The 110113-nt window shown below is 37.7% G+C and overlaps 1 protein-coding gene and 2 pseudogenes across 1 annotated transcript; 1 reads left to right on the top strand and 2 right to left on the bottom strand.

Moving 5' to 3' along the window:
• Nucleotides 1-43869: 43869 nt before the first annotated feature.
• LOC107519473 lies at nucleotides 43870-85797 on the bottom strand (annotated as a pseudogene).
• LOC118610436 lies at nucleotides 49233-49351 on the bottom strand (annotated as a pseudogene).
• Nucleotides 85637-101910, top strand: EIF2S2 (eukaryotic translation initiation factor 2 subunit beta). Its single transcript, XM_016162224.2, has 9 exons — nucleotides 85637-85810; nucleotides 90850-91027; nucleotides 92501-92604; nucleotides 94129-94264; nucleotides 94968-95068; nucleotides 95690-95838; nucleotides 97743-97799; nucleotides 99595-99680; nucleotides 100313-101910. Exons 1-9 carry the CDS (start codon nucleotides 85796-85798, stop codon nucleotides 100486-100488), a joined length of 1002 nt encoding a protein of 333 aa, XP_016017710.1. The 5' UTR covers nucleotides 85637-85795; the 3' UTR covers nucleotides 100489-101910.
• The last annotated feature ends 8203 nt before the right edge of the window (nucleotides 101911-110113 follow it).

A 110113-nucleotide genomic window follows, 5' to 3' on the forward strand; every position in this document is an offset into this window, starting at 1 on the left:
AAAAGGCACACTACATACAAAGATAATAATAAACATCAGATTTTTTGTTGGATATAACAAAAATAAGAAGACAGTGGGAAAACATTTTTTAAATACTGAAAGAATAAAAAACCCTGACAACTTAGAATTTTATACCCAGGAAAAATATCTTTCAAAAAAATGAAGGTGAAATAAAGACTTTTCAGATTTAAAAAAAAAAAAAAAAAGTTGAAAGAATTCATCACCAGCAGAGCTATACCACAAGAAATCTTAAAGAAAGTTCTTCAGGTAGAAGAAAAACAATATCAAATGTAAATCCTATATATACACAAAGTAAAAAGAGAACTTCAAATGGCAACTACATGGATAAATAGAAAAGATTATTTTCTTATTATTTAATTTTTTTAAAAGATAGTTTAACTTTCCCCCTATTTCTGTTGTTGTAAAATGGACATAACATTTTAACTTTTTAAAGCAAAAATAATAATGCTTTCTGTGCTTTAGAACATTTGTTGAAGTAAAATGTATGACTCAATAGCACGAAGGCCAGAAAGGAGAAAGGGATGTATATTGTTTTAAGGTTCATATACTATATGTGAAATGGTATGATTTGACAACTATAATAAACCAATAAAGAAGATAAAATAATAAAAATATTCAATTAGTCTGAAAGAAAGCAGAAAAGGGGAACAAAGAACACATTGGGTAAAAAGAAAATAAAACATATGAAGATATTAAGATATATTTATATGTATGCAGGAATCAATGTTTCCTAATCAAATTTTTCTCTCAAAGAAATTTTAATTAAATAAGACATTTTAACTTAAGAAAAAAACAAAGAACAAAATGGTAGATTTTAATTCAGTAATATCAATAATCACATTAAATGTAAATGGTCTAAAAGGTAGAAATTATCAGATTGTATAGAAAAGCAAGACCCAACTACAAACTTCCTCCAAGAAATCACTTTAAAAATGAAAACACAAATAAGTTAAAGGTTAAAGAATGGGAAAAGATATACTAGCACTGATAAAAGAAAGCTAGAGTGGCTCTATTAACATCAAATAAAGTAGATTACAAGGCAAAGATGACAACTAGAAATAGTAATGAAAAGGTCAGTTCATCATGAGGACATAACAATCCTTAACATTTATAAAATTAACAAAAGAGCTTCAAAATACATGAAATAAAATCTGATAGATCTTCAAGGAGAAAGAAACAAATCCACAATTATAGTAAGAAATTTCAACATTCCTATCTTAATAATCAATAGAACAAGTAGAAAAAAAAAATCAGCAAGGAGACGGAAGACTTAGAGAACACCATCAACTGGAATTTGACCTAATCGGTATTTATAGACTAATCCACCCAACAATAATAGAACGCTTACTTTTTTTAAGATTTAAAAAAATTTAACAGACTTTATTTTTTAAAGCAGTTTTAGGTTTACAAAAAATTGAACAGAAAGTACAGAGAATTCCCATGGACATGTGTGTGTGTGTGTGTGTGTGTGTGTGTGTGTGTGTGTGTGTGTGTGTGTGTTATCTGAGACTGATGCTCAAGCATCATACACAAGAAAATGTCTTTTGGATCTTTGGCTAATGCTTTAAGCAGTGAATATTACATAGGATATTATTAACTAGGTGAAAGAATGTGAAACTGCATGTACTGGAGTTTTAATTAATTATAATGATATAAAGAATGGGATTTATCTGATGTAGTTTGGAGTTTATTCTTCTTTACATGGACATTCAAATATTTTTACTTTTAGCACAATCAAAAGGTAGACAGCCAAAGTGCATTGCTCACCAGACCACACCAAACCAGTGTTCTTATCCTGAGAGGCTTTACTTTTAGTGATGGCCAAGACCTTGAAAAACAATTTTCTAGAATGTGAGTCAGAGAGAGCATTACCCAAAGGGTAGCTTGTTGGAACAAGCTATTAATCTTCAGTAACTGTGTACTCTTGTCTTTAATACTGTGGAAATACTTTATTTGGGGCTTACACAAGATTGAAAGTCCCACAAGTAGTTCTAATTCATGATTTCTTTGTCTTCTGCATCCTGCTTTTACCAAAGAATGACAGCCTTTGAAGATTAATTCCTTATTAAATCTGTTTTTCAGCCTTGGCCATAAAGCTGCTCATTTTCTGAAACTCACTGTCTCAGTTTTGCAATCTCCTATACTTATTTTACAAGAATCAAAGATTACACATTCTTTTAAAGTACACAGAGAATATTTTCCATGATTGACAATATTCTGGGTCATTAAGTAAGTCTCAATAAATTTTAAAAGATTTAAATCACAAAATATGTTTTTTGATCACAGGGTAATTAAATTAGAAGCCAATAACAGAAAGATCTCTAAAAAACACCCAAATATTTGAAAACCAAATAATATACTTGTAAATAACCCATGAGTCAAAGAAGAAATCAAATAAGTTATAAAATATTTTGAAAAATTTATGAAATGCCAATAAAGCAGTACTTAGAAACTTCTAGTGCTAAATTTCTAGGTTGGAAAAGGAGAAAGTTCTCAAATAACTTTAAAGAACCAGACAAAAAAAAAGAGCAAATGAAACACAAAGTAAGCAGATAAAAGAAAATAATGCAACTGAGGAAAAGAGAAAATAAAGATCAAAACAGAAATTAATGAAACAGAAAATAGAGAAAATAAATTAAAATAAAATCCGATTCCTCAAAAAGATTAAAAAAAAAAAAAAAAAGGACAAACCTCTAGCCAGGCTAATTGGGAAAAAAAAAAGAGGGAAAACATAGATTACCAAGGTAGGAATTAGAGAAAGGATGTCACAAGAGATCCTTCAGATATTAAAAAAAATAAGAACAACTTTATGCCAATAAATCAGCAAATTGGATGAAATAGACAAATTCCTTAGAAATCAAAAATTACCAAAGTTCACTTAAGAAAAAAAAGTCATATAACAATATTTCTAAATCTATTAAATAAATAGAGTTTGTGATTAAAACCCTTACCGCAAAGAAAATTGGGAAAAAAAGGGACTATATGCCAACTCATTCTGCGACTCTAGGATTACTCTCATATCAAAATCAGAGACATTACCAAAAAAGAAAGTTACATACTGATATACATCATGAATATAGGTGCAAAATTATTCACAATATTTTAGCCATTCAAATTCAACAATGACTTTAAAAGGATAATATATTATGACTAAGTGGGATTTATCTCAGAAATGTGAGGTTGCTTTAACATTCAAAACTCTAGCAATGTAATTTACCATTTTAACAGACTAAAAAACAAAAAGATGTAGAGGCATTAAAAGCATTTGACAAATCCAACATCCATTTCTGATTTTTTAAAAATTTTACAAACTGGAATAGAAAAGAACTTCTTCAACCTGATAGAGCATCTATAGCTAATGTCATACTTAATTAAAGACTGAATGTTTTCCCTGTATAATATGGAACAAGGCAAAGAAAGCTGTTCTCACACCTGTTCAACATTGTTCTGAAGGTTCTAGCCAAAGCAGTAAGGCAACAAAAAGAAATAAAATCCATCAAGTTTGGAAATGATACATTAAGACTGTATTTATTTGCAGAAGACATGATTGTTTATGTAGAAATTCCAAAGAAAGCCTTGAAAAGTCTACTAGACTAGTAAGTTTAGCTAGGTTGACGCATTCAAGATCAATATACAAAAATCATTTATATTTTTATATAGTAGAAAAGACAATAGAAATTGAAATGTAAAAATATACCAGTTATAATAGCATCAAAAATATTACTTTGTAATAAGTCTATATAAGACTTATATACTGAAACTATAAGACATTGCTGAGAGAAATTAAAGAAGCCCTAAATAAGTAGAGGTAACATGTTTGTGGATCAGAAGACCCAATATTGTTAAGATGTCGTTCTCTCCATTTCAATCCATAGATTCAAAAAAAAACCTAAATGAAAATCCTAGCAGGCTGTTGAAAAAGTTGACAAGCTTATTCTAAAATGTATACGGAAATACAAAGGACCTAAAATAGCCAACACAACTTTGAAAAAGAGTAACAAAGTCTGAAGACTTACTCTCCCTGACTCAAGACTTGGAAAGTAATAAACAAAGTGTGGCATTGGAATAAAGACAGGCAAATAAGTCAATGGTTCAAAATGGAAAGTCCAGGAATAGATTCACACACATATAGTCACTGGATTTCCAACAAAGTTACAAAGGATAGTTTCGGTAAATGGTTCTGATGCTGGAACAATTAGCCATATGCAATAAAATGAACTTCAACCTATAACCTCACACCATATACAAAAATTAATTCTAAATGGACTGTAGATATAAATATAAAATCTTGCTATATGGTGAGATAAACAACAACATGCTTAAAACAAAACATAGGAGAAAGTTTTGGTGACCTTAGGTTAAGTAAAGATTTCCTACATGTGAAATGAAAAGCATAATTTATAAAAGAAAATAGTAATAAATTGGACTTCATCAAAATTAAGGACTTCTACTCTTCAAAAGACACTGTTAAAGAAAATGAAAATCCAAGCCTCTGACTAGGAGAAATTAACAGTCATGTGCTGCTTAATGTTGGGATACGTTCTGAGAAATGTGTTGTTAGGCAATTTTGTCATCATGTGATCATAGAGTTCACTTACACAAACCTAGGTGATATAGTCAACTACATGCCTAGGCTATATGGTATAGCAGCCTATCGCTCTGTAGGGGAGGAAAAGTAATTTTCCCTCTATGCTTCTGGGGTCTTGGCAGAAACATCTCTGTAAAGAAGACAGATTAACAGGAGAAAAACAAAAGTTTAATAACATGTAATCATCCTCTATATATAGGAGAGACCCAGGAAAACTGAGTAACTAGCCAGAATGACCGAAGCCATCACCTTAAATATAAGTCTTCAGCTGAAGACAAAAGAAAATGTTGGAGGTAGGGGTAGTCGTTTCTGAGAGGTTACCAGGAAAAACACAGTAAACAAGGGTAAGGTTGTTATGCAGACTTAAGTCCTTGCCTTCTACATTGATAGGAATTTCTAGAAATAAGGTCATCCCCCTCTTCTAGTACGATAAGGGAAACACCCCTCTGTAGGGAGAGTCCCTTACAAAAGTAAATGTCTTTTACAAGGTTTTCAGAGCTTCTCATGTGTCTGTTGTTTCTTAAAATTAAACAGCCCCAAATAATTCTTATGCCAAAGAGACATTTTGGGGTGACTAATTTTGTTTTCCTACAGCCCCTAGGCTATAAACCTTTAGAGTATATTATTTGTACTGAATTCTGTAGGTAATTCTAACAATGTTGAGTATTTGTGTAATGTGTTGCACTGTGGATGTTACAATGGCTACAGCATCACTAGGTGATAGGAATATTTTAGCTCTGTTATAATCTTATGGGCTATGTAGTCTGTTGTTGACCAAAATTTCATTATTTGCCACATGACTGCATGTACAAATAACTATCAAAGGACTTATATCCAGAGTATAATAAGAAATATAGGAACACAAACAACCCAATTGTTTAAATGAGCAAAATATTTGAACACTCTACCACAGGAAATATACAGATGGAAATAAACTCACGAGGGGAATACAAATTAAAACCACAGTGATATACCCCTATACATACCTATTAGAATTTCTAAAATTAAAAAGACTGACCATATCAAATGTTGGTGAGGACATGGAGCAAATGTAACACTCATACATGTTTTTGTTATTTAGGAGCTTTACACCAGGAAGGGCTGGAGAGGAGGTGAGGGGAGAGAGCAGAAACCGACATATATGTATTTCTATTGTCTCACAGAAGTTAATAAGTTAGCATGTTACTGTTTTACAGATGTTGGCAAAAGACACAAGACCCTCAGGGTCAAAAACAAAGTACTTTATTGCTTACTGCACAACAAGCAATATGGGGCCTGTTCACACTGGTTTTCCTTGCCGCATGTGGGGGTCACATAGATGCCTATGCTTGGGGTGGCTTGCATTTCAGGAGAGGAATCCTGAGCTTAAGGAACCTTCCATTTTACAGCAAGTAGTAAGTAAGCAAGCCTGTTTTTCATCCCAGAGGGTGATATTACATCATCCCTCGAGATTGTTCACTGTAAGTATAATCCTGGGTTAATGGCCTGGGTAAAGGCAGCCAGGGCCTTGTACTCTTGGCATACCCAGCAAAAAAAAAAAAAAATACAGGAGTTCCAGAGAGCTGTGGAGGAGTGTCTTTCAACTAATACACTACTGGAGAGAACGTAAAATGGTGCAACCACTTTGGTGGTTTCCTAAAAAGATAAATATATACGTAGTGTATGGCCCAGACATTCTACTTCTATGTATTTACACAAGAGAAATGAAAGCATGTATCCACATAAAGACTGGTACATGAATGTTCATAGCAGCTTAATAGCCAAAAACTGTAAACAACCCAAATGTCCATCAACAGGTGAATAGATGGACAACTGTGGTATATTCATATAAGGGATTACTATTCAGCAGTAAAAAAAAAAAAAAAAAAAAAAAAGGAATGAACTATGCAATAATGTAGATGTATCTTAAAATAATTTTGGTTTATGAAAGAGGCCATAAAATAAAAGTATATATTATATAGTTCCATTTATATAAAATTCTAGAAATCTATAGTGACAGAAATCAGATCAGTAGTAACCTGAAGACAAGGTTGAGTAGGGGAAAGTAGGGAAAGGCAAAGAGAGGTATTAAAAGAGGCAGGAGAAAATTTTTCCTGGTGCTGGATATGTTCATTATCTTGACTGTAGCTATGGTTTCACCAGTACTTACAAATATAAAATGTATCAAATTATAAACTTCAAATATATGTAATTTATTGGGCATCAATTACACTTTCATAAAGCTATTAAAACAGAGTGAACAACGCTGTTCATCATAGTATTTTTGTAGTAATAAAAAAACTAGAAACGAATTTTTTTTAATAGAGAATATATACAGCAATTGAAATTGTGGTTGTATGTATCTACATTTACAGACATGAAAAGATGTTCGCCACATGTTAAGTGAAAAAGCAGGCTATACAGCTTGCATGTGATCATTAAAGCTACCATCTGTTGAGCATTAACTCTGCGCCAGGCACAATACTAAGCACTTAACAGGCATTATTTATGTCCATAACTACTCTGTGAAGTAGGTGCTACTACTATCTGCGTTTTACAGATAAGGGCTCTGAGGCACACAAATCTCATAAATCGAGATCATAACTGAATGTGCCTGATTCCGGAGCTTAAATTTAGAACAGCTCATTATACTACACTATTTCCTCTATTTGTAGTATGATCCTCCTCCTTTTTTTTTTAAGGGCATGTGTGGTATACATGAGTAGAAAGAATTGGAAGGAAATCTGTGCAAATAATTATGTGGCTAGTTATGGCTACTAGATTTCTAGTGATTCTCACTTTCTTCTCTAGACTCTTATGTATTATCTGATTTTTTATAATGAGGATTTATAAACATCAACTTTTCTAAGCAGAAAAAATAATAAAGCAAATTTCATTCAGGATAGTAGAAATGATAGCATGGAGTTTCTCTTTTTGTGGTGCACTGGTTAAGAGAAAAGTCTCTGGAGTAAGACTGCCTGAGTTTGAATCTCAGCTCTATCAATTTTATAGCTGGATAACTCTGGATGAGTTTCTTAATCCCTCTAAACCCCAGTTTCCTCATACCTAGAGTAGCCCTGAGGATTAAATGAGATAAAGCACATAGAGTGCTTAGCATGAAACCTGGCACAGAGTAAACTGACAATTGATTTTGGTTATTATGTTGTTATCTTGAGTTCAACAATCAAGTTGCCTGACATCCAAATTTTTAGTAAATCCCAAAGCACCATCTTAAACACAGGATCTTCTTATATCTTAGAGAAAAAATTATATTTATAGGAGAAGTACTTTTGGTGAATCAAAAGAGAAAGAAAAGTTTTTCAGAAAATAATTAAGAAAAAATAAGGTCACATTCTAAGGTTCCAGATGGATATAAATTTGAGAGGAACACTGTTCACCCTACTACATCCATAATTGCTGGTTGATGTCTTCATTTTAAAATCTTTAATTAGCCATAAGTACAATAAGGTAGAGAAAAATAGAATTAAGAGGCCCAATTTGAGTCTTGACTCTGCCATACAACAAATAATATGTGACAATGAGCAAACCTCTTTATGTCTCTGGAACTGTTTTCTATTCTATAAACTAAAGGGGTTGACTAAATAGACTCTGTAAGTCCCACTCAGTTCTGAAACTATGTGATTCTCAGATTATGTATTCATTTATTTCTCTCTGGACATTAATTGAACATTTTGGAGGCCAGGCCCTACACTAGAAAACTGAGGATACAGTGGCAAACGAGGCATTTAATTGCCTTCCCTCAGGGAGCTTACATTATAGAAGTGAAATACAGGCATTGAACACATCTCACAAATAATTATAATTATACTCACTCTAAGAAACAGTTTGGTGAGAAAATGTATAACAGGGAGGCCTAACTTGGTCTAGGGGGTCAAAAAATATATTCAGAAGGTAAGAAAAAAGAAAGCAACAACTAGGCAAAACTTCTTGAAGCTAATTGTGTCTCAATGTTCAGTTATAAGAATTCAACTAGTAAACAGTAGCGCTGAACCACAGTTCCCTCTGGCACCTCTGTGGTGGCTGAAAAATGACTGCTAGAAATTTATTGCTTGCAGGAAATTACTGCTTGGTTATAGCCCATGGGGACATGGCTAGCACCATGGGAACATAGGCTATCACCCATAGGAACATAACATTCTAACAATAAGCTTTCTGCTTCTGTACCCTTCCTTGCTTGCACACCTGACCTGTGGGTTGATAGGTAATGAATAGAAGAAAAATAGACCTTTGTGTTTAGACAGAATGAAGAATGGGATTTGGGGTTTAAAAACCCTGTACCTCTACATTTCGGGGCTGCTCAATTTGGGGTCGGTGTACCCCTGGCAGACCCAGCTGGCTGAATAAAGAGTGTGTTCCCTATAACTCACTGAGTTCTGGTGGTCCATGTGTCTTTTGGGGGCTGGCGGCTACAACATTTGGAGGCCCCAGAGAAATCTCAGGGAGTGGCCCTGAGATCTAAGACCAGATCAGCCTCCGAAGCAGTTGCTGTCTTTGTTACGGCTTCAAAAGGGTGGCCAACCTGAGACGTTCCAGGGCCCTTGAATACCATGATGGGGTTAATGCAATTGTCAAGAATGCAACTTTCAGGACATGCTCTTGTTTTCTGGTCCCGATGGGAATCTGGAATCTCCGAGGCCTCAGAGTCTGAATAAAAGGTACCTTCCTGGTTCTGTTGACTGGTCATTGGGGGTCTGTGGAGAGACTGGACGCAGTCACATCTCCCAGACTGTGGCCAGGCCACAGGACGCCACCTCCTGTGTCCTGTTGTCGGGTTCTCTTTATTGTCTCTGGTCCTGTCTAGGTTGTAGGTGGTGGACTTCTCTGGGTCCGCCTACACCTTAGTAATTGTCCTCGTCTGGGTGTCTGTTTTGTGTTTTCTATTTTGTGTTTTCTGTGCAAGTGATGGGGGGAAGCCCAAGTTCACAGAAGACACCTTTGGGGTGTCTCCTGTGACTTTTCGAAGAAGGGTTTATAGAAGGAACTCACTGTAGAAGTGAAAAATTCTCCAGTAAGCTAGTCACAAGGACAAGACGGGGAGTGATATCTTCAGGCACCAGCTCCCAAGAAAAGACAACATTTCCGCCAGAGTGCAGATAACAAAACTGTCTGCCAGGCCCTGTTTGCTACAAGATTTAGGAGTCCCCCAGAAACAATGTATCTTTGGACTAGACGCTAACTGCCAACTTCTGCTTTTGTAATCTGCTTGCTTGCTTGATCAAAGCCCACCAGGACGTAGTGTCAGGCTTTATAAGCTGCCGCCTCTGGAAGCTTGGAGCTGATTCTCAGCCTGCGTGGTAGAGAGAGTAGTCACCAGCTGGCTAATAAAGGCTCATAATTAATCTCAATTGACTCCATGGGTCTTGGATTTGGACGTGGCACAACACTCACTATGGCATTAAGTTTTCTCCAGGCAGACTAAGAACATTGTGTAAAGTTGAGGGGCTGTCTTTTGATGTAAACTGACCTCTAGAGGGTTCTTTTAACAGGGGATTAATGAGGAATGTTTGGAAGATTGTCACAGGGGACCCAGGACATCCCGATTAGTTTCCCTACATCGATCAGTGGTTAAACTTTGTTCGGAACCCCCCTCCTTGGCTCTGCTGGTGTTCCCTTTCTCTGGGGGTGCAAGTTTTAGTTGTGGGCACCCCGTGACATGCAGCAACTGAATCTCCAAGACAGCCCAGTCCCTCAGTCCTCCAATCTCCACTGGAGGACAATGACATTCCCCCACCCTATAATTCAGGACAACAGAGGCCAAGTAGCACCGCCTCACCTCCTTGGACAACCAGCAAGCAACCCCTATGGGCCTCCTGCTCCTGCTCCTGCTCCAGGCAGGGCACCAGCCAATACCACCACCCTGGCCATCCTCCCTTTGCGAGAAGCACCACCCCAGGGGCATCACACAGGTTCTTTATGGTTTATGTGCCTTCTTGACTAGTGACCTGTACAACTGGAAGGCACAGAATCCACCTTTCTCTGAGAAAACCCAGGCATTAATGAGACTCTTAGAGAGTGTCTTTCAGACTCACTGCCCCACCTAGGACGATTGCCAACAGCTTTTAATTACCCCCTTGAACCTCAGAAGAACGTGGACACATTGGGACTGAAACACAAAAGATAGCTGCGTGAGGAAGGAGAGTTGAGAAAGCAGAGGAACAGATGGAGGAGGAATTTCCCTCCACCCACCCAGACTGGGGACACAATTCTCAGGCAGGGAGAACAGCATTAGATTGGTACCACCAGATTCTAATTGGGATAATTAGGATGGCTGCTTGTCAGCCAACTAACCTTTCTAAGGTAACTGAAGTTATACACAGAGGGACCTCAGGAATCCCCTGGAGCATTTCTTGAATGAGACGTACCGGGTATACACCCCCATTGATCCTGAGGCCCCTGAGAACCAGCAGGCAATTAATATAGCCTTTGCTACTCAGGCAGCCCCTGATATCTGGCATAAATTGCAAAAATTAGAAGGTTTTGCAGGGATAAACCTGTCCCAACTTATTAAGGTAGCCCAGAAGGTGTTCAACAACAGGGAGGCCCTGGATGACCCCAAACATATGGCTAAAATACAAAGCTACTGTCATCAACCCAGCCAATCTGTTGCCAGACCCAGACCCCGAGACCCCTGTTCATGACTGCATAGATTTCACTGATGCTGTGTGTTCCTCGTGGCCAGACCTCAAAGACTCCCCTCTGCCTAAGGCTGATGATGTTCTGTTCATGGACAGGAGCAGCTTCATGCAGGAAGGAAGTATGCTGGGGCAGTGGTTGTAACTCTAACTGGCACCATCTGGCCACAAGCTCTTCCCCACAGGACTTCTACTCAAAAGGCAGAACTCATCGCCCTCACTGAGATGGGGAAAGGATGAGGCAGTCACAATATACACTGACCGTTGATACGCCTTTGCCACGGCACATGTACACAGAGCCGTCTACAAGGAAAGAGGGCTTCTGACTTCAGCTGGAAAGGACATTAATAACAAGGAGGAGATCTTAGCCTTACTTGAAGCCATGTAGATGCCTAAGTCTCTTGCTATTGTTCTTTGTAAAGGGCATCAAAAAGGAAATAGTCCTGAGGCTGAGGAAAACTGATGAGTCAAAGCAGACGCAAGAGCAACGGCCACAAGTCCAGAGGGGCCCCCACCACCTCTACTGACTGGTGTCCCTTACACAGAACTGCTTCCGTCTCTGACCTATATGGTGGAAGAGAACATATCTTTTCAAGATAAGGGGGCCACTAAGAACCAACAGGAGTGGTGGATGATTCCAGATGGAAAAAGCGGGCTCTCATGGGCCCTTGGAAGGACTGTCCTCCACCAACTACATCCTAGCACACACCTAGGGCAAACTAAGATGCTCCAGAAGGGAGAAAAACCGCAGAGGAGATTGCCTCATGATGCCCGGCTTATGCCCAAGTTACTCCAAAGAAGGGGAAGATAAAAGAACCTAGGCATAGGGAAAGAGGAATTTATCCAGGGGACCACTGAGAAGTCGATTTCACTGAGGAAACCCCGATCATGGGGGGCTACAAATATTTACTCGTTTTTATAGACACTTTTTCAGGATGGGTAGAGGACTTCCTCACCAGGAAAGAAACTGCCTTAGTAGTTACTAAGAAACTACTACAAGAAACCCTCCCTCGATTTGGTCTCCCTGGAACTTTAGGGTCGGATAATGGGCCAGCCTTCGTAGCAAAGGTATCACAGCAATTGGCTAGCTACCTAAATTTGTGATGGAAACTCCACTGTGCCTACCAGCCCCAGAGTTCAGGCCAAATAGAGCGAATGAATCGGGCCCTAAGAGAGACTTTAGTCAAGTTAAGATTAGAAACAGGTGGAACCTAGGTAAAACTCCCCTTTGCTCTTCTCTGAACCAGGTGTACTCTATATATTAATGGATTCACCCCATTTGAAATTTTCTTTGGAAGACCCTCACCTTTAGTACCTAAAATAGAAGATGAGAAAAAGGAAGAACTGCCTAATGTCTTATTTAAGTCTTTACAGGCCCTTCAAAGTGTACAGAAGGAGATTTGGTCCCAGGTTCATGCTGTCCACTTGGCTCCGGGAGACGGACTTCCCTACCTGTTTCAGACTGGGGACTCTGTGTGGATCCAGAAGTTCACCTCCAAAGGACTAGAACCCAAGTGGAAAGGACCCTTCACTGTCTACTTGACGATGCCCACTGCAGTTAAAGTAGACGGCATCCCATCATGGATTCATCACTCCCACGTGAAGGCAGCATGAGAGTGGACAGCTCAGGAAGACGAGCCCTTAAGACTAAGACTCAAGTGTACATAAGTAGAACCCTCTGTTTCTTCCTTTTTTCTTCTTTAGCCCAGGCATTGGACCAGCCACAACCAGAACCAGAAGGAGCATTAAAACTTTGCTAATGACAATACACAAGGTCTTAACTTAAATAAGACCGCCCCAGACATAGGAGAAGATTACTAGTTGTGCCTAAACCTTTTTATCTGCTGTAGCTAGACCTTCAATCATCCTCCTCCTCTTGTTAACTTTTGGCCCATGTTTCCTTAATTTCTTGTTTACATATATAAGGAAGAGAATTAATTCTATTAAACTTTTAGTATTACAGAATAGAGGCTATGAGCAAATTCCACATGAAAAATCAAAGATCTGATTGTCTGCTGAGGCCAGTGGGGAATGTGGTGGCTGAAAAATGACTGCTAGAAATTTATTGCTTGCAGGAAATTACTGCTTGGCTATAGCCCATGGGGACCTGGCTATCGCCATGGGAACATAAGCTATCACCCATAGGAAAATAACATTCTAGCAATAAGCTTTCTGCTTCTGTACCCTTGCTTGCACACCCAACCTGTGAGTCGACAGGTAATGAATAGAAAAAAATAGACCTTTGTGTTTAGATAGAATAAAGAATGGGATTTGGGGCTTAAAAACCCTGTACCTCTACATTTCGGGGCTGCTTAATTTTGGGTCTGCATACCCCTGGCAGACCCAGCTGGCTGAATAAAGAGTGTATTTCCTATAACTCACTGAGTTCTGGTGGTCCATGTGTCTTTTGGGGGCTGGCAGCTACAACATCTCCATTCGGTTTGCGAGTTTAGAATATCCATGAAAACCAGTAGCAATATTGTTCCTATTAGTCATTATACAGCACTGAATCTTTCAACAATTTATGAGCCAGTTCTGTAAAAACAAGGAAATGGCTGTGGTGGAACAATCTGTCGGATGGTCAGTGCCTTAAATTGATGGTCCCTCATTCCACTTGTCTTTGAGATGTCATAAAAACTGTCCCCAAAGATTTTGTTTCATAACTGGAAATGGAATTTTTCTCTTGCTCTCAGATTCAACCCAAACTCTCCAAAACCCCAGATTGCCGAGGTTCCAAGGCAAATCTCCTAAACTCTCTCTCATTGTTTTGTGGATAACATCAGACTGGGGTCTCTGTGGAGCCTCTGGATTTCATAGAATGACAAAGAGGGATTGCGTAGAAGTGAAGAGATGGGAACTTGGGGGCAAAAGTGGGGTCCCCTGAAAGGGAGAGAGAACACTGCCACCGAGAGGGTTGAATATCAGCCCTGATTTTGGCCCCAACCTGTAATATGTCCCCAGGGTCACACTGAACCCCTCGGTTCATATTTCTTCATTGTAGTACTTTCTTGATTCATCTTAGGGAGATGGGAGATGAGCCCCCTGAAATTAAGAACAAAATCTTCTAAAATCTGTAGTCTTCTATATTCTTATTTTCCCTATTGGATGAGTCCGGGGCTATACCCCTAGACAGGATTCAACAACTATGTTTCCTTCTACGTGGTGTAAGAGAAATTTGAGAGGCGATATAGTTCAACACATGTCATTTAACCACTCTGTGTCTCTGTTTTCTCAGCCGTTAAATGAGGATAATTCCTAGTTTGTAATGTCATTGCGAGAGTAAAGGGAGATAAGATATGTAAAGTACTCAGCATAGTAATGGGCACATGATAAGAAATCACTATTGGGTAGCCGTTATTATTATTACTGCTAGGCTAGGTCATATCCAGATCTTTCTAGAAGGTAAAAAAGCTAGTAATTAAAGATTATGAGATGATAACCCAAATCTTGGACTGCTGTTCATATCACTGAGGCTATTAATTCACTTGCCCTTCACTTTGAGCAATGTAAGAAAAGACTTTACAGAGTAGTAAAGGATTAAGCAGAAATTGCCAGAAAGATTCAACAATCACCTCAGAGCATAAGGGGCATATATTCAGAATCTTAAATCAGAGTCTAGAGGTAAAAGTTTTTCTAGGGAAGGAATTCAGGAGCTTCTAAGCAAGAGTTTTCAAAACAAGTCAAATACTGTAATGTAGGCTCCTCCCTCTATAAGCTCCAGGAGGGTAGGATTTTTGTCTGAATTTACTATTATATCTCCACTGCCCATGATGCTCAACGAATATTTGAATTTGTTAAAATTACATGAATTAAAATACTAGAACTCATTGAGAACATGGATGTTTGCTTTGTGTGGATTTGCACCTTCAGGAAAGTCTACTTGGTCCAAAAATTGCTTTAGTTTATTGCCTGTCCTAGTGTCAGAAATGCCCTTACTCAAGATTTGTCCTTTTGGGTTAAGACTTTGTATCATCATGAAGCTGTTAATATGAAGAAGCTTCTTTACAGAGAACCTACAAACTCATTCATATTGCTAAGCAGAACGGAAAGAAAGAGAAGAGGGAAGGACTTAAACAGTGCTGGGGATTTCTCCATTGTTCTACTCAGTGATCTTATTATGAGTACGAAACAGGAGATAGGAATTTGCTATTTTCTCAGGCTATGTCAATTCTTGTCTGATGAGCTTCTCATCTAGCTAACTGTGAATCTAGTGATTAAAGAATGTCTTTACAATATGGCCCCTAAACACAAACCAGCTCTTTAATCTTGCGCTTAACTGAAGTAACAGCAATCCATTTCAAAATTGGAGGAAAAACATGCTGTGTGAAATATATTAAGACAACATGGCGTCTTCTCAAGGGATTTCAAGGGCAATTTTGAGTATGCAATTTTCACAATATATGCTGACTTTAGAATATAGTCCCAAGTTATGATATGCCTTGACTATATTTATTTCATTTGCTGCTCTCCATTAGTCTTGTGTGTGTGTGACATACTTGTCCATTCTAAGACTAAAGATGGAATGATAGTTAGTTTATATTCTCAGTAAAAAGAACAGTTAATTGATTTGAGAATTATATTTATGTCTAAATTTATATTCTCATTATTAAATATTTAAATGAGATATTCATTTTTAGTAAATGAACTTCAGTTTTGACACTATTTTGTTTTAGTGTTTCCATTCAACAAATATTTATTGAGCACCTACTAATATCAGGTGTTAGTTACCCCTCCATGTTATTTCCTTTAGTAACAATAGCCACAGAAGTTTTGGTGAAAATCTGCTTCCTTCGAAGTCATTGAGGAGTGATTAAAAAACAAAACAAAACAAAACAAAACAGAAACAGACCATGGGTGGGGCAAGGTAGAGTTTGAAACCTGCAAAAGTTGAAAGGGAAACTGTGAATATGTGCCAAGCCAGAAAATGTGAAGTCTGAGTGATAATGTATTGACTCCATAACATGTCTGGCAAAAGGATGCTTGGTGCTTCCAGGAGAATGTGGCCATCCTTGTGAAATATTCTTGCTAGGGTTAAGTGCCTAAAACTCCCTGGAATCAGAAAAAACAAGCTCTTCAACTGCTGTGAACTTTAAGTAGTCTCTGAGCTGCTGGAGATTAAGGGGACACTCTTTGGGATTGAGAAAGAATGAGCACTGTACCTAATGATTATAGAAAACACATTTTAAAAAGTATCCTTGAAACATTTATGAAAACCAAACAAATTCTAGGCCATAAGTTAAGGCTAAACAAAATTTTAAAGGATAAGTATCATATGGACTACATGCTGGGGCCACAGTGCAACTAAGTTAGAAACCAATAATAAAGAAAATTTGAAAAACCTCATATATTTGGGAATTTTAAGAGATACTTCTTAACTACTCAGGTTAAAAGAGAAATTATAATGGAAATTAGAATACTTATAACTGAACAGTAGTAAAAATACTAAGTATCTAAACTTGTAGATGTAACCAAGCACTGTTTAAAGGGAAAGTTATAGCCTTAAAGGGAAAAAAGTAGGAAAGTCTTAAAATTAAAGAATCAAGCATCCAAAATATGAAGTTAAGGAAAAAAGCAGAATAAACTCAAAGAAAGCAAAAGAAAAATAATAAGAATGAAGCAGTAATAAAAAGGCGAACATGCAACATAGAAGATCAACAAGGCCAAATTTTAATGTTTTGAAAATACTTCTGGTAAAATTAATTAAGTAAACAAGGGAGAATGCAAAAATAAACAATATTATAAGTAATAAATGGTGATATGATCTTATCACTTCTTAACTACTCACTATATTAACCAGATTAAAGGAGAAAAACCATGTGATTTTACCAATTGATAAGATAAATCCAATATCTGTTCCTGATTTAAAAAAGAAAAAAGTGCTCACTTTGGCAGCACATATACTAAAAAGGAAAAAAAAGGAACCTCCCTAATCTAATAAAGAGCATTGATAATACCACATGTAATTGTGAAATGTTGAAATTACCCCCTTTGTTGAGAGATTAGCAAGAATGCTTCATCTTATTTGACATTATACTGAAGACTCTAGCCAGAACAATAGATAATAATAGAAACAAAAGATACAAAGATTGGAAAGAAAGAGAGAAAATAGCGTGAAATAGCGTGGAGTTCTGTTTTGTTTTGTTTTGTTTTTTTGGTGAATATATGTTCACCTATGCAGAAAATCTAAAAGAGTCTATAGATGAATTATTAGAATTAAGAGAATTTAAGAAGATTTATGGGTATAAATCAGTTTATAAAAGTCTATTGCATGTATATATGCCAGCAACACTTAGTAAATTTTACATATCATTTACAATAGCACAAAAGTAAAAAATATTTAGGACTAAATCTAACAAAAGTTGTGTAAGCCCTATGGAGATAAATTTTAAACTGTATTGAAAGATGTCGAAGAACACCTAAATAAATGAAAAAATATGTTCACATAAAAAGATGACATTTCTCCTCAGATTGATTTATAGATTTAATACGATTTTGATAAAAATCCTAAGAACCTTTTTTTGTGGAATTTGACAAGCTGTTTCTATAATTTTTATATGGAAGAGCAAAGGACAGGAATGGCCAAAACAGTCTTGAAGAACAAAGTCAAGGCCTTGCCCTACCAGATATCAAAATTTATAAAGCTATAGTAATTAAGACAATATTTTAAGACAAATAGACCAGTGAAACAGAATAGAAATCCCAGAAACAAACCCAAGCGTATGTGGAAACTTGACTAATGACAGAAGCAGCATTTCAGAAAGGAAGGAAAAAGATGGACTGTTCAATAAATTGTGCTGGGATAATTGTTATGACATGGGAAAACATTATATTAGATTTTTACTTTATACTATATACAAAAATCAATTCTAGACTATAAAGAGAATGCCAAAACTCAACAAAAACAACAATGAAACCAATCCAAAAATGGGCAAGGGATTTGAATACTTCATTTCCCCAAAGAAGATCCCCAAATTTTCCACAAACGCATGAAAAAATGCCTAACATCACTAATCATTAGGGAAATGCAAGCCGAAACTATAGTGAGATAGTTCACACCCATTGGGATGGCTACAATTAAAAAATAGAAAATAACAACTGTTGACAAGGATGTGGAGAGATTGGAACCCCTGTGCACTATTGGTAGGAATATAAAATAGTAGAGCCACTGTGTATAACAGTATGGCAGTTCCTCAAAAAATTAAAAATAGAATTACCATGTGATCCAGCAATTCTACTTCTGGGCATACATCCAAAAGAATTGAAGGTAGAGTCTCAAAGAGGTATTTGTACACCTATGTTCATAGCAGTATTGTTCACAATAGCTAAAATGTAGAAGCAATGCAAGTGTCCATCAACAGATTAATGGATAAGCAAAATGTGGTATATACATATAATGGAATATTCTTTGGCCTTAAAAAAATAAAAAAGGAAATTCTGACTTATGTTATACATGAATAAAATTTGAGGACATTTTGCTAAGTAAAATAACACAGTCACAAAAGGCAAATACTACATGTTTCCACTTACACGAGGTACTGAGAGTAGTTAAAATCGCAGAGACAGAAGTAAAATGATATTTGCCAGGGGTTTGGGTGAAAGTGGAATGTGGAGTTACTGTTTAATGGGTACAGAATTTCAGTTATACAAGATAAAAGTATTTATTAAGATGGATGTTGGTAATGGTTGCACAACATGATGACTATATTTAATACCACCGAACGGTACACTTAGAAATGATTAAGATGGTAAATCTTATGTTTATTTTACTGTAATACAAAACAATGAGAAAAAAAAAAAGCAGAGCAGTGGTTCCCTAGGGCTGGAAGGAAGAGAAGTAAGATCAACTACAGAAGGGCTTTAGGAAACTTTTTGGATGATGGAAATGTTGTAAATTTAGATAATCGCAATGATGGCATAATTCTATAAATTTAGTGAATATCATTGAGCACACCGAGGCTAGGCTCCAAGCAGCGAATGCTTTCTCTGCGTCCCTAATTTATAGTGATGCCAAGGATGGAGATGGCCTCCTAATTTATTTCACAGTTCAACTGACAAAGCAGATATCCAGTCAGTTGTCACCGTGTATACTTCCCTGGAAACAAGCCTCAAAGGGTGCAACTATAGAACACAAAGAGGCAATTTTAAGGAATTACTTCTCCCCCTTCTAAAAGCCCAATGACTGACTATTGAACAAAGCCTACTGGCACTTGAGAGCAGACTAAACCAAGGAAAGAGTGAAACACATAACGCCTGGGACCCTGTCTTCAATGACTTTCTAAACAAGTGAGTAGAATCACACTTCTTATCCTTTCATCTTTTAAATAGAATTCAAATTGTGGTTTAAAACGTTTTGAATTTAGTGTTTTTGTTCCAAGCTGAGTCTTCTTAAAAACATTTGAAGAAAGAATAAATCTGTAAGCATGGGTTTGGGGAACAGATGGAGACAGAACTGGTGGATGCCTAGCAGGCAATTTATGGCTGGATCTTATCTTTTGAGGAGCCATCAAAGGGAGTTATGAAATTCTCACCCCTCTGTAATACCCCCATTTCTCTGCTTTTTCCTCAAGACAGTTGCCCTATGAGCAAATGCAGATCTCTAAGGGCTCTAGTTACTATTTTGGCCCTCAAACCCAGCTACACAGGTATTTAAATTGGATACAGACTCTACAGTTCTTTCCAATATCCTCCTCAAAATCTGAATAATCTTTGCTACTCAAGTCAGTTTTCTCCCAACTTACAATCTATTTCTTTGTGTATATTTTCCCTGAATTGTATTTTTTCTTATCTCAAAGATGACACCCTGCCCTACCCCCACCCCAACATCTAAATTTTTGTGGTTTCTATTTTCTATTTCTTTTCTGCAAAAACACTTTTCTCTTTTTGACTAGTGCCCTGGCTCTGGCTCCTTACCTCTTTTGCCCAACTCAGAACACCTGGCTCCTTTGCTTCCCTGTAAAGGAAAGCATCTGATTGTAAAGCATCTTTGCTATAATGCTTACCATGTGCAAAAGTGCTTGGAAGAGAGAAATATTCATGGTGTAACCAAGAGATAGCCAGTTGTATATTACAACAGTCCCTCTTCATCTGCGTTTTTGCTTTCCATGGTTTCAGTTTCCCATGATCAATTGAGGTCCAAAAATATTAAGTGGAAAAATTCTAGAAATAAACAATTCATAAATTTGAAATTGCACACTATTTTGTGTAGCATGATGAAAGCTCTTGCCTATTCACTCCGTCCTGCACGGGACATAAATCATCCCTTTGCCCAGCCTATCCACCCTCCATTAATTACTTAGTAGTCCTCTCAGTTCTCAGATTGACTGTCACAGTATAACAGTGCTTGTGTTCAAGTCACCCTTACTTTACTTAAAAAAGGCCCCAAAGCAAAGAGTAGTGATACTGGCAATTCGGATACATCAAAGAGAAGCCATACAGAGCTTCCTTTAGGTGAAAAGGTAAAATTTCTCAACTTAATATGCATTTTACCGTTTCACATCATCACAAGAAGGGTGAATACAGTACAATAAGATATTCTGAGAGAGAGCACATTCACATAACTTTTATTACAGTATAGTGTTTTAAATGTTCTGTTTTATTAGTAGTATTATTGTTTAGCTCTTACTGTGCCTAAGTGATAAACTCTATTGTAGGTATACATGTATAGGAAAAAACACAGTATATACAGAACTCAGTACTATCCTCAGTTTCTGGCATCCACTGCAGATCTTGGAACATATTCTCCACAGATAAAGGGGGACTACTAAATTTTAACTTTTGATACTCCTCTAGACTGTCTTGAAGAACCAGAAATAGCCCTTTTCCCAGATTGCATTCCAACTCAGAGTCATTTACACAAGATGGGGGTTACTACCCTCAACAGTTATACAACCGATGAAGAGTAACTGTCTCAGTTTGGGTTATACATTTCCTTATATTTTTGAATTCGCAGAACTCTAAAGTAATCCAATCTGGTATTTGGTTTCCTAGACTCACAGTTCTGCTTTTAAAAGCCGCAACCTGAGAGAGACTGAAACCAAATACTTCAACCTACAGTTTACTTCTTTTGAAGTAAAGGTTGGTTTCCTTTTTACATCTGTCCGACAGGATGTTTGAGTGATCAAATCAAAAGGCTGTAATGCCTCCCACCCCCATTCCTGGTAATTACCTCTGCACTGGGCCATCCTGCTGATGGTTGTGCCCAAAGCGAAGCCATCAATGTTAGTGCCCCAATCCTTAATGAGATCCATACTGTTTTAGCAAGGAGACACAGATACACTTCCTACCTTCAATGCGAGTCAGTTTTTTCTTTCATTTTCAGAGCAGTTTGACCTAAGGAATGATTTCATCCTCAGGGCTCAGCTCGGCTGGGAGATTTGTAACTTCATGCTTCCAGGATATGGTTCCATTATTCCCTGAACTTGCTCTTCAAATCATCCATGTTGTCAGTTCACTGCAACAGCTCATTGCAACATGGCTGCCCCCTCCATAAAGGTTCTTCTTCCCTACATATATCTTAACAGAGTTCGGCATTCCGGTATGGGGAAGAGTACAGACCCCGCAGCCTTCTCTTCTCCAATACCATCTCAGTTACCTGTCTACCGGCATGGGCAGTGGCCAGTTACTTTTACAATAATCCAGGAGCTTAAATATTTAGGAAAATTCTGTACTCAAATAAGAAACTAATTCTGAAACTCTAATTAGCAGACCGTACCAGGCAAAAATCATCTAGGCACTGAGAGCTTGGGGAAATTTTTACTTAAAAGAAGCAAACAAACAAAAAATAGAAGATGAGGAGGAAGGAGGAGGAAGAAGAACGAGGAAGGAGATGAAGGAAAAATTGAGCCCACAGATATTGTACTAAGTATAAATATCAACTCCCGCTGAGAAAGAGAAAGATTTCTTCTTCCCACACTGGGGCTCACCTCTCACTATACAGAGCCCTCTCCCAGGAACTGTAGCAGCTCTCTGTGGTCAATAACAGATAATTCCAGATCAAAAGAAGAATTCTGAAATCAGGATGTTGGGTCTGCAAAGATTCTTCCAATCGTTCTGTGGGCTGGGTCAAAATGCAAGGCACAGAAGTATGTTGGGTGATTTTTTTCCTCTTTGAAACATATTTTCCACTGCGGATTTCAATCAAAGCTTAAAGCGCCAAAGCAAGCATGTTTAAGAGGAGCTACAAAAAATAATCACAGAGATTCAGCAAAAACACCACAACGGTGTTTTTTGTTTCTTTTTTTGTTTGCTGGTTTGTTTATTTAATCTAGTAAATAGATGTGAATAAAACAGACTCTTTTGTTTTGCTCAAGCAGTTTAAAGACTAAAAATCTTGAGACTCATCAGGCCAGATGAAAATCCAAAACTTGCAAAGTACATCTTTTTGAGAAGAGGAAAGTCAGGTCCTTTCTCACCCTGAGTTTCCCATTTCCCAGTGTCATTACTTACTTGGTCCTCTCTCTGCACTGTTTTCTAGCTCAGTGCCCACGGCTCTGAAGTCAGAAGCAGCTATTGACAAGAAGTTTTCTCTTCTGCTATGGCTGTCTTAACTCAGGTTTCTCTTCCAGGGAGCAGGAGTTCAGGTACAGAGTAAAGGAGATGTCAATTGCAGCTGCAGTTTAGGAAGACCTGGTTTTCTTCATCCTAGCTCCACAGCAAGAGTTAACCCTAGAAAGTCCTGTGCTGATAGAGACAAGTTTTATGAGTTATCCGATGACCTGATTGGTAGCCCTATAGCACAACAAAAGTGCCAGGCCATCTAGGTTGCTCAGATGATGTGAGATAAAATGTACTTATGGCTAGATTTGCCTTTCCCTCTCTACTGAAGTGACGTGCACATTCAGCTATTTGTTGGACCAATTTGCAGAGCCACAGTTTCCTGGAAGGATTTCAAAACAGATGGGCTGAATACACTGCAGGTAAACAGTGTGGAAGCTGAAAATTAGAAGGAACTTGGAGGCCTCTAATTGGATTTTGCTGATGTACTTGCAACACCATTTTCCTATCTGGATAATTCTGTCATGTGTGCAAAGTGCTCTCTGATGATTCAGATACCTCCCTGAATTGCCTAGATGCTGTTAGCCCTCTTGATCGTTTGGTACAGCTCCACCCAGAATAAAGGAAGCAAAGTTCTTCCCACTTTGTTTGATCGATAAGATGAAAATAACTTGTTCACTCTTTGAGTGTGATTGAAAAAAAGAAAAAAAAACCAATCCCCACATCTGTATGGAATTATTACCTACCTCTCTGAGACTCTCTATGTCTTGAATGTTTCTGCCAATGATTTCCTTATTCAAAGTCTGCAGAGGCTCAATGACAGCCTGTCAGGGAATGCTGCTTAGCTACCAGTTACTGCAAGTTGGTTTAAATAGGTGGTCAAGATGCTGTAGCTGTGATCGAACCTCTGGCAGGGGAAGATGGGGCAGCACATGTCACATAAGCATGCTCACGTGTTTCTGTGAGGATACTCAATGGGAAGGTTATTTGTCCTTTTGGAGAAACTGAAGGTTTTTTACTGTATTGCATGGAATCCTAGCCCTAGAATCTGCTTCATGTTGGTAAAATCCATGAAACTGCTCATGTCTTTAGGAGATCTATGTTTGATTCCTATTATGGCTAATGTTTCTGGATTCCTAGGGTATAGCAGAAAGAGGACTAGAGTATCAGAAGAACTTTGTTCAGCCCCAATTGCTACTTACAAGCTCTGGGATTTTAAGCTAATTTTTCTGCCTTCTTTGGGCTCCAGTTTCTTTATCAGTAATGTGGATAAATAATACTGAGGAATGAATAGAGATAATGGTATGTGAAGTACCTGGTGGGGCTCCATGCACATGAACTGTATATGAATCTGGGGGAGCAATGTGACAAAGGAGGACTCTGCCTTGAAAGAGGAACACCCTACAATTATAATGGGAGCCCAGGAAAGGGGTCCAATTATTGTAAAGTAGACCTGTCTTACTGAAACTTTTTGTAGGATATTTGATCTTAAGGCGGAAGGACAGGAAAGGTACTGAACTAGAAGGAAGAAAATCAGTATCCTAGTCCTGATTCTGGTAACAACAGAGCTAGCTAAGTTTAGGCAAGTCATTTAATTGCTTTGAGTCCATTTCCTCACCTTTATAATAGTAATACTCATACTTTCCTTTTCTAAAGCATAGTATTTTTATAAAGCTTAAATAAGATGGGATCTATTCAAAAAATATTTAAAACATATAAAAATATAACTTATTTTGGTCAAAAACATCAAAGCAATCCTGCCAACCTAGCAGTGTCTAAAACACTCTGACAAATTTGTCTAAAACAATTTAACCCTGTTTCTGTGGCTGACAAGAATGAACTATAACTGGCGATGCCTCCATTGAACTTACCCAAATAGCCATTCCGGAACTTGGATTCTGTGGGTAGTCTTTGAAGAACAATGAAAAATAACATCTGGAGGTGAGCCAAGATTTAGTTACAGCTTTTTAAAATCTCCAGTGAGGACACGGTGAAGTTTCTAGAACCAGGGCCATGTCTCTGATGACTAGAATTGAGCAATCTGTTTGGAACCAAAGGGCTTCAGGAGCTTGCTTCCTCTTCTAACTTTAGCATATAGAGGAGGAAGTTATGGGATCTGGGAGGCAGGGATGGGGTCATCCTTGCAACTTTGGGAAGCTTAACACAAAGTCCCACCCTCAAATCACTGATCACCCACAACCTTTTAAACGCTCACTTTTAATAGTAACTCAGGAGAACCATCCTTTTTTTAAAAAAAGAAATATGTATTTTAATTAGTTTTAAGTGTATCGTACATTGGTTAGACATCTATATAGTTCATAAAACAATCCCCCCAATTGCTCCCTCCCTCCCCTGATCCTCCACATAGCCAATGTATTAATGCTAACTGCATGCCCTATGCTGTGCTCCCCATCCCTGTGACCATCCATTAGCTACTAATTTGTACTTCTCTAACCCTTCAACCCATTCTCCTGGCCCCCCAAGTCCCCTTCCCCTCTCTCCATTACCAAATTGTCCACTATATTTGTGAGTTTGTTTTTGATTTGTTTGTTCTTTTTACTCCTTCGATTCCGTATATAAGTGAAATCATATAGTGTTTACCTTTATCTGTCTGACTTAGATACCTTCTAGGTCATCCATCAAAGCAATATCTTTTTCTATCCCCTTCCTTTTCATATGTAGGGGTCTTGTTTTCTTATCCTTGCAGCCACTCTATCTTTTTGGTTGGAGCACTTAATTCTTTTCCATTTAAGATTCAGCAAGCAATCCACAGACACTGTGTTTATAGTTGCCTCAAAAGGCCACACCAGAAACTGAGGCCAGCTGCCTCCAGTGAGTCTAGGTGCTGCTCAGCAAGGAGCATCTTACTGTCCGAGGATACACCTGGATGTGGCTTGGGTAGAGCTGTGAGTTGAGGGAGGAAGGGTTTCAGGGAATCCTCTGGGCAGAGTGACTTCTGTTATCCAGTTTGATGATGTCACACCTATGGCGGCACTGCGTCTGCTCACCGGGAGGAGGGAGGGCTCTACAGGGAACATGGATTCCACTTCTGTACCAAGCCAATCTTGCCTTGGCTCTCACTCTGACAATGTCTCCCTGTAAGCCCCTGGTGCCCTTGAGCGTAACTAAATCAGCATTGGTGCTCAGAGTGAGCAGATTCATCACTGTGAAAATCTGCTTGCGGATGTGGCCCCTTTAAGAGGCGGCTGCCGCTGCTGAGGCCTCTGTCTCACTCAGCCGCTTGTGACTGGGCAGCCCTGCATCTCGCCCCGTCCTACCTTCTGCCATTGCGGGGCGATTTCTTGGATTTCTCCCATTTGTATGGCTTGTTCATCAAGATCCCAGGCAATTTTTCCTTGCTGCTGCTCCTTGTTTCCATCACAATTCTGATTTGGTCACCAGAGGGATGAACAGAGCCTCTATCATCTACGCCATTTTCTTTCCTCTCCAAGAACCATCCTCTCTATCAGACTTTTTGTGTCCCTTCCCATGCAAAAAAATACCTGTAGAAGAAAGTTAGGAAAACCTACGTTTATTTGTTTTGTTTTATTTTTTGCTTTTTTCTTGTTCTACCATGACTCAGCATATTTTAGACCTGCCTTGGGTGTACAGTTCAGGGGAGAGGTTTATGGAGCAGGCCCTCAACTCTGAGGCATTGAGGCTCTACCCACTTCTCATAGCAAAGGACTATGTAGACTGTTTCTCCTGTTTATGGGTCGGCCTGGTCCCTAAAACAAAAGCATCTGCTCCAAACTCTTCTGCATGGACATGGGGACATACGAGCATAGATCTTTTCCCACAAATGCTGTCTTTTGCATGGAGCCACCGAAGTGCTAGGTTGGGGTAAGGGAAGGGTCAGGGAGGCAGTAGATAGTAAGAATTAGGAGTCAACCTTTCCTCAGGTGCCTTGGCCTTGGTCTGCAGAGCAGAAGACATGCTGGGTACCCCCATTGCAGGCATGCAGCACCTCCTCCCCAATCTGTCCATAAACAATGCCTGCTCATGTATTAGTAAGGACAGGAACCCACTAGAACTAACACAGCCCTAGCATTTAAAGTCCCCAAGCAGATTCAACTCCAAGTTTGCCACATTGGGTCCATGCAGTCTATCCTTTTAGAGGGGGTCATTAGTATGAATTTCTTTTTAATGCTTTGGGGGATTCTAGCTCAGGAGCAATTTGAAAAAATCAAAAATCCCTTCTGAGAGAACTTGGATCTACTTAGAGCCACAGTAAACAAACAGATCAAGGGCTGCTTGCTTAATATTTCTAGGGTTTGGGGTATGTCAGTTCATTAAAGAAAAGAGTAAATAGGGACAATTTTCATTTTGGGGGCATTTGAGCAGGAGGCCCTTAAAGGGACCCTGACATTCCAGGGAGTAGGTGGTTTCGTTCTTCCAGCCTTTATTGTTCGAACTTTTACCAGCCTGAGCCAGATGAGAGTCCAAGAGGGTCAAGAGTCCAAGGACAGAAGACCCTTAAGGCAGGAGGGCTGTACTTATGAGTATTGTTCTGACAGGACCGGAGTAGGTCCATCCCCCACACCCTAAAAATCTTGTCTCCTCGTTGGCCCTCCTTCCTCTAATTTTTCAGGCCCTGTGATCTTTACTACAAAGCAAACCATATGATTTCGATTCTGGCTCCTGGCTTACTGAGAGTGTTTCAAGTCTCCAGTGACAGGAAGCCCTCCAGCCTCTTTAAGTGGCTGCTCTGGCATCTAAGAGAGGAAGCCAGCTCTTTTGGATTCTCTCACCATCTGGGCATGGCAGCCCAGTGTAGGGCAATGCTCAGTTGGGGGAAGGTAACAATGACTGTAGGGTGGGAAAACATTCCTGGGATTCACATAGATAGACTCTAGGCTTAGGCTTTTCCCCTTCTATTCTATCCCTAGATTTCTATCTGAGTCTTCCTGTGAGATGACCCTTCCCTGAAAATGGGAGGCCAGGACCTAGTCCTTCTGGAAGAGATAGAGGAAGGAAGTATTATCTGACATAAGTGACCACACAAGCCTTCTAATACCATAGATTGCTGCTTCAGTCACCAAGATGATGTTGTCAGATAAATTTCAGATGAGTGTCAGTGATTCACTGAAAGAAAACTCAGTGATTTGAATAGTAGGTAAGGAGGAGGCTAGAGGAAGTCAGTCACTTCTCAGAAATCTTATATGAAAAGGGGTGAAGGAATGGTGACAAATTAAGAAAGACCTAAAGTAATCATTTTGTCTATTTATATAATGCTTTATAAATTTCAGTCATTTGTTCTTGTCTCTGGACTTGTGCACTTGCTGACCTTTCCACTTGAAATGTTTTTTTGTTTTTGTTTTCTTTCCCGGCAGATCCCCATATGGCTATTGCCTCCTTGCCCTCCAGATTACAAATGTCTCCTCCTTGGAAAGGGCTTACCTGACAAAACTCAGGTGATTCCCACTTCATTTCCTGTCACATCGCTTTATTCTCTTTCTAGATTCATCATTGTTTGAAATTATCTTGTTTGTTTACTTGTTTTGGTCTAATTATCCAACTGTAATATAATTTTTATGATTACATTTATCTTGTTCACTGCTATATCCTCAATGCCTAGAATAGAACCTGCAAAATGGCAGGTGTTCAATAAATATATGCTCAATGAGGGAATAAATGAATAGAGTGTTAGGGTCAGGAGAGCTAGCTAAAGATAGCCAAGTAAAATTGGAATAGGATACATATGGCCAGAAAGAACAGAAATAATCGGGAAAGGAAACTGAGACCAGTAACCAAAATCTTCTGAAAAGTGGAAATGAAAAGTGAAGATAAAAGAACCACATTTTGTCTGATTCCTTCCAGCTCATTATATTTGACAAACCTTTGCTAAGTACTTATTATTTGCCCTGCATTATGTTAAGAGCTGAGGAGACAAAGATGAATGAAGTCATAGGTTGAAGAGGATGGTGAGAGGAAGTAAAGTCAGGAGTTGCTCTCTCTTGAGTTCTCAAGCCATTCACTGAGTTCACTATCTGGAGACATAAAAACAGCTATGTAAACAGCTAGGTAATATCAGGAGTGTTAGTGAATTTCAATAGGGGAACATGTCAGGGGAAACTACACAGGAGATGACATTTTATTTGGGCCTTGAAGATATGTAAAGAGCTCATCAGGCAGAGAGGAAGAAAAGAATATACCAGTCAAGGAAACAGCATGAGCAAAGGCAGAGAGGCATGAAAGTACTTTGTATACTTGGAAAATAGCAAGCAGACCGAATTGTTCCTTGTGAAACAAATAGAGTGTGCATGGGCGAGTGGCTAGACAGGAGGCTAGAAACATGGGTAGATGAAGTAGTGAAAGGCTGGCCTTAAGGAACATGCTAAAGATTGTGCACTTAGCTAACTCAGAACAACCTAGATATTGGAGTGAAATTTTTGGATCCTCATATGAATCCTGATAGTGGTATGTTAGCAAATTCTCTCTGTCTATGACAAATATCAATCAAGACTCTTGGCTTGATACCCAGAAGTTTCAAGGTACCTCACAGATGTGGCCTCAACACTGTCCAGCTGAAGGTTTGGGAGAGGTGCTAGCCCAGGATGCTAGGCCCCCAACTCTCACCCAAGGTCAGGCTGAGAGGCTTGCATCCTACCAATGGTCTCACACAGTTAGGCTCAGGCCTCTTACCACATCCTGCAAACCACAAGAACTCCAGGTAGCTAAGGCAAGGGCAGCTGCCCAGGGATTAGGATGAGACAAGATAGATATTAATCTAAAGTGCAAAATTTAATATCCCACACATGAATAAAGTCATGTGGTTCTCAACTTTTTCTGACTTATTTTGCTTAGCATGATAATCTCAAGGTTCATCCATGTTGTCACAAATGGCAGTATTTTACCTTTTCTTATGACAGGGTAATATTCCATTGTGTATATGTACCACATCTTCTTTATATAGTCATCTATCGAAGGGCATTTTGGTTGTTTCCATGTCTGGGCCACCACGAATAATGCTGCAATGAACATCGGGGTGCACATATCTTTACAAATAGTGTTTTCAATTTTGGGAGGGTCGATACCCAGAAGAGAGACTGCTAGGTCATATGGTAATTCTATTCTTAATTTTTTTGAGGAACCTCCATGTTTTCCATAGTGGCTGTACCAATTTACATTCCCACCATTTTCCCCACAACCTCTCCAACACTTGTTACTACTTGTCTGTTGATGATAGCCATTCTTACAGATGAGAGGTGGTATCTCGTTGTGGTTTTGATTTGATTGTGAAGTTGAGCACCTTCTCATGTCAGTTGGCCATTTGTGTGTCTTCTTGGAAGAAGTGTCTGTTTAGATCCTCTGTCCAGCTTTTTAAGAGAAATATTTTATTTTTTAAATATTTATATTAGTTTCAGGTATACAGTACAATGGTTAGACATTTATATAATTTATAAAGTGAGCCCTCAATTACTCTAGCACCTTTCTGGCACCACACGTAGCCATTATGATAATATCGACTATATTTCCTATGCTGTAATCTATACATCCCCGTGGCTGTGTTGTAGCTACTAATTTGTAGTTCACCTTTTTCACTCAGTCCCCCAACCCCTACCCTCTGGCAATGACCAATTTGTTCTCTGTATCTGCGAGTCTATTTCCATTTAGTTCATTCATTTCTTTTGTTCCTTAGATCCCATGCATAAGAGAGATCATATGATATTTTTCTTTCTCTGACTTATTTCACCCAGCATAATACTTTCTAGGTCCATCCATGTTATTGCAAATAGTAACATTTCATTTTTTTATGGCGGAATAACATTCCACTGTGTATTTGTACCACAACTTCTTTATCCAATCATCTATTAATGGACACTTAGGTTACTTCCATATCTTGGCTATTGTGAATAGCGCTGCTAAGAACATAGGGGTGCATAGATCTTTATGAACTAGTATTTTTTTTTTTTTTTTTTGGATAAATACCCAGAAGTGCAATTGCCGGGTCAAAAGATAGTTCTATTTTTAATTTTTTGAGGAACCTCCAAACTTTTTTCCATAGAGGCTGTACTAATTTGAAATCTCATCAATAATGTACTATGGCTCCCTTTTCTCCAACTCTTCGCCAACACTTGTTTTTTGAATTATTGATGATAATCAATCTGACAGGTGTGAAGCGATATTGCATTGTGGTTTTAATTTGCATTTCTCTGATGAATTTTGACCTCAAGCATCTTTTCATATGTCTGTTGGCCATCTGTATGTCTTCTTTGGAGAAATGTCTATTTGGTTCCTCTGCCCATTTTTAAATTGGATTTTTTGTTGTTGAATTGTACGAGTTCTTTGTGTATTTTAGACATTAACCCCTCATCAGAGGTATTGTTCGCAGATATCTTCTTCTATTCAGTTGATTACCTCTTTGTATTGTTGATGATTTCTTTTGCTGTGCAGAAGCATTTGGGTTGATATAGTCTCATTCTTTATTTTTGCTTTTATTTCCCTTGCCTTTGAGGTCAATTTCATAAAGTCCTCTGTAAGGTCAAGGTCCATGTCGAGTTTATACCTATGTTTTTTCTCTTCTATGCAACTTATTGTTTCAGATCTTATATTTATGCCTATGATCCATTTTGAGTTAATTTTGGTGTGTGGTGATAAATAGCAGTCTAGCTTTATTCTTTTGCGTGTGGCTTTCTAATTTTCCCAGCACCAATTATTGAAGAGGCTCTCCATTGTATATTTTTGGCTCCTTTGTTGAAAATTACTTGCCCACATATTTGTGGATTTATTTCTGAGTTCTCAATTCTGTTCCATTTGTCTGTGTGTCTGTTTTTTTGCCAATTCCATGCTGTTTTGATTATTGTTACTTTGTAGTATAATTTGAAGTCAGATAACCTGAGACTCATAGATACATAGTTTAATGGTTACCAAAGGGAAAGGGAGAGAGGAAGGAGATAAGGGTAATGGGAGTTAAATATAGGGTAATGAAAGGAAATTTAACTTTTGGTGGTGAACACAGAATGTATTATATACATGACATATTACTGAATTATACACTTGAAACAAATAATTTCATTGACCAATGTTTCCCCAATAAGTTTAATTAAAAAAAAAAGAGTCAGAAAAACAAACAAAAAAAATGTAATGGAAGGGTGCTAAAATAATGATATTCTAATGAAATTTAAAAAAATAAAAGTTTATATAAACAAAATCAAAGATCAAGGGAGCTCTCTTCTATTATTCCATTATCCAGCTCATTATTCAAAGGTTATATGTGGTCTTGGGGTAATTTTCTCATGGGTTCTTCAAACGTCTCCCTGAGATCAGGAAGTGGGCAGCTTAAATAGGCCAGCTCTCAGGAACTAGAACCCTGGAGTTCCAGCTCCATCTACCCCAGTTAATCTAGGACCTACACAGAATAGGGAGCCTAAATTTACTGTTTACTTCCAACCTGAAGCACTCCCCAGTGTGAAATGGATTATTATTATTATTATTGTTGATTATTATTATTTATGCCTGCAGCACATGGTCTTCCTAGGTGGTCTCCCATCCAAGTACTAAGCAGGCCTGGCCTGGCTTAGCTTCCAAGATCAGATATCGGGCTTGTTCAGGGCAGCATGGCCATAGACGAAACTGAGTATTATTAATGTGGATCTTTATCCACAGCTTGGCTTACTGCCTCTTCCTGGAGAGGCTCCATACCCTGGGAACAAGGTATGAGATAATCATTGCTTCCGTGTTCAAGGCTAACTTGCTTGAGGAATCAACTGTCTTGTTTCTGTAGTACCAGCCATTTCAGTTTTTGGTAAAAGAATGAACCATTCCTATCTTCCTCCACACTCCAAGAATAGCAACCAGTACCTTTTGTTCTAGAGATCAGGCTTTCTCTCACTTCAGAAAAAAAAAACATTAAAGAAATCAACAGGCTTTTGTTTTTAAAAGTAGTCCAGGGTCTCAGAGGTGATAAAGTTGTCCTGTCTGAGAGAAAAAAAAAAAAGGGCTTTTAGGATTAGAGGAGGGCAGAGAGAGAATTTCCTGAGCCTGGCTCTGAAGGGGATGGTGCTAAAGAGCACTGCAGTTTCCTTGTGTGATCGGATCCTGCTCCTGCCCCTGCTCTCCCACAGACCCCTGGGGCAGTAGGACTCTGAATACAGATAACTGTGTGCTCAGGGAGGTGAGCAAAGACACTGCTGTTTGGAAGCCTCGACCATGGTCTCTATGCCTCACTGGGCCTAGAGAAAAGGCCCTAGAATAGAGACCACTGTCACTGCCAAAGAGCACCGATGGTGGCAGGCTCTGACTAAACGACGTCGCCCAAATACCTAAAATCTCCTGGAAAAAGACCAGGGTTGGATTTTCCACCCATTGGTGGATGGGAGCCAAGGACATTTAATTAAGAAAACTAAAGAAATGTGACATTTAGATGATGTGTATGTTATGGAGCAAAGTTATACCTGTTAACAACGTTTAACACAAGCCTTCACACTTGCCTTTAAAGTATATAGGTTTTTAACTTAAAGAAACTTCCAGCTTAATTTGTTTAACTTGCTCCTCAGGCATTAGGAAGTATTCCAGGATTTGTGTATATGGGTGTGCATGCTGCTCTGTGAGCATGCCCCTATCTGAGCACCACTCCAGTTCCTCTCTTATCAATTCAATGGAAACCTGAGTCAAAGAAGACTTGGCCAAGGACATGCCCTGGAAGTGGGAGGAAAGGGAGCTGGGCAAGAGTGACACCCAGACTGAGATTGCGCAGGACTGGGGTTTACCAGACCTTCCTGTGAAACCCATGCACGAGTCTGCACTGCCCCCAGTTGGCCATTGCAGAGCATTGTCCCATGCTTTGGAGAGACCCATGTGTATGTCTCTTCCAGCTAGAGCACTTTGGAGACCCAGTTGCAGGGAAACAAGAAGAGAAGCTAGGATGTACAATCACTAGAGTGGCCACTGGAATGTTTAAGGAATATGTTTTTGCAATGTCACTATGTAATTTTGGCATAAACTTAAAATACATTCAGAGAAATTGATTCAGTTTGCTAGCTAAAATGCTCAGGTATTTGGGCAAGAGAATGCTAGGTAATTATTTACCTAAAATAATTTTTCAGTTCTTATCACTAAAGACATTTTAAAAGCTAATATGATAATATAAAAACATTGTCTCTGCCTGCATAGTTTATAGTCTAGGAGAAGAGATGTGTAAGTATGATGTAATTATAATAAATGAGTTATGTGCGTTGATAGAGGTATATATAAAATACGCAAGTACCTAATGAATCAGGGGATGGGGCTACTCAAGGAAGGCAGAAGCGATGTTTGAGCTGAATCTTAAATGATGAATAGGATTAACTATGTAGGAGCAAGGGGTTGACAACAGAAAGAGACCACGTTTCAGACAGAAAAGCCAGCAATAACAAAGACATGGAGGGAAATAAGGGTGGAGGCAGGAGGGACCCAAAGGGTCAGATGCAGCTAACAGGAAGGGCCTTACACATAACAGATTAGAGAGTGTGGACCATCCTGTGGCATCACTGAAGAGTTTTAAGCAGGGGAGACACATGGTCAGATTCAATTTTACAAATATGCTAGCACAGGTGTGGAGGGTAGATTGATGTGACACATCTGGAGACAATGAGACCAGAGAAAACAATCTAGGTTAAAGCAGAATAATACAGAGGAAAGACAAATGAACACCTGAATGAGCGAGTTTGGGAAAGAAGCAACAGATCTAAGGGCCTTGGATGCAAGGGGCACGAGGGCACAGGAAAAACGAAGCTCCCACTATCTAGCTCAGGTGACTGTGTGGCTGATGGTATCACCAATTAGATGCCGAAATCCACAGGAAGAGCGGGGCTTAGTGAGGAAGGGGGTAAATTTTGTTTAATGTATCTGTGGGGTACACTGAAATAGAAATACCTAGTAATGTTAGAAATAAAAACTAAAGTTTCAGGGAGAGATCTCAGCCAGACATCAGATTTGGGTGTTACTGGCATATAGATCATAATTAAAACCAGGGGAACAGATGAGATCACCCAGGGAGAATGGAAATAGAGAAAAGGACAGAGATCCAAGAACTAAACTCTGGAATGGCTAGCAAAGTTCCGGTAGTATCATCTTGTACATTATTCTGGGGCTGTGGAGTTTATCAATTGCTTTCATATCTACTATCTTACTCAGTTCTCATCTGAGGGGTTCTGTAAACTAACTGGTCAAATCAGGTGTAACTGTGATGATGCCAAGGCTGCAATAAATATGATCCATTGGATGGGCAGGGGTGGAACCCAGCACTCCCTCCCTACTTCATGTCACAGAGGATATTCCCAGTTGTTGACTGAAGCCCCAGGTTAACAGGACAACTATGATCCCTAAAAGACTTGAGACTCTCGCCTAGACTCCTGGTTAAGAGCACAGCTGGCTTGTGACCCTGGATTACAATGGACAGTGGCAGAGTGGACAGGAGCTCTGCAGGGGGCTCATCTCCAAAAGCAGACGCAGCCTGCCTGCCTCTGCATGTCCTGAAGGCAGCAGTCTACCAATCCCAGCTGAGGAAGTGTTACAGGCTGGGAGGAAAGGCTTCCTTTCCAGAGACAGGACTAAGGCCATAAGAGCACCTGCTCCTTCCTGAGTGCTTAGAAGCAGCAGAAGGCATTAAGGCTGGCCTGGCCCTACAAGGAGGTCTGTGAGCCATGTAGCAGAAGGCAGGGCAAAAATGAATGCAATGAGGTAATTCCACACGCCTCTGGTAGAGCCCTCACTTCCTCCAAGTAGTCTCACCCACTCTGACATATTTCCACAGCATCTCTCAGTTTCATTGTGTTACATTACTGAACACTTGCTCAGACTTTCCATCCATGCAGGATTTGCCTTATGCTTAGGGAAACAAATAGATATCCATGTGACAAGAGATTCTGGGCATCAGAGATGGAAGGTGTAGTGGAAAAACCTTGGCTTGAATCTTGGCTCTGAATCTTATTGGTTGAGTAACCAAGAAAGTGTTTTGTTTAAAATTCCTGTGCCTCAATTTCCTCATCTGATAAATGCTTCATAGGGTTGTTGTGAGGATTAGAGAATGCTCAAAAAGCCCAAATAAATGGCAGCACTCAATATTATCACTGTGAAAGTTTCATTTCCTACATATATCATATCTTGCATGCCTTTTTATAAAAATTTCCACCATTAATGTGATCTCTTTAGGCTTAAGAATTGAAAGCCCTATTATAATGTTTATAGGGAAGAAGTATGAATCTAACCCATTATCAGCCATGATCAGATCTGGAATTGGTCTAGGTCAGGCAGAGGGTGGGATTGGGTCACAAACAGTAAACTTGGCTGGGATGTTGGTAAGGAAAAAAAGTGTCTCCCAAACTTCAGTAACTTGGACAGTGGCTTCAGGACCATATCCCCATATTCTTTAAATCAACTAAATTTTACAAAACTTAAATGCATTAGTATAAAATTTATATCAGTGTCATTGGTCATAAACAGCATAATCCTAAAAAAGAAAATGAATAAAACAGTGTCATTAAATTCTAAACAGCTGCTATTGCCAGAAGAAAACTTCAGGCTTGAGGTCTATTTTCTTGGCTAAAAAGGAGATTGAGAAGTGGTAGAGTATGTTAATGACATATTAGGCCCGATGAGACTTTCTTCTACATGTAATCCAGGCTCAAAAGAGAAACGCAATGGGAATTACTTTCTCATGATGTAATTATTTTATGCTTGTCCATTTACCACTGAAAACCACATACTGCATAACTTAAAAGTCATCTCATATACTATCACTAATACATGTTCTAAAAGTTTGGTAATAGAAGGTCTGGTATATAAGGATAAATTAGGCCAGGGCTGTGGGGACCAAAACAGAGGCTAATGAGTACTACCAAGTAATACTCAAAGAAACTGGAAAATATTCAAGTCTAACTTCACTTCCTTTACGAGTTTGTGAAAACGCTTTTACAACCATGTGTACAATTTCTCTTTTTGTATCCCCTCTAGCACCTGTGATAGGGTAGCATACATAATAGATACTCAATAAATACCTGGAGCTGATTGACTGAATAAAATGGTATTATTAGAACAAGTAATCCAAACTGGAACCTAGGAGCCAAAGAGGAAGACAGCTTTTCTGAAAGGCATTACTCCTTCATCTCCCACCTCCAACAGATAACAGGTTCAGCCTAAAGTCTAAGTAAGATGTAGAAATGCCATATACCAGCAGAGTAGAATCATTCTAAGGACTGAACTTTGCAAAGTATAGTTCTTTCTCCTCTTTTGGACTTAGAGATCTGGCTTTTGATAAATAACTTTAGTCTTACAATGGTTCTGTCCCATTTTCAAGTGATGAAACAATTCCAAAGTAGCTTCATAAAGGTCATTTACAGTTTAAGTGATGTGCTCCAGGTTCATCTTGCATTGCAAACCAACCATCGCCCCTTACCTGCCAGACCTAAGAGACTGGTACTTTAAGTTTGTATCCATTAAAGCAGGGGTGCCCAACCCCAGGGCCTCTGACTGGTATCAGACCATAGCCTATTAGGAAGCAGGTCACACAGCAGGAGGTGAGTGGCCAGTGAGCCAGCAAAGCCTCATCTGTATTTGCAGCCGCTCCCCAGTGCTAGCATTACCGCCTCAGCTCCACCTCAGATCATCAAGCATTAGATTCTCATAGGAGGATTGGTCCCTGGTGCCAAAAAGGTTGGGGACTGCTGAATTAGAGTATATTTTCTTGATTTTGCACAGATAGCGTGAGTGATGGATACATAAAGTCTGTAACTATTATTTATAAAATAAAATATCTGAATCTCTCAAAGGCAGTTTGGGAAATTTAGGGCTCTCCTAAGAGAAGGATGAGAATACCATCAGTAGATACTCAGCCCCGAGGAAGTCCATCTTAAGGTTACCAAGTCTGGGAACAGGGATGAAACTGAAAAACTTTAGGTACTTCACCCTAGCCCAGTGCAGGGAATTGACTTTTTCTCAGAAGGGACTTTAGAGACTAATAGAGACTAATAAAACCCAAAACCAATAAACAAACAACAACAACAACGACGACAACAACAACAAAATTCCTCTCTGGAAGGGTATAAATCAGCTATAGGAAATATTTCAGAAGTCTTCTGGTCAGTGAATCTTTCTCCCCAGCCTAGTTTGGTGCTGAGCCTCTGTACCCAAATTCTAACAAAGAACCAGTTTCTGACAGTGGCTAGAAGTATCTGCTTATGACTCCCCTCCCTATTTGTTGATCAATGATGGCAATTTCTAAATTACCAGTTAGTTCTCCTTTGTGCTTCATCATCAATCAGTGCATTCTCAAAGACTACTCATTTTGATTTTCAACCCAACTTAAACATAATCAGGAACCTTACTGCTGCCAAGTACCACCTCCAAACCCAAAGTTAAATATAAATGAATAGTGGGGGGAGGGGTGCGCGGGAATCTATTATTTTAGAGAATTCCTACAAAGCTCCTTACAAAGAAATGAGAGTTGATCTTATTAGTAAATCATGTCATCATCAGTTCATTTTCTTGCCAGTTTTGGTGATGATATCCTTATATCAGCAGAGCAGAGTTACATTGTCGCTTCCTGAAACAATTCTCGTTTGGACTTACCTGAGGAAATAGAGGTGAGTGAGAAGGGTCAATGAATTCAGGGTCCAGGCTTCAGTTCAGTGACTTTGGCAGCCTGACCAAAGCCATCCCCTGAATTTCCACTGCTTTTTATGCAACCCTGGGCTATTAATGAACTCCAACTGTACGGCTACCCTACTGACCACTTTGCCAGCCTCCCAGATATTCAGTGGTTTCAGGGCTAAGGGACCTCTGTATTCTCTTGCGTCAAGGATCTCCATCTCCCAGAGTGTTGGTAACTCAGCAGGAGTTTCCCTGGTGAGTCCTTTTGCTTTATGGCAATTGAGCTACAACATTTCTAATCTGAAAGCAGCTTGAAATTAAGGTGGGAAAAACTGAATTTTGGAGACTAATGAAATTTGGCGCAATTGAATTTTAGGTGCTGTCTGGGTCTCCCTGGGGTCCAGCATGTTGTGTGGGGGCATCATGCCCATGGCTTTGGAGCATTTTGATAATTTGACATTACTTATCCATGGAAAATCCTTGGTGGACACAGGATCCAACAGATTTCTGAACTAGGACTCCATCCAATGCCATTCACCAAGCCGAATCGACACCACTTACTAGCTACATGACCTCGGACAAGTTAAGAAACTTCGTTGGGGCTCAGTTTCCTCAGATGTAAAATAGGGGTGATGATATTATACAGTGTTAATGTGAATTTTAAATGAGATATGATGTATGTAATACATGGTAGATGATCAATGAATTTCAGTTCCCTTACCCCTACCCTCCACATTTTAGAGGGAATCTATTCACCCACCTCGCCTCTTGCTTAGAAGGCAGGATGAGGCTTGGGTTAGAATATTCCTCAGGGGCACATCTAGAAAGGATGTGGGGTACATACCTCAGTAAGTCAGGGATTAGTCTTTCTCTTTCTTAGATCCTAGATTACAATGGTAAGACCGAGAAATCCTTTGAATTAAGCTCCACTTCAGAAAATGCTTGCAATGTTCATATCTGGGACAAGCCTATTAGTAGGCATGACTAGGACTTCTCATTAACATAGCCTAGCCCAGGACCTTGAAAACAGCAATGATTTTAATTTTACGGTATGAGGTGGAATGTTCTAGGCTGTATATATCTGCCTTTTATACATGGCTCTAAAGAGCAAAAGTACTTGTCACAAGAACGTGACATTCATGACCCGATCCACATATTAGATAATTACCTTATTTACCTTAAGTACCTACCATATTGCTTTGTATATTAAATTGGATTGAGCTTGAAACTAAAGAAAAAAAAAAAAAAGGAACTTAACATTACTAGAGTGCAAGATTCAAATCGACTAAAAGAACTAGAAAGAAACCAAAGCTGGGCAGACTCTTTTCTATGTATAAGATTTTGCTCACATAACTGTTATTTGTGGACTTTCACCATCTGCTAGAAAGTGATCATTGTACTCAAGAAGACAATCTTAGGAATACATCGTTAGTAGCATAACTGGCTAGGACAGTGGCTGGAATAGTCTTGTTCCTGAAGTTATGCCCAGTTACCAACAAGTGATAAATAAGACTTTTTTCCCTTGTGCAGGATTGATTAAGATAGCAAAGTTCCACCAGCCATTCTGTCCTGCCACAGGGCTGGGAGCTTGGCTCAAATCCTCTCTGCTTGGGGAGAGTTTAAGTTTCTCAGTCAATTGCTACCTCCTCTGTGTTTTGTTCTTGATGCTTATAGAGTATTTGAGTTTAAGTTTCTCAGTCAATTGCTACCTCCTCTGTGTTTTGTTCTTGATGCTTATAGAGTATTTGCTACTGTAATTCATTAAGTAAATTCTCCTTTCTCTTAAGGTTTAGTTTTGCTACTTTCAGGCTCAATGATTTATTTTTTATTTATTTTTTTATTGGCCTGAGAGCTGAAATGAGAGTGTTCCTGACTAGGGGAAAGATAAGTAGAGAGAATGATTTAATCTTAGAATGGATTGGGATGTTAATAAACTGCTAATGGGGTTGTCTCCTCTATTGGATTTTAACTCCTGAGAGCAGAGACTTACTTATCTGTGTATCCACACTGCCTAATGGGGTTCCATGGTGGATGTTTAATAAATGCTTACTGATTAATAAATGAATCAATATAACCAACATTGCAAAAAGTTACAGGTGTGAAATTGGTCTATAGGTTATACGCACTAGAGAAGCTCAGAAGAAGAAGAAATCATTGTAGACCAGGATGGTCAAGGAAGGTTCTGTGGAAGTAACAGGGAAGTTCTATGGAAGAACTGAGCTCTCTAGACAGAGTTAGGATGAATACAGAAAGAATATGGGCTTCCAATCACTTAAAGTCTGTGACCCTCAATTTCTATCTGAAATTTATTTACTTACTTATTACCCACAGTAGTCGTCTTTATTTTTTCAATTACAGTTGACATTCCATATTTTTTATATTAGTTTCAAGTTTACAGCATAGTGGTTAGACATTTACATAATTTATGAAGCGATCTTCCCAATTAGTCTAGTACCTACCTGGCACTATACATAGTTATTACAATATTATTGACTCTATTCCCTATTCTGTACCCTATATCCCTGTGACTGTTTTGTAACTACTAATTTGTACTTCCTCTATCCAAACATTCACATTTTAAAAATGGGGACAATAAACCTACATAATACGTTAAGAGTAACTGAGATAGCTATATAAAGTAATTGGCACAGAGCATTGTACACACAAAAGAATTTTCTTCCCTCTGTAAGTAATCTTTTATTGACCTATATAATCATCCTATTGGATTTGAAAGCTGTCCTAACAGTATTCTGGAGTTCATGGTGTCATTACCTTCACCACCAAGGAGTTTTCTAGACAACGGAGATCTCTTTCCCATGAAAAATATTCCAGGGCAGATTTGATCCCTCCCTAAGGAAAAATGAGATGAATAAGCATGTTAAACACTTTCTATCTTCTATCCTTGAGCACGCACATATGACCATGTTGGGCATGGGAGACCTTTACCAGGCAATGCATCTCCAATTTCATTTACTTTTCCACCTCACAAATCTTTATTATTGGAAGAGCTCTTGAAGGTAATTTAATATATATTTTTTTCATTTTACATATTAGAAAAAAACTTTAGCCCAGAGCAATTAAGTAATTTATTCAGCTAGTTAGTGGCAGAACTGTAAATTATACCTGGTGTCTTTTGACTTCTTATCCAATGCTCTTTCTCACATATCAGGCTATTTCACATTTCCATCATCACTAGCAACCCAGTTTTTTGGTGGGATTTATAGACATCCTATATGAGACCTTTGCTTGTTTATCAAATGACTAAGAGGATCAAGTGATTAATACAAATAAAAGATATTCCTGCTAATTCATGACTGCTGACTTCTGCAATATTGGTTATTCTACGTGATTTCTCAGTCCCGCAATAATTGTATCTGGAGCAAGATGACATTTTATTATTTCCCAAGATATTAATTTTTTCAAGTTTGAACACATTGTTAACATCTTCTAATTTATTATAATTTTATATTCCAATTTCCATTAACTTTTTTCTGAATTTAATTTCTATTATAAGAGTAATTAAACATTAGCACTTTAAAAACATATTTTTCCTTAATTTTTCCCAGTGGATGCACCAGATTAGTCTAAGAAATTCTTTGGTACTTCTTTTTTAAAAAGAGAAAACAAATTTTATTGCAATATAAAGTACACTTACAAAATGTCTACAGAAGGCATGTAATTCTTCTCTGCTATATAAATTAATTGGGAATCCTTTATTCACCTATTGTTATGATGATGCCACCTAAAACATACTGTAAATGAGTTATACTCTGTAACAAATGCATCACTGATTTTCAACAATCATTGATTTAATAATAATTAGTTTAAGACTATATAATCATACCCATATTCTGGAATGTCCGTTTACTTTCATGTAGTTTAGTGGAATTCAGAGTATAATTGCACATGGATGGTACAGAAAAACATTCACTACTAAATTATTTTATATCTTCATGACAGGTTAACATTCTTCTTGACTGAAAATAACAACTTCAGCTATGGTCTGCAACACAGATCCAGGATTCTCAATGCTATAATTTGTGTATATGTTTGTCTACGTGTGCACTGATAGAATGACTTAAAGTATATCTTGAGAAAACAAGTGTAACATCATTGTTGATTATTTTGCATGTTTAAATATTATAGTTTGATTATTTGTAAAAACAAAACCCCACACAAATACTTTAATTCTAGAAAAACAATCTGTCAACTCGTAATTTTTCTAAAAGGCTTTACTTGAACACACATTGAATTTCTAAAAGGGAACATATTACTTTAGATAATAAGGTATAAAAATTAGTGGTTCATATTTTATACTCTGAAATATGCATTTCTGGTATTTGTTTTATGCAGCGTAAAGTTTAGGTAAAAAAAATTCTAATTCCTGGATCCCCATAGATCATTTAGAAAGCACCTCCCAGTTCTGGCTCTCACAGCAGGTTTTACAGTTTAAGTGTGATGACGTGTTCTAGCTCCATCTCTTTCAAGTATCAAAGAAAAACGAGGCTCAAAACTGTAGGTCGTAGCTGAAAATGCAAAGCTTTAAAGTAAAATGCAAAGCTTTAAAGTAAAATGTAAATTGAAACAAGATTCTTAAGTGCTTATCTGTGTTAGGCTGGTAAGTACTAGGACTTTAGAATAATTTTACTAAATCTAAATATTTGCTCAAAAGTGATAAAGAACAAAATTTGCCTATAAACATATGGTCTTGTAGCGAAATCAATCTTGATGTTTGAAACTTTTGACAGTGACTTTAGTTTTGTTTGCTTTTGAATAATATTAATTTAATATTCAACTGAACATAAATATTTGGCATCACTACTTATAATAGAATGACTTACTTTTGAAATAGAAAATTTTTAAAGCACTATAAAGAGAATTTACTAAAGCTGTTTAAACGTGTCGTTCAATTCAACAGAAATCCTGCAGTACAGAAAGTATCTTGTACCTTTAAAGTTTCAGAGTAAGCTGACCTTCTGAAATGTTAATGTCCTTTAAAAAACCAAAAAGTCAAACAGAAGACTGCTGCAATAAAGCAGTTTCTAAAAGTTGTAGACATGATCCCACAGTCTGAGAGTTAGCAGTACTCCTCAGAGTAAGTAACTTTCCACCTCTTCTTAGGCACACTAAATTTTCAGCTTAGAAAATAATCTAACCTGACCCTTAACATATTAAGAGTATGAATATTTCAAAGTCTTTTTCTCTCAAAGAAAAGAATTCGAAGTCTCACTAAAGAGTAATAAGAAGTATATCTTACTTTTAGACATTAGACTTTCTAGAATTAGCCCAACTGTATAAAAGTTTAAGAATTATGTGAAATATGGAATCATTACTCTAGGAAAACAGTGTGACAAAATTAGACATCACTATGTTGAACTCTTTTCTAGCTTTAACTCAAAAATAGAAATCACGAGACTTCTTTATTTTAAAAATACACAGAAGTAAAAAGTGCTATTTTTCAAAAGGTACAATGTTTTTCCTACTATCTATCAACATGGAATCATTTCAGGTCTCCTGTACTGAAATCTGGACTTTAAAAAAAGTAGTATTGTAATACTTAATATATTAATCAGTAGTGGCTTTAGTTTCAGCTGAACCTCTAATTAGACTTCAGATTCCTCTCTTTCCTGCAGGACCTTTTGGTTTTGCAAAACTTTGCTTATGTGCCTGCTGCTTGGGTGTACCTCTTCATAAAGGAAGTCTACAGTCGGCCCATCCCCCCCACTGCCTATCTCGATCTTTCTAATGATATCCATTTGTAGTTGTCTAATTTCTAGCAGAGGGCTCTTGCAACTGGAACACAACATCGGTTCTCTTCTCTTACCCTGCATGTGTATCCAGTCATTGAATAAACAAAAACTATGGACTCTAAATAGTCTCCTTTATGGAAATGTTTATACAGAAAGAAATAGTAATGTGCTGAATCCTTGGGAATCCTCTTCGAGAATGTTTTAGTTCTGTATTTGCCGTGTTGGCCAAAATTACATTTTCATTTTTTTATATCTAATTTCAATTGCACATAGTTGAGCTGTTATTCAACTTTCCAAAACCTGAAAATCTTCTTAAGAAATAGGAAATGCTATTCCTTGAAGCATTTGATGCTTAGTGTCCACATCCATGTCAATTTGTACCTTGGTAATTTTAATCTGTTGTAATTTTTCCTCAGCTGTAGTCAATGGGGTAGGAGAAGTTTGTGATAGCAAATATTTTTTAAAATCATGTAATGATACATCTTCCTTTACTGTTCTAAATACTTCATCTTTAATGTGGCCACCTCCAAACTCCTTTTCCAGAGTTGCTCTTGTTGCTGCATACATTTTTTGACAGACATAAGAATGATCTGGAGATCATGCAGTGAATATCCATTCATATCCCTGGGCATTCTGAGAACCTAACCTGCATATGTGGCATGGTTGTTTGTCCTCCAACAGGGGTAAAACAAAGAAATCGATCCTTCTCCCAAGAATCTGAAGGCTGACTACATAATCCAATCACAGGTTTCTCATTTGCATTAGATATTCTTTTTATTAAATTTATTGGGGTGACATTGGTTAATAGAATCATATAGGTTTCAAGTGTACAATAATACGTCATATGTGTACTGCTTTGTGTGTTTACCACCCGAAGTTAAATTTCCTTCCGTCACCATATATTTGACCCCCTTTACTTTTATCCACCTCCCTTCTCCCCCTGAAATGGAAACTACAGACTTTTGAAAATATCTGCTGATTATCATGTTTGTTTGTTGCTTTCAGTTTTAAGTTCTACATAAGATTTCACTCATATATGGGATATATTTGTCCTTGCAGGTGAGATGTGTCTCTTGAAGGCAGCATATGGTTGGATTTTGTTTTCCAATCCAATCTGCTACTCTATGCCTTTTTATTGGTGAGTTCAGTCCATTTATATTTTGTTTTAGGTAGAATAACCCCCTTCAGTATTTCCTGCAATGCAGGCCTTGTAGTGGAAAAATTCCCTCAGCTTCTGTATGTCTGGAAAGGTTTTCATTTCTCCTTTATATCTAAAGGATAACTTTGCTAGATATATTATTCCTGGCTGATAATTTCTCTCTTTCAATAGTTTCAATATTTGATTCCACACCCTCCTTGCTTGCAGTTTCTACTGAAAATTCTGATGATAATCTAATGGGATTTCCTTTATAGGTTACTGTTTTCTTTTTCCTAGCTGCCTTGAGAAATCTTTCTTGGTCATCAGTTTTTGACAATTTTAATATAATGTGCCTTAGAGAAGGCTTTTTTGGATTGAGATAATCAGGCATTCTTTTTGGTTCTTGGATTTAAGGCTCCAGTTCTTTCCATAGGTTTAGGAAGTTCTCATCAACTATTTGTTTAAATAGACTCTTTGTTCCTTACTCTCTTCTCCTTCAGGTATACCCCTTATTGTTATATTGCTCTTTCCGATGACGTCAGATAGTCCTTGTAGAGTTCTTTCATTTTTTTTCACTCTCAAGTCTCTTTTTCCATCTGTGTCATTTCAAGATTTCTGTCTTCAATATCACTAATTCTTTCATCCATCTGGTCAGTTCTATTTCCTACACTATTTCATTCTTCATCTCTTTTATTGAGTTCTTCAGCTCCAGAATCTCTATTTGGTTCTGTTTTAAAAGTTTCAAACTCTTTGATAAAGTATTCCTTTTGTTTGCTGATTATATTTCTGAGTTCATTAAACTGCCTATCTGTGTTTTCTTGCATCTTATTTTTTCAGAACTGCAATCTTGAATTCTCTGTAATTTAAATTACATATTTCCATATCTTTAAGTTTATTTTCTGGAGAATTTCATTTTCTTTCTGAGCTGCCTGGTTACCTTAGTTGTTCGTGGTATTTGATGGATTTTTTTTCTCCTCCTAGGCATTTATGGGAATGAACTCTGCTTTTTTATTAAGGGTGATGATACCTCTTCAGCAGGTTGATAAGAGGTTTTTCTTTTGTTTTCCAGTAGGTGGCACACAAGCCTCCTGCATTGCCCAGGCCTCCTGGATGTGTGCAGGCAAAAATTGCCCTTTATTCCCAGGGGATACTCACTAGTGTCTCCTCTGTGACCAGGTTGCATTAGCTTCAGGGCTCCACTCCTGTGGGAGAATGTGATAAGGCCTGGAGCTGCCCCAGCAGCCAGATGCAATGTTGTGCTGCTTGAGGTATCCCAGGTGCCTATGCTGGAATCAGCCTCGATGGGCTGGAGCAGGGTGGGTTGGGAGAGGACACTGGTGTATTTGCTGCTTTGCTTTCCTCCCAGTAATGGCGACAGCCAGACCCTAACTGTCGCGCCTCTATATCTTCACTCAGTCACTAGGAGTAGCTGCAGTGTGTGTCTGCCTCTCAAAAGCTGACTCTTCAGTTCTCTGGGCTGTAGATACTCTGCTCTGTAGTCGGACACTCACTGAGAGTTTCTTCTGGGGTCTACTGCTAGCTCTGGGAGGGTGCAGGAAAGCAAGTTCTAGGAGGTTAGGAGGAGGTTGTCACTTTCAGTGGCTTTGTTTTCTGCCTGACAATGATGGCTGCTAGAACACAGCTGTCACGCTTCTGTATTTTGGTCTCTACCTCTATAGATTGATCACTGCGTTCAGCCATAGTATATGATGATCATTCAGGGATGAATGTTTGGGGCTACAGAGCGTGCATGAAGCAACCTGATTCCTCCCTCTCTCCCCGAGTCCCACAGTGAGCTCCAGGCCAGTACCCATTCCTGCTCTTCTCCCTTCCCTCTTCCAGTTTGCCCAACTCACCCACCTTCAGATGTTCCAATGTGCAGATCTCTAAGAAGTATTTGTGTGTTAGTCTAGAAATCCTTGATTGATTATAGCTGTTCAACTTGTAATTTCAAGGAGAGAGATCAAAGGAACCTTCCCTCACACTGCCATAATTCTGACGTCACTCCCTCGTTAACATTTTTATCCATTTGCTTTATCATTTTCATTGCCTGTCTTTTTTAATACACACAAGTGTGCACACACATATAGCTTTTTTTTCTGAATGATTTAAGAAAAAGTTGAAAACATCATGGCCCTTTACCTCCAAATACTTCAGTCTGTATTTCCTATTAAGGATATCCTATTACCTAACCACACAACATTGATCAACTTCAGCAAATTTAGCATTGATATAATACTCTAGTCTATTGCATCTGATTTTGTTAATTGACACGATATGTCCACTATTGAATTTCTCCCCCTCTACCACAAGATCCAGTCCATGATCAGGCATTGCATTTGGTTTTCATTTCTCTTTAGTCTTCTTTAATCTTGAAAATTTTATAGCCTTCGTCTTTTACGACACTGATATTTTAAGTAACAGAACATGAAAAAATATGGAAACATTTTAGGTTTGTCTGATGTTTCTCATAATTAGATTCATATTATACATTTCTGATCGAAGTACTACATAAATGTTGTCTGTTCTCTTCAGGGTTTAATATTTAGAGGCACATGATATCCGTCTGCCCCTTATCAGTGATGTTAATTATGATCACCTGGACCAGTTGTCTGATTTCTCCACTGTAGAGTTATAATTTTTCCCTGGCAACCAATAAGCCATCTATTGGGACATACTCTAAGGTCATGCAAATATACTGCATCTCATAAAAATTTGCTACTAGCTTTAATATTCATTGATATTCTCGCTTGAACCAATCTTTGTTATGAGGGTTACAAAATGATAATTTCACAACTTCAGCATTCCCTTTACATTTAGCAATAAACATTAGACATTCTATTCCAAGCAACAGTCTTCCCCTCTCCCTTTATCTATCTATCTATCTATCTATCTATCTATCTATCTATCTATCTATTTATAAGTTGGAATTCATATTTTCCTATTTTAATGGTTTATAATTTATTACAGTCCTTAATTATTCTGGTGCTAAAATATCCAGATAGAGTCAGTAGAAATTTCTTCAGGTTGGCTCCTTTGCCTTCAAGACATGTACCCATTCTTATTTTTAGTAATTCCTTACTTTATAGAATAAATGATGTTCCAGGCTTGTCTTGTATCTCCTGTGTCCCAGCTCTGGAATCAGTGATTTGCCCCAAGAGTCCTGGTTCTACAAAAAAGAATTATCAGTAAACGTATGGTAAAATTGACTTTTTGTCTGTACAGTTCATTTGCATACATGTATAGATTCATGCAATCACCACCACAAACAGAATACAGAACAGTTCCAGCATCCCCCAAACTTCCCTCATGCTGTCCTTTGTAGTCATACTCTTCACCCTGCCCTCATTCCTAACTAACCCCTGGCAACCATTCATTTTTTTCCCATCACCATAGTATATAAGCTGAAACATCTGGGACAGGAGATTCCTTTTCTTGTAGGTTATAAACTATGAATTCAATGTATTTAATAGTTTAAAAATGAGTTTATTTCATTTTCAGTGAGTTTTATAGTTTTCAAGGAATTAGTTCATCTAAATCGTCAAGTTTATATGCATAGAGTTGTTCAGAGTGTTCCCTTATTATCTTTTAAATGTCTGTAATTTTTATTACCTTTTAAAAGTGTGTAATTGTTTTCATTACTGACACTGGTAATTTGTATCTTCTCCCTTTTTTTTTTATCAGTCTTGCTAGAAGTTTATCAGTTTTATTGATCTTTGAAAAAGACTGGCTTTTGTTTTCCTTAATTATTTTTTCTGTTTTCAATTTCATTGATTTCTGCTCTTATTGTTATTCTTTCCTTCCTTCTGCTTGCCCTGGGTATAGTTCTCCAATTTCTTAAGGTGCAAGCTTACATTATTCATATGAGACTTTTTTTCTTTTCTAATATAAGCATTGATGCTATAAATTTTCCTCTAAGCACTGCTTTAGCTTGATTTGTTGTGCTATCTTTTCTTTTTTTTTTAGGTAAGGCAACCCTTGGTTGACCTCGCAGATTGCAAGGACCTTGTCAGCTTACAATTCTTTATTTTTTATTTTTTCACCTGCAGCACCTGGTCTTCCTAGGTGGTCTCCCATCCAAGTACTAACCAGGCCCGGCGCTGCTCAGCTTCTGAGATCAGACAGGATCAGGCTTGCTCAGGGTGGCATGGCTGTAGAAAATTTGTTGTACTATCATTTTTGTTCAGTTCCAAATATTTTATAATTTCACTTGAGACTTACTCTTTGACCTTTTGATTATTTAGAAACATGTTGTTTAATATCCAAATGTTTGGAGATTTTCCTGTTATCTTTCTGGTTTTGATTTCTAGCCTAATTCTATTATGGTCGGATAACATACTTTGCATGATTTAAAATCTTTTAACTTTGTTAAGGATAACTTTATAACCTAGCATATGGTCTTTATTGATTACAACTTCTATGTATGCCTGATAATTGTTTCCATGTACAGTTGAAAAAAAAATGTGTATTTTGCTGTTGTTGGATGGAGTATTCCATAAATGTCAATGAGATCCATTTGGTTGAGTTTTCCTATATGCTAATTTTTTGTCTAGTAGTTCTATCAATTGCCGAGGGAGGAGAATTGAAACTCCAACTATAATTGTCGATTTATCTATTTTTCCTTTTAAGCAACAGTCTTACTTCATGTATTTTGACACTTCTGTTTAGGGTATACACATTTAGGATTATTACATATTTTTAGTAAACTGACCCTTGTATCATTATGTAATGCCCTTCTTTATCCCGGATAGTTTTCTTTGTTCTGAGACTTTATAGCTCTTAGCTATTATTTCTTCAAATAATACTTTGTCTGATATTAATATAACTATTCAGATTTATTTTGGTTTGCATGTTATATCTTTTTTTTCCATCCTTTTAGTTTAAACCTAGCTGTATCATTATATTGGAAATGAGTTTTGTAAATAGCATATAGTTATGCCATTTCAAAAAATCCATTCCGACAATTTCTGTGTTTGAATTGGTACATTTAAACCTCTACATTTGATATAATAATTAATGTGTTTGGATTGTCTACCATTTTATTATCTGTTTTCTACTTGTCTCCTCTCTTTTTGTGTCTTATTTCGCCTTTCCTGCCTTCTTTGGAGTTATTTGAATTTTTCTAGTATCCCATTTTATCTACTATGGACTTTTAAAAACTTTTACCGTAAAGTGCAGTGTGTGTGTGTGTGTGTGTGTGTGTGTGTGTGTGTGTTCGCTATAGGGATTATACTATACACACTTAACTTTTCAGTCTACTTCCAGTTGGAGTTTACCTATTTATTGTAGAAACCTTACCATCATATTAGTCCCTTTACTCTCCCTGCTTTCTGATGTAGTTACATTCACATACACAGGAAACTCAGGCAATGTAATTTTTGCTTTCAAACACTTTAAAAAATTCAGAGAAGAATGGTCTATTATATTTACCCAGATAGTTACCATTTCTGTTGCTCTTCCTCTGCTCCCAATGTTCTCAATTTCCTTTTGGTATCATTTGCCTTCTCTTTGAAGAACTTCCTTTAGCAGTCCTTTTTGAGAAGACCTTCATTTGAGAATATATTTATTTCACCTTCCTTTTTCAAGGATATTTTCTCTGGATATATAATCTTGTACTGACATTCATTTAGCACATTAAAAATGTTATTTCATTTCCTTTTGGCCTCCATAGTTTCTGATGAGAACTTACAGCCATTCAAATCATAGTTCTGTAAGTAATATTTTTACTGTTTGCTTTCAGTATTTTTTGTCTGTCTGATTATGAAGTACATATCATGATTTTTTTTTTTTTCTGTTTGAAGTTGGCTGAGCTTCTTGATTGATAGATGAATATGTCTTTCACCAAAATTGGGAAATTCTTAGCTATTACTTCTTCAAACACGTTTTCTATACTGCACTCTTTCTCTTCTTTTTCTGAAATTCTAACACAATGTTAGACCTCTTGGTATTGTCCCCTGAGGCTCTGCTTATTTTTAAAAATCTTTTCTTCTCTATTGCTCAGACTGAATAATTTATATTGATCTATCTTCAAGTACACAGACACTGTCCCCTGATAACTCCATTCTACTATTGAGCCCACCAGTGAGTTTTTTTTATTTTGGTTATTATTCAGTGGGGTCTGTAGTGATATCCTCTTTTTATTCCTAATTCTAGTAATTTGAGATTTTCTTCTTTTCTTAATCAGTTTAGCTAGAGGCTATCAATTGTTAGTCTTTCAAAGACCTAACTTCTTATTTTGCTATTTTTTCAAATTTTTGTCCATATTCTAGTTCACTGATTTCCATTCTTACATTTATAATGTCTCCCTTTTTGCTTACTGTTTAATTTGCTCTTTTTTTCTAGCTCCTTAATGTGGAAGCTTAGATCATTTGGTTTTAAATATTCTTTTTTTAATATTAGCACTTAAAAGTATAAATTTCTCTTTAAAGACTACCATAACTACATCCCATAAATTTTGATATGTGGTTCCAATCATCATTCCTTTCAAAATATTTTCTGATTTCTTTTGATTTTTAGAAGTATAAGTTTCTCTTTAAAGGCTACCATAACTACATCCAATAAATTTTGATATGTGGTTTTAATCATCATTCCTTTCAAAATATTTTCTGATTTCTTTTGATTTCCCCTTTGACCCATGCATTAGTAATGGGTATATTTGCTTCATTTCAAAATATTTGGAGATTTTTCCCAGACAACTTTTCACTAATGTGATTATATTATGGTAAGTTAATAGGTAAGATAGCATACTCTGTATTGTTTCAAACTTTTTAAATATGTTGATATTTATTTTTTGGTCTAGCATATAGACTATATTAATGAATATTCCAAATGTACTTGAAAAGAATGTGTATTCTTCAGTTTTGGGTGGAGAGTTCAAGAAATGGCAATTAGATACAGTGGTTTACATTGTTTTTTTTTTTTTTTTTTTTTTTTTTACTGATTTTGTGACTACTTGTTCTATTACCAAGAGAAAAGTGTTGAGAATTCCGACTGTAATTGTATGTTTGTTTACTTTTTCCATTCATAGGCAAGTTTTACTTTGTAATTCTATGAGTACACATTTAAAACTGTAGTCTTTTTGACGAATAGATCCTTTTTTATATTTTTAAATTAAATTTATTGGAGTGATGTTGGCTAATAGTTATGTAGGTTGCAAGTGTACAATTCAATAATACAGCAGCTGTATATTGCATTGTGTGTTTGCCAGCCAAAGTCAAATCTCCTACTATTATCATGCGTTTGACCTTCTTTACCCTATTCTACCTCCCCCTGCCTTTCACTCTGGTAACTACTATGTTGTTGTCTGTGTCTATGAACTTTTGTCTGTCTTGCTCATTTTTTGCTTTTAGTTTTATATCCACATATGAATGAAATCACATGGTTCTCAATTTTTTTCTGTTTGACTTATTTTGCTTAGCAAGATCCATCCATGTTGCCACAAATGGCAGAATTTCATCTCTTCTTATGGCTGAGTAATATTCCACTATACATATGTACCACAGCTTCTTTATCCAATTATCTAACGAAGGACACTTCAGTTGTTTCCATGTCTTGGCTATCATGAATAGCGCTGCAACGAACATTGGGGTACATATCTTTTTATGAATAAACAGCGGATTTTTGGGATAGATACCCAGAAGAGAAATTGTTGGGTCATAAAGTAATTCTAGTCTTAATTTTTGAGGAACCTCTATACTGTTTTCCATACTAGCTGTACCAATTTACATTCCCACCAGCAGTGTATGAGAGTTTCTTTTCCCCATAGCCTCTCCAACACTTGTTATTACTTGTCTTATTGAGGACAGCCATTCTTACAGGTGTGAGGTAGTATCTCATTGTGGTTTTTATTTGCATTTCTCTAATAGCTAGTGAAGTTGAACATCTTTTCATATATCGGCTGGCCATTTGTACATCTTCTAGGACGAAGTGTCTGTTCAGGTCCTCTGCTCATTTTTTAATTCGATTGTCTTTTTGTTGTTGTTGTTGATGTTGAGTTGTATGAGTTCTTTACATATTTTGTATATTAGTCCTTTATCAAAGGTGTTGCTTGAAAATATCTTCTCCCATTCAGCTGGTTGCCCCTTTGTTTTGTTGATGGTTTCTTTTGCTGTGAAGAAGCTTTTTAGTTTGATATAGTCCCATTCATTTATTTTTGCTTTGACTTCTCTTGCCTTTGAGGTCAAATTCATAACATCCTCTCTAAAACCAAGGTCCATGAGTTTAGTACCTATGTTTTCTTCTATGCAATTTATTGTTTCAGGTCTTATATTTAGGTCTTTGATCCATTTTGAGTTAATTTTGGTGTATGATGACAGACAGCAGTCTAGTTTTATTCTTTTGCATGTGGCACCATTTATTGAAGAAGCTTTCTTTTCTCTACTGTATGTTTTTGGCTCCTTTGTTGAAAATTATTTGCCCACATGTATGTGGGTTTATTTCTGGGTTCTCAATTCTGTTCCATCGGTCAGTGTATCTGTTTTTCTGCCAACACAATGATGTTTCGATTACTGAACAGACCATTTTTTTATACATTAGCAAATGTTCCTCTTTACCTCTGGTAATGAACGCTTTTTTGTCCTGAAGTTTACTTTATCAGATACTAATATTACCACTTCAGCTTTCTTATGGTTACTGTTACATGAATCCTCTCTTCAACTGATTGGTTTCCTTATTGCCTCCTGCATACAGCTGCTAATTTTGGTACCTTTATTCAATTACTTAAAAAGCTCTCTTGAAGATCTCCACATGTTAACCCTATGATTCCTTCAAAGCCAAGCTCAAATTCTACTTTATTCCCAAAGCCTTTTACTCCTTCCTTATCCCTTTCCTAGCTGCCTACTCTGAAATCTGTCACTTGAAATATGCTGCCTATTTTGTCATTTTCTTTTTCATATATAGATCCCTTTTCTCATCATAGAACAAGGGCTCTCAAAGTATAATCCAAGGACCCCTTGGGGTCCCTCCTTTCAGTGGGTATATGAGGTCAAAACTATTTTCAAAATACTACTAAAACGTTATTTGCCTTTTTCACTCTGATTTTCTCAAGGTGGAATTTTCTAGATGCTAGATGACATGTGATAACACAACAGGTTAAATGCATAAGCGGACATGAGAATCCAGTTGTCTTTTATTAAGCCAAACATTAAAGAGATTTACGGAATCTAATCTTTTCATTTTTATATATATATTTTTTTAGCATCTTGGTTACTTCCAAGATTTTGCAATCATGAATAAAACTGTAATATTTGTGTTTAATGGCACAGATAAACTTGGTCTTCTCATAAAACTATCCGACCCTACTATTACTGGAAAGTAAACATTTTCTTCCCCGCCCCCTACTGCGGTGGTGTAGGGGAAGAGATGGACAAACCCTTGTGTCGAGGGCTGACTTTCAATAGATCGCAGCGAGGGAGCTGCTCTGCTACGTACGAAACCCCGACCCAGAAGCAGGTCGTCTACGAATGGTTTAGCACCAGGTTCCCCACAAACCTGCAGTGTCTGAGGGGCGAGGGGAAGGCCCGTTTTCCCTGGAGGAGGGGCTCTCCCAGTGGACTCCTGTCTGGACCCACAGTGGAGCACGCTGGGCCGTGTTGTAAGCTCCAGGCAGCTGGCATGGGGGTGGGGGAACCACTATCTGAGGCCCACCCAGGCTCCATGGAGCTGCCGTATCGTTCCGCCTGGGCGGGATTCTGACTTAGAGGCGTTCAGTCATAATCCCACAGATGGTAGCTTCGCCCCATTGGCTCCTCAGCCAAGCACATACACCAAATGTCTGAACCTATGGTGAAAGCAAACTTCTGGTCATTCAACGGTCTATTTATAAATTCTTCCATCTAAACTATCCTAAAATTCACATTCCAAGTTTTGTAATATTGCCAAAGTATGTAAAATGTAAAGTCATCAAGTTGATGTTTCTCTGTTTACATATGCTATGAAAATGCCTCCTTAAGACTATCTTGATAGGCCTTGCTGGGTCTGAATGCATTTATTCTTTTGCTGTAGGTTTCTCAAGATGGGAGAATTTTAAAGGAGATTATGTGTACCTTAAGAAAAGTATTCAGTATACTGAAACTCAGGTTTTAAAAACCTGAGAAATGTGGTTATCCTGGCTAATTTTGGCCCCTTTTCACAACTTTTTGTTTTAGAAAATGTGGTTTTCATAAAACTATAGTATTTATGTTGTTATAGGCATATTGTTATTTTTAAATAAATATTTAAATATTTTCCCATTTTCAATTTCTAATAAGGTAAATATTAATAGATAAAACTCACATAAACAAAAGTTCTTTGGGAGCCTCAAATTTTTCAGGGTGTAAAGAGGTCCTGAGAGCAAAAGGTTAAGTATCTAAAGAGGGCAGGAAGCAGGTCTTATTCCAATTTGAGTCTCCATTGATGTGCACATCATAAGATTTCAGTAAATGTTAAATGATTGTGAAAATGTAGGAATTTGGAGCATAGATGTCAATAAGTAAAAGTAATTTTTTAGGGGGAACATTTTGTCATCTTCTGAAGTGTTACATTTTTATTTCCTAGATACAATTCCCTCTTCTACTGCATGTACATGGGTGAAATTAAAAAAAAAAATGAATATAAAAACAACACTTTATTGAACCAGAAGGAGGTCCTGGGCTGTCGACATAGGGGAGAAGATACTGTTCAGAAAAGTTTGAACCCCACAAAAAGCTTACTTGGAATGTTAATTTGCAGATATCTCCACCACAGAATGAGAGAGCTTTACTTAGGAGGGAAAATAGTATCATAAAAAATGCCCAAGATTAAGGAGAAACAGCTGCATTAAAGAGCTACTTGGAACAAACTATTCGGTTTTAATTGCATGGAACATAATTGGCCCCACCTGCTTTGTGAAACAAAAGATTCAGAAACAAAAGAACACCAAGAAAAAAAAAAAACTAAAACAAATAATGCCTCAAGAGCTGTTTAAGCAAGACAATGAGATTTATTTCAACCTAAATTATTCCTTAAGGTATACTCTCTGTAAACTAAGAAAATATTTCAATTAAAGTTTTGTAAATCTGCCTTGAGCTTTATTTAAGAATCTGCAAATATGTCAGAATAAAAAATAAAAAAAGGTCTTCAAAAAAACTTTATTCTTGTCCTTATTAGAGGATTTTATGTTCTCTGTTCTTTTACCTAAGATTCTCATCTTTTCGATGTGAAAGTGTCTGAAAACATTCTAAATCTTAGATCAGTCTTAGTTTACAGTCTTAAACTGGTAGATTAAGCCTTTCTCTAAAATCTCACTTTTATTTACTGTCTATCTCAGGGACCGACAAACTTTCCGTTAAGGCTTTGTGGGCCATAAGGTCTCTGTGGCAACTGGTCAACTCCGTTTTTGCTGGAAAGCAGCCACAGAAATATGTAAAGTAGGCATGGCTGTGTTCCAATAAAACTTTATTTACAAAAACAGAAGGTGGGTCATATTCCACCTGCCAGCTGACTGTAGTTTGCCAACCCCTGTTCTATCTTATCTGTTCAAATCTAAAAGTCTTACTCTGGCATCTCATCAGGACAGTTTATCATTTGTCTCTGACTAATCTTGTTCCCCAATATTAAGTCTAATTTATCAAACGCTCTGTTCATTTCTGCCTTCAGGACTTTGTGTATGTGCATCCCTCACCAGGAATAGCCTCCTCCCTTCATTCTGTCTTTCCAAGTCCTTCCCATCCTTTGGAGTCTGACTATACCTTCTGTATGAAACCTTTATGGATAACTCCAACAAACATTCCTCTCTCCCTTTCTCAACCTTTCATGACTATCCATAGCTCTTAATATACCAAAATAGTCTGAAATTGTTTCTGATTACTTAGTCATCAACAATACTATAATACACTAACATATACAGGTCTCAATCTTTTTGAGGCAAATCTTGCCTGGAGGGCAGAAGCCTACAAAGTTGGATTTACTGAAAAGCTAAACTTTCACTTTAGGGATTCTCATAGCTCAGGTCCTATACTTAATTTTGTAATTTTTTATAATTCTAGATTCTTTTACTTAAAGAGGACCTCCAAATTTGTATGTTTCAGGATCCACAAATGTGGCTCTGCCTCTGGGCTCACCACAAGGTTGGTACAGCAGAGATGCTTTCATCCCTCAATATCCATTGCCCTGCTGGAATACTTACCTTCCAGATTGCTGTATGAGTGTCAGATCTTGTTTAAATAACTGTTTTGGGGGTCTTTCTGTAATAGTAGTTTAATACCTAGCACTATAAGCTGGTCACAGTAAGCATTCAAAAATATTTATTGAACCAAATGTGGTTATTAACTAAGAAATAGATCAAAGCAGACCTGCTCTTCAGAATAATTCAGCTTCTCATCTTCCAATTTGTGCCACATTTGTATTTTATCAATGTAGTATGATAGGATATAGTTACATAATAAAAGGACATGTGGTTAGAGCTGCATTTTCTGTTTGAGATAGGGAAGGCAATTTACTTTTAGGGCACCTACATAAAGCTATTTAGAGTAGTAGTTCACAAAGGTGGCCCTATTAAAATGGACCACTTACTTCACTTGGGCACAATTCATTAGTACTTTGCTTGCCAACTCCTATCTAACTCCTGGCCCCCAGACCCCAAAAGAAGGCAATTAAAGCAAGAAATCAGCTGTTATGTTGTGGGCCTGCATGCTGGAAGGTTGTGAGTTAGGGAGCAGAGGTAAAGAAAAGACTGATAATGTTCACAGATGATGACAGGAGATGGATCAAATAGTGGTAGAGTGCAGCTAGGAGCAGCTATTTGAATCTGTCTGTAGGGTAAAAGGCCATAAAAACAGATTGTCTATTTTAGTGAACCCTAATCAGCTCACTGGAAGACAAGGAAGGCTCATTGTTTTTCCTAGACAAGCCTGATTCTTATAATTCATCAAGAAATTCATGTAACTTGTTGAAAAAGATCAATGAAAGCTATGGGCATCACTTCATTTCTTTTTTAAAAAGTCTGTGACCTCTGTGTCATTGTCAGATTTACCACATATTGCAACCCCTTCTCTTCTGCTATAAACTCCTAAAATAATAGATAAAATTCTATATCTATATAGTGTATATATATATATATGCATACATACATACATACATATACATGTACATATGTGTGTATGTATGTGTGTGTGTGTGTAAGTATTTAAATTTTTGACTGTACTCAAAGACAAGAAGAGAAAAACTGTTCGAGGACCAGAAATGGAGAAATTTTCCTTAAGCAGTAATAAATATCCAAGAACCTATAATACCAAACAGAAGCCAAAGCCTCTCAAAGCAGTAAACACAGTGGTGAAAACTTAAGGCCTAGATAGCACTGCCCACACATGAACACAATCCCGAAAGGAAAGCACTTATCCAGAGCTCAGGCAGAAACAGTCACCTGCCTAATGACTCTGCTATGAAAATATAAAACAAGGTAGTGGGAGAGACTGTAGGGGTGAGGAGGAACAAATTAGATTGCATAGTCTAGGAAGGCCTAAATGATATTTCACTTGAATGACAAGAAGTTGTCAGCCCTGTGAAGGTTTAGGGGCAGAGTAAATGGCTTCCTGAAAGGCCATTACATTGAGGGAGTGGAGGAGTAGTAAGAGGAAGATGGGCTTAGCATACATGGAACTTTTGGTAAATGTGGCAGTCTAAGATGAGGCAGGAAGTCCTCTCGCCCTCTCTAAGCACACAGAAATACTGGATAAAATACAAAAATACATTTTAAATTACATGTTTGATTTCTAAAACCACAAAAAGAAATCCCTGAGTGCTAGAAATAATTATCAGAGTGATTAAAAAAAAAAAAAAGTTGAAGCCCAAACTGAAGCCAGATTGTTCCAATATCTCCATAGCTTTAGCTCTGTCTTACCACTCTAGTTTAGGTGTTAGCAAACCACAGTCCACAGGCCAAATCTGCCCACCACCTCTTTCTGTAAATAAAGTTTTATTAGAATGTAGTCTTGCTCAACCATTTGTATATCGTGCATAGCTGTTTTAATGCTATAGCGGCTGAGTGGTTTTGACTAGAGACCATATGGTACAAAGTCTAAAATATTTATTCTCTGGCCCTTTACAGAAAAAGTTTCCTGACCCCCACTCTAGCTCTTTTTTTTTTTTCTAAACAGCCTTATTGAGATGTAATTTACCTATCATAATGTTCACCAGTTTAAAGTGTACATTTCAATGGTTTTCAGTATACCTACAGAGTTTTGCAACAATTAACCATAATCTAGTTTTAGAATATCTTCATCACCCCCCCAAAAAACTTTATACCTATTAACAGTGATTCTCATTCCCCACCCTCCCATCCACTCCCCAGCCCTAGACAACCACCACTCTAATTTTGGTTTCTCTAGATTTGCCTATTCTGTATATTTCATATAAATGAAATCATATACTATGTGATCTTTTGTGTCTGGCTACTTTCACCTACTATAATGTTTTCAAGGTTCATCTATATTACAGCATGTATCAGTACTTCATTTCCTTTTATGGCTAAACAATATTCCATTGTATAAAATATACCATATTTTGTTTATACATTCTTCAGTTATGGACATTTAGAATTTTTCTACTTTTTGGCTATTATAAACAAAGCTGTTATGAATGTTCATGTACAAGTTTTTGTGTTGACATACATTTTCAATTCTCTTTCGTAGATACCCGGGCACAGAATTGCTGGTTCATGTGATAATTCTGTATTTAATATTTTGAAGAACAGTCAAACTGTGTCTAAAGTGGCTGCACACTTATCTCTTTATTTTTGGTGTCTTAGATTTACAAGGAAAATACAGTATATTACCTAGGACCACTGATAGAAAAGGGATGCTGGAGAGAAACTAGAACTCAAAGCATGCATAAATTAATCATGTGGTTCAAAGTCATACTACTTATGTAGTTCAGTAATGTTAAACTGAGAAATTAACGTAAAAGTGGGCTCAGAACTGGTGAAATCTAGAGGATTCCATAAACAAAGTGACCTGTGTCTATACCTAGACAAATTATAGTTTAGGAGTAAAAGAATAAATTTATTTAAAGACCTACAGAGACTTATACATTTACCACCAAAACATTCTTGCTGAAAGAACTATTAAGGAATGTACTCAAACCAGAATAAAAATGAACCAGGAAGGAGATAAGGAAGTGCAAGAAATGATGGTGACTAAAAGCTGTTAAAACGTGTTGATAAATCATGCTAGTTTGAGACTTGCATACCCTTGATGCTAAAATCCAGCAAGGACAGTAAGAGAAGAAAAAAATTATGGGCCAAGCTCATCCATAAACATAGTCACAAAAATCCCAAATAAAAATTAACAAATTCAATTCGATTTTACAATCAAGGATTTTTATCACAGGAATGGTTCAGCATTAGAAACTTTATTAACATAATTCAAAACTGTATAACCATCTCAATATATATCCAAAAGAATTAAATAAAATTCACCACCCATTCATGATTTAAAATACCTATCTGCCATTGTATAAACAAAATTTTGAGCCTTTGGGAAAAATGATTTATCAGTGTGATACATACAACCTTGGAACCTTAGGTGGAAATGTAGGGTATAACTGCATAATTTTTCAATGATTGAAGTAGACAGATATTCAGCGTAACCAAGAATTAGCTAGCATGATAATCGTTTGTGATTATACTTTTTAAAAAAGTATATATCCTTTATAGATAAATACTAAAATATTATAGATAAAACAATGATGGATAAATAATAATAATAATAAATAATAGAACTTACTTCAAAATATTCTAGTAGTAGGGGCTATAGAAAACAATATGTTGTTAAAGTTGTGTGATAGTAGGTACAATGGGATTCATGGCACTACTCTCTATACTTTTGTATAGGATTGACATTTTGCATAATACAAGCTTTTAAAAATCACCTGAAACATCTGTAAAATATTTAGATTTCAGGTACCACCCAGAGATTCTAATTTAGTAGGTATAACATGGGATACCTGAAACTCCAAAGCTAACAATCTGTTCCTCCCTCACCTGTCTCCAATCCCTGCCTTCGGATGCAATTGTTCTTCAGACCACACTCTGAGAAATGCTATAATAGAATGTCTGTTTCATTTTAAGTGATACTTTGAAATTAAGATGTTCTTCATTACAGATAGTTACTTGTTACCAAACATTTTGCTTTGAGTTTAAAATAACACCCCTGGAGAGAGTACCACTGCTCTCCAAAATGACTGCATATGTTAACTATAGATCTCTCCCACTGCTCCAGAGGTAAATTTCCAAAAAAAATTTATCACTGGATACGTTTAGAATACATCTGACCCACTGTGCACAATTAAGGTTCAAACTAGGATTTCAGGAAAACACAGAGTTTTTGACTATTTTAATTACTTTCCCAGTATTTCTGAATTATACGTAAACTGCTCTTGTACTCTCTTCACGTTTTGCCTTCCTCCTTTGCTCTCATACATACCAGCTTTTTCAGGTTTCCTCACAGAGAAAACCCCATGCCCAAAATCTAAGGTAGGGATCCATACAGAGAATCTAGGCACATGGCATTTTGTAAAAGAAAAGGAAGGCTATTAGGATATCTTTTCTCCAAATTTTCTACTCTGTTTTCAAGTCTTCAGCAGATGGTCTTCAGATCAGAGTACATCATTTTGAATATGAGTAGTTATCACAATCCTTTCCTCTCTCTTCAATTACCCTGCCCACTTAATTTGCAGCAGATGACTTTGCCTCCTATTTTTAAGAACAAAACAGAACCTCCGACTAGTTAACTCCCCTAAGCTCTATCTCTACTTCTCCCTTCTTTCAACCTCACTGAAATAAGATTTCCTCCCCCTGTACAAGGCTTACCCTTTCACTAGACCTCCTGGTCACACCTTCTTGCCCCATCTTTTCTCTCTCTGCTATACTTAACCTTCTTTGTGGAAATAAGACACTTTGGCTAAGCTGCACAGTCTTGTCTTTTCTATTTATTCTTTACTCCCTTTCCCTACCGCTCCCCTTTTAAGTTCCACTCTATTTCCTTTTCTAGTCCAGCTTTCCCCAATTGCCTCTCCTCTGCACATCCCATTGTTTCCTCAACCCTTTGTGATATGTCTCATAACCGTCCCTCACTACTCTTTTGAAAATGCTTCCCATAATGTCACCTTCAACCTCTGCATTGGCAAACCACTGGCTCCTTTGCACTCCTCGTTTTCCTTGGCATTTTGGTAGTGGGTCTCCATGGGCAGCACATTCCCATCAGAGAGAAAAACCATTCTCCCACACAATCAGAATCAGGGTGGATAGGGTAGTGCTTTGATAATTAGTCCTTGAAAACTACAGTATGTCTTCATAAAGGTAAATGCCTTCTCCATTCCCACTTCAGAATCACTGCTTGACTGGGAGCTTACTAATGGCAGGGGTTGTTTTATTTGTCTCTGTATCTCTAGCACCTGGCATGATGACTGGTATATAGCAGGTACTTAGTAAATGTTTCTGAATAAATGAATGAAATTAGGACTAGCTCATATGGGCTCTCAAATTCTCTCATATGCAGAAAATTAAAGCGGGACATAGGATTTCAAGAAGTTAATAACATTTTTTATGACCTTCAATCCAATTAGTTTAAATATAATTTAGTGAAATCATGTTTTTACTGTAATACAGCTGGTCTTAAACCTAACTTTATTAACTTATAAAGCCCTATTCTATGTCTTCTCCCTCCACACAGGTATATTCCACAAGCCAATTGCCAGTGAATGTCCACTGGTTTCTGCATGCAGACCATAATACCTATGTGGACAGTCTCTGAATATGTGTAAAATTATGCCTAATCGTTTGCAGCCAATATATACATACTCTGAGTGATTTTATTTTCTGGCAGTTATCAAAAAAGAGCACCTATCTTTTTGCATGGAAGTAGGACAAGTTCGATATTCATTTGTAAAAGAAATTGTCACATATTAAGGCATCCAGAAAGCACAGCAACTCTCAGGCATATTAGTATTGTTAGTACTAAATAACATCTTTTTAACAGTCTTCTCTCTAAACATAATCATTAATCAAAATTTTTCATAAACTTTAATGAGCTAAAAATTAAATGAAGCCAAAAACAAAAATATCAACAATCAGCAACACCTTGTATTGAAAATAAACTTTCCTGACTTCTGAAAATAAAGATAATTTCTCTTTAGTTTCTACATACAGCTACCTGACAACAGACTTCCCAGACTGTTGGGCTGTTATTAAGTAAAAATAATTTTAACTGATAATTCCTTCTGCTGTTAATCACATCCAGTATATTTTTCATATCCAATATTAAATTTTTCATCTCTAGAAGCTAGATTTAGGTCTTCTTTTTCATTATAGCAATATTACTTAACCCATGGATAATTAATTATGAACACAGACACATCGGCTTGGCATGGGTTTATAAACACATTATACTTTTACAGTTATTTCTAAATGACATCCTGTTCACTCCCAACCAATACCAGAATTTCCATATATAACTCTTCTAGTCACAATAGAACTAGCAACTTCCCAAACTATGTTCCACTGACATTCATAACTGTGGGTTTAAAATGCCCTCTTCAGAGCCTCTTGAATTTCAACTAATAAGGCACCACTTTGAAATCTGCCTGAAACAAGGTCCAAACTAGCTATTTCCTTCCCTGTCATACAGTTTGGCACATCTGTTTTCACTATACTCCGTCCTTTTTTTTTAAGTCTTTTTAAAACTTTTTCTAAAAATACCTCCTCATTTCACCTAGGAAACACAGAGCTATCCATTTTGTTGTTCTTATCATCATCTTCACGCAAATATTAGAGTAAATACCAGTTAGGATAAAACCTTAAACCCAGTTATATTTTAACTATCCTAGCCTCAGACAGAATAGAATTAGTCACAACCCATACACAGGTCATGTATGTTTGGGTGCATAAGGTCATTTAAGCACAAGAAGAGAAGCAGTAGTAGAAAGGATGGAATTTTGTCACCTGTTCCTAAATTTAGACTTCTTTTGCTAAAACTGCATAAAAGCACGTGTTAAGAGAAAGAATATGATTGCCCTGGAACTTGACAGCAGAACTGCACTTCATCATTCTGGGCAGCTTACATCTGGGAATTAACATTGGAAAAATGTCTTTGTGCTATCCCTCTTCTTTTTAACAGACATCTGCTTTGGAGAGGAGATGTAGATGGATTAAAGATTCTAAGAAAGTCATGGAAGGCCTAGAAACAAAACACTTCAAAGTGCAGACCATATTCCTTTCTCCTGATGTATTAGATTCTATAAGATTTAAACTTCTTCTCTGGAAGCTGGTACTAGTTTTCTCCCTGGTAGAAAAGCTGCAGCTCTTTAAAAAGATGTAGAAATTCACCAACAAGGCTCTTTTTAAAATCTCCTTACTAACAGTCTAGGTAATTCAGGTGGGAAAGAGGTATTGTTACAGGATGTTAGCTAAGAAGGATTATGGTATAAACACATCACTACATGTTAATGAAAGTAGCACCAAACTGACCACCTGGAAGACGTGGGCAGAGCACAGGAAAGGGCATGCGGAAGAGCTTTTCGTGGCTTTTCCTTCAGAGGAGTGGCTGGCAGGGGCCTGGAATAGTTTGCTCATGTCAGAGAAAGCACAGAAGCCAAAAGATACAGAGAAGACTGGGAAGACATGTGTTCCTCTGACCCCAGTGGTTCCAGGGAACGTTTCAGAGGTTCCACTTCGGTCTGCCTGGGAAGAAGGTAAATATGGAATTTTATGGCTTGACTTTCTGGTTGCTGACATTTCTTTTGCCTCCAATCTTACTATTAGGAAGAAAAAAAAAAGGTGTAAAGTTACAAAAGCTGGCTAAAAGTCAATAATTAAAAGAAGCAACCTCAGGTGTAGGTCATTAGTTGGTCACCAAGTGTAAAGATTAATAGGTAACAGCTTTTCTAGCTTTGTTGAAGAAGGCTAAGTATAAAGAAAGCTGGTGGTTTTTTAGAATCTGAACTATATGTTTCTAAACTGTGTTTAAAACTCATTAACCTGGTATTCAAGGCCTTCCACAAACTGTTCCTAACCTCTTTAACCTATTTCTCTTTACTCTAGACCAATGACGAGTACCTTGTGGCCTACAAGCTTCCCAATCAAATTTCAAATGGAGCCTTTCAGCTTGAAGGGCTTTGATTGAAACTTTACCATCCTTCTGTGAAAATGTGGGCTCGAAGAGGGTGGGGACTTTATCTATCTTGCTAATTGTATATCTCTAGTACCTAGCACAGTACCCCAAACATAACAGACACTCAACAAATGTTTATTGAATGAATGAATAAAAGAATGCCTTCACGCACTGGAAGACTGTAGGATTGGAATAGCCAGAAAATGAGTGGAGCATAGGAGAAGTACTCCAGACAAAATAAGAACAAAGGTTGAGGTACTCTTAAGGGTGATGCTTTCTGAGGTGTAAGGGTTAATCTGCTTTATGGGAATTCGCTTATAAAGGCTCAGAGCTAAGGAAGGGGCAGAATTAGAACAGTACTCAAGGAAGATTAACACAGCAGTAACCAGAAGGATGGATTAAGTTGGATGAAGCTGGAGCCAGGGAACTGAGAGAGCCTGGTGTAGTCAGTGACCATAAGAATGGACCAGAGAAAACTCATTGGAGGTAAACTGCAGAAGTGGAAATCTATTGTTCTTGACAAATGACAGAAGAGTCAAAGGTGGCACCAAGGTGCTTGGTCTAGGAAATCGCGACAGAGGTGGTGATGTCAAGAAAAACCCAAATATTTAAATTTTAAGTAGTCCATCTATGATGATATACTAAAGTTTATGCTAGATTCCCTCCCCCCACTCCCCCCCCAAATCTCTTTGTCCTCACCAGGGACAGAGTTAGCCCTGTTCTCAGGAATAGCTCTGTATCAACTGTTAGCAGTTATTTCAGCCTTGACTATACCTGACACTTAGCAATTAGTCACCATAAACGAGGAAAAACAAAACAAACAAAAACATCTTTTTTATTGAGCTTTGCTTAAACCAAACTCCCTAGATCTGCCACACGAGCCTGCTATGATGTACTCTTTTCCTGTCTCAAGGCTACAAACATATTATATCCTCTGCCAGACTACTTTCTCCCCATTCTTCTCAGGACTAACCCTTTGAATTCCCAATTCTGTCTAAATGTGGGTGTTCCTATCAGGCATAAGTAATTCCTGGAGAAGGTAAGGATTCTCTTTCTCTCATCCCCCATCCCCATTTACCCCTATGCATTGTTCTTATTCTCTACTACCATAGAAGGGCTTCTTCTATGACACCAAGGAAGAAAGATATTGCAGCTTCAAGCTTACATAGTCCCAATCTAGCAACCCATGTGGGAAAAAAGATTTTCTTTCTTCTGGGAAAAGACTCTAATCTTTGATCACATGCCTGCTCCTTGAACCAATTACTGTTGCAAGGAAACGAGGTACTATGACTGTCCCAGCCTAAGACAAATTCTTCATGCTGCCCTCCTTCCATTCTCAGCAATTCACAGATATTTTTGCTAGTAGTAGTGGGGAGATCTTTCCAGACAAATTTATTCACTACAACACATGTTAAAGTGAGTGCTGACATAGACTTGTACACACATGTTTATAGCAGCTTTAATAATAGCTAGGAACTGGAAATGAATCAAATGTTCACCAAAAGGTGACTAGATAAACAAAGTGTGGTATAGAAAGAAATCTAATGAAACCTCAGCAATAAAAAAAAAAAAGAACTACTGTTATACACCATAACATAGATGAACCTCAAAACATCATGTTGAGCAAAAGAAGCCATATGCAAGAGTATGTACTATATGAAAAGCTTTTGTACAGTGAAAGAAACCACCAACAAAATGAAAAGACAGCACGCTGAATGGGAGAAGATATTTGCAAATGACACATTCAGCAAGGGGTTAATAGCCAAAATATATAAAGAACTCATACAATTCAACATCCAAAAAAAAAAAATTTAATTTAGAAGTGGGTAGAGAACCTGAATAGATATTTTTCCAAAGACACACAGATGGCCAGCAGACACATGAAAAGATGCTCAACATCACTAATCATCAGGAAAATGTAAATCAAAAGCCCAATGAGATATCACCTCACATCTATCAGATTGGCTATTATCAAGAAAACAATAAATAAGAAATGTTGGCAAGGATGTGGAGAAAAGAGAACCCTCATGTACTATTGGTGGGATTACAACTGGTGCAGCCAGTACAGAAAAATTAAAAATAGAACCACCACATGACACAGCAATTCCATTTCTGAATATCTATCCAAAGAAAATGAAAACATTAATTTGAAAAGATAAATGCACACCTATGTTCATTACAGCATTATTTACAATAGCCAAGATATGGAAGCAACCCAAATGATAGATGAATGGATAAAGAAGATGTGGTATATATACACAATGGAATATTACTCAGCCATAAAAAAGAATAAAATCCTGCCACCTGAGACAACACAGATAGACCTAGAAGGTAAAATGCTAAGTGAAATAAGTCAGATAAAGAAAGATAAATACCATAAAAATTTACATGTATATGAAATCTAAAAAACAAATAAAACAAAACACAACAGAAGCAGACTCATAGACATAGAAAACAAATTGATGGTTGCCAGAAGAGAAGAGGGTGAGTAGAAGGGTGAAAAATGTGAAAGGGAATAAGAGGTGCAAATTTACAGTTATAAAATTAATAAATTTCAGGAATGTAAAGCATAGGAAAATAGTCAATAATATTGTAGTAACTTTGAGCTGTGTCAGATAGTTATTAGACTTATTATAGTGATCACTTTGTTAGGTACGTAAATGTTGAATGACTATGGTGTACACCTGAAACATAATATTTATATTAACTATATTTTAATTCAAAAGTATGTACTATATGATTCTATTTAATTAAAAGTTTAGAAAAGACATATCTAATTTATAATGACAGAACTCTATAGTGGTTGACTAGGTATATTTGGAGGGAGGGTAGACTGAGAAGGAGACACAAGGGAACTTCTTAAGGTAATAGGAAAATTCTAAACATTAGTGATGGTGGTTACACAGATGTATAAATTTGTCAAGTCACCAAGATGTACACTTAAAATAGGTGCATTTTATTATACATAAATTATGCCTTGATAAATGTAATAATAAAAAATATGTAATGTGAGCGTTGAACTGCTATAATAATAATCAAAATACTGATCTTTCAGAATAAAACCCCAAAATTCTTTGTACCCAATTCCTCTTCAGTAGGACCTCTAACTGTTCCTGCAGTCATGTCTCTCATTGTACCCCTTTCAATTGTAGTTCCCTAAAAGTTCCAAGCTGTTTTCCTGCCTGAGTCTTTACACATGTTGTCCCTTTGCCCATAATAGTCTAGCAAGTAAACAACTCTTCTTTTAGGGCTTAGGTCAAGCATCATCTGCATTGTCTTTCTAGATTGCTTTGGGACAAATGTACTAACCCCTCCTTTTCTCTGAACCATACCTGCACAGTCTATTGCTTTCATTTGTTTGCACATTGACTCCTCTACTGGACTGTGAACTCCTGAGGGCAGGTATGAAAGAAGTTTCTTCCATCAAAATCAGTGTAGGGGTATTTGAAACATTTGAAAAATAGAGATTAAACTAAAATTTCTTAAATGCTTACTATATGCCAGAAACTGCCAGACTTTTTCACTTCCTGATTGGGACTATTTAGTCTTTGGCTGAGACATCAGTTTCAGAGGAAATCGATAAGCTGAGAAAGTACAATCAAGCAAAATTTTGCATTTCTCTAACATCTCAAACATTATTTTAATTTTTTTTAAATTATGAAGAACTTTCCTGCTAATTATTAAATCCATAGGTATTTCAAGGGAAATATAATCCTTGTTTTATTCATTCACATGCAATTCATCACACTTTTACTTTTAAGAGCTATTTGATGTTCAAGAAGCCATCATAACCCTCATAATGCCCATTTCTGAGAAAAAGAGGATGTCGGCAAAATTAAGCAAAACCAAATGTTAACAAAATCTTTAAGGATTAAGCAGCAGCTCAATGAAGTGAGTTATGCGACACTATTTTGACTTTCCAGACTCCAAGTAAGTCTGTGTTGACTCAAGAGGCCCTCACATCTTTATTACATATTTTCTCCCAAGGGACTATGAAGAAATGAGAAAAAGAATACGTTGATATGGAAATGTTTAGTGTTGTATTTCCAGCAATATTGAGTCTAGATTTTCTAAAAAACCTATGGTGCAAAACATCTTTAACTGCTGATGAAAATACCACGAACATTATTTTTAAATGCAAATTTGAAATCCTAAGAAAGCAAAAGTTCAGGGACCTTTTTTTCCCTTTTTTTTTTTTTTTTTTTAAGTCCAGGGACTAAAAATAAAAAGCTACAACTATAGGATAAACATGAATTGATCCAAAGATGGAGTGGAATGGTTGTTTGCTTTGGTAATCAAAGATGTGGTGTTTTAAAAAAACACATGGACAGAAAAGAAAGCAGGATGCCTAGGAAAAACTGGGGCCTTCAGTCAAAGAATGAACTGGAGTTTTTCCACCATCATGGAAAAATAACAGAAGTATATCTGTTTTAGCCTTGCTCTGCATGAAAAAAAAGTCTCCCTCAAGAATTTTAATTATAGGCCCACCCTCAGGTGGGTTTGAGGATCAAATTTACACAAATGTGATTCTTGAGGGGGTCATGTTTTTAGCCAAAACATTAAAGTAAAAAATTGGTCCTACATGGAGGCATTTGACATGAGCAAATACTAAACCTCTAGAGGGGACAACCTGAACCCAGATCACATCAAATTCACACAGATAAAGCCCTGCCAAAGATGAGTTCTTAAAAAAATATAAAATATAATTTAAAAATTATATAATTTTAAAATTACATAATGTGGTTTAAAATTATATGTGATTTAAACATTATATAATGTGATTTAAAAATTACAAAATGTGCAACAAATATTCCATAATAAGCAAGAGTCAGCCTATGAGCTCATCAACTGAGATGATTAAGAAAGTGAAAGGTAAGCCACAGACTGGGAGAAAATATTTACAACTTATATCTGTCAAAGGACTTGTAATTGGAATATATAAAGAACTTCTACTAACATATAAAAAAAGAGATGGCATGCCAATTAAAAAACTGAGCAAAAGGTTTGAACGAATATATCACAGAAGATATCTAAATGGCCAAGAAATATATGAAAAGGTACTCAGCATCATTACTCATCTAGGGAATGCAAGAAAGTACTTAAATGAGATGCCACTACACATTCACCAGATTGGCTACAATTAAAAGACTGACAATACCAATTATTGATGAATATGTGGAATGACTGGAAAGCTCATACATTGTGGATGAGAGTACAAAATTACACAAAACTGAAAACTGATTGGAGTTTCGAATGAAGTTAAACATTTTTCAAAATTGGTGTAGGAAACAAAAACCATAGATTTAGAAAGTATAATGGATACTGAACATATAAATAAACCTGAATCCATACCTAGATATGTTTCAGTGAAATTATCAAAAATTAAAAGATGTTAACACAACCAGAGGTCTAGAAACAATGACCTATGCAGTAGTAATAAGAATCTCTAATGCCCAGATTATGCTCTTGAAATACCATTTCCTACTAAAAGAAACTAGGATGTATTAGATAAATAGTTGATCCTAGATTTGGGGCAGTAAAAGTATAAGATGAATTTGAAATATTTTGTCATACCATCTAGCAAGAAAACTGTCAAAGACTACTAGTCATGTCCGAAGGACTCAGGAAAGAACTTGAAGAAGCTTTCACTGGGCAAAAATGGGACAATTGGAATATTAATGTAAATAATAAGTAGACAATTGGACGCATCTCTTTTTAGAAGTATTACAGCAAAAAATAAAATAAAAAAAAAGAGAAAGGATTAGAAAACTCCAAATGAATTAATAGATCTAGGCAAAGAGCATCAGTGGTTGCTAACATCACACACATACACAAAAAAGGACAACCAGGTAACCACACCTAATGTGTAGTCTTGTCAAAGGAATCACACTTGAGTCTGACCAAGCCTCTTTATCCAGCTGCTAATTTTCAGGCAATATAAAGGACATAGGACAACGCTAAACTCTACCTTGAATATGCAATTAGTAAAATCCAGACTGTGGGAACTCTACAAGTCAAATGGACTAGGTTTTTCAACAAATAAACTCTAAGGAAAAGTAAGGAAGGGAAAAAGAAATTATAAATTAAGAGATTTAAAACAGCAAAGAAAAAAGATATATTTAAAAATTTATAAAGGGCAAGACTAGTATCACATTTGAGTGGTAAGACTATGAAGAAATGCAGGAAATGGTTGCTACAAATGTCAGCATAGTGATTATTTTTGAGAGGAGGGGGTGCTTGGAATTGGGATAAGGTACAAGGAAGTCATTTGAGGGAGCTAACAAAATTTTATTTCTTGACCTGGATACTAATTAAAAAGTTCATTTTATAATAATTCGTTAAGCTATATACATATATAGTTTTCTATATTTACTTTATTTTATAATAAAAACCAACAAAAACAATAGAGATGGTTGCACAACATAGTAAAAATAGTACAATCACCAAAACATTCGCTTTAAATGGTAAATTTTTTGTTACATAAATTATATTTCAAAAAACATTTTTAAAAAGTAATAAAAATTAAAGATTTATATTTAAAAAGAAATGACACACTACAACATATTTCTCAAGAATAACAATGGAAGCTACAAGATGATGGAATAATATCTTTAAGTGACAGAGAAAATAGCAACTGTCAACTTAGAAAACTATACTCAGCGAAATTATCATACAAAAATGAGTAAAACAGATATTTTTAGACAAACAAAATGAAGAAAGTTTATACTAGCAGAACTTCTTTGAAGAAACTATCAAAGGATATACTTTATGAAAAAGGATAATGGACCTAGGAATAAATGCAAGAAATGGTGAGCAGAAGTAGATGGCATTGCTGGAGTATTTGGATTCCACATTTAATTTATACAGAATGTAAAGGCATACAAGAAACTCTTGTCACACTAAACCTCAGTACTGACACAAGGATATAACCATAAAGGAAAAGATCAACAGACTTGAATACAGAAAAAAAATCTGTATGGAAAAATATACCTTAAAACAGCACTAATCTTGTTTAAGTCTGGGTAGAATACTTGGAACACATACATAGATAAATGGCTAAAGCAATGATCTTTAAGTTCTCTAAATCAATAAGAAAATTCACCCTTAAAATTGAAAGTTGGGCAAAGGATATGTACAGAAAATTTATGAATACAAATGACCAGTAAATTAAAAAAAAATGCTAAACTTCATTGATAATAAAATAGATTCAAATTAAAATAATAATAAGACATAAGTTTTTTCCCCATCACATTGGCAAAATTTTAATTGTTAGTGATATCCACTGTTGGCAAATTTGTGGATAAAGAGCCAGTCTCATAAACTGTAGGTGTGGGTATAAGTTGATTCAAATGTTAGTGGGAATGTAAGCTGATTCAACTTTTGTGGAAGGCAGTTTGGCAATAACTAATCAAATTTTAAATGTCATACATTTTGACCCATCAATTCTGCTTCTTTATTTCAACGAAATAATTAGATAAGCCACAAAGACATATGAATATGAATATGGATGTTAACTGCATTGTTATTCACAATTTTGTAAAACTAGAAACAACTTAAATGTCCATTAAAAGAGGACTGATTAAGTAAATTACAGTATATCCACACAGTGATATACAGAGTGGCCATGGTCTGGAAACACAAATTTAAAAAAATCAGATAGACACTCACTCTCCTTGGTTAGTTCTTCTGGTATTCACTAGAAGAACAGTTCTATTCAGCGAAAGCAAATCCACAATCAACTAAGAAAATACATTTCAATGCATGTGTAGAGACTGTTGAAAATATTGTGTTTATGTACGATGTTAATTGTAGTTTTGCATCGTTCATTTCATTGAACTATATATTACTAGTGAAGGACAACACATTGAACATACCATGTACTGTAATGTCATATTAATAAGTCAATTATCTATATTTGCTTATTTTTCCAGACTTTCTGGCCCCCTTTATTATGTAATTTTAATAATAAGCTAGATCTGTTAGTGCTGACATAAAAAGACAACAATATACTGAAAATATTATAGAGTAGAATATATCTTATGATGCCAGTTTTATCAAAACGTGTATTTTTATATGCATAATAATTCTAGACAGCTTGCATTTTTTATTTTTGTATTGTTTCACTTTTATGAGCATTTATTTCCTTTATGCTGTAAAATATGATGTAAATTTCCATTTTGAAAAACCTTAACAAGCAATGGCCAAAGCCATGTTTGGGGTTGAATGAGAGTTTTTAATACTCATAAACTAGCCAATGCTTTGTTCCAAACTGTCCCTGTGATGAATGCTGGGACTGAGGAAGGAGAAAGGAAGAGGTATTAGTGAAAAATTTAGAAAGTGAAGATGAAGGACTCCAGCCTTGAGATAGGGAAAAAGAAGAGAAAGCTTAGGAAGAAAATGCTCCTCTCTTTGTAAAACTGAGTAGTAGAGTCAGAATACAGGGAACTTAGATCTATGTTGAGGGAAGGGAAGGTTACCAGATCCCCCTTTTTTCACATTTCTCTCACCTGAAATTGTGCATAACCCCAGTGAAGGATGCAGGAGATGCTACTAGTCTAAATTCTCCATCTTAACTTTAACTTTTAAGACCTAGACCAAAACCAATCAAGTAAACTGGTGAGAGGGATGAGTGAGCACAGTATTGCTGCGGGGCCTATCCAGTGGTCACGTCAGCTACAGCTGTATAGTTTTCAAGGTTCTCATCCGTGTTGATGGAAGGACCATGTGAACCGGAACAAAGGTCTGTAGCAGTGGGCCACACTTGGCCTTACCCCTTCAACATTTCTATAAACAAATTAGAGAAAGGAATATAATCTATACCTACAAAATTAATGTATAATACAAAGATAAGAGATATAACTATAACAGTAACAGAATCGAACTGAAAAAAAATCTTCAAAGGCTGAACCATCAATATGACAGTTACTATTAAAAAAAAATGAAGTCGACATATTTAAAGGAGGTACAATGTCTAGGAACTGATCAGATCATATCTGGAAAATGATATTTAGTTAATCTCTTTGAGAACATTTTCTTATTTGTAAAATGTAGATAATTACAATACTTATTTCATGGGGTTAAGATAAGAAAATAAGATTTGTTAAGGATCTAAGGAGAATGTCCAAAAGGAAGCACTCAATAAATATTAGCTATAATAACATAGACTTAATTGAAAAATCATAGTGTTCTAAAATATATGAAATGGTTTATTTTATAAATTTAAGATCCAGTATCTACAAGACATTTTTATCTTATTTTTATTTTCTTAAAATAAAATTTCCAAAGGTGATCTGAAGTATTTTAAATTTCCAAAGGTAATCTGAAGTTCTAATATTCTAGGTATTCTTGAAAAAATTGAGACTCACTCTGTCTATACTTTGCAAGATCATAAAAACTTTCTATCTCCCTCATCAAGCTTCAACTTTCCATGCTATAGTTTTATTTGTTAGATGGGTCACAAATTCTTCTGTTAATACTCACAAAAACACAGATAGAAATAAGAATAGGAATTAAGCTTTCCAAATCTGCAGAGTACTCCAATGTTTAGGATAAAATCTTTTCTTTTTATAAAATAAAAATTATTAAGGAATAATAATTTTGAAAGAAAACAGACTTTTGTTTTTACTTTATTGTTTAGCTCCAAAGTAAGCTTAAATTTAACAATGAAGATAGGATTTTCCTGAAGTACTTGGAACTTTCTGTCATTTTCAAACAGAGAATTACAGGAACATTTAATGACAAACATTCTCACAATACCAGTCAATAAATCTCTGGAAATATTGAATTTGGTACCCTTCAGAAGCAGAGAAAAGTAATAACAGGATATGTGGGAAATTTCAGAGGCAAAGATATAGTTGGTACTTTTAAAGTTCTTATAGTTTAATAGAGAAGACTGAATAATCCCTAATAAATACACTGGAGCATATTTACTATTAGATGGATTTGGCATGAAGTAATTCTTTTTAAATATTATTCATTGCAATTTAGCTTCTGGAGTAAAGAGAAGAAATGGGAGGGCTGGAAACAATTATATAGCTAAGGTTACTGTCATAGAAAGGGCACTTAAATGTAAATCTCTGAATTCTACATATAAGAGTCTCACAATATTGACCTTGATGAGAACATTTTTTTGAGATTCCAGAAGATCTATGACATTCATTTAATTAAATTCACAATTTAAAAAATCAGCCAGTAAGGCTGATTAGGACTCAGAAGATAGCAATGCTCTAGCAATCCACCTTATTTCTCTCATTTTGGGGGAGAGGAGCATCTGTGACACCCCAAACTAACTGTGCTGTCTCAAAAAATGGCCTGAATAGTTAGGGTTTTATTCTTCTCAATTATCTAGGGTTGTTATTTTCTTGTATTCCTCCAAGACTTCTCTTTAAAGTAAATTCATAATGCCATTTTATATCATAGGCCTGAATAGACACAAGATTTTTTTCCTTTTTTCTTCTTTCTTTTCCTTCCCTTCTTCCTTCCCTCTTTCTCTCCCTCTCTCTCATATTTTAAATATTTATCAAGGTAATACGTGTAAATATTTTAAAAGTCATATAGTTAAAAAAAAGTCATGTGGAACTACAAGGCTTCTAACAAAACATACATAGCAGGAGTGTATTCTCTCTTTCTCTCTCTCTCTCTCTCTCTCTCTCTCTCTCTCTCTCTCTCTCTCTCTCTCTCTCTCTCTCTCTCTCTCTCTCTCTCTCATTAACAACAGAAAAAGCGGTGGCCTCCCCAAAGCCTGATACACCCTTCCAGCCTCTTTTACTTGCTTCTTTTCTTTTCATATTTACCAACATTCTCCTAATTTGTACTGCTATTTCTTGATTTGTGAATTTTAAACAGTACCTAATAAAAGATAGAGATCTAACACCTTATACTTTCCCTCCCTTCAGCCTCCCGACATTGTTATAGCACAGTATTTGAAATTAAATCAATGTTTCATGTTAACTTATTAAGGCTCTACAAGTATAGTTTACTTCTGGATCAGTTATATTATGATTACGATTCCTTTCTAACATTTTGTTCTCAGAATTAACAGTTACCTCAGATTTTTGCTTGCCAAATTTTCTTTATTATATAATTCTTCTAGACTCTCCAACAGAAATGTGAAAATGCCTCAACTATTCACAATACTGTCAAACATGTCAGACACTCTATCGGTTTCACTGGAAATACTCCCCTGGGCACTACTTTCTTCAATCTGGACTGTCTCTCCCTAGGTCTGCAGTATACCTGTCATCTTGGGAATTCCTTTTGCCTCTTTCCTAGGTTGATTCTATTTCCTAAAATCTTTATCTTTGTCTTGTTTCAGCAGAGCAAATCCTCCAGTAGTGTCCCTGCTTAGGGTGGAGGGAGAGTAATAAATTTTTGATCCATGCATGTCTGAAGATATCTTTAATTGTCCTTCAAACTTGATTTTGATAACATGATCTAATATCGAATTTTTGGTTGAAAATAATTTTCTCTCAGAATTTTGAAAGCACTGTTTGTCTTTTAGCTATCAGTGCTAATGTTGAAAAATGTGCTCTTATTACATACTTTTTTATTAGTAATTCATTCCACTTTCTCTGCTCCCTCACCTCTCATCACAAAATTTTTAAATTTTCTCTTTATCCCTTGTATTTTGAATTTTCATTATGATGTGCCATAGGGGTTTTGTTTTTTAGCCATTTTTTGGCGGGGGCTTGTTTATGGTTTGCTTTTTTTTTTTTCCCATTATCCTGGGCACTCATTAGGCTGTTAATCTGGAAATCCATGTCCTTCAGTTATCAGAATCCTCTCATAGTTTCTGTGCTTATTTCCTTTCCTGCATTTCTTCTGTTTTTAAACTCCGATTAGTCTAATGTTGGGCCTTATGGATCCTCCCTCTAATTATCTTTTCTCTCTTATTTTACATTTCTTTTTATTTTATTTTCTGGGAGAGTTCCTCAATTTTACATATTAATATTTCTATGAATTATTTATTTAATTTCCCAGAGCTATTCTTTGATTGTCTCTTTTTTAGGGTATCTTGTCTTTGTTTTATGGATGCACTATTTTATACTATTTCTCAGAGGGCACTTACTGTTTTTTAAAAGACAGTCTTTTGCTCTCTATATTGTTTCTGTTTCCTCTCAGTTTCTTTTTTCTTTTCCTTTCCTATTTGATGTTGTCTTTCTTGGTGAAGGTTTCTCTCAACTATCTGGTGATTCTTTGCTGTCCATTCATATCTAAGAGCGAGGCACTATAAAGGTATTTGGAAGCTCTGTGTTAACAAGAAGAATTTGTCAGTTGGTGAGTTTCATTGCAGGATAAGTGAGGACCTATTTATTTTGTTGGGAGACCCTCAAGTATCAGTACCCATAGATTTTTCTTCTGGGATCATTCTATTTTAAGTTTCCCCAAATTAATGCTCCACTATCCTGCCTGGAAAATATGTCTTGCTGACAGCAATGTTGGAGTGAAATAGAACAAGACAGCTGGGCAAGTTTCATCATTTAGTATGTAGTCATTCATCCAATCTCTGTTTTCTGTTTTTCAGTATGGTATCCTCTTACCTCAGCCTCCCCAGCTATACTCTTTAGCTGTGCCTGGTATCTGACTGAAGCTTCTTTAGTTCAATTTTTTCACCGTATAAACCTCCAGGGTTCTGCTAACGAGGTGAAGGGGTAGTTGCCTAATTGAGGAGGATGAGGAAGGGACCTGGTAGTTTAACATCTTATAAAGACTTTCAGCCTCACACATTTCTGCTGCTGTAGTATTTGCTCTTTCTAATTCCTGATGTTTTAGTGTTCTGCAATATGAAACTACTTGCCTCTTCTTAGCATATGCCCTCTCAAGCATTTGAAATTCAGTTTCCTCAGGTTAACTTTCCATCTTCCAAAAATTTGTTGATATCCCTCATTTGCTATTGTCTTTCTTATTCCCCTTGTCCGTGTGAGCTGATAATTTTAAAAATATTAATTCGCTGTCATTTTGGGAATGAGATAGGGAGGAACACGTGTTTAATCTGTCCATGTATAATGAGAATTGCAAGACTGTCAAGATGCTCACTTTCTTACTCCCATAAAAAAATGTTAGAACCAGAAAATTCAGAGATAAAATTCTGCTCCCATGAGGCTGATGTGGAAAAGCATGGGTCTGAGAATTGCATTCCCTATTTTCAAGTCCTGTTATTATCATCTGTTGGTTGGTGGATGTTAGGTAAGTTAATTTTTCTGATTGTTTTTTCATCTAGAAAGTGCCGATAATCATCCCTACACAGCCTATCTTACTTGTAATGACCAAGAAAGATAATTGATATAAACATACAAATATACAGTAAATATATATAATTTATCATTAATTCCGTTACCAATAGGCAAAGTCAAATATATTTTGAGAAGCAGTATAACAAAGTAGAAAGAGTATCAGCTTCAGAGTCACACAGACCTGGACTCGAATTCCATCTGTCATTCATTGTGTGATCTTGGGTAAGTGACTTAACCTTGCTGAGCTTCATTTTCCTCATTTATAAAATGAGTACATTATTATTAAACTGACAAGGCTGTAGTGAAGGTTAAATGAGATAATGCATGTAACACATCTGCTATAGGGTCTAACATTTAGTAGATACTCAGCAAATGTTATTCCTTATTTCTCTGATTTGGGACCAGCTTTGTTATGCTCACGTGAAACTCCTCAGCTTGTATTTCCTCAATTAATGCTAAACCACAATAGTAATTAGCATCTTAGGTCATCAATAGTCCTGCTTTTCCTGGGACCAAATTATAAGGTGAGCAGACCAAATTAAAAGGGTTCGGCATACATATCCTTTGAAGTGGGAACTGACGCATCTTTTGGAGTTGTTATAAAATAAGATTTAAAGCTTGTAAGGAATATTAAAAGACATTGGAATACTGGAAAAATGATACTCAAAAAATTATCTTAAGAGTAATTGGTAGTTGTTGGTTTTTTTTCCTATTTGATCCTCAAATAAACCCAGAAGCTGGGCAGGTTTTATTATCCTGTTTAAAGATGAAGAAAAAAATCAAGGCATGAGTAAAAAAGTGACTTGCTCAAGATTCATTAGTCATCGGGGAAAAACCAAGAACTCCATCCTTGGTCTTTTAACTCCCTAGTCAGTGCTCTTTTTAAAAAAAAACTGTGGTTAAATACACATTCATCTATGAACAACCATGGGTTGCTTTTTCCTCTTGGCTATTGGTAATAATGCTGCTATGAACATGGGTGTACAAATATCTCTTCAAGACCCCGCTTTCAATTATTTTGGATTTACACCCAGAACTGGAATTACTGAATCATATAATTCTATTTTTAACTTTTTGAGGAAGCACCATACTGTTCTGAGGAACAGCCACATGTGGTAGCTGCACCATTTTACATTCTTACCAACAGTGTGCAAGTGTTCTAATTTGTCCACATCCTTGCTAACACTTGTAATTTTATTTTTTCTAATAGTCATCCTAATGGTGTTATCTCACTGTGGTTTTTTTTGTTTTTTTGTTTTTTTGTTTTTTTAAGTTTCGAAGTCTTCTGTAGAGATGCCAAATCACTAAGTAACTCTGGGTGACATCACCGACAATGTATAGCATTAAGATCCTACTAGATTTAAGACACTGTAGGAGGCAACAGTACACACAGACTCTTCCCTCAAGGATTTTAAAATCTAGCTGGAAAGAAAGAACATATGCATTTAAATATAAATAACAATGTAATAGTGTATTCTAAATGATAAGTATTAAATGAAGACAGAAAAGGGTAAAATTATAGTAGGCTAGGCTGATTAAAAAAGCCTTAAAGAGAATATGGCACCTTAAATATTTTAGAAGGAAGAGTTTAAGTTATTCAAAAGAAAATTAATTTTCTTATTTCAGTTATTAAATCATGCATTCTTTCAACAAACATTTATTGTGCTCCTAATAAATGCTACACACTGTGCTAGGTGTTGGGGTTACTCATGCACAAGGGAGAAAGATGAACAATGAGGAGTGACAATCTAAGGTGCTGAGTGTGTACACGGTATGCTGAATCACTTTCTAAAAGCCTGCTAATCTATCAAGAAGACTGTAATCACCTCCTTCCACAGTGAATCATAAAAGGAGTATGTAAAGCATATTGCTTTCCGGACTGTAGTCACACTCAATTATTTCAAATGGAACATAGCTGGGAAGTTTCTCATTCACCCTTGGGAAGGAGGCTATGTTCAAGAAGCTAAGTTTGTTGCAAGTTAGTTATCAGCCCTTCATACCTATCACCCCATGTGGGTTCTTGCATTCATTCACAAATATGTGCTATGCATTGGAGAAGCAAAGAAAGATGAGTAAGTCGCAGATCCTGCCCTCCAGGATCTCAAAGATAGCTACAATATATGATTAGGGCTGTAATTGAGCAAGGAAAAAAAAAAAAAAAGAAGCAGAAAGGACTAACTTTCTTCCCCCTAAGGAAACCATAGGCTTCTTTTAAAAAGTAACAGCCAAGCCGGATCTTAAAGGATGGGAGTTCATCAGATGGGAAAAAAAGGGATTGACATTCTAGCCAGGAGAACAGCATGTTCAAGAGATATTAAGTGATTTAATGTAGCTAGAACTTACAATACATGATGGAGAATAGTAAGAAGTGTAGAGAGTAGGGTGGTGAGGAAAGCTGCAGAGGTAGACTACAGATAGTTTTATTCTAAAGGTAACAGACAATTGATTTTCAGGGAGGAGAGCAGCATGATTAGATTTCTTTAAGGAGACTGCGGGCTAGATGCAGGCTGAACTGATGTTACCAGGAAGGTAACATCAGAGAAGGAGTTCAGGTGGTTAACCAAATAGGGTCTCAGGATCTCATATTTGGCCTGCAAGACCAGAAATCTGATTTTCCTAATGCATTTAGCATGGAAAGACACTTGAGGATTGACTCACAATAACCAAATTCATGAGAATGTGGTAAAAAGTATAATTTTAATTTATTAATACACATTCATCAAACACTCGTAAAGAATCTACTTTGTGCCAAGCATTGTTCTAGGTTCTAGAGACACAGTTGTGATTAACAATTTCCTGCCCTCACAGTGTTACATTCTAGTATGGATTATATTTTTCCAGTGACTGAAATATTTGTGTTTGCTGTCCAGAGTATTTCCTTCTCAGTGTAAAGGTACTAGGGAATCTAAGTTGATAATCAAAATATTGTTTGGTGAACGATCAGAAAAAAAGAGAGATAGATGATTTTAAGGTTCATTTCATTTGGTCCCAGGTGAAGCCTAAGAAATGATCTATGCTTTGGAACAAGTATACCTATGAATGACTAGCTTGGATTTATGACTGCTCAATCCTGAACATTGCTGAATGAAAAAACATAGCCAACCTTGGCAGATTCCTCTCTTTCTGGGTTCCAAGTGAACCATTTTAATTCTAACACATTCTTTCAGACATACTGGATTATAATTAATTTTAATTACGTTAGCTCCAGTTATTTTTGCCATATAATTAAATAAAGGCTCCAACTTAGACTACATCACTGAAAGCAACCATATTAAAATTTTGGACACTACTGAATTTTCACCCATTAATCCAACAAATAGTTACCAAATATTTGTACCAGGCGCTCTGCTAGGTGCTGAGAATATCTAAGTGAACAAGACAGATTTTGCACCTATCCTCAAGGAATTTATATACATTCTGGTAGTGAAGTGAGATTATGAAAATCACCAGTAAACAAGTGACCAATAAATTGTTAAGTGTCATAAAGGAAAAGGGCCAGAGAAGAATGTTGCAGTATCCAAGAAAGATATAACAATCACATGGACTAGACTAGTGGCAGTAGAGATAGAGAGAAATGGTTGTATTTGAGGTTTATTTTGGACTTAAAATCAATAAGAATTGCTAATGACTTAAGCAATTGGGCAATGAGCAGTGCCCTTAATTGAAATAAGAAAGGCTTTCAATAGGAAAATACCCAGACACAGTAACTTTGATATCTCTGTGAGACAAGCAAATGTAGAAAAGTAGGCACTTGGATATGTAAGACTAAAACTCAGAGGAGAGGTTTGGGTTGGAAATATGGATTTGGGAATCACTGACATATTACAGTATTTAGAGATAATATTTTCATTAGAGTGTAGCCTGGCCAACTTGCTTAGAATTGGTGATTCTAAATCTCAGCAACATATTATCTCAGAAATCATTTCTATATTTAAGTAAAGAATGAAGAATTCATTCTTGCTAGTTTAGTTCTCAAGGATAACTATTCAAGACTTCTTTGGGAGGGCTTCATATACCTTCTGTCTACCACATCGACTCAAAGATAAATTTAACTTTAGAGTTCACTAGTATCTCAGTGACTTTCTCTTTTCCTCATCAAAGATAATTCTTAAAGGCCCCACGTAATGAGATGCTCATAGATGAAAAGAGTTCAATCGATTTGGATTAGAATCTCAATCTTAATAATGTTTTCTGTAATTAATTATCACCTACAAGGATGTATGGACTTATTTACCAAGTACAAAAAGTACTGAACTAACAATCATGAGATCTCAGTTCTAATTCAAGTACTGTTACTAGTTAATTTTAAGTCACAGCCTCTATAGGCCTGCTATTTTATGGGTCAAGTGAAGAGACTATGGAATATTTTAATGCCTATAAGTTAGTATATAATTAAAGGATTATCATCATTAGCTTACTATCTGGAGTGGTGCTGAGCATCAACAATGGCCCCAAGTGAAGATTCCAGTAGTCTGTTTCTGGATTTCTCACTATTTTTTGCCAACTCCATAACTCACCTTCTGTATCTATGAAACAGAAAAATTGTAATGATTTCTCTCACTGTTATGGGAAATTAATGACTATATATTTTGCAGAGATTCCTAGATGATAGAGGTTAGGAAAATACGAGTGATGATTTGTGTTGATGCTCTTATTAGTTTAGTCTAATTAGGATCTACCTCTTGGAAAACTTGGAAAAGCTTAGCTACTATTGCTTTGTGACATTTGCCAACTCCCCCAGAGAATTTTGGCTTTCCTACTACATTGTGGGAAGCCTGAAATCTTTGAAGTCTCTTGCAAGTAGCCAGTTCAGGGAGATCATGCCTGGTATAATGCTACAACAGAAAATAAAATCTTTTCACAAAAGTGGTCAAGACTATTTGTTAAGCATACCAGCATTTCCCAAACAGGGAGTGGAGGTAAAATGAGGCCTCATCCAGACTTTGTGTCTTTGTTAGTATAAACTAACTTTGTTAGTGTACACTGAGTTACTTAACAGTGATTTCCTATGAGCGCCTCTCTACCTCTCTACCTCTATCACTTCTCTTCTCCCTTTGTTTTTTCCCCACTTCGTTTGTTTTCTCAGTCTTCATTTTCCTAGTCCAACAGGCTTTTCAAAAACTTAGGCCACATTGTTTCCTCTTTCCTCCTCAAGGCCTCCCCACTCAAAGTGATTTAAGGGCTGTCAATGCCCCAAATATTTACCTCAGAGACCCAAGAGGAGATAAATAGTATACACCAGTGGCTCTCAACCAAGGGTGATCTGGTAATACTTGGAGACATTTTTGTGTGTCACAGCTAGGGGAAGGGTGCCACTGGCACCCAGTGTATAGAGGCCAGGGATGCTGCTAAAACTACTACGATGCACAGAATAGCTCCCAACAACAAAAAATTATCTGACCCAAAATGTCAATACTGCTGCTGTTAAGAATCCCTGGTACATACAGTAAGTAGCTAAAGATTACTGAGACAGTAGAGCTTCCTTAGAATGCAGATCTTCAAGGTGATAAAGTGGCAGCCACTGGCATCAGGTTGTCCTAACTTGGATCCCTAGGTTCTCTGCTTTTGTTGGTTGTGTGATTTTGGACTAATTATTCAAAGGTGTGAAAGCATAGTTTCCTTAGCTGGAAAAAGAGGCTAATAAAGTATCATTCTCACTAAGCTGTAAATTCATTGAAGGCAGGAATCTAATCTTACCTGCCGTGCTTAGATTAGGGACCAGTACCCAATGTGGAGTACTAAGTATCTGTGGATTATCTCACACAGTTGTTCTGAGGCTTAAGGCAGGGAACATATATTAAGTGATATGAAGCACAGTGAGAAAAAAAGCAATTCCTGATAGTGAGTGGCTAGGCTGACAGTACCAGCTAGAATATGCTGCCCTGTTGAACATAAACAACTTCACAGGACACCAACTTCAAACAAAGCCACTCTGTGACTATGATGGATCAAGACAAAAACAAAACCACTCCATAATCATATCTTAATACAAAGAATACCGTCCCAATCTCACACACACACACACACACACACACACACACACACACACACGAAAACAAATATCCCCCCACCCTGGCTAACATGAGGGACTACTGCTTAACCAGTCATAGCTTTAGCCTCTCTTGGTTCTTCTCTTTATAGATTAAGAATTATTAAAATACTCCATCATAGAGTTACCTCCACTTACCTAATAGCATTCAATCCAGAGAGGCCTGTTTCAATGAACCATCCTCCAAATTACCTAACACAAACCCAAATCCTGTAAATTCTTTACAGCACCTTCTTCACGAGATGCCCGCTGTTTCCCACGCCGTGCCTCCCTCCTCTCCTTGCCCCTAAGGAGACAGTAAGCCCAAATTTGTTCAACTATAGGGGCGTTCTCGGTGGCCTTTGGCGGGAGATCACTGACAATAGTGAGAGCCCCCTAAAGGGTAGCTGCTATTATTATGCTTCAAGAGGAATTGCATGATGCAGCCATAACGTCCACGCAGGAACTTCATAAACTGTTTTTAGGCTTCCCAACAGACTGCCTCTTGCCAGACAGTTTCTCCTCGGGGGACGGCTCTCCTCCGTCTACAGGAAGGAGGCTTTCGGTTTCCGACCTCCCAAATCGAAATGCAACATGTTAGATTAAATTTCTCACGAAGTAAAACCCCTTACTGAAGTTCGCGCCTCTCGTTCCAACTTTGAGTACTCCAAAAGGGTATGGTGGGGTAATAGCAGGAACGCTAAAGCCCCAATAGGTTCATATTACTGAGTGTCTTATCTACCATCCTAATGGGGAGAAATGGGCCCATATTTCCGCACAAGCAATGCAGAACAGCGCGGACTCGCCACGCGGCGAAAAGCTGAGGTAAAACTCGCCACCTGCAAAGTTGAACCTTCCCGGCAAGCTACCTCAGACACTACGCAAGCGCACGGGTCGCTGGGCGGCCGCCGCGCAATTGCGCGTCTCTTCTAGGAGGACTACAAGTCCCGGTTTGCCAGGCGCCGCAGCGTCGCCGGGTAACTCGCGCCAGACCGAGCGCGCTAGGTCGGCCCCTCTGCGCGCCTGCGCCCTGCGCCCTACCGGGTTCTGCGCAGGCGCATTTCCAATGATTGGGAGTTGAGGGCGGGGTGTCGTTCCCTTTCGCTGATGCAAGAACCTAGTGCGGTGGTGGGAGAAGTGTCGGCAGGAGCAGTGCTGCCGCCAGGACCTGGGGCTGACCCGTCCAACTTCCTGTGTTTGCTGAGCCCACTCGAACCGCAGCCATGTCCGGGGACGAGGTGAGGACCTGAGCCTGGAACTAGGGCTAGGGACCGAAGTGGGGAGCCGAAACCATTCCTAATGTGGGAGACCGGGCCTGCGGCCTAGCGGCCGGCCGCCATGTGGGGCAGCCGGGCCTAGGCGGCCTGGAGAGGTAGAGTCGGCGAGGAGGACTCCGGAGCCGCAGATTTGGCGGCGCTCGGTTCTCCAGGGCGGCGGCGCTGAGGCAGGCGTTTCCGGAATAGAGAGCAAGTTAAGTCGCCCTCCGAGAAGGGGGCTTGAATGCCAGTTAATGTCCCACCTGAACAAGATTGGGGCTGGCGAACCCTCCATTCCTTTCGATTTGACACTGCAACTGTACCTCTCCTCATCGGGTGCGGAGGGTGCCGACAGGAGCTTCCCTCGGCTCCGGTGGAGTGCCCTTGTTAAAAACTTTGCGGGCCGGCTCGTTCCGACGAAATCTGCTCTTATTCTCATCTGTATTATTTCCTAAAAAGACCAGGGGGGTGAGGGAGATAGAACGAGAGGCAAAGATCCTGCACGCTCAAAAAGGGACTACACTTGGAAAGTTTTAAGGCGGGAGTCGCTGACTTTTCCTCAGCAGCTCACAGCGATGGTAGCGGGAAGTCCAAACTGCGATGCTAGGTGGGATCTTTTCCTACTGTCGTGGTTGTAAATTCAGCACATTTTCTCAAGTCCCTTTTGGCTATATTTATCCCAATTCATGTAGAATGAAACTGCTTAAAATGAAATCTGATTTTAAGTAGTCAAGTAGGTATTGAGTAACACTGGAGGGTGGCGGGGAGCTACCGCTTACCGGCCAGCTCTCCCCAGCAAATAAAAGCTCTTGAATTTATAATTCACTTGGCCTGTAGGGCCTTGGAAAGAAGGAAGGGGCGGGGGGGAATTTGAGGCTTTTGCGAGTATTGGCTTTTTGAGGTAGTCCCTGAACGAACCTTAGAATTTCTTCAAGTAATGGAAAGGCGGGATCACAGCAGGGGCGTGGGTTAAGAAGCCAAGTAAGTGTGCTCACAGAAAGTAGAATATTCTCCGGTTTGGTTAGAGTTAACCCCTTGAAACGCAGGTAGTGGCTAGTTCATAAAGGGATTTAAAGAATTTGGATTTATTCTGGAAGGGATGCTAATCTCTCATCTGATTATAACAACCTTATCAGATAGATATAAATCATTTTAGGGATGAAAAAACTAAGGCTTAGAGTGTTGTATAATGTCCCATGATTAAACAGTAAGTGGCTGAGCCAGTCGTAGAATTCCAGATCTATGTAATGTTTCTTCTGTCTAAGTGACTAGGGAGCTCTTGCTCTTTTAGGAGAGAAATTGAGAATCTAAAGGAGGTAGGTGGTTCTTGCTTGCCGGTCATGGTAATGTTGCTCAATGCTATATTTCAGAAGTCTGAGAGTGGCAGTGTTTCATGTTTTGTTTCTACCTGTTTTCTAAGCTTCTCATAACCTTTAACAAGTAAAGTACTTATGTAGTGCAAGGTACTGTGGGGTGTTATTCTGTGTGTGTTGTAGGGAGGTAAGAGAGATCTAGTTGGAAGTAGAAATAGAGCCATCAACATAGAGATTGGGGGCGGGGGGCTTGAGGATTCAGTTTTAGTAGTGGCATCAGGTTTTGAAGGAAATGGAAATATGAACATATTACTGAAGGGTGAATAGGATTTTTGTCAAGCAGAGATGGCAGTACCAGCATTCCAGCAGAGGAGTTTTGGAAGCCAATAAAGTATTAAGCAGCTTGGCACTTTTTAGGTCTACTAGTCCAACTTCATTTTATAGACAGGAAACTAAGGCCCAGAAAGGTTAAATTGCCCAAGATCATAACAGCAATTTAGTGGGACTAGAACCCAGCTTTTGGCTTCCACTCTGTAGGTATGTGAAGGTTCTGATTCCTCCGATTTTGTTGGCGAGATAAGTATTCTTAGGCCAGTCCTTAACTTTTGATTACTTTACAGACTTTTAAGGATCAAGTGAAAATCTGTACATGAAAATGGTTAAAGTGCACACATTTCTTTTTAAACTTAGTTATTAAGCCAAAACTCACCAAAACATAACCTGCTTTAACTTGGGGAAACCAAGACATTTAAAAAGCAGTGTTCTAGCAATATGGGTGATACCTAGTAAGGAAAAATTTCCTAATCTGCAGGCATTCATTATTTTTCAGACCATGTTTTTAATGTGCTGTCAGTAGTTAAGATTATTGCTTATTACTCAGCCCATTCACAGGTGTAGAACATCAGGTTTTCACACAACACGGTGAGGTATTTTACAAAAGAAGCTTTAAACTAAAAAAAATTTCTGATTAGAAATAGAATGTGTGTTGCACGAAGTTTACAAAACACAGATGAATACAAAGAGATGTCTACCAGAGATGACAACACTTGTCATTTGTTCTCTTCACCTTGCTTCTCTGAGTTCTTTTGTAACTCACACCTGCCTTCCTGGTGTGATATAGCCATAAAGTTAGAGTAAGGTATGATGGATGGGAGTAGGCTTCCAGTTTGATGAAGCACTTTACACCATTGTCAGGATTTATTTCTCCCTTTTCTTTTTCTCACCTCTTCCAACCCAACTCACTGTGGGAAGTTGGAAATGGAAAACTGCTTTCGAAGGCTTCGTTGTGGACTTTTTAAAAAATAATTCAAGGGAGTCTGTGGTTTTTCCATAAGTGCACTGTCATCAACTATTTGCTTCTCAAAAACTAACCTCATAAAACATTTGGAATGTGATAATTTGTTGTCATATATGAAAGTCTTAAACCATTTTTTTAGTCAAGACTGACATGGCCTGTGGTTTGAGGGAGGTCTACCTTGGGCACTGCTTATTTTTTTTTTAACTCTGATGAGTGGTGTGAATTAAAGGAGGCGATCAGTGTATGTCTTAAGTATCCAGTGACAATAATTAAGAAGGATGTTAATTATTTCAGTGTATAACTCCTGTGTGTTTAACACCCTTCACAAGGCTACCACCAAACTTATCTGGAAGAACTAAATATGAATTTTTTTCAGGGGATAAGAAGGCAGTTGTGAGACTGTCTTCTGATTTCAGGATCCCTCCCATCTTTGGTCTGTGTTGCTGAATACTAGTTAAAAGAATTAATATTCCAGGGCATTTGATACTTGGAAAAATGCAATAAATGAATTGTAAGGCCTGCCAGACAACCAAATTTATAGTGCCTGGAGTACTGTCTGTTCTTTTGCCAAATCTCCATATTTCAGAAGTGCAGATGAACTCTGTAGCTTACCTCCCTGGAACAGATGGTAACTTTCCATGTAGGGTGACCCCACGGTCCAGTAGGTCAGCAATGGGGAACTCCTTCCTCCTGGCTCTTTTATTCTTGTAAAGTTTGCCTAATTATGTTCTTCAGACTGACTGCATTTCAAAATTATTCATTTATACAGTTAGATCTTTATTAAGGTAGGAAAGGATAAGTTTGAAATGAGGCTGTATCAATTTCCAGAATGTCTTACAGATCCTTCTCTAGTGGGTGAGAGTGATAAACACCCTACCTCCTTACAGACCATTGTTTGGTTTCAGTGTATCTCAGTTTCTTTAATGTACTAAAAAAATTTAAGCTAACTAGAATCAATTTTGGGAATTTTTTTGACAGTTTTATGAGACGTCTTGGATATTAGATCACCCCGAGTTGATGAAATTTCACTAATAGGAATCAGAGATACTGTGCTTTGTGAACTGTAAAGAATTATATAAATCATAATAATAATTGGTGGCATTATCGAGTACTTTTGTGCCAGGCACTGTGCTGTTTTATATATATTTACTCATTTAATCCTTCCAATAACCTTGTGAGCTTTAGTTTTGGTTCTGCTACTGATCTCTATTTTACAATGTGGCATGCAGAGGGCAAGAATTTACTTGGGGGTAATATAAATAAGAGCCAGAATCAGGATTTGAATTCAAGCAGTTGGACTCCAGACCTATGCTTTTAAAAACTTCACTATCATAGCAGATCATTGGGCAAAGTGCTGAATTTAAGCATGGTAGAATGTAGAAAAAGATTGGTAAGGGGCTTAGAGAAAAATACTTGGGATTTGCATCCAATTGTGTTCAACTCCAAAGACCTCATTCTTTCAACACTACTGTCATCTGCCCTGTATGTTGTTTAAACATCTAAAATAGCTTCATCTGCATTTTTTCCTAAGTGATCAGTATAGACAGTTTATAGGAAGTTATAAATTAGTTTTCCACTTATTCCTTAGTGGACATTAGATAAAAGTAACCTAAGAGAACTTTTAATGTTCCAGAAATAAAAAAGCAGAGTAAAGACTGTATAGAAGTTTCTCTTACTCAAATAGAGATTTACTATGTGACGGGTTGCTGATGAATTTCTGTAAGGGATTGCCTGAACTTTGGGATACAATTTTTTTTTTAAAATAGGTCAAGTCTCTTGGTATAGCAACTCCAGGTTGCCAACCTTAAATTAACATGTTTAACCTGCCTAGGTATTGGTTTTCTTATCCATAAAGTGAGGGGCGTGACATGGGTTATTGCTAAGGTCTCTTCCAATGAATTCCCTTCTTATTCATCATAAAGTCTCCAAATTTGCTCATGAAGTTGCTGTATCTTGTGATAATTTACAAATTGAAAGGCAGGTACACATGTTTAAGGATCACCTGCCCCCCCCCCCCACCATGTCTAATAGTATAAGGAAGATTGGATAGACTTTTTTTTTTTTTTTTAAAGAAAAAGTAAGATTTATTAAAAGTACATTTAGAAGGAAATGGGCCATGCTAAGGAAGGCTGCAGCCCTGTGGAATTTGGAAGGTAAAGAGATAAGACAGTATGCCTCAAAGGGAGGAGCAGGTTTTCAGTAAGGAGTGCTGTCCTTTTTTGGTACTTTCATGCATCAGATACTCTTACTTTTAAGAGTGCCTTTTGACACCTGAAAATTATATAATTGTATTAACCAAAGTTACCCCAATAAACTTAATTTTTTTTAAAAAAAGTGCCTTTTGAGAATACAGCATATTTAGAATGTGAGCATCATTAAAAATAATAACATGATCCCTGTCTTTTAAACAGATGATTTTTGATCCTACTATGAGCAAGAAGAAAAAGAAGAAGAAGAAGCCTTTTATGTTAGATGAGGAAGGTGATGCCCAAACAGAAGAAACCCAGCCCTCAGAAACAAAAGAAGTGGAGCCAGAGCCAACTGAGGACAAAGATTTAGAAGCTGATGAAGAGGACAGTAGGAAAAAAGGTGAGTGGTAGAAGCAAGAGAGTTCCCTGTTTTCCTGGGATACCTGGTTTGCTTCCATTGGTGTTTGGATTTTGTGCATACAGTGACGTCTCAGCCTGATAAGACTGTTCCAGTGAAGTTGAGGCCATCAAAAGTCTGTGTGCGCTGGACCTTGTTGGTGTTCTGATAGACTTGTTCTAGGGAAATTCTCACAGAATCCACAAGTGTCACAAAACCTTTTTATTCCAGGGCTGGTTTTCCAGTCTAACCTGTCAGGTCTCTTCTCTAGTTTTATTGGTGGTTGTATTTAAGTGTAAGCAGAAAGAACTAGGACCAAGATAGTTTGTGTCTTAGCAAGTGTGAAGATGTATAGAAAAGATTAAAATTACTGCCTAAAATGTTATAGTTTAGATACCAGCATTAGTTCTTCACTCTTGTGCTCTAACATAGATACCATTTCGCTATTAGAAATAAATGATTCTGTAAACATAATGTCTTTTGACATTATGCTGGAGATAGAACTGGCATTGAGCATCTACCATGTGCTAAGCATCTTGTATATGTTTAAAACTTGGAAAGTAAGTCATTCTTGTAATAAGACAAAATGGATTCATAAATAGCTCCTTGAAAAACTTTGTAGCAGAAGGATCGTAAAATATTCCTAGTTTACGGTAGAGCTGAACAAATGGAAAACTTATTGAATAGAACCCATTAATCGTCACTAATGGAGGACAAAATTTTCTTTTATTCATATTGTAACTTTAATGGATGTGAAATACTTTATAAGGTCTTGTGGTGATTGGTTCAATAACACGTTGAGCTAGACATTAGGATTTAGGTGGAAAAGGTATAGCTTCTCAGTATCTTGTACAAAGATAGATAAGCAAGCCAGTCAATAACTAACCTCTGTTGGAGTGACAGAAGGTACTACTGAAGCACCTAGGAGGCACCTAATCCAATTGGAGACAAGGAGGGATAGGCTTAGAGAAAACTTGGTGGAAGTAACTTCTCATCAAGATCCTGTGAGATAAATTGAAAGCAAGTGCTATGTGGGAGAGCCCATGGGAAGGCTTGGAGGTGAGAGACTACACACACAGCACTAAGTGAAGTTGTTCAGATGGTCTGGAACCAGGGATTAAGGTATGAGACCTGAGATGGTAGGTGGAAGTGGAGAGAGAAAGCTGAAGAGCCTGGGAAATTGTGTTATAACCCTGACTTTGTGTTGTGTACAATGAGGCACAATATGGTCGAATTACTAAATAAATATTCTTAGCATGGTCCCCTAACTAGATTTTTCCTATCTTTGAGTTGGCCTGCCATTGTGTTTCTCAGAACCATAACTTTGTTGTTGTGGAACCCACTTTACTAATTAATATCCGATCTCTCTGTTGGTGACTTGATTAATAGCTGAAATTTTGGTTTAACGCATAATTTGATGCTTTGCCTTCTGCTCTTTGTTGTTAATAATTGATCATCTCAATTATGTCTTTTTAGATGCTTCTGACGATCTAGATGACTTGAACTTCTTTAATCAAAAGAAAAAGAAGAAAAAAACAAAAAAGATATTTGATATTGATGAAGCTGAAGAAGGTGTAAAGGTAGTATTGCTTTCTTGTTGAAGGTAAAATTTGACCTCTTGATAGGTTGCTAAATGGGTTATGTTTCTCCCTCTTTGCTTTTGTTAAGTACTTGATCACAACTGTTAAGGTCATTTTCTTGCTATTGTGTCTGACTAGGTACTTTAAAGGGATAATGGTTCAAAGGAATGTAAATTTAGGTTTTACACATTCTATTGTGTATCTTTATGATTACAAATGATTATAAAATGCTTGTCATTAACCATATGGAGATTGGCCGAGGGAAAGGTATTTCTCTGAGAAATCCTGTGAAGTAAATATTCTAATGGTTTCTTCTGTTAAACTTTTGGTAGCATGTTGACGATACACAAATTTATGTGTACCCCCGAGCAGCAAAGAACGAACCCCTAGCCTGCGGTAATTGGCTAATGATCTTAATGGCCTGTAGTAGAACCAGAACACTCAGGATGGTTTTATGGAGTTCTCTGATCTTGTAGGTTGTCTTATTACTGAATTGATTTCCTAGACAGATATCTCAAAATTCTTTTGAACAAGTAGATAGATGAGTGGTAGATAAGTAGATAAATAGGAGGATAGATGGAGCAAGGAGCTGAAAGTCTGTTCTTTCCTTATTTTAAAGACCCTGTCCAGGAATCTTGAGCAGAGCTCACACATCACTTTATAAAATTCAGGATAATAATAATTCTATGGATACACAGAAAAAGAGCAAGAGTTGAGAGACTATACATGCACTTAGTGTCCTATTTTGTGTCCTCTCCCCAAATTTTTCTTTGGTAAATAGTTATTTGCTCAAGCTCAAGAAAACAAGGTCTATCCCACACGTAGCAGGAGATGTATATAGTTTTAGGAATAATGTCACAATTTTGATGACTTGATTAATTCAGCATATGTGTATTGCTGATTACAGTGAGTCAGACATAATTGTGGGTAACCTGGGGACTCTGCTAATGACTAGCCTCTGAAGTGAGGGGCAGTCTAATGGGACTGAGCCCTTAAACCTATGGAGTCAGTCACTGACTTCTAGTAGTATCAAAGTTGAATTGAATTGCAGGTCACGTAGTTATTGTTGGAGAGTTGAAGAAGTGGTGTGGAAAAACACCATGTATTTGGTGTTAGAAGGAAAAAACCCTCCTAATGAATGACTGCATCAGAATACTTAGAAACTTCTTTAAAATACTCCTGACCCCTGTTCCTGTTAAAGATTGCCATTCAGAAGATTTGAGAATCTTTAAAAAGTTTCCCAGTCAGTTCTGACAATGGCCTTGTTTAGACACAGACAATAATTTTTAAGATTTCAAGGCTGATGGATAAAAGAAAGGAAAAGATCCCACAAAATGTCTTGAAGAATTTCCAGTTTAAATGGTAGATTCTGAGCCATTTTGGGTTACCCATGAGAGACATTTCTTGCGTAATTTCAGTTTTGAATATTTAATTTTTTCCCTCTAAAAGGATGTCAGTCCATGTCATTAAAAAAACAAAAAGTCCTAGCATCAAAATATTGTAACTATTATCTCAATTTCTTAGGATATGAAGATTGAAAGTGATGTTCAAGAACCGGCTGAACCGGAGGATGATCTTGACATTATGCTTGGCAATAAAAAGAAGAAAAAGAAGAATGTCAAGTTCCCAGATGAGGATGAAATTCTAGAAAAAGATGAAGGTAATATTGGGGGCTCAGCATCTGGTTTGTAGGTTACTCAAGCCTTTGGCCTAGGTCTCTTTGATAAGCAGACTCTTTTTTTTTTTTTTTAATTTTTACTTGCTCTATGTTTCCACTGATAAGGGAAGCTAAAAGGAAATAGTATCTAACTTGATAAAGATTTTAACTATATCTAACAGTTAAAGATTTCACGGGGGAGGAATTTGGCAATCGTGATTCCATTAAATCAGGGATTTGGGTGATTGGGAAAATTACTGTAACTGAATTTTAATAGTGTTAAAATTTTTTTACTATTTTGTTAAGATGTTCTTTTATTGGTTTCTAAGTGCTATAGGGTCTTTAAAGAACTTTACCGTAGTCAGCATATGGATTTTTATGGATGTGGGTATTAAGTGCTGCAAAACAGTTGGATGTTTTTTCCTCTGATTATCTCAGTGCATTATTTTACCTTGTTTTTGTTAAATCAAGAAACAGTTCAGTGTGCATCTGTTAGCACAAATTCCTAATTAGAGAGGTCTCCAGTAAGGGTTGTTTATGAAGGTTTTAAGATCCCTGTCTTTAAGGAATAAGAGATTGTGAACCTTGATGCCTTGTGCTTGAGGCTGTCGTGAATGCATTTCTGGGAGGGAAGACAAATACTCTGAAGCTTTCTTTCTCTAGATCTGCTTGTACTGCTCATTCTTACAGTCTTTATTATCCATAGCTTTAGAAGATGAGGACAGCAAAAAAGATGATGGTATCTCATTCAGTAACCAGACAGGCCCTGCTTGGGCAGGCTCAGAAAGAGACTACACCTATGAAGAGGTAAGACAAATTCTGTTATGAAAGGGGCTAAGCTGTTCACTAGAACTCAAAGAAAGCAGGATAATTCCCTGAATTGGAAGGGCCATTGAACTATATAGGTTGATAGTGAAACAGACCCAGCGAGGTCATAGAGCCAGTGTACAATATTGCCTGGTGCCTGCGTATGGGGCAGCCTTCCCAGAGTGTAGCAGTCATAGTGCTCACTGTTTCATCTGAATCCATAATTTCTAAGGATGTGGACCTCCCTGGAATGAGGAGAGTGGGAAGTGGGGAGAGGAAGTAGCTAATTTGGGGCCAGGATAGTCTGGAGTTTGCTTTTTTGAACTTTCCTGAATCTTAACTTTTCATTGTATTCTATACTTTCCCATAGAAACAGCAGAATTAGTAAGGGCTCATTCATTTGTTTAACTTTGAAAAAGGAATTGCTGAGCTTCCATAATGGACCAGATCCTTGTTGAGAATTGAATCTTGCTCTCAAGAAGCTCCCAGAACATGCAATGATATGTGTGTTAATATAGTAAAAAGTGAAGTTTGTACTAGCTAAAAGGTAAAGCAAAGTGACTCAAGTGGGAACTACTGCTGTTAATAAAAATGTACATGAATACCACTTTGTCTCTATAGCTACTGAATCGAGTTTTCAACATCATGAGGGAAAAAAATCCAGATATGGTTGCTGGAGAGAAAAGGAAATTTGTCATGAAACCTCCACAGGTTGTCCGAGTAGGAACCAAGAAAACTTCTTTTGTCAACTTTACAGATATCTGTAAACTGTAAGTTGGTTAATGGAGAGTCTCCACCTCAAATACCAGAGTGTTAGTGGAATTTATATTAAAAGTCCTTGTTGTGGACTATATTGCAGGTAGAAAGAGAGAAAGCACAATTGTCGAGATTGGGTTGAGGGAGGTCATAGTTCAAGTCCATCAGTTCTTTCAACTCACAGGTCTCAGGGCTTGTTTTATCAGGCATTCAGAGGTAAGAGAAGCCAACCTGTGCTAATACATGAGACTATATCCTAATCAGATGGAGTAGAGAGTGATGAGGCTGGTTGTAGTCCTCAGACCAGGAACCTGGGGATCCCAGGGAAGTGGAAAAGCTCATTAGACTGGAGTGGGCCTGCCAAGCAAGTGCAAACAGTGAACTCTGGGAAAGCATCTAAATTTGGTACGCTGCTTCTTTGGATGGTCATTGCTAAGACACAATCATTCAGCTCTCTCAATTACTATAATATTCCATGCCTGCCTGTCCCACGCCAGGGTCACTGTCTGGGCCTGGCTCTTCTCATCTCAGCGATACCTTTTCTAGCAGGTTCCTTAGAGCCACTGACCTTATATACTGTTCTTCAATTTCATAAGTGATACACGCTTATTTCAGATAAAAGGAAAAATGGTAAAAAAAATAATCACTAAAAATTCTACCACCTAGAGAGAACCACTTATTTCCATTGCTTAAAGGCACTACTTAAAAGATTTTAGATTTTTTGCAGATGACAACAGTATGTGCCTATTATAGAAAATATAGACATGCTAAAGAAAAAGTCATTTGTAAGTCCACCATTGAGAGGTAATCATAGTTGATTTTTATGTTTAACTAGTTTAATGCATATAAATATTTTAAAATAAGGTATCATACTGGTTTTTAACTTATTTTTCTCAATGTATTGTGAAGCTTTTATGTCATTAGTCTTCATAAATGTTTTTAGAAGCTATACAACATTCTAACAGTTTTTTAGTTAGACATGGTTGCTCCCAGGTTTTCATTATCAGAGGTAAAGCTTCAGGGTGTATCATTATACATGTATCTTGGCAGTAACTCAGAATAGAGCTTTAGGGCAAAAGTTCCCAAAATGGAACTGCTGAGTCAAGTAATGGATATTTCTATGGCAAACATTGGGAAATTACTTTCCAGCAGGCTTGTATCAATTTATACCCCCATTAGCAATTTAAGAGCTTACCTGTTTCATTATATTTTTACCAACCTTCACTCATTACATTTTGGGGAAAAAAGTAACTTTTAAAATTGTAATAGTAGTGTCTGGTTATTGGAACAAGTTCAAACAATTAAAAAGTGAAAATATTGAATGGCATTGCTCTGGGTTTGCTTTTTTCATTTTATATATTCTAAAAGCAGGATAGAATAGATGTACCATAACCACTCCCTAGTTGAATATTCAAGCAGTTTCCAATTTTCCTGCTGTTAAGCTTCCATGAAATACTTCTATATATATTCCATTTTTTTATTAAAAATTTCCACCAGGAAATACATTGGAATTAGCATAACAAACACCCAAGTATCTTATTGCTTAGGTCTGGTATATTTTGACCTTTTGACACATTTGCTTCCAGTCTTTAAAAAGAGGGTTTTACGTTACAATTAAAGCCATCTTTTTATCTCTTCTACCTTCCCAGAAAAAGATGTTATCCTCTAAAGTTGGTGTTTACCTTTCCTGTTTCTAGACATTCACTCATATGTATGTATTTATAAAGAACATGAAATAGTTTTGTGGACTTTAAAATGTAAATAAATGGTATCATATATCTTTATTTTTGAGTTTGATGAACTGTGTGCTAAAATTCACCTTGGGTAATTATAGATTGAAACTGAACAGGATGGTTTTTTAGAAGTTTGGTTAGATTTCCATGAAAGATAAGGTTTATCTATTCCACTTTATTTTTAGATTACATCGTCAGCCCAAACATCTCCTTGCATTTTTATTGGCTGAGTTGGGTACAAGGTAAGAAATTATATTAACATTTATGTATAATTATTTGTAGTATTACTGGACATTTCATAAGAATTTCTCTTAACTCAAAAGATATGTAACCTGATTATCAGGAATTTTTAGGCCAGTGAAGGAAGGAAATCAGTTCATTTCTATGGGAGAGCTTGGCTGTTTGGGAATAGGGAACAGAATTAACAGTGGCTCATCCTAACAGGCCTGCTGGCGTATCAAAATGAGTACCATGGCACTGCCATATTTTAGAGTTCCCCGTCATTAATTGGAATTCTTGGGTCCTTTTGTGGAGCAAATACTAAATTTCACAGGAAGCCATTTTCTTAGGTCAGAATTTCTTTTCTAAATTGTTAATAGGCTATTGATGAAATGCAGCTTATAAGTTGATGAATGGCACAGGAGAAACATTGAAACAGGGATCCATAATTGGTTACTTCCCTGTATTCAGGGCTCACCTGTCAGAGGCACCGACTTAGTCCATCCCCATTCAGGGAGGCCAGGATCTCATGGAGTTTGACCGTAAGTGCTAGGAAGCCAAATGTCCCTTTAAAAATAAATAATGTAGACTTGAGGCATAATAATGACTAAAAATATACTGAGTGTTGTGTTCCAGGCACTGTGTCCAGTACCTTTTTGGGTACCATCTCAGTCTTTACAACAGTTAAACAAACTGTTAGTAGAAACTAATATTATCTATCTTCAAGATTTGGAAACGGGTTCAAGGAAGTGAAGTCGTAGTTGGTCGTATAGCTAGTTAATGTTGCAGTCAGTATGCAAACTTGCATCTGCCTATCTCAGGAGTATGAGCTGGCAGTAAGTACAGAGATAACTAAGGTGTTCTGTTCTCTTCCTACTGTTGAAACTGAAGTTTGTTGGAATTGGCTATCCTTGCTGTGGAGTTAAGGAGTAATTTACTTGACTAGTGGTACATCATTAGGCTGTTGTAGAAGAATTGTTTTAAATGTAAATTTGTTATAATTGTTTTTAACTTACATAAACTAATGGAGTAAAAGCTAGCAGTGTTTTTCCTACTTCTCAGAATAACTTACTTTTTATAGAGTTGGGGTAAATCGTAATAAGTTGTGACCAACGAACTTAAGATCAATGGGCTAAATATAGGGTTGTTGAGAAAATTCAATTTCTTTTGATAGTGAATGAAAAAAAAAATCCTACAGTAAGCCTTGGAATCACCATAGCCTGGATATTAAGCTTATAGTCCATGGAGGATAATAAACCCTTATAGTTAAAGGAGAATCATAAGAGAGGTTCTTACAAAAGTCAGTTTTACAGTGAGATATCGAACAAATATAAATTTAATATACCCAGCTAAATTTTGTTGTTTCAGTTTCAGAACATTTTCATCTTTATATGACTGAATCAAATATTTGATGTTTAGAATTTTCAAAGATATCTATAGCTCCTTTCATATTTTTATATGTATATAGCCCCCTACTTTACATGATATGCATTCAGTAAAAGTGTGTTTTTCCTTGTTGGATGAATAGGCCATCACACACGTTTAAGGAATTGGTTTGTTTTAGTTTTAAAAATCATTTATAATTCTGATTTGTTGCTGGACACTTAGTTGAAATTTGAGTTTAATGTTAAGAAATATGGATAGGTACTACGTAATTAAAACTAAATTTTTTGAGAGATCAGGTAGTATAGCACTGCTTCTAGAACTATCCCTATGCCATTGAATATATTTTAAATACCTTAAATGTAAAGGTCCTGGAATTTGATCCCTTACAGGTAAAAACAATAGTAATGAGGATATCTTTGTATTCTTTCATAGTGGTTCTATAGATGGTAATAACCAACTTGTAATCAAAGGAAGATTTCAACAGAAACAGATAGAAAATGTTTTGAGAAGATATATCAGTAAGTATACTTTTAATATATCGGTTTGAAATGTTCTCATCAGGCAGTAGTATTTTGAGGAGAGCCATTGGTTTGTAATGGAGCTGGAAAGGCTGGCCTTAGAAGATGAGGGAAAATGATAGTGTTGGGGAGGTGGGGCACACAGCCAATTAGGGCTGCAGGAGAAAGGTTTGTATTTCCTAAGAAGGCCCAGCTAATCAAGGCTGCTGGTTGGTTTCAGGCTGAAGGCCAAGTCAGAGAAATCTGTCTGCATCCAGGCCTGACCTGCCTTTATCTTCCTAATCACTTAAAATTGGCACATCTCTTCTCACCTAGGAAAGCTAGTAAGTTTTCTGAGTGGCTCTTCTGTGGAAGAACCAGGATTATGCATCTCGCAAGTGTTCCTGCCTCCTTGGACATTTGGAGTCTTTTTTTCAACCCATGGTTTAGTACCTGAAGCATCACAGCAGACAGCTTATGTTTCTATACCCTAGGATAGTTTAGCTATAAACTTACTAATAAGTTTAACTCAACTTCCTTGGTTTGGGTACACCCTGGGCTTGTAGAGATCAGTGTAAAAGTGTTTCAGAGGGAAGAAACCTCTGGCTCAGAGTGTGGATACCAGGTAATTCTGCATGTTGCTTTCCCTGCAGAGGAATATGTCACCTGTCACACATGCCGATCACCCGACACAATCCTGCAAAAGGACACCCGACTTTATTTCTTACAGTGTGAAACTTGTCATTCTCGATGCTCAGTTGCCAGCATCAAAACCGGCTTCCAGGCTGTCACGGGCAAGCGAGCACAGCTCCGTGCCAAAGCTAACTAATTTGCTAATCACCACTGATGTTGCAAAGTGTGTTGTGGAGATGTGGCTGGACAGGTTTACCATCAGAGTGGATATACCATTGTATTAAAAACAAGATAAAAAAGCTGCCAAGCTCTGGCGTGTGGCTGGTTGGTCTGAAATCCTTGCAAGATGCCAATGCTCAAGCTGTTGACATACTCATTGCCTACTTTAACAACTGTCAGAGAAACATGATGGGGTAAGGCGGTGCTTTTTTAAAATCGTTCATAGACTTCTGTAAAATGCAAGATAAATTAAAGTTATTATAACAGTGATTCTTTCAATTTGGTTTGTCCTTCAGTTTCTTTTCTATAAAAATTGTGAATTCAGCAAAAACAGTTTGTGCCTGGGCTCTGGCGAGGTTTCTGTATCCTTGTCCTGAGAAACCGGACACTAGTAGGGGCTTCAGCTGGGCAGCCATGTTCCTCTCAGCTTCTCTTGAGATACAATAAGTAGACACAGCTTCACATGAGAGTGTAGTTGGAGCATGAGATCTGGGAGGACATCCTGTTTTCAGTGTCCAGGGAATGATTAACATAGATTTGAATTCTTTTCATTATGTGAGGATTGTTGCTACTACCTCACTGCCAAGTCCTCCGGCTGTCACATGAGGGAATATAAGGTGCTAGGTACCCTCCCTCAGAATTTTCTTCCTTATTGGCCACTAAGAGAATATTAGAAACATAGCCTCGAAGTGTGTCTTATAACTGGCACACTAAGAAAAGCCCAAGTTGTACATCTGTTGGCAAGTAAGAGATGTGGCATGTGCAGTACAGAGAACTCTTCTGAGAGTCTAAACCATGATACTAGAGGAAGTTTTTTCTCCTCAACTTGTGTTCTGGGTTTGAAAAGGCCCACCACAAATGCTTTTTCTTTTTTCTGTATTAAAGTGTATTGAATGTGACCATGAGAAACCAAGAGGTAATGCCTATGTAGTGCTTCTGGTGCCTCTAGTTCTGCCTTCTGAGGATTTGGCTGAAAGGGTATTTCTCCATTGAAGATGGGGGAAAGATCATCATATGTGTCTGTTGTGATCTGACTTGCACGCACTTGCCGAGGATAGGGCGTAATGCTGCTCCTCACTTGTTGCAAGACTAATCCTTAGTGGCCCAGGAGCAATCACTCAGCCCTGAATGTCTTGACCATATTGTTTTTAATCACTGTGACCCTTAATTTTAAAGTAAAAGCCAAGTGTTATAAAACATCTTGGCCATGAAGTGATGGAGGGAGCAGAGCATTCCTTCAACCTAGTAGGTCCTAAGGGGACCCACACTGGCTGAGCTGCCACCACTGCCCTGATGAACTCAACTGCTGTTTATAATGCCATCTTCCTTCTTTTGTATCAACGTCCACACAATTCCTAATGTCGGATGTTACTGCGTGAATAAAGCAAGGATCAGTGCCTCTTGTGTAATTAGTGCTCCATTACTTTTGTATGTTTGTGTGTTTTATTACTTTAGTGGGACCCCTTAGGGGAAGACAGGAGTTTACAGTTTGATGACAGGTTGGCACAGGTTGGCAGTTTACCCATTTTTAACTTCATTCTCAGAACGTCCTCTGAACTGATTCTCTTAAAGTCCTATTGAGGTATTGTTTGGTTAAATTGAATCAACTATATCAAACCCATTCAAAATGGTGGGTTACCCTAGGTTACCCATTCACACTAGAATCAGCCTCCCTTCTGTCTCCTCTACCTCACACCAACCACAGCTCAGCTGGAAGGAGCCTTCTATGCAGTGGTAAAGCAAAGGCATTTATTTGAGGGTTTCTGATCATTGTCTCGTGAGAAGGGAACCAGTCTCCTATTTTCAGCGTCAGGAAACAGTGCTGAGGAATACTCCTAATTATGTAAAAGGGAAAAGAAAGGGTCCATGGTAAAGAAAAGTTTGAGACTAGACAGCTTCCATGACTGCCTAAGTCTTTTAGTTTGTGATGTGCATTTACATGAGCACATAAACATGCAGTGATCTCTAGTTTTTGGAAAACCATCTTGATTCCATGCCCACACCCAACCCCACCTATAGTAAAATTTAGCTTGTCCTCAGGTATCATCCTGGCTCACCCATACTTAAGAGGTTCCTATCCACTGTAGGTAAATTGTTTCTCCCAAAGCCTACCATGTCAGTGCTGAGAGCAGAGTTTTGTTCACTTGTGTGTCCCCAGTCTAAGAGCAAGCAGTGTAACTAGCAAGTTGTAGGTGTTCCAATATCTGAATGAGTTTCTTTAAAAGCATAGAATATGCAGAATTTTGTAGCCCCCCACCTCTACCCCACCCCAAACATCCTGCAGGATAAATGCAGAAATAATGCTGTGCTGTACAGCTTGGAAGTTCTGCCGCGGCTTGTGAGGTACCAGCTCTAACCTGGGCTCCCCCATCCAGATCGTTGGCCCTGGCAATGCTAGGGTTCCACCTTTGAACAGCATAATACATTTTGCAATGTATATTTTAAAAGTTGGGTTTTGTGGCATATAGTGTTCTTTTTTTTTAATTGAGAACATGAACAGTCTGGAGTGACAGTCTTTCTCTGCCAGTTATAGGCTATATTCTCATCCTCACCATCACCATAAAAATGGAAACCATACCTGTAGTTCTTAAGATTTGTACATTTGGAAGGGCCACCTTTTGGGAAAAGAGATGTGCTTACAAGTACTATCAGCCATAAAGTCTATGGCCCTCTTACCCTGAAAATTCAGACTAAGGGAAGTATGCAACAGAAGGAAAGTAGTTCCATGTGCCAGGCAGACCTGGGTTAAACACTACATACACTGTCTCACCATTTTTATGGGTTTACTGACTTCCTATTGCTCTTGAGAAAGTTGCCTACCTCACAGCAGTTCTGAATTACCCTGTCACCCTTGGCAATCAAACTCTCCCAAGGGTCTGCAACCGAGAAATAGTGCTTGGAGCTGTCACATTGAATGGTGGTACTCGAGAGAAGAAAGGCTCAAGCAACCTGCTGGGTACCCTGTGGCTCCCATGGCTCTTGTCGTTTCTTACTTTTCCTGATGCTGAGATATTTCTGAAACTGGAATCACTGCCCCTTGATTTAAGCTTGACTTCTGTTTTATTAATACATTTGAACCCATTGGAGAACTAACTTCTAAGAGGTATTAATGGATATTCTTATGTTAAACACTACCATTTTAATGGGGATCTTTTAAAATTATATTCATCAGCTGCAGATTTTCATGAGCTTTTAAATGAGCCAGAAACCAAATCAAAGACACACTACTTCATGGGAAGTTGGCCAAACCTAATCATATAGTGGGCAACAGCTTCAGTATCATAACTATTTTGGCCTCACAGAATTGACTGCTTCATTTTTTCAGTCCCAAGTATACCAGTGCACTATGGCAGCAGATGCCTATTGATGCAGAATCCGTGCTATTTTAAAATTATCATTTACATAGGTTATCATTTACATAGGTGACTAGCACTACCAAAGTCCCTATTTTGTGCTAGGTGCTTATACATAGATTTACTTATTTAATCAGCACAGCAACCCTTTGAGGTAAGTATACTATTACCCTCATTTTACAGATGAGACTCAGGATAAGCAATTTCTTCAAGGGGTCATATAGCTAAGTGGGGAACCTGGAAGCAGTCCCAAGCATTTGGGCTCCAAAGCCTGTGCTCTGCCTCTGCAATGCTGCCTCACTTAACAGTATCCTCTATTCAAAAGTATTACCAAAATGCCTACAGCAAAAGGCAGGAGCTAGAGTCTAGTGAAAACGACAGATGAGCAAATATAATCTGGTAAGAGCTCTGAAGGGCAGGAAGGTGTCTGCAAAGGTGACTTCTGAGCTGATAATGCAAGTAGTGGGAGAAGATAAAGAGCATTCCAGGTAGAGGCAACAGTGCAGACTAAAGCTCAGAAGCCAGACAGTTCTTTCCACAATTAGTTCCACGTAGCTTCAGAATAGGGCAGACTAGGGAAGGGGAAGTGTTGAGTTAAGAGAGAAAGGAAGGGGTCAGATCCTAGAGAGCTTGTATGCCATGCTAAGGGGTCTGGAATTTACCCACTGGGCAGTGAATAAACTGATGGTAGTAAAAAGGAGAGGCTGATGGGTGGTAGACAGAAGGAAGACTAGTGAGGAGGTTATTGCAAAAGTCTCAGTAAGAGGTAAAAAGGGCCTAACCTAAGGCACTGGGATGAAAAATGGGTTTTTCATGGAAAAATTAACACGAGTTACTATTAGGGAAGAGTAGAAGATGCTGACTTAAGCAATATGGCGGACAGTGGTGCCATTCCCTAAGATGGGAGATTAAGGAAGAAAAACAGACAAGGCAGGGCTCAGCTGTGTTCCTTGTGGACATCCCAATGCAGCTATCAGATGGGCATCTGTTTACATACCCTGACACTCCTGAGGAGTACTAAGTTAGAGGTGGATATTATGGAGGCATGAGTCCAGAGTCTGAAGCCATGATTTGATCAGCCAGGTAGCTGTACATAAAAATTAAAGGTGGAGAGGTGCTGGCATAATAGGAAGAGTCAGAAAAGTGAGTGTGCAGAGAGCCAAGAAGACGCTGGTCACAAGAAGCAGAAGAGGAATTTCAGGGAGTTGTTTATGACGGGGACATGGGAGGCACTATCCAGGTTTTCATCCTGCCTCCACCTTCTTCCAAGTGACCTGATCTTGGGCAAATTATTCAACCCAAAGTCTCTACTTCCCAATCTATAACATGAAATGAGTATCCTCAATTCTGTGGAACTGTTGTGAAGGTTAAATAATACAATCTGTGTTGAAGAACTTGGCAGAGCACCAGGAAATGGAACATTACACATATGTTATATCCCTCTTTCTAGAGTCTAATGCTGCAGGGGTGGAGTATAATTGGGAACACAAAGGTAGATGCTGGATTGGATTGTTTGCATTTGCTCCATAATTATTTAGTTGACCATGACCAATTCTTTTGAAAACCCTTATGAGCAAGGATAAATGAGAGTCTCTGGCCTTAGGCAGCTCTCTGTTGGTAAGGGAGCTGGACATTGGGGTGATACAGATGCTGAAAGTGGAGTTTGAAGGGCAAACGGGGGCTTATTGTTAGAAAGGACTGGAAGGTAGGTAAGAAATGGAGTCTAGGTCAGAAAGTGAGAATGGGTAACCCTATTCTTATACCCAGAAATGCCAAACCCATGCACTTACCCATCAAGACTTGGCTACTACACCCTTCTGGAAAGACACCCTGATCATCTGGGCTCCCACAGGAGGTATACTGAGGCAGAGGTGCAGGGAGGAGGGTATGTGTGAACTAGGAGCCCACTCACCAGAGGAGAGAGGTGTCTTGTTCATTCATACAAGCAGGAGAACCATCTGGGCTTGCTTGCTCTATAGACCTAATGACTGGACCAACACACTGCTTTTGACTACAGTAACTCATACACATCAGAATGCCAACAAAAGGCCTTTTTGTTATCTTCCTTTGCCTCATTTTTATGAGACAGTTTGTTTGTAAGCTGCCTGAAATACATTGTGGAACAAGGTGAGGATAAAAATAAATAGGAAAAAAAAGAAAAGGAAATTACAGTCTGTTATTTTTTAAGAGAAAAATTACCTGAATCTGAATTAGGTGATAAGTACTCTCATTTATTAAGCATTGTTATATAAGGATGTACTTTTTTTTTTTCAGGTAAGAAAGATGAGGCTCAGAGGTTAAGTGACTTGTGTGGTCACACAACAAATAGTCTGGGTAGGAACTCAGTTCAATCCAGTCCCCCTAAAGTAGAGCAAGCTGCATAAACTCTTTTGAGTCCTAGTTTGTGTTCTGTTGATACATAATAAATCACTCGAAAACTTAATGGCTGACAATAATCATTTAGCAACCCTCATCATGCTAGACTTTGGAGTCAGTAATGCAGTTTTAACTCAGTTCTGTCAGTGGCTAGGCTAGAGGCATCTTGAAAGCTTCTTCATTGTCTGACAGCTGATACTGGCTGTCAGCTGGAACATGTACACATGGCCTCTCCATGTGGCCTGGGCTTCTTCACAGCATGGTTGGCTGGGTCCCAAGGCGCAAGTGGATACTGTTAGTTCTTACGAACAGGACTGAGAGGTTGGGATATCATCATCATCATCATTGTATTCTATTGATCAGTCACAAAGCCAGATAAAAGAGAGGATATAGATACTTGTCAACGGGGATATGTTTTAGAACCTCTACATTTATAAACTTATAAAATGGGCATAATTACACAATGAGGACATGTTTCTATCAGTCCAAGCCTCCTTTCTTTCAGCAACAGAACTCATATTTTCCTTTTGGAGATTCTCCCCTCTCTTCCTCCACCCTCACAGACCTTGGACTTTTCCATTTGTGGAACTAAATTTCTTCCTCCTTAAGGTTTGAGTTCAGTATCTGTAACTTATAACCATAAGTTCACACTACATCTAGCTAAGGAGTGATTGTGGAGATTAGGTAAGTGTAAAACATGCTCTTTAGCATCTATTCAGAAACTGGTTTACTGTTCTTATGGAATAATTTTATTATGAAGAATGTGGCCACAGGTGGAGAGATTTTGATTTATACCAAGTTAACAAATGGCCCCACTGGGATTCAAACCCAGGACACCTAGCTCGGAAGCTTTGGCCCTGCTCTATCTTATTTCTGTGGTTTCATCAGCGTAATATATAATGTCCTTATGGCACAGAATATGACCTAGCCAGGGTTGGCTAATACCTGACACATACCCACATTTCAATTCCTTGCCAATAAAATAGAGTCCAAATTATCATGTCACTATTTCCTAAGTCTAAAAACTGCTCCAAATCCTTAAAAAGCACTCTAGCAGCTGCTACCAAATGTTCTGACGCAGCAAGTGAAATGACGCCTGGGATAGATTAAAAACAAATTATGGCCATATTTTGAAGCTCTTCAAATTAAGTGAAATTTGGGCTTAGCCATGTGACCTGCTTTGGCCATTGGCAACTTACAAACATAACAAAAGCAGGAGCTTGAAGAACACTGGCATATCGGGGTTTCCATCTTGCCTGCTACATGCTAGGAACATGTGGCCCAGTTGCCCCTGTTGCCCAGTCAACCACTTGACAGGTGAGGTTTCATCTGGGACCAACCACCCCAGTCGATCTGCTAGCTCAGTTCAGCCATATGAGTGCCCAGGTAAGTAGAACTGCACAGCTCAGCCCAAATTGCCAGGCCACAGAATCAGAAGCTAATGAATGTTCATGAAAGGTACTAAATTTCAGGGTGGTTGTTATACAACAGTTAATAACTGATATAAAGCCCATACTATCCCTGATCTAGGCCAACCCCTCATATAGATGAGGAAACTGAGACCTGGAAAGGAAAGACTTGCCCAGGGTCACAAACCTTATTGGCAGGAAAGCCTTAGCTCACAATGCAGTAAACCCATTCACTGGCTGTGAGAGTCCTTCAAGATGGTTGCTAGGATCACAAATGAGGTTTCAGATCTTGACAACATCTAGAGAATATTGGTCCTCTGGGCACAATCTGGTATCACGCTTCTTCACCATCTCCTTTTGGTTTTCAGAGGTTGGACAGGAAAATGAAAACTGTTGATCAATGGAATGGAAGATGACTTTCCTGGCCGCAGACATAGGGAAAGCAGGCATATATACACAAGGTTTTGTGGATGTGAACCTCAAGGGTTCAACTGTGAGCTTTCTCAGGGGCTTAAGTAGTATCAGGAATTTTCTGGGATGCCAAGATGAGGATCGCTTTCTCATTGTCCAGGGTATGTTCTGGTACCAGGGTGATTAGGTAGAGCCTCTGGGTAGGGTAGATGCTTCCTGCACTGGAAGGGGTCTTCTCTGATTTTCTCAAGGCCCTCTTGCATGCCATACTATGCAAGTCCATAGTCCCTACTGGTGCACCTGACCCCTACGCTCTGAAAAGTGCTTCAGTCAAGTACCACTAAATAGGACCTTACAGAGTCTGGAAATGTTATTACAGTGCAAAAGGCACATGGCACTAGGCTCTGAAGACACAGGAACACAGTGCTAGCCCTCAGTTTGAGGTTCAACAGGCTCCAAAACCCCAATCTTCAGCCTTTGCCCAAGTCCAGTCCAGAGTAGTTGTTCTCCACCTTCTATAGGTCTGCTAGAGCTGGGCTCTGTCCTTTTAGGAAGCAAGGAAAGATTGTAGGTTCAAGAGTTTAAGGGGTATGTTCAACTGAGGGCTCTTCAGCGGGTATAGGACACTTCCTATGGACCTAGTACCTTCCTCAGGACACCTTCATTTCTCTAGAATGAAGACTTTTGTTTTGATCAAGCAGGGCCAGGGCCAAGCCCAGTTCCAAGGGGGTATTTTTCACCCCAGGTCTGGATCTCTTAGACTTGAAGGCCTCAGATTTTACTCTCTCCCCTTGCTGCCCAGGTTCCCTGGCATGCAGACATATGGGAGCTGTGATCCCACTAGGCAGCTAAAGCTCTGAAGAGGCAAAAATGTTGCTTTAAATCACACTAAGAGGCAATGGCAAAGTAGGAATGGGGCATTTGGCTTGGCTGTGGGTCCATAACTCTGGTTGCCTTTGGCTGGCTAGTCAGGCCCCTTGCATAGTTTGGGAACGCAGAGCCATACTCAGGCTTTAGAGGACTGCCCAGGAAGGGAGACATGAGACAACAGAGCCATCCCTGGAGGTTACTATACTCAGGGGACCCTGAGCATCATCCCAAGCCCAGCCTCCATCCTCCACCAAAAGCTATAGCCAAAAGCCCAGGGAGAGGTTTGGTGGAGGATATGTTGCAGAACTGTTGGTTTGAAACAGGATTTTCAGTCAGGATTCCAGCATGCCTGAAGACTTCAAGGAACATGTATAGATGGAGGGAAAGACCTCAAACCCCTTCCTGATGATGGAACTGAATATCCTTATATTGTGGAAGGCTGCCCAGAGGAGAGAATGAACAACTCTTGAAGAACTGCAGGCTGGTTGGGGAAACCTCTCGGAGGTGGTAACACTAGAACAGCAGCTTAATGATGAGTGGATACGTCCCAGGTGGAGAAAATAGGAGCAAGAGTATTGTGCTGGGCTTGGAGCCCACCCAAAGCCTCATATGAATGAAACCAGCCTAAGTGGCCATATTTGTATCACTCAGTACACTGGACCAGGGAAGTTACTTGTAGCCTATGAGTGACTCAAAAAAGTCTGCTGTGGCAATTGATTCTCGCCTGGGAACCTGCATGTAGGGAAATAAGTCAGTTTGTGGTGGGGATTAAAGGGAAAGGGGGGGTGGGGATGAAGGTAGGACAGAAGTGGAAGACTGAAGGAACCTGGCCAGTTAGAGAACAGAGCAAATGTCTAGATAGATGGCCCAATATAGGTGCAGACAGGACACATGTACCCTGATGCCAACCTCCTACTAAATGAGGTAACTGGAGTGGGGCTCTATTCCTTGCTGCCTACAAGTGTGAAGGACTTGTTTTGTATGGCGGTGGTATAAGGTTTGTGTTGGGGGGCAGGAAAGAGAAGCAGTGGCAAAAGAAGAGGCCAGAGCATGTAGGATCATGTACGCCACATTCAGGAGCTGAGAAGTCAGTTAGGAAAGGGTTTTATGCAGGAAAGGGACACAATTCAGAAACAATACTGTGGTGGCTGGTGGAAAATGGGTCAGGGAGAAGCTGGAGATT

Source organism: Rousettus aegyptiacus, unplaced genomic scaffold (genome assembly GCF_014176215.1).
Source record: "Rousettus aegyptiacus isolate mRouAeg1 unplaced genomic scaffold, mRouAeg1.p scaffold_m13_p_12, whole genome shotgun sequence".
Taxonomy (NCBI): Eukaryota; Metazoa; Chordata; class Mammalia; order Chiroptera; family Pteropodidae; genus Rousettus; species Rousettus aegyptiacus.

Bases quoted from the DNA above. Each gene is read 5' to 3' on its own strand.
- EIF2S2 (XM_016162224.2), top strand. The intron at 91,028-92,500 runs GTGAGTGGTAGA...ATGTCTTTTTAG, and splicing joins AGAGGACAGTAGGAAAAAAG to ATGCTTCTGACGATCTAGAT. The intron at 92,605-94,128 runs GTAGTATTGCTT...TCAATTTCTTAG, and splicing joins AAGCTGAAGAAGGTGTAAAG to GATATGAAGATTGAAAGTGA.